This window comes from Pelophylax lessonae, assembly GCF_965119305.1.
Source record: "Pelophylax lessonae genome assembly, chromosome: 3".
NCBI classification, from domain to species: Eukaryota; Metazoa; Chordata; class Amphibia; order Anura; family Ranidae; genus Pelophylax; species Pelophylax lessonae.
In genome coordinates this window covers 212156787-212300965 of record NC_138770.1, presented here as the reverse complement: position 1 = coordinate 212300965, position 144179 = coordinate 212156787, and positions in this window count along the sequence as shown.

Below are 144179 nucleotides of genomic sequence, written 5' to 3'. Positions count from 1 at the left end.
TCAAATGAGTTTTTTTTTATTCAATAGCGGAAGAGAACAACAGCAGTATCCAACCTGTTAGGCATGCGGTGTGTAGCGGCCATTTCCTGCAACCTCATTGCATATGTGTCTGCTTAATCTGCATTTAAAACAGAAAAAAACTTTTTTTCTTCATATTTTACTGTGACTTACAGCGTTTAGACAGACACTGCATTTCAAATCTGCTATTCAACAAGCACTGATTAAGGGGACAATTATTTTTCAGCTTTTCATTCATATGTTACACCCATTGCATACTGTTGTTGTATTCCGCTTTACAATAAAAAAACATTTAGGGGAAAAAAAGTTAATTGCGGCCCTGTCTGCATATGTTACAGTGAGATACACCCATTGCATACTGTTGTGTTGCGCATTGCAATAAAAACCCATTTAGGGGAAAAAAGTTAATTGCGGCCTTGTCTGCATATGTTACAGTGAGATACACCCATTGCATACTGTTGTGTTGCGCATTGCAATACAAACCCATTTAGGAGGAAAAAAAGTTAATTGCGGCCCTGTGTGCATATGGTACAGTGAGATACACCCATTGCATACTGTTGTGTTGCGCATTGCAATAAAAACTCATTTAGGGGAAAAAAAGGTTAATTTTGGCCCTGTCTGCATATGTTACAGTGAGATACACCCATTGCATACTGTTGTGTTGCACATTGCAATAAAAACCTGTTTAGGGGAAAAAAAGGTTAATTGCGGCCCTGTCTGCATATGTTACAGTGAGATGCACCCATTGCATACTGTTGTGTTGTGCATTGCAATAACAACCCATTTAGGGGAAAAAAAAGTTAATTGTGGCCTAGGCTGCATATGTTACAGTGAAATACACCCATTGAATACTGTTGCATTCGGCTTTGCAATAAAAACCCATTTAGGTGAGAAAAAGTAAATTGTGGCCCTTTCTATACTGTTGTTCTATTCCGCTATTCAGTAAACATCCATTTGAAGAAAAAATATTACATTGCGGCCTAGTCTGCATATTTTACTGTGAGATACACCCTTTGGATACTGTTGTTCTATTCCGCTATTCAATAAACACCCATTTAGGGAAAAAATATTACATTGCGGCCTAATCTGCATATGTTACAGCGCAACAAGGCACACAGGTCTCGCATGGAGGCCCAGTTACTGGTGGTGAAGTGGTACTGTTCTGCATAGCGACTCATGCGTGCATGCTGCAGCTGAAACTCCACTATGGCCTGCTGCTGATCGCACAGTCTGGCCAGCATGTGCAAGGTGGAGTTCCATCTTGTGGGCACGTCACATATGAGGCGGTGAGTGGGAAGGCCGAAGTTACGCTGCAGCGCTGACAGGCGAGCAGCAGCAGGGTGAGAACGCTGAAAGTGCGCACAGACGGCCCGCACTTTCTGCAGCAGCTCTGACATATCGGTGGTAATTTCTAAGGAACCTCTGCACCACCAAATTCAGCACATGTGCCAGGCAAGAGATGTGTGTCAAACCGACTAGGCCCAGAGCTGCTACAAGATTACGCCTATTATTGCACACCACCAGGCCGGCCTTGAGGCTTACTGGCATAGGCGTGCACACAGGGTGTGCCGGGTGTGCCTGGGCACACCCTAATCACCTAGGGCACATTAGAATTATCGCTCTGTTTGCCAGTGAGGAGATGGGAAAGATCTCCCTCGGACCTGCTCTGCCATAAGAGAAGTGCCACACACTTCTATTTCACTTTGCCAGCAGGGAGAGTAATGTATCGGGGCCATGTACATGTAGGCAAACACATGCATGTGTATTTAAACTTTGGGGTGCACACCCTAATGCAATAGGCTGCGCACACCTATGCTTACTGGCACCAACCACTCATCGGTCTGCTGTTCAATGCCCCTCCACAACTCCTGTGCGGTGTGTGGTTTTTCCCCCCAAACAGGCAAGTTTTAAAACTGCCTGCTGTCGTTTAGCCCTGGCTGTGCTGAAGTTGGTGGTGAAGGTGTTACGCTAACCGGATGAGGAGGCGGTAGAGGATGAGAAAGTGGAGTAGGAGGAGTTGGGAACAGGAGGCAAACTGAAGCGCACTGCAATCCTCGGTGGTGGAAAGACATGCGCCAAACTGCTATCTGCCTTTTGCCCAGCCGCCACTGCATTTACCCAGTGTGCTGACCGTGCTTACTGGTCCACGTATCCGTAGTTAGCTGGACCTTGCCACAGATGGCATTGCGCAGTGCACACCTGATTTTGTCACCCACTTGGTTGTGCAGGGAAGGGATGGCTTGCCTGGAAAAGTAGTGGTGGCTGGGCACGACGTACTGTGGGACAGCCATCGCCATAAGGCGTTTAAAACTCTGCGTCTCCACCAGCCGGAATGACAGCATTTCAAAGGCCAGGTATTTTGAAATGCTGGCATTCAGGGCCAGGGATCGCGAGTGGGTAGGGGGGGTACTTCCACGGACATTGTGGAGATGGTTGTTGGTGACCCAGGTGGTGGTGTTGCTGGCAGATCCTTTGTTTGCGGGGTGGCAGGTACATCATTCAAGATGAATATTTTTTATTTTTCTGTTTTTTCTGTTATTTTAAGTTATTTCCCTATCCACATTTGTTTGCAGAGCACTTGTCATGCTCTTAAGATGAGCTTGCTGCCATTTGCAGCCCTCTAGCCCTTTCCATGTTTGTTTTAGAGGTATTTTAGTGCTCAAAAGTTCTGGTCTCTATTGACTTCAATGGGGTTCGGGATCGGGGCAAAGTTTGGGTTAAGTCCGGTTCACGAACCCGGACTTTTTTTTCAAGTTCGGTCGAACCCACCGAACCCGGACATCCAGGTGTTCGCTCAACTCTAGTAGGTAAGTCACAAGCCACAGCAGTGGACGATGACATCTGAGACTCTCAAAAGTGTAGCATTTATGTCTTTCCTAGAGTTGGGCGAAAGGTTCGGCCAAAGCATGAGTTTGGGCTGAACATTGGCTGTTTGCCTGGTCGACGAACACCCAAATTATTGGGGCTTCAACCATTTGTTCGCCCTGCCAAATGGCCCCAACGTCGCCACACTGTGCATTGGAAGCCCGGATTGGCTGAAGCAATGAAAGTTTTGCCCTGTTAGGGCACAGAGCACTGTCAGAGCCTTGATTGGAGAAAGTAATGAAGACTCTATCCAATCATGGCTTATTGCTCTAAGTCCCGCCCCCATTATAAAAATATTCTCCTCATAGCTACCATTTGCAGTGTGATATTGGCATGTAGAGAGATAGAACAGGGCTCTGTTCAGTGCTCCTAGCGAGTAAGTGTGCTATAGTGATTCTATTGTCAGTGCAGAAAATCAGTTTAGCATGAATCTAGTGATAGTTCAGTGTGAGTGTAGTGTGAGTGTAGTGTGACCATTAATTTTTGTTTATTTATTTATTTTTTTATAATTGTATGTTTATTGGGTTTTCAAGCATAATACAAAGAAAATGATTAAACAAACAGAATAAATAAGCATATTATAATGGTATACACATGACATTGCAGTTCATCGAAGTATGGATATCCAGAAAAACGAGCATATAAAAAGTATAACCAGTACAAATGCTAGGAAATGGAGTTATAGACCAGTAGAGCCAGTTTAGTATGCATGAGGGGAATATCTCATAAATCTATTGTGGCTCAGTGATTTGGCCATTAGCGAACATCATGATAAAATAACCAAAAACATTAAAGAACATCAGGAAACAGAGGGGGGGAGGGGGTGCACACCATGTTTTTGAACAAAACAGCTGACGTGTGTGTATAGATAAGTAAACACAAAAGTATTCAAAGAAGGGAAGGGTTTAATCATGGGTATGGGGGGTTGATTCTAAGTTAAATTGGGGACTGTCCCACAAATCCAAGACCTTTGAAAACGGGGGTAGAGAGTCTTGTACCACTGCTGTCAAGTGTTCCATTCTTCGTATGTGAGCTATGGTCTGTAGCAGTTAGGGATGTGTAGGAGTATTAGAGGATAACCAACATGTGGGTATAACCTTTTTTGCAGCTAGCAAAATAAATGTAACTAATCTCGTGGCAGCTTTGGAAATACCCAAGATTGGGAGGTCCAGTAGAAAATGGACTGGGTCAAAGAACTGGATCCAAGGGAAAATCTATCTCAAAGAGATTCTGAAGGAAAGATCCTGGGACAATCCCAAAAAATCCCAGGGTATTGTGTACCCACGTCCTCTGCAACAAAACTGGGAGACTGAGGGATCCTTTTTATGGAGGATCTGTGGGGTTCTATACCAGAATAGAATAATTTTATAAGCTGTCTCTCTCTGCTCCACGCATCTTGAAGCTTTAGATTTTGAGTCCCAAATTTTCTGCCCTTGTGGGAGAGAAAGATGTTTCTGAATGATTTGGGCCCACTTCTGCATATAGGCATGAGAACTATATTTAAGCGAGGTTGATTTATGGAGGATTTTATAGATGGATTTAAACACATAATAATTCAAATGCGGTGGGTTTTTCTAAAGTCAGAGATGATGATTTAGAAGAAAAATAGTGATTCATTTGAAGATAGGAGAAGAAAAGGCATTTAGGAATCTCAAATTTATTTTGGATTTCTTGAAACAAGCGTAATTTACAGGGCAAGGAATGTATCATTTTACGAAGCAGGAAAATATCTGCTCGCGACCAATAGTATATCTGACTGTAGGATAGGCTATCTGGAATATCTGGGTTAAAAAGTATATTCAGAAGGGTTGGGCATGGATGCATTGCTTGATGCTGCTATATTTCCCTCTAAAAGAAATCATCATTTCATCCACAGGTAGTCCTGTAAAATCCATTTCTCTGAATTTCTCGATGGAGACAGTGCTCCATAAATCATAACTAGTGGGTTATATTGCCTCCTCCAGGAGTAAGACTAGGCAGAACAAAAAACACCAGGCTACGCCCATGGGCCGTCCTCAGCTGGTATATAACCCCCCCTCTCTGCTCTAGGTAATCAATTTAGTAGCAAGCAGTATTACAAGTATCAGAACTCCATAGCGGGGTAGGTGCTGTGTCCGTTGATAAACTCGGAGAAATGGATTTTACGGTAAGTACAAAAATCACATTTTTTCTTTCGTTCATAGACGGACACAGTGCTCCATAAATCCTAACTAGTGGGACATGAAACAAGGGGAGGGAAAGTGGGACTTTAAATGAGACTCCTGACCTAAAGTCCCACATTGCTTTTATCTTGTGTTAATCTAACTAGTGGGATGTCCAAAAGCAGTGCCAAAAGGAAAATGAGGGGTTTGGGAAAGTAACCCAAGGCTAAACATAAGAGCCCTTAACTAGGACACAGGAGCCTTAAACGGGTCACAGGAGCCCCATCTGAAAAATAAAGGTTTAAAGAAAAAAAACACCCCTCAAGAGGGAACAGCCCCTCTTAAACAGCAGCCTGCAAAACTGTGTGGCCATATGAAGCAAAGTATCTACCTCTTAGAATTTTGTGAAGGTATGCACGGATGACCAAGTGGCCGCCTTGCAAACTTGCGATATTGAAGCCAGATGACGGAAAGGCCCAAGAAGCACACAGCGCCCAAGTAGAATGCACCCTGACAGAGAAAGGTGGAACCTGACCTTTAATGGAATAGGCCTGAGTCACCGTCTGTCTGATCCATCTGGAGATGGTAGCCGAAGAAGCGGCTAGCCCTTTTCTTGGTCCGTCAGTAACAACAAAAAGCGAGTCTGACCTACGAAAAGACTCAGTAGCTGCCAGATACACCTGAATCGCACAAACCACATCCAAGGTATGCAAAGCAAATTCCTTGGGATGAGCTAGCTTGGGACACAATGAAGACAACACAATGTCCTCAAATTGAAGTCAGAGACAACTTTGGGCAGAAATGATGGACAGGAACGAAGAACCACTTTTTCCCTATGGACCACTAAATAGGGACTGCAACATGATAATGCTGCTAATTCCTACGGGCCAAGGTAATAGCCACCAAGAATGTCTCTTTCTGGGATAATGTAGGCAAGGAAATCTCCCGAATATTCTCAAATGGAGGTTTCTGGAGAACCGAAAGTACTAAATTTAAATCTCATGTGGTGGAGCCACATGTCAAACCCCCTGAATGAAGGTACCAATTAAAGAGTACATGGCTAGGGGTGACTGAAAGGAGATTGCCAGGGCAGACACTTAGCCCTTGATGGTACTCAAGACCCTGTTGAAGAAAGGTTAAGATCGGAGCCACGAGGATGAGCGCCAATCGACTCACATCAAGAAATGTACGCTTTTGACGTACGATGGTATATCTTGCTGGAAGACGACTTCCTCGCCTTCACAATAGTAGGGATCACTGATCCAGACAGACCTCTATCCCTCAGTACCTGGCTTTCAATAGCTAAGTCATTACAACCACCAACTGTATAGCAGGATGGTAGATCAGCCCTTGGAACAACTGGTCTTCTCTGAGAAGAAGTCCCCAAGGGATATCCACCAGACCTATGTAAATCAATTACCTGGACAGGGATAGGGGGGATCTTAGGTAGTTCAGACATCACCCGAACCTTTGCAGTAATTAAATCTGCACAAGGAGACTCAGGACCTAAAAAAAACCTGAAAAAGACAAGCTTTGTCCCCCTTTCTGGAAACCCCAAAAATAAACATTTTGCAGATCTCATCGATGCTCACCAAAGAAGTCCACGGGGCGGAAACCAGCGAAGATGTCCACCCATGACCCCAGGGATGCCCACTATGGCCACCAGGGATGGCAATCAGGGATCAGGGAGCCCGCCAGTGCCCTCCCCATCAGTGCTGCCCACCAGTGCCCATCATTGCCATCTCTCAGTGCTATCCACCAGTGCCCATTATTGCCCACCAGTGTCGCCTATTAGTGTCCATCAGTGTCGCCTATCAGTGCCCATCAGTGCTACCTATCAGTGCCCATCAGTGCCGACTATCAGTGCCCACCAGTGCTGCATATCAGTGCCACATATCAGTGCCCATCAGTGCTGCATATGAGTGCCGCCTATCAGTGCCTGTCAGTGCAACCTCATAAGTGCTCATCAGTGCAGAAAAAAACGTATTTATTTACAAAATTTTATAACATTAACAAAAAAACTTTTTTTTTTCAAACTTTTCAGTCTTTTTTTATTTTTGTAGCAAAAAAGAAAAAACCTTGCGGTTATCAAATACCGCCAAAAGAAAGCTCTATTTGTGGGAAAAAAATGACATAAATTTGGTTTAGGTACAGTGTTGCATGACCGTGCAATTGTCATTCAAAATGCAACAGCGCTAAAGGCTGAAAATTGGCCTGGGCGGGAAGGGGGAAAAGTGCCCTATATTGAAGTGGTTAAGGACCGGGCCTATTTTCTGACACTTGTTGTTTACAAGTTAAAATCATTTTTTTTTGCTAGAAAATTACTTAGAACCCCCAAACATTATATATTTTTTTAGCAGAGACCCTAGAGAATAAAATGGAGATTGTTGCAATATTTTTTATCACACTGTATTTGTGCAGCTGTCTTCCAAACAAATGTTTTTGGGAAAAAATTCACTTTTTGAATTAAAAAATAAGGAAACAGTAAAGTTAGCCCAATTTTTTTCTATAACGTGAAAGATAATGTTACGCCGAGTAGATAGATACCCAACATGTCATGTTTCAAAATTGCGCACGCTCGTGGAATGGCAACAAACATTGGTACTTAGAAATCCCCATAGGCTACACTTTAAAAATTTCTACAGGTTACCAGCTCCTACAGAGGAGGTCTAGGGCTCAAATTATTGCGCTCGATCTAACGATCGTGGCGATACCTCACATGTGTGGTTTGAACACTGTGGGCAGGACTTGCGCATGCATTCGCTTCTGCGCGCGAGCTAACAGGGACAAGGCGCTTTCATTTTTTTTTTCCTATTTATTTTATCTATTATTTTTTATTTTTACACAGTTTTTTTTAAAATGTAAATGTCCCTTGTAATAGAAATATGTATGACAGGACCTCTTTATTGTGGCATCTGGGGTCAAAAAGACCCCAGACTTCACATCTACACTAAAAGAGAAAAAAAAAAGTAATTTTTTTTATTATGAAAAAAAATTGGCTCTTTAAATGTGTTGCTAAGAGACGATGTTTGACATCTCTCTGATCCTCCAAGACCATAGAGTCGACTTCCTGCCTGTGAGGAGCGTGGACCGGTTCATTATCCCCGCTTCCGGGGAAGTGGGAAAAACGTCAGGGAAGTAGTGGGAGGGGGGGCACCTCTCCTGCCGCTGGGACCACCCTTAAGTGAAAGAGGACCACCCGCAGTTTCAAAAAATACTAACTGCTGCCATAACCCCTGGAATTTAACGTCAAAGTACCGACGTATATCTACGTTGGGCGGTCCGGAAGTGGTTAATGATGTCATCCAGGGTAGCCCCAAACAAGCGATCACCTTGAAAGGGCAGATCAATGAGAGCTTTCTTTGAGGCTCGATCTGCAGACCAATTCTTAAGCCACACCACACACCTAATCGCCACCGTTGAAATAGAACGTTTGAACAGCACAGGAGCTATATCCAAAGCTGCATCACAAATAAACTGCAGCCCATAGACCAACTGGTCCACTAAATCAATATAATCAGCGGGGACCTGTTCACCCCCAGGCCCAGGCGTAAAAGCTTGGCCCATTCAGTTAGGGTCTGAGGGGCTGAGGCAAAGGCTGGCCGCAATGCCGAACCAGCCATAGTAAACATGCTGCGTGCCTCAGCCCCTGCTTTTTTGTCAGCCGGGTTCTTAAAGGACAGGCATTTCTCTACTGGAACACGATTGCTTTCTTCGACCTGAAAACAGGAGGGTCCACCACTGGTGGATTAGTCCACTTTTTTAACCACTTACCAACCACCCGCTGTCTATTTACATCGACCCTTTGAAGCTAAATACCGGGGTTATGGCAGCAGATAGCTGCCATAACCCTGGTATTTTTTTCAACGGCTGGCGATTGGCTTTCAGATAAGGGTTGTCCCAGTGGCAGATTCGCCGCTGGATCACCCTTACGTGCGGCAGAAGAAGTGCCCCCTCCTGCCGCGACCCGGTCCTTTTCCCCGCTTACCCCACGGGGTAAATGATCCGGTCCCGGATCCTCTCCGACAGGAAGTCGAGTGAGGGCAAGATGGCTCTCACTTGACTCTATGGTCTTTGAGGACCGGAGCGACGTCAAATGTTGTTGCCTAGCAACCGGCTTAAAGAGCCAATTTTTTTTAATCACTTAAACCCCTGAGGATTTGGCTGCTCAAAGACCAGGGCCTATTTTGCGATTCGGCACTGTGTGAATTTAACGGACAATTGCACGCTCATGCAACACTGTACCCAAATGAAATTGACGTCCTTTTTTTCCCCACAAACAGAGCTTTCTTTTGGTGGTATTTGATCACTTGTGCAATTTTTAATTTTTGCGCTATAAACAAAAAAAGAGCGACAATTTTGAAAAAATAACAATATTTTTCACATTTTTTATATGAAATTCCCAAGAAAAAAAAATGTTTTTTAACATCTTAGGCCAATTTATTTTCTGCTACATATTTTTGGTGAAAAAATTAGCAATAAGCGTATTTTGATTAGTTTGCGCAAAGTTATTGTGTTTATTAACTACGGGAAAGATTTATGTAAATTTTATTGTTTTTTTTTTAACTAGTAATGGTGGCAATATGCAATTTTTTTTGCGGGACTGCGACATTGGGGCGGACAGATCGGACCCTTGACTGATATTTTTTACACTTTTGGGGGTACAAGTGACATTACTACAGTAATCAGTGCTATAAATATGCACTGTTACTGTAAAAATGACACTGGCAGGGAAGGGGTTATTGGTAAACAGTGGGTTAAATGTATCCCTAGGGGCATGATTCTAACTGTGGGGGGGCATGGCTTATGATGTAACCACAGAGACATACGATCCTTCATAGCAGTCTCTGCAGTTACACCAGGGAGAATGTAAATAATGATTGGTGCGCTAAACAAGAAAAAGTAACTATAATGCTCAACTAAATAAAATGTTGACATATAAAGTGACTCTTCTTAAGTGTGATGTGTGTGTGTGTCCATAGAGACCAGGGTCCGAGGATAGGAGCCGGTGCTGAGCCTGGCCGGGACTGCTGAGGAGGAGCCAAGATCTAACGTTCTGTACCAGAGCTCTAATACTCAGGGTTGTGGGTGGAGCCTTGCTGTATTAGTCCTGCATTGTACTTGATGACATCAATGTGTGACAGAGCTCCAAAGAGAAGAGGCTTACAAAGATCAGTTGCTTTGGATCAAGGAAGCCTGCTGAAGTGAGGAATAGACCAACAAGAGGAGTACACATCCCGGGGATCTGGGTACAACCAAGCAGATAGCCAATAACCACTTCCTGATTGAACCAGAGGAGATGTCCTATTAGCATATACATTGCTACATCTGGTAAGAGGCTCGATTGTGTGGCCACACCAGGGTGGAGTTGCATGCCATTTGCGGTGATTTATTGCCTAAGAGATACATATGTCTGGTAAGCAGGATAAGCAGCTGGTGTTGGGATCTCAATTCATGCGGAAGTCACTCTTTTTGGAATAATACTTCAAGCACAGTCACTATATCACTTCAGAACACAATTTTGTTATCACTTGATGGACTTTCAATTTGTTTTGAATCACTCAAAAGACAATTTTGTGTTGCTATTTGTGATTTAATTATTGATGAATTGGTATTGTTCATTAATATTTCACTTAAGAAGAGTCACTTTATATGTCAACATTTTAATTAGTTGAGCATTATAGTTACTTTTTCTTGTTTTGCGCACCAATCATTATTTACATATACTTCACTAGGCACAGTTTCTTCGTTGCAGCTTTACAATATTCACATATTATCAGCGCACTTTTATTCAATTTCACACCAGGGAGAATGACTGGCGGCTTTTTTTACATTAGCCGCCTGCCTTTCTCCCTCTCCAGCGGGAGATTGGGAGTGGCCGGCGGACATCGGAGCCGCCGGTCACTCGCATGGGGATGTTAGTGAATGAGCGGGGGCGGGAGCGCGCCTCCGGCGGTGCGTGCTCACCCCCTAGAGGCTCGTGGGTGGGCGACGTAGTCGTACGTCGCTTTGCCCAGTAGGGGCTGACCGCCGCAGTAAATAGTCGTGCAATGGTCGGCAAGTGGTTAACCGTTTTTTTTCTTTTTTAGGGATAGATCTGAGGACTTTTTGACCCCAGATCTCACAATAAAGAGGTCCTGTCATGTAAACATTCCTTGTATTATGAATAAAAATTATAATTTTTTTTTAAACTGTGTAAAAATAAAAAATAATAAATAAAAGGAATAGAAAATAGGAAACACAAACATGGCGGCCAACCGGAGACCAGCCAGTCTAAGGGAAAATGGCCCCCATGACATCACCCGATCACACAAACATGGCCGCCAACTGGAGACCAGCCAGACTAAGGGAAAATGGCCACCATCAGCTACAAACACTAAAGCATGCCGCCAGGATCTTTCCTGCACCATCTGCAATGCTGCATCCTCTGCAAGGGGACCCCCTTAAAGGTAGGACACACGTTTAGGGGAGAATCTGCTGTGCAATCTGCACCGGTCTCTGCACTGGGATCCTTGTGCACTATACACATACTGCAAATATCAGGACATGCACCTAGGGGTCTCCTACACTGGGACCCCTCCAGACTACCAGGGTGGGACACACACTATTCCAGGACCCTTCCAGAGTGGGGATAGCGGGGGAGATCCCAGGGTTCTCTGCTGCTTTCTCAGCCCTGGGACCCCTACCAGACTTTAGGTCCAGATAGGGGGGAATGGGAGTGGGGGAAGCCCAGCTCAGTGAGGGATTTAAGGATGGGAGGAGAGAACCTGCAGGCCAGTCCAACTATCCCTGGAGGTTACCTGCATCCACCCCAAAGAAAACCACCAAAAGGGGAGAGGGGGGACTGTACTTACCCTTTCATGGTGCGGGTAATGCTCCAGACAGAACTCCTCGCCACCGAAGTAGGAGAGCTGTCGGCCAAGGGACCACTGTGACTCAGACCCAAGCCCAGTCGTATGCGGCCCTGCGAGATGTTTTGCAGCTGACCTAGCGCGTAGCTGTAGTCTGTATGCGCTTGCTGGCTAGGCTTGGGGGACCACTGGATCTAGATTATCCAGCCCATCGCCCAGCCCAGGAGTTGATTGTAGATCTCCCGAGAGAAAAAACAAAAAAGATGTAGAGAAGGAGAAAATTGCTAGGACCAGAGGTCCCAGCCGGGAGCCTAAGTCACTACTCCTGACTAGACAGATTAAAATGTATTACCTAGAGCAGAGAGGGAGGGTTATATACCAGCTGAGGACAGCCCAAGGGCAAAGCCAGGTGTTTTTTGTTCTGCCTAGTCCCACTCCTGGAGGAGGCAATATAACCCAATAGTTATGATTTATGGAGCGTCGTGTCAGTCGATGAATGAAAGAGAACATTTTACTTGTATCATTATTATTTTGTGATAATTAGTGTATACATGTATAGACTACTGTTGAAGGACTTAATAACCAGAAAGCCCTTTAAATAAACCCTTTGTTGGTCTCTATATTTGTTCTGACAGTATACTGTAAGTAAAATTACTAAAATTCTGCTACCAAACAGGCCCAATTTTGCAAAAGACAACTTTCGCCTAAAACTTTTCTAAAATGTCCAAATTGTTAAAACCCATTGATTTCTGCATTAGAGGCCTCCCATGACAATATCTAAAAGGTGAAAACATTTTTTTTCCCTGCTCCCCGGTTACATTGTACCCCCTATTCATTCAGCAAAAAAGGTGTCAAAAAGAAAAAAAAAACATAGAGACAATTCCTTTATTTAAAAAAACAAAAAGAAAAAACAATGTCTCCCATTGTAGATCCAGTGTCAATCAAGATAAACTTCTCCCCCGATGACCTGGAAAAAAACTAGCAGTTGCTGGCTTCTGAAGTCTGCCCGCTCCCCTATCTGACAGTTCTTAAATGGTTGGTCAATGATGTCACTGGGGGAGGGTCACCCAGTGAGGTCTCTAGATGGCCCCACCCTTAGCTGTTTAAGAACTATCTGATGGCGGAGCGGACTGATGGCAGGAGACAGCAACGGCCTGAAGACCCCCATAACCACCAGCCAGGGTTGTGGTGAAGAGGCCCTTGTCCCCATCAAAATGGGGACAGAGTGCTTTGGGGTGGGAGGCAGAGCCCCATTTGCCCTAAAGCACCCCCCCATGCTGAGGGCATGTGGTCTGGTATTGTTCAGGAGGTTGGCTCCCCCCCCTTTCCTGGCCTGCCAGGCTGAATGCTCAGATAAGGGTCTGGTATAGATTTTGGAGTGGACCCCACGCCATATTTAAAAAAGAAAATTGGCTTGGGGTTCCCCTTAAAATTCATACCAGACCTAAGAGAGCCTGATATGGATTGGGGGGACTACCCCGCTGGGTTTTTTCTCATTGAATTTGTGTTCAAACATATGGGACTCTTTTAAAATTTGCAGTAAATTCAAACTGCCACTGCACTGCATATATGGAAACCAGCCCAACAAAAATCCGGTTTGGTTCACATTCATCATGTGAATTGGATGCAGTTCAAAATGCATCCAATTCGCATATATGTGAACGGAGCCTAAAAGAGTTTAGTTATACTTTAAAAATGTACAGTTTCAAAACTGACAATAAGTAGGTTTCAAAGTTTTTTCTGACCAGTTTCAAACCACTGATAGCACTCTTGATGTTGATGTATGGTTTGGTGTAGGGAGACAAGGCTGACAAAAAAATTTTTCTGCCATTTGTTGGCAGATTATTCTTGCAAAACACCTAATAAGCATTATTCCATACAATCTAAATACCTAAAACATTCACTCAATTGCAAACACGTAAAACCCTAGAGCACATGTGTCAAAAACAAGGCCCATGAGTTGAATCTGGTCCATTAGGCTATTTCATATAACCTAGGCACCCATATCTTTTTTCGGCCAGAACATGGCAGAACTTCTTTCTGCCACCTCTAGTTCTTGCCCTCCATTCCTCACTCATCACTGTCACTTGTGAACACATTAGCCTTCTGTAATACGCTGTGATGTGTGAACTGCTATCATATTGTATATGTTATATCCACATATATACAGTATACTGTATATTGTTAGTGAATATTCCAAGAGGACAATTTATGAGACTAACAACAAATTGTTCCAAGCAGGAAAACTTTGAAACACAAGCAGAAAGATTAGGGAATATGTTTACAGCTAAAGGCTATGATGCAGAGTTTATAGAAAAAGAAAGAGAATTAGAAAAATTGAGAGAAAATACCTGGTCCATAGTAATTATCAGCAAAAGAAAAAACATATTAGGCAACTGCAGTGGTTTTGAATTATAGTATGCTGTATAAAAAAATTAACTCATCATACAAATACTCGCATATATTAAAACAAGATAGACATCTTAGGGAATTAATTCCAGATAAACCTAGGTTTGTGTATAGAAGAGCACTGACTTAGTCAGTGTTCTAAGTTAAAAATGTGGTTGACCCCTCTGCCCCTCCCACTCCCACCAAAAAGACAATATGTATTCTTTGAGGGAAATTGAAACAATTTAGGAGTGCTACAACAGGAAAGGAGTATACTAAAAGCAGTATACTATAAGAGGTTTTATTTAATGCCATACGCAAGGGGTACTATATGCCCTCTAATACCCGCACTGTACACAATATATAGGCAGGACCAAGAGAACATTACAGGAAAAATTAAAAGAACATGCCTACAATATTAGTATTGCATATGAAAAACATCACCTTTCCAAGCATTTTAAAACATTACCTTTCCAAGCCCAACCCCTGAAAAATAACCCCGCACCATAATCCCCCCCTCCCCCACCACCAAATGATTTGGACCAGTGCAAAAATCAAGGTCGATAAAGACATGGATAAGCGAGCTTGGGGTGGAGGAACTTGACTGGCCTGCATAGAGTCCTGACCTCAACCTGATAGAACACCTTTGGGGTGAATTAGAGTGAAGATTGTGAGCCAGGCCTTCTTTTCCAACATCAGTGCCTGACCTCACAAATATGCTTCTGGAAGAATGGTCAAAAATTCAATATTGAACCATACGCACTAAGACTTGGATGCCAATAAAGTTCATGTGCATCTAAAGGCACGGGTCCCAATACTTTTGACAATATAGTGTATGATATCTTGAAGGACACTAGAGTGAAGAGAGGCTTTGTTATTACAATTATATTTTATTTGGAGTGCATATTTCTCATATACTATATGGTTATTTTACATTAGGCTTGTTTTATGTGAAGTGAAAAGAAAAGCTCTGCACTACACAAAAACATATTTTTACAGAAGCCTTCCTTGTTTACAAGGACAGCTTTCCTCTTGGCAGTTCTCACTTATCCCTGCCTGCCCTGCACTTTTGGCAGGGACAAGGGAGATGCAGAATGCAGGTGGAGTGTGGAATGTGTATTCATGTGGTAAGCTGCACTGTGATCCCGATCTGTGCTGAGTAATGATCTCCCTGCAAGAAAGAGAGAGGCAGAGCCAACAACACTGCTGGAAGGTACTAGATCTGGGCTGGATAGGAGTGATGTGACAAAGCTTTTGGGAGGTGGAACGAGATGAGTGGAGGGGAATATGTACAGAGGTGGGGAATGAAGAAGAGTGGCACAGAGGTCAGAGTCGAGGATTGCTGGAAGTGAGATGTGAACAGCTTGTAAAAGAGAACTTAACCCTGCACCACACTGTGCATAGCACACCCCTAAACCCTGCACTGTGTATGTAGCGCACTCCTCAATGCTGCACTCTGTACACAACGCACCCCTGAACTCTGCAATTTGTGCATAGGGCTCCCCTAAAACTGCACTCTGTACATAGTGCACCCCTGAACCCTGTACTCATTAGGTAATGCACCCCTAAACTCTGTACTACTTATGCAGAGCAACCCTAATACAGATACAACCAGCCCTTTGAGGGCAACAATAATGCTGACGCCGCCCACAATGAAATTGAGTTTGACACCCCTGCCTTAGAGCTTTGTTTGTCCAATATATTCTGGAAGATGTTACAGCCCCTGTGACAGTAACAAATAAGAACAAAATTCAGACTTAACTTTTTCCTCTGTGAAAAATCAAAAAAAACACATTTGTTGGCAAAATATTTTCTAACAAAAGCCTCAAGCAAGGAACGCTAAGGATTTAATGGTAACAAACATAAAGCCCAAGTGAATATCATTAGTGAAAAAATGTGCTTGTCTGGTAATTTTAGAGATTGAAGAAATGATTATTTCAATATTAATTTTGTTTTAGTTCCAGTTCCAAAGATAGTCTGGCTACAGTTCTGCAACCTCCCTCTGGTACAGTTTTATCGCAGTATGTCATGCCAAATGTGTTAGATGTCTTTTCTAAAAGTGCCTAAAATGAAGATACCGATGTAGCAACCCAAATCATTCTTTGCTTTTCAGAGATGCGCTAGCACAACAGCAGCTGAGATGCTGATGCTAAGGGCAACACAGATTTATAAGACAATCTTAATACACAAAACGTATTATAGAATGGGCATAATTAAAATGTCAGCTGCCAGTAAAATAATACAATACAATAAAATAACAGCAAAGCACACAGCCAATGTTGTACGTTCCATATCAATGCTTTTGCACTGTTTTTTTAAAAGAAGGGTAAAACATATAATTGATACACAAACAATTTCAAAGTGTATTTACAGCATGTACAGCCAAAATTCTGTCTTTTTGTTTTGAACAGGATAGGAAAAAATTAGAACTCTTGTGAGATTTTACTGCCTTTGGAGATCCTCTAGAAGGGATTCCTTCACTTAAAAGGTTGACCCCAAGATAGGAAGTGAAAGAAAAAAACAACAATACAGTCAAAAAAGATTAATTATAAAATAAAATAGTTTTTTTACATTACCCACTTAAGGACCGCCCGCCGCAGTTTTACTGCGGCAGGCTGGCCTTCCTGCACGAACCGACGTAGGTATAAATCGGTTGCACTCCTGCAGCTAGGGGGCAAGCGTGCGCCGCCACCGGCACGCTCCCTCCCCCACTCGGCAGCAGGGACTCCGATGCACAGGGCTGGTGGCTCTGATTGCCGCCAGCCATCCGCGATTGCTCCCCGCTGAGAGAGAAGGACGGTCAGCTATTGTAAATACAGCTGACCGTTCTTCTCTCTGGAATGATCATAGAGTGCCTGTAATCCTGCTATATAGGATCACAGGTCACTGTGATCATTTCACAAGCCCCACCCCCATACAGTTAGAATCACTCCCTCTAGGCTTACATTTAACCCCTTGATCACCCATTGTGTTAACCCCTTCCCTGCCAATGGCATTATTACAGTAACAGTGCATATTTTAAGCAATGTCACTGGTCCCCCCAAAAGTATCAAAAATGTCAGTTAGGTGTCCGATCTGTCCGCCACAATGTCTCAGTCCCGCTAAAAATTGCAGATCGCCGCCATTACTAGTAAAAAAAAAAAACAATAAAAATTACATAAATCTTTCCCGTAGTTAGTAGGCGCAATAACTTTTGTGCAAACCAATCAAAATCCGCTTATTGCAAATTTTTTTTTTTACCACAAATATGTAGCAGAAAACAAATTGACCTAAAATGTTAAAACATTTTGATTTTTCAATTTTTTTTTGGGATGTTATATAGCAGAATGTGAAAAAAAAATGTTTTTGTTTCAGAATTTTCACTCTTTTTTTGTTTATAGCGCAAAAAATAAAAATCGCACAGGTGATCAAATACCACCAAAAGAAAGCTCTATTTGTGGGAAAAAAAGAGCATCAATTTTATTTAGGTACAGCCTCGCACGACCGCGCAATTGTCCGTGAAAGTAACACAGTGCTGAATCTCTTCCGGTCCAGAACTGGTTAAGTAGAGAAATGCTAGTAAAAAAGGGGATTCACTCCAGAAATAAAGAGATTATTCTCCCGCTCTACAAGACTCTGGTCCGGCCACATCTGGAGTATGCTGTCCAGTTCTGGGCACCGGTCCTCAGGAAGGATGTGCTGGAATTGGAAAGAGTCCAGAGAAGGGCAACAAAAATAATTAGGGGAATGGAGGACATCAGCTATGAGGAAAGACTACAAGCACTGAACCTATTCTCTCTGGAGAAGAGACGATTGAGGGTGGATATGATATCAATGTACAAATACTGTACTGGCGACCCTAGCATAAGGAACAAACTATTCAGAGTAAGGGAATACAATAAGACACGTGGCCACTCACTAAAACTAGAGGAAAGGTGGTTTAACCTTAAAATGCGTAAGGGGTTCTTCACTGTAAGAGCAGTAAGGATGTGGAATTCTCTTCCACAAGCAGTCGTATCAGCAGGGAGCATTGATAGTTTCAAAAAACTATTAGATGGGCACCTTAGAGACCACAACATACAGGGGTATACAATGTACGGTTAACAGCAAACACACACACACATCATAGGTTGAACTGGATGGACTGATGTCTTTTTTCAACCTCACTAACTATGTAACTATGTAACTAGTACCTCTATCCTATCATTTTTTATTGTGGTTCGTTTTCCTCTTACAAATATCTTCTGAAGAGAAAATAAGGGGAAATCTTTCCAATGGAGCACTGGGTGGCAGTACAATGTTAAAGGGGAATTAACCTTTCCCCATTCTATCCAAAATTTAAAAAAACATGTGGTATAGATATACTTTCATTTCCCTACACATTGTCTGTTTCATCCTGCAGCCATCCTTTTTGCAATACCTGTCAATAACTTCAAATATGGCTTCCTTGTGACCATAGCATTTATTGTGGATCAGTTATTTTATGCACTAACTTCTCTGTGCTGGTAGTTTTTAGCTGTGGACTGTGATGAGTTGGCATTTTCAATCTTACAATGATTAGGGTAAATTGGGAGTTTTTTTTACTTTTATACATTTTCACATTTACACATTTTCACATTTATAGCATTATTAGATCATTAATAGTTAGTGGAAGACCAAACTTTAAGAGTCCATTTACACCTGTCAGGTGCGGTCCATTGGATGTGCTCCATCATAAAGCCCAGCAACTCACCTACACACATTAACACATTGTGGTGCCATTCATGCCATACCATTCTCTTTAGTGCACTAAGGCAATGTACCTCTGATGCACATGCATTGCAGCACACCACAGTGTAACACACAGTTGTGTCGTGTTAGAAAAAAATGGCACTTATCCATTTTTACTGCATTCAAAGCAATGGCGTGCCATTAATAGATTGCCTTAACACCGTGCATGTTAACACATATAATGCACATTGGCATGCATTTGTATGCCCTTACCTGTTGAAAGGAAAAGTTAAAGTGTCATAAAATCCAAATTTCAAAAACTACTATCACATTACCATATGTATTTGTAAGCTTTTTTATTCAGACCTGTTGTCCTCACTGTCTTCATGGTACTTTTCTTTTTTTTGCTGTGGTTTCTCTAGTGCTGTTTCAATGGGGTTACCCCTGCATGAATGCTCCCCTCCTTAAGGACTACACTGATGCTTTACTGCTCTGGGTGTCTACACTAGGGATGATTGAACTTTTCAAAAGTTCGGTGTGACCAGAACACCCGAACTTCCCGAAAGTTCGGCCAGGATTTCAGAGCCCCATTGAAATCAATGGGACCCGAACTTCGGTAATCAAAAAACAAAATTTTGAAGCCCTAAAACCCAATAAATGCCCCTAAAAAGTGCCTAGGGTTCTGGGTCATGCCCCAGGGACTATTAATCACACAAAACAAAGTTCTTAAAAATTGTCATTTTTGATAGAGAGCCAATTATTGAAAAAAGTATTGAAAAAAAAAAAGAGATTTCTTTGGATTTAGTGTCTGGGGGGTCTAAAAAGTGTACCTGTGAAGTTTCAGCTCTGTAGCATGTCCAGAACCAGAAAAAAAAGTTTGTTTGTATTAGAATTAATATAGAACAGGTTAGTAGCTTCGCTACTTTTACACCCGGCTTTTTGTTGCAGGCGTTTATAGGGCTTTTTTGAGGACATGTTTGGAGGCAGGCATAACATCAGAACTTCTGTGTAGGGGTATATATACACACACACATGTATGTATATATACACATACACATAAATAGGTGTGAAAGTAGCAGAAACCTATGCTTGCGCTAATGAAATAATTAACAAGAATTTGTCTCCGCTCCTATCACACCTATATGTGTGTATGTGTATATATACATACATGTGTGTGTGTATATATACCCTATACAGAAGTTCAGATGTTATGCCTGCCTCCAAAGACCCCCAAAAAATGCCCCAAAAAAATGCCTGCAACAACACACCTGGGCGTTTTTTTTTTTTGGCGCAGGCGTTTTTTTTGGGCATTTTTTGGGGGTCTTTGGAGGCAGGCAAAACATCTGAAATTCTGTATAAAGGTATATATACACACACACTTATATGTATTTATACACATACACATATATAGGTGTTATAGCAGAGAAGCCATATGCCTGTTAATTATTTCATTAGCGCAAGCATAGGGTTCTGCTACTTTCACACCTATATATGTGTATGTGTATATATACATACATGTGTGTGTGTGTATATATACCCCTACACAGAAGTTCTGATGTTATGCCTGCCTCCAAAGACGCCCAAAAATGCCCAAAAAAACGCCAGCTACAAAAACGCCCAGGTGTGTTTTTGCAGCAGGCGTTTTTTTGGGCATTTTTTGGGGGTCTTTGGAGGCAGGCATAACATCTGAACCTCTGTATAGGGGTATATATACACACACACTTATATGTATTTATACACATACACAAATAGGTGTTATAGCAGAGAAGCCATATGCCTGTTAATTATTTCATTAGCGCAAGCATAGGTTTCTGCTACTTTCACACCTATATATGTGTATGTGTATATATACATACATGTGTGTGTGTGTGTGTGTATATACCCCTACACAGAAGTTCTGATGTCATGCCTGACTCCCAAAAAATGCCCAAAAAAAAAACGCCTGCTGCAAAAACACACCTGGGCGTCAGTTAACCCTACACTACACTACAGTCCCCTGGCACTTAACACTTTCCCTACAGAAACTAGATTATTAAATCTAATTATAGTGGAAAATAGTACCCTATATACACTAGATATCCCTTTCCTCACAATAATTGCTAAATGACACTTTGAAGCAGAAGTAACAGAACTGCTTCCACTCTCTTCCACGTCCCTGTATTACAATGCTAGAGATTTGGCCGGGCTATCTTATATACTGGGGGCGTATTCACTAATGATTGGCCTCTGGATCCCCTAGTCACTCCAATCACATTCCTAGCATTCTCCTGCCCCCTCATTTGGCTTTTACTGATGGTTCTGGTCCAATCACTGGCTTTTAAAGCCCAGTTCCTGTCCCATTGCATTTTGGTTGGTTCTGGTTGCCGAATTCAGAACTTTTTCAGCAAAAAGTTCGGAATTCGGCCGAATTTCGAACAGTTAATGTTCGGGTCGAACCGATGGTCGACCCGAACCATTTGATCATCCCTAGTCTACACCTGCAAGTGGAACAAGTAGCTTGGAACTGCATCAGCCTTTTGCTCACACATCTCCCTGCCTAAAAGCTGTGATTGACAGTTCACACTTCCTGCTACTTATCGTGCATGCACAGTATCATGGGACTTGTATTCCCACTGCTGGGCATCAGATCGAGACTGTGTGGAAGATGAAAAGAAAGAGAAATGGACAGGTAAATTAAACAATTAAGAAAGTAAAATGTGAAAACAAATGCAGTTTCTTGGTTTGGGAGTTTACATTTAAATCTTCAGGGCGGACAACATGGAGACCTGATGGGACAACTAACAAGAGGATTTTGACAGGCATATATGTAATGTGCCTCTGGTGACTGCATACTGTATATGGTGGTGGAGTCAAAGGATTGTTGATTCTCTTTATGTGGTGGATATCAAAGATTGCTTATATGCAATATGTGCTTGTATCGTGGATTGCTGATAAGTGCATAAAGACAGCAGTTTTATAGCATTTTTTTATCTGGAAATGTTTTATTGAAGGGAGCTAATTCATTTAATTTTCCATGGACACTTCATTGTTGGAATATTGCACATATTACTTGTACTTATATTGTTTATTATTTACTTATTTATGCACTTTATTTTTTCTTTAAAGTTAGCCACTGCCCTCATCCATAATTGGCCTTTGCAGCAAGGAGCATTGGAGGGCAACATATCAAAAACTATCAGCGCAAACAAAAATAATTCAGTGATTATAGTGTGCAAAAACCAGTATTAGAAATAAATCATCAATTGCAGAAAATAACATAAAGTGATAAATCAGCCGGCAGCATACACTGTATCGTGTTCACTCGTCACAACCAAAAGTAATCAAAAATAGGGAAAGTGATGCGCCAGATCAACTGTGTTAAAATTATATATAAGATATCAAACAATAATGTGCGTGCACATAATTAAAAAAGAAGTGTCCAGTAAAAGTCCATAAATCTTGAATTATTTATGTTTTTAACTATGGCAGAATATGTCAGATGCTGGAGGGAGGTCGGCTCAAGTGCTTGGTCTCCGCGATTTGAGTTGTGGGATATGACAATATTGAGAGTGTCCGACTTATATGCCCAGCCTAAATTTATATTAGCCATATATTAGATGTGGAAACACTGCAGATCCGAATGGGAATCTGTGGTTCCGGTGTCCCATAAGCTTGTAAAATAGAGGGGGCGGGCATAGGAGCGATTATCCAATCCATCCCTGTTCTTGCCGATATAAGGAAAGGCTTGACACGCAGTCTCCTCCCCTACCGAAGAAGTCAATGTATAGGGGGTGGAGCCTGCGTGCCTGACGCCGACGTCTCTCCCGTGTTTGATATCTGCATATCGCCATACAAGCAGGAACTGCTGAGTGCCTGCAAATGTGAGCACCCTGTACGTTTCCTTAATAAAGCGATGATACTCCTAAGCAGAGAGCATTAGATCTGTTTTTTATTCCCCCATGCATTATATGTCCTCTTCTGGAGTTATGAACTGAGGTCCCCTGGTCTGGTGTATTTGGATCCTAACAGTGGATACTGACCTGTTTGGGTCCTGTATTAAGGTGAGAGGCCATTCCTTCTGGTGACGGGATTTTGCACAGAGGTGTTTGTGATTATCTGTGGAATCCCTGGCTTCACGTCACATTGTGGACACCGAGCACTGTTTTATTTATGGACTTTTACTGGACACTTCTTTTTTAATTATGTGCACGCACATTATTGTTTGATATCTTATATATAATTTTAACACAGTTGATCTGGCGCATCACGTTCCCTATTTTTGATATGTCAAAAAAAGGCTACTGAAAAATGCAAGGTAAAATTCCAAGCTCTACTTACTGAATAGCCTGCGACCAACCAAATTGACCTGTCTAAAAGTATGCATTAAAACATTAAAACAGGGGTTTAGTCTGCACACATTTGCAAACACATGCGTAAGCTAAAGGCCCCTCCAAGGTACCCTGTTACCTGTAGTCCCTACCTTTAACTTTTAAGAGGCTTCACAGTGGAAGCACATGCATTCTGATGGATAAATAAACGGCAGATGGGCTTGAGGGAGCCCACCCCACCTTAAAGGTACAGGGGCAAACTAAACACCCAGAATATAGCACAATGGCCACAAAGGCATCAGTGTGCTGCCTGACCAATATATCAACAGTACAAAAAGTTAGCCACTGCCCCCATCTATAACTGGCCTTTGCAGCAAGGAGCATTGGAGGGCAACATGTCAAAAAAGGCCAAGAAAAAATCCAGGGAACATTCCAATCTCTACTTACTGATCAGCCTGCGACCAACCAAATTGATCCATCTAACAGTATATGTTAAAAACAGGGGTTTAGTCTGCACACATTTGAAAATACAGTACATGTGTAATCTACAGGCCCCACCAAGGCACCCTATTACCTGTAGTCCCTGTAGTCGCACGTTCCCTACAACGTTTTTTTTTTTTTTTACATTTTGCCAAAGGGCCTGGTACAGATTGGGGGGAGGGGGGCTAGACGCCATTTTTATTTTTATTTAATTTTGTTTATCAGTATTGCCAGGAGTCGGCAATACATTACAGCCGCAAGCAAGTTTAAACTACATTTTTTTCCTTTTGAAATGTCAGTATTGCTGCAGCAGGCTCCATACATTGTACAGATGTGCCACTTTACAGGCACATTAAGGGGACCCCCCAGGCACAATATTTAAAGGATTTTTTTATTTTTATTGTTTTACTTTAAGCATCATTAAAATCACTGCTCCTCCAAAAACAATTGTTTAAAAAAAATATTTGCATTGATACATGCCCCCCAGGGCATTACCCAGGTCCCCATACACTTTATGGCAATAACTTGCATATAAGCCTTTAAAATGAGGACTTTTGACTTTTTCATGATCGTGTCCCATAGACTTTAATTGAGTTTGCATGTTTGCTAGCAATTTTTCACTGTTCAAGATCTTCTGGTATGAACCGAAAAGGGGGGTGTTCGGCCCATCCCTATTTGTAACAGTATAGATATAACAATTTGGGAGCAATGGCTCTTTAAAGCACAGAAAACAGAACTATTTTGGTGGGTGCAGGTTGCAGGTTGAGTATTTTGTAAACTAGGTCAGATATACAAGTCATTAAAAGGAAATATTAAAAGTCTAGGAACAATTGTACTAGAACATAAAAACAAACTACTGCTGTTAAAGGCATTTTTCTTTTTTCAAAATATTTCCGTTTTTCACTAACAAAAGCTATCTCAAAGGAAAATATAGAGCACATATTCAGATTGCTTTTTGTTTGTTGCATTTAAAAGTAACTCAGTTTCCAAAACATTTAGAAAAGCTTTTAGATAACATTATTTTTTTGCATTTTTTTTCTGTGAAATATCAAAATTATTCAGCTGTCTATTTTCAAAATGTATCTCTGAGAACTGATGATAATGATAGTGAGGCTTTTTCTCAGTCTGTCTTTTATTTTTTTAGTAGTTACATGTTTGTATATGTGTTTGCTTACACAAGATTGTTGCTGAAATGTTTTTTTTTTTTTTTTATACTAAAAGTACTTTTTCTGCAAAAATGAAAGGGATATCATTAAGGGAACTGTATTCACTGCAAACATTTGTTATACGTTTTTGGTTAATTGTATTTTGGAATGTATATACAGCTAAAAAATGGTTTGGTTCAAGATTTCAGGTTGAAGGTTCGGGTTTAGTGTTAAAGATTAGATTATAAATAATATATTTTTTTTTTATTCAATTGGTAGGTTGAATGAAAAAAAATCTCACATGCTAAACAGTGAACATGGACAAATCTCCTACTGAGCTATTGTATTCTGACAGCCAGCCCCGGCGGCTATCAGAATACAGTGGGACACTTTTAAACAGTGACTGCAGTTGATTGGTTGAACTCACTTATTTGCCCACTTCTTTGATTTTTAGATTGAAGGAAGTTAAGCAGTAGGGTGCTGACAGGAACACCCATCACAGGCAGTTACAAACAACATAGGTTATGTAGGCTTGTTCTTAAGTTGAATTTGTATGTAGGTTGGAACAAGTACGTGTAACTCCAGCCAAAAAAAATGATTTTACGTTTTTTGGATGGCACAGGGAAGAGCAAACACCTCTGTAACATTTATTTTGTTGTCTGTGCCTTTGTTCAGAAGACTTCACCTCACTTTCTGTCCCCTGTGACAATCGAATTTTGAAAATTTTGAGATGTTGTGGAAACAAGGATTGGTAAAAAAGCTTTAGTGGAGACACCTTTTTGCCATTATAATTCTTACAGGAGTGAATTTCCCTTCCTAAGGGTAGATTTCCTCTCACTTCCTGTTGTCTCCCTTCATTTGTAAGTATAAGTCATATGTAAGTCAGATGTTTGTAACTCGGGGACTGTCTGTACTCAAATTTAAGCTTTTCATCAAAAACCGTTTGAAATTCAATTAGTCTATGGCTAGCTAAGATTTAGGTTGAAGTTTGAGTTATTCTTTGGGATGATAATATAATTAGCACTGACACTGCTATTAGTCTAATCCAAAAGTCTACCTTTAAAATCTGCAGGTCATTCAATTTGTTAAAGTGATCCTATAACTTGACAATAAAAATGTAACAATCAGAATGTCAGAGAATGTACTTGCAATACTATGGCCAATACACATTTCCACCATTTTCAGGTGTGATGGATGCTCTGTCCCCCTGCTGTGCACTGGTGTTTCACTAGCACTTCACTACAGAATACAATAGTTATGTAGCGGCTGACAGGTGAAACAGCAGTGTGATAACGCAGGTGTTGATTATCCAGAAACATTGAAAATATTGATTATCCAAGCATCCTTGGACAATGACCTTCTGTCTTGACGTGGTAATTGGATTAAGGTCATTGTGGAGGTAAATGCTGGCATATACTGTATTCCTGACACTCATTAGAAATGAAAAGAAATTCTGTGATAAGTGGTAAAAAATATTCTATATAACAGAACAAGTCCAGGTAAATGTGACTTACTACTACTAGCTATGTTACCATGGTCAACCCTATATGGGATTTTATTGACAGGGTGTAGAACTACTTCAATGTCATTTTAAGACTAATCTTTTTACATCTTCAGTTTTCAAGAAGTAAATACCTTATAATTCTGCTATAAAAGTCTCAGCCCAGGCACTTGCTGTTATAGGGTTGACATTAAGCTGGTATAGGGTTGACGTTAGTAGTCATTTTCAGTGATACTATTATTAATACCAATAAAATTGAATTGAGGTTATTTCATTATTTATATCCAATTTAATGACCATGTAAATTGGTATTTATGTTTATACAGCTATCAATGCAGGATATGCATATGTTTTCAATGCGTGTAATCATAATGTGGCACTCCTAGATGGCTGTTTAGACTGTTCATTTATACTTGCCTTCTTGTTCAGTGTACAAGATATGCATTAAATGACAGTGTCAGTCTGAACTCATATTCATGGAATTGTCATTGTCGCTTGATGGGACTGAGAACACATGAAATGTAAAGCTACACATCTTTCTTCTTTTGCCTAACACATTATGCTAATAAAATGTATTAAGAGTCATTACTTCGAAAATGGAAGTATCCGGGCCATATTTCTTAAATGCAAAGGAAAGGAGCAATAATTGGATAATGTTAAATAGCATGGCCACAGGGAAAAATGTAAAAATGATTTGCTCGGACAGAGAGCACAGAACAGTCAAATAACATGATATCTAATTTAACCCTGAAATTCATTTTTCTGATGGGCGATGTAAAACTTCAGAGCAAAGTGTCAGGTCTTACTAGAACATGCAGCACTTCATTTCTGGTAAGTATAATAGACATATGTGACAGGGGGCCTGAGCTTAAATACAGAGGTTGGGACCAAATCAATATTCACTGGCAATCTATCACACCTTTGCCCTAGCTTGTAAAAGGGATCAAATACATCAGCAATATTATGAAGGGGAGGAATGACTCCACATTTTGACCTACTTTTTAAAGCATAGTGTTGCAATGGATTATGTTTATTTTATTATGAAGGGGAGGAATGACTCCACATTTTGACCTACTTTTTAAAGCATTAGTGTTGCAATGGATTATGTTTATAGCTAAAGAAAATTCCAAAAGCACCTTAGAGAGGCTTTTATGCTTAAATTCATGGTATACTTCAATATTAAGCTTCAGAAGCCAGTAGAAGGCGCCCCACAATTACCTCTTAGGCCACCTGATGTGATTAAAGAACAATGGTGAGGTCAAGATCTGAGAGGGATCAAGTTGGTATTTTTATAATAAAGTGACTAAAGTTTTAGGACTTGCTGTGTGCTTAAGCAGTTAGGTACACAAATAGAGTATACATGTAGGCAGGTAGAGTTTAACGCTACCCCAGCCTATGAAGGCTAATGTTAATTGTGTTTCCAGTTTTTTTTTCTTGCTGGGCTTTCCTGGTTCCCTAGTTCTTTTATTTATTTTTTTCCAATAAAATTTTTATTGAGGTTTTTTAAAAAGAATCAGTACAATAAGAACTGGAAATGGGAAACAATAACAGTAATAACAATTATAACAATTCCTGATTTAAAATGGAATGTCCTATGGAGGAATACATCAATAACTACAATAATAGAACCAAGATCATATTCAAACTTGAATATTGAATGTTGTACCATAATAAAATGTACAACAGGGGTATTGTCCCTCCCGTCAGATACACCATCTGGGAACAAACTGTGTCTTAGGTTTTCTTAAGTAGTTGGTAAGATGATGTCATGCAGAAAGAGTTAAGTCATTCGTCCTATATTTCCATGTTCTTATTATATAAAGGTATGTTTATCTATAACACTACTGACTGAGGTGAAGTCTCTGGGTATAGATATTACGAGCATTAGGCCTTACATGTGGGCATGGGTTTGTTGCTAGATAGATACTAAGCAAAACTATGTGGTTAAGTGACCAGTGATAGTGTAGTTAGTTTTATAACCTGCCTGGTATATTGGCTGTTGAGACTAGATTTGAGAAATTTAGATACTTATGAAATAAGGATTGGGTGTGTGGGGGAGGGGGGGGTGAGGTTAGGGCAATGAAGGGGAAGAGAGAGAGAAGAGGGAAAAAATGGGGGGGGGGAGTAGGTTTTACTATGAAGAGTATTAATGATGTGGGGTAAGTAAAGTAATATGGCTATTTTAATCAGCATAGGGGCTTATTAGAATAAGCGGATGTCTTTCTACAACTACCGGTTGTCACTGGTAGTAAAGGCAGGCATTAATACTTTAAGGAAAGAGAGATCCATCTAATGCTGGGTTAGAATTAGGTACGTGGAATCCATCTCTCTCAGCTATTTACTAGTGGTACGAAAATGTTTCCAGCATTCCCAAGTAGATGAGTATTTGGAAGGAGAGTCCATTGAGATTGAGATGAGCTCCTCCATTTCTGCTATTTTATCTATTCATGTGTACCATTTGGCCAGAGAGCGTATATTTGAGGGGCCCCACAGTTTTGGAAGACGCATTTTAGCAGCATTAATTAGGACCCTGCTACAGTCTGGAGGAGCTGCCGGGACTTGCAGTCTGCCCTGATAACGAAAATCCTGAATACTACCATTATGGACTCTGCCAAGAATGGACTCTTTCTAAGCACATTGGGGTATGAAGACAACATAGTTGCATAGTTACTGAGGTTGAAAAAATACATCAGTCCATCCAGTTCAACCTATGATGTGTGTGTGTGTTTACTGTTAACCGTACATTGTATACCCCTGTATGTTGTGGTCTCTAAGGTGCCCATCTAATAGTTTTTTGAAACTATCAATGCTTCCTGCTGATACGACTGCTTGTGGAAGAGAATTCCACATCCTTACCGCTCTTACAGTGAAGAACCCCTTACGCATTTTAAGGTTAAACCGCCTTTCCTCTAGTTTTAGTGAGTGGCCACGTGTCTTATTGTATTCCCTTACTCTGATTAGTTTGTTCCTTATGCTAGGGTCGCCAGTACAGTATTTGTACATTGATATCATATCCCCCCTCAATCGTCTCTTCTCCAGAGAGAATAGGTTCAGTGCTTGTAGTCTTTCCTCATAGCTGATGTCCTCCATTCCCCTAATTATTTTTGTTGCCCTTCTCTGGACTCTTTCCAATTCCAGCACATCCTTCCTGAGGACCGGTGCCCAGAACTGGACAGCATACTCCAGATGTGGCCGGACCAGAGTCTTGTAGAGTGGGAGAATAATCTCTTTATTTCTGGAGTGAATCCCCTTTTTTATACATCCCAGTATTCTGTTGGCTTTGCTTGCAGCGGCTTGGCATTGCATGCCACTGCCAAGCCTGTTGTCTACCAGTACCCCCAAGTCTTTTTCCATCCTAGACTCACCCAGAGGTTCCCCCCCTAGTGAGTAGCTTGCTTTCTGGTTTCTGGCCCCCATTAAACCTCATCTGCCATGTAGTTGCCCACCCCGTTATTTTGTTCAGGTCAGCTTGTAAGGTTTCCACATCCCGCATAGAAGATATTGGCATGCTTAGTTTAGTATCATCCGCAAATACTGAGATTGTACTAGATATCCCCTCCTCTAGATCATTTATGAATAAATTAAACAGGATTGGTCCCAGGATCGAACCCTGGGGGACCCCACTTTCCACACCCGCCCAATCCGAGTACTCCCCATTAATCATCACCCTCTGGACACTCCCCTGGAGCCAGTTCTCTATCCAGTTACTCACCTTATGGTCCATACCTACCTTCCTTAGTTTGTACAGTAAGCGTTTGTGGGGAACGGTGTCAAAAGCCTTTGCAAAGTCCAGATACACCACATCCACAGGCTTACCTTTATCTAGGTGGCAGCTCACTTCATCATAGAAGGTAATAGATTGGTTTGGCAAGAACGATTTTTCATGAATCCATGCTGATTACTACTAATAATACCATTTTCATTACTAAAGTCTTGTATGTGGTCCCTTAACATCCCCTCCAAAATCTTGCAGACTACAGATGTTAGGCTGACCGGCCTATAGTTACCCGGGATACACCTCGGCCCCTTTTAAATATTGGTACCACGTTGGCTTTTTTCCAATCAGCTGGCACCATACCCGTCTGTAAACTATCCTTAAAGATCAAGAATAATGGTCTGGCAATCACCTGGCTGAGCTCTTTAAGAACCCTCGGGTGCAAGCCATCCGGTCCCGGTGATTTATTTATGTTAAGTTTCTCTAGTTTAGTTTTAAGTCTATCTTCTGTTAGCCATGGCGGCACTTCCTGAGGTGTGTTGTTTAGTTCGGCCTTACAAGCTGGGTTAGTGTAGCCCCCCAATTCTTTTGTGAAGACTGAAGAGAAGAAATTATTTAACACTTCCGCCTTTTCTCTGTCCTCAGTGGCCATATTTCCTTTGTCGTCTTTTATGGGGCCAATGTGTTCTGGCCTTGCTTTCTTACTGTTTATATACTTAAAGAACTTCTTGGGGTTCTTTTTACTCTCCTCCGCTATATGTCTCTCGTGTTCCATTTTAGCCGCCCTGATTTCGTTTTTACATTTCTCATTACACTCTTTGTAATGCTTAAATGCTGCCAATGACCCCTCAGTCTTGTATTTTTTGAAGGCCTTTTCTTTAGCACTAATATGCATTTTTATGTTGGAGTTTAGACACCCAGGGTTTAGTTTTGCTCTTTTAAATTTTTTTCCCTTTGGAATGCACTGGCCAATCCCTTTGTTTAGTATGCTCTTGAAGCACTCCCCTTTTTCCTCCGTGTTCTTTGTTCCCAGGGTTTTATCCCAATTGATATTTTCTAGCAGCGAGCGCCGTTTTGGGAAATTGGCTCTTTTGAAATTCAGTGTCCTTATATTACCCTTGTGTTTCCTATTACTGTAATTAATACTGAAACTTATTGACCTATGGTCACTGTTTCCTAAGTTGCCCGTATTTCTATATCCGTGAGCAGGTCTGTATTGTTGGTGATCAGTAGGTCAAGTACCGCATTGTTTCTTGTCGGTGCATTCACCATCTGACCCATGAAATTATCCTGAAAAACATTTAGGAATTGCCTAGCCTTGGCTGAGTGTGCGGTTCCTTCTGCCCAGTCTATATCAGGATAATTAAAGTCCCCCATTATAATGACATTTCCCATCCTTGCTGCCAATCCTATCTGTAAAATGAGGTCCGCCTCCCCCTCCTCCCTCTGGTTGGGGGGCCTATAGCATATGCCCAATATTACCTTCCCCACCGTGCCTTCCCTTTGAAGCTCTACCCATAGGGATTCTGCCTCGTCCTTAGCTCCATTATGAATATCATCCCTCATATTTACCTGTACACTGTTCTTAATATACAGACATACCCCTCCCCCTTTTTTACCTTCTCTATCTCTGCGATAAAGGGAATACCCCTGAATGGTCGCCATCCAGTCATGAGAGCTGTCAAACCAAGTCTCTGTTATCCCCACAAAATCTAAGTCCTCCTCAAACATCAGCAGCTCCAGCTCTCCCATCTTGTTGGCCAGGCTTCTGGCATTGGTATACAAACCTCTTAATTTTGACCGGTTACATATATCCTCATTTGATGTTTTTAGGCTGCTCTCTTGATTTTTCCCCATACCCACCCTGGGTATAGGAGCTCCGAACACCCTACTGCTAATGCCCCCATTTCTGCCCTCTGAAACTTGCTTTCCACTGGCTAATTCTACATCTGTACCCTCCCCCCCATCACCTAGTTTAAAAGCCCCTCTAACTTTTTGGCCATCTTCTCACCCTGTACGGCTGCACCCTCCCCATTTAGGTGCAATCCGTCCCTACCAAAGAGCCAGTGGCCGACTGAGAAGTCGGCCCAGTTCTCCAGGAACCCGAAACCCTCCTTACTACACCAGCTCCTCAGCCACTTGTTAACTTCCCTAATCTCCCGCTGCCTCTCTGGTGTGGCTCGAGGTACAGGTAGTATTTCAGAAAATACTACCTTGGAGGTCCTACTCCTCAACTTAGCGCCTAAGTCCCTGAAATCGTTTAGGACTCTCCATCTTCCTCTACCTATGTCATTGATACCCACGTGTACCATGACAGCTGGGTCTTCCCCAGCCCCACCCAATAATCTGTCCACCCGATTTGCGATGTGTCGAACCCGAGCGCCCGGCAAACAACAGACTCTTTGGCGCACTGTTGTACAACAGTACAAGAGTTAATACATTCTGAACATACTAGTGGTTACCAAGGAAAACAAAGGTTTTTCTATCAGTATGCCGTAAGCGTGTATATGTAACAGATGTGATAGCCTCTTGCTGGAGGAGTTGTTGTCGGAACACTCTCCATGTGCAGATCCATCTTCCATTGCAACTGGAGCAGATCAGCACCACAGAGGTCCCCAGCCTGTACACAGGTACAGAAGAGGAAGAATTAAGTGCAGTGCATGCATAGAGTCACTGCTAGGTGCATGGCAGAGCTCCAAACTGTTACTGAGAGAGATGTATTGGTGACACGCTGGACAGGCAGAGAAGACAAGGGCTCTGTGTGTCTCTCATAAATTCATCAAAGACCCGGATAATGTACAGTAACATCAAGGGAGTTTATTAGAGACCAGTCATCCGTTCCAGTAAAGGTACCCTATGTGTAATAAAGTGACCTTTATTAAGTGCCTAGCTAGCGCAGTAGAACCCACCCTGGGGTAGGCCTTTCATGTGACCCTTGCTTGGTGCTCAAAGAGGAGGGCAACATAGAGCATGTGACTATCAACCCCCCCCCCCCATTAACTGTAGGTACATGCTATCAACTCTTGAGGGTAGCCTAATATATTATATATGAAGTGAGTTGAAAAAGAAATGGAAATTCTAGACTTCCCTTATGCTAATGATAAAAATTATTCTCTGTTGGAATATTTTTTCTTCACTTCACCTGTCTTGTTGATATCACTCTCACTGTCAAAGGAAGTCAATATTTCTTTAGTTTCCATTTCTGCCTACCTGCTATATTTTCACAAAGATGTCTCATTTTCCTTAAATGATTTTTATATCAATTGCACCATTCAGGATTTTAAAGACAGACTCATCAAATTCCATTGCCACTCCTCTCTACCAATCTCTCCACTGGCTTCTGATTTGCCAGCAAATTCAACATTGCAAATACAATTGTAACACCCCCCCCCCCCCGACTCAGGGGTATCAGGGAGGGCTGACATTTTACCTCAGGGTGCTGGTTCTTAGGCATGGTGGGTGCGTACATTTGCAGAAAAGATGGGTGTCAGTCACTTTTAGAATGAACAAAAGTGAGTTTCTCACAACAGAACAAAAAATGTGGGAGAGAGGGTTAGGGCACAGGACACCCTAGGGCAATATGCAAAAAGATCAGCAGACTCCAAAAACACACAGCACAGGTAGACATCAATATAGAACAAGGGCCTTAGGCCTGCACCCTATGTTCTGTACCTATGTAGCCACAGCTGTCTCCTATAGCAACAAAACTCACAGCAACATGCCGGGTTTCCTTGGATTATTTCCCCTTAACACTTTCCAGCCTCTTCACAGTCTCCAGCTCATGAAGAGTCACCTCTGGTACTTCATCTCAGAACTCTATCCTTCTCCACATGCCCTCAGGCAACAAGGGGTTCTTGGTCTCTGGCAGATCCTCTCCTATGTCCCCAGGCAGCAAACCTACCCAGCAGCAGCCTTTCCTCACACATCCACCCTAGACCACAGTCTGGGTATGAGGACCCTAATCCCTTCAAATTCCCAAATATTTTATCTCTCTCAGCCTTCTTAGCGGCCAGTCTGATTGGCTGGAAAAAGTATGCATATTCATAACCTAGCTCCACTGTAGCTCATCATACTAATGCCAAAGGTAACAGTGCCAACTATTGACAAAAGGGAGGAACCACAGCTAAACCAGGCTTAGGAGAAAACCCCAAATGATCATAAACACTACAAATCAGTCAGGCTAGTTACCACCTAGCACAGATACATTTATTGGTAGCCCCTGTTAAGGACAAGGGTGTTACACTTCCAAAAACATACAAAGCCATTCACAACTCTGCTCTGAGCTAAATCATCAAACGTTGTCTCAAAATATCACCCAAACCATTCTATCTGCTCTTCCTAAGATTTCTTGCTCACTAGCTCTCTTGTCTCCTCCTCCCATGCTCATCTGAAGGACATCTCCAGAGCCTCTCCCATCCTCTGGAACTCTTCACCTCAATCTGTCTGGCTGTCTCTTACTCTGGCCACCTTTGAGCAATCCCTGAAATCTCATCTCTCCAGGGAAGCCTATCTCACCTCCACCTATCCAGCTTTGCAAAAACGATTGCGCTATATAAATCCTGTATAAAAATAATGTTTATAATAATAACATTTTAAAAAAATTACAATAAAACATAAATGGAATGGGTTACTATTTTCACCAATAGTACCTGTTGCCATATGGAGTTTAGGCGTAATTTCCCTTACCGTGTTGTGATGATGAGGAGATTATGTATAAATCTCCATTGTAGAGATTGTAAATATTTATGTAAATATATATATACATGAGATATTGAGTTTTGGATTTTACATTTAGTTGAGATAGGATTGTCAATTATATGAAGCTGGGTGACTTCCTTTAGCAGTCAGTTATAGGAACCGGTTTAACCAGTCCATTTAAAATGCAGGCAACTGCTGTTTACATATAAACAACTACGGATAGTATCAACCGGTGATTACATCTTTGGAAGCGAGACTTTCTGGAGCCAGGGCACAACAGGTAGGAGTGATTCCCCCCCCCCAACAGAAAAGGAGTGGTTAGAAAGCGGCGTAATTATGGGAGGGGGAAATGGTCCAATCTGGGAGGAGATACGCCCACAGGAAGTGACAGAGCAAGATAGCTGAACCAATGAGAATTGCCCTATACAAGGCTATGGGAGATGGGTCTATATGAGGAAAGAGGAGATAGAGCGACTTCCTGTTTGGCATGGGAAAGCAAGAGAGCACACCACGGGTAATTATGAAGGAATAAAGGTACATTGTATATTCTCTTTGAAGGGTCATAGTGTGGGTGGATATGAGTCTATACTCTATGCATTGTATTTGTTGAGTTAAACTAGGAATCTTTTACATTTTGTAGTATGTACAATAGTTATTATTGATGTAAATTAAGTAGGCTTTCAAACCTTATAAAAAAATAAATAATTGCTGTGTTAAAGTTTTCATTCAGTCATAGAACTCTCATTATTAACCCAAATATTGTCTGAGATAAATTAACTCTCATATATTTTTGGTAACAGTACCACAGCTGGTATATATAGTAAATTTTCCAGATTTTGACTCTCTTTAGCTCTCTGTTATATTACAAAGTAAATTTCTCTGAGTTCTTGTTACCAGATTTAGGAGTAGAAAATCAACCAAACTCCATCTGCAAGAATTCATCATCTTAAGTGTTCCCTACTTAGGTATCACTTAAGCCTCTAAAATGTAAATGCTGGGTGATCTAAACTGCAAATCATTTATAGAAAAAATGTCTAAGGATGTTGTACAACTATCCACATCCAATCTGTCCTGGTCTGGTAGACTAGTGTCCTTCAAGAAGCTTATACTACCACATAGCTGATACCTTTTCAGAACCCTGCCCATACTTTTACCTTCTAAATAACGATGATTCTTAAAGTGATTTTAAATGTCTGGCATGAAATATGAACAAAGGATATCTTTCTATAGTGTGTACTTTTCTTAATTCAGAGCACTAAGTGTAATTTCTGTCTGCTGCCTTGTTCCTCTGCTATCTGCATAAGTCACTTCTGACACGTTCTCCTGACACCAAGAGGTAAAAAGGTGACAGGGGAGGGAGCTACAGCACATAGCCTGTGATTGACAGCCTTCGCTCTGTTTCTGTGTGCTGTGTGAAGGAGGGCGTGTCCCTTCTCTACAGTCAGCTCTCAGCTCTCTGGACTGAGATCTGCAGAGTGTAACTTTAGCTACCTGCCCCTGCTTTATGAAAGTTCTGCAGCTTGAACGGATAAAGAGAAGAGAAGGTTACAGACACACAGGTACAATTTATGTAGGATGATTTGTTTCATCTCCGTATTTAATCTGAAACTAGTCACTTCACTGGGTAGATGTGTGGGTTTACAACCACTTTAAATGTACTATTTATTTCCTCTTTTTGGCAGGGAAGAAAACCAAAGGGGACCGCTTTTAACTGGCGAAACACAGAAAATATGGTGGGATGGTTTATATTGACTTGTCAGATTATTTTTCTTTATGTTCATCTGGACTAATTTAGATATTGGTTCCAACCATCCTCAGAGATATTATGGCTAGACATTGAACAGTCAGTAACTTAGGGGAAGGGTCTGTACTGTATACGTATCTGCTGATTGATTGTTGGCATCCCCTGCCGGTGAACTCATTGCTCCCTCGATGCAATCATCTCTCATAGCTTGGAGATCTTTACACTCTGCTACTTGATCTCATTCTAAACTTAGCTCAAATACATTGCATTTGCCTGTGTTAGAATCCTTTTTTGCTTGTCTCTCCCTTACAGTGCCTTGCGAAAGTATTCGGCCCCCTTGAACTTTGCGACCTTTTGCCACATTTCAGGCTTCAAACATAAAGATATAAAACTGTAATTTTTTGTGAAGAATCAACAACAAGTGGGACACAATCATGAAGTGGAATGAAATTTATTGGATATTTCAAACTTTGTTAACAAATAAAAAACTGAAAAATTGGGCGTGCAAAATTATTCAGTCCCTTTACTTTCAGTGCAGCAAACTCTCTCCAGAAGTTCAGTGAGGGTCTCTGAATGATCCAATGTTGACCTAAATGACTAATGATGATAAATAGAATCCACCTGTGTGTAATCAAGTCTCCGTATAAATGCACCTGCAATGTGATAGTCTCAGAGGTCCGTTTAAAGCGCAGAGAGCATCATGAAGAACAAGGAACACACCAGGCAGGTCCGAGATACTGTTGTGGAGAATATTAAAGCTGGATTTGGATACAAAACGATTTCCCAAGCTTTGAACATCCCAAGGCGCACTGTGCAAGCGATAATATTGAAATGGAAGGAGTATCAGACCATTGCAAATCTACGAAGACCTGGCCGTGGCTCTAAACTTTCAGCTCATACAAGGAGAAGACTAATCAGAGATGCAGCCAAGAGGCCCATGATCACTCTGGATGAACTGCAGAGATCTACAGCTGAGGTGGGAGACTCTGTCCATAGGACAACAATCAGTCGTATACTACACAAATCTGGCCTTTATGGAAGAGTGGCAAGAAAAAAGCCATTTCTTAAAGATATCCATAAAAAAGTGTCATTTAAAGTTTGCCACAAGCCACCTGGGAGACACACCAAACATGTGGAAGAAGGTGCTCTGGTCAGATGAAACCAAAATCAAACTTTTTGGCAACAATGCAAAACGTTATGTTTGGCATAAAAGCAACACAGCTCATTACCCTGAACACACCATCCCCACTGTCAAAGATGGTGGTGGCAGCATCATAGTTTGTGCCTGCTTTTCTTCAGCAGGCACAGAGAAGATGGGTAAAATTGATGGGAAGATGGATGGAGCGAAATACAGGACCATTCTGGAAGAAAACCTGATGGAGTCTGCAAAAGACCTGAGACTGGGACGGAGATTTGTCTTCCAACAAGACAATGATCCAAAACATAAAGCAAAATCTACAATGGAATGGTTCACAAATAAACATATCCAGGTGTTAGAATGGCCAAGTCAAAGTCCAGACCTGAATCCAATCGAGAATTTGTGGAAAGAACTGAAAACTGCTGTTCACAAATGCTCTCCATCCAACCTCACTGAGCTCGAGCTGTTTTGCAAGGAGGAATGGGCAAAAATTTCAGTCTCTCGATGTGCAAAACTGATAGAGACATACCCCAAGTGACTTACAGCTGTAATCACAGCAAAAGGTGGCGCTACAAAGTATTAACTTAAGGGGGCTGAATAATTTTGCACGCCCAATTTTTCAGTTTTTTATTTGTTAAAAAAGTTTGAAATATCCAATAAATGTCGTTCCACTTCATGATTGTGTCCCACTTGTTGTTGATTCTTCACAAAAAATTACAGTTTTATGTCTTTATGTTTGAAGCCTGAAATGTGGCAAAAGGTCCCAAAGTTCAAGGGAGCCGAATACTTTCGCAAAGCACTGTAAGTCTTGGCATAAACATGGCATCTCTGGAGTCAACAATTTATGCATGGGAGACCCTCAAAAGCTTTATGGAGCTTGATTTTGAATTTAGTTTACCAAATACGGACTTCAAAAATATTATTCACTCGCTCGCTATGATAATTCCTGAATAAAGTAATGCATGTCCATTCCACTGCTTAGCATTATTACATTTCAGTTAAGCCAGTCAGAAGAGGTATTTCCTTATTCTATAATATCCTGAACAACAAAACACAGACAGACTTGCTGGACAGACTTCACATACCCATGAGGGGTGGGGATTGGAATAAGACCCTGCTCCAGTGCAAAATGCACTGGATCAGGTGCCTAAATGTCATATCATCCCTCAATGAGGACTTAATGAGGCTGAAAGTTTCAGGCCCTTCTTAGAAGGTTTTTCCTCAGGGAAAACAGACTAGGAAAATAAACTTTGTAATATGAGGATAAATATATTGTTTACTAAGCGTACTAAGTGGGGCTTTCTCTCAAGAGTTTTAGGTTATGATCTTTGGCTAGTGTGGACAGAGAGATCTGTTTCTGCAATCGTTTCTAAGAGGAATCTATCCTTGGGGGTACAAATAGAAACAAATTTACCTGCTGAGTTGTAATTTTTATCTTTTTAAATTTTTTCGAACTTTGAAAATAATCTTTGACAAATACTGTTAAAATACTCCCGTGTTTGCTTTGCTGTGTTGTCATGTGTATGCACTGTTTTTTAACGAGCGTGGATAAGGCACTGCGGCAATGCAGGATACAGGGATAAATAGTTGTGTAGAATAAATATTTTCCATTGTTTCACAGACTAATTCTACAGATGGTTCTGGTAGGGTACCATAGAAATACCATATCATTGCACCCGGCACAGAAAGGCCCCAGTCATGTTACTAGGGACTCTCTATGGCAGTTAGGCTAAGGCTTTACCATCATGTTCCTTCCTCTTTATCCAGATCTACAATCTGGATGGGTGCCATTTACTTCCTGTGTTGGCGGCAGTCTCCTTCTGTAGTGGGTCAATCTGGTTTTAACGCTCCTGCGTTTTCTGAAACAAGATGGATTTGCAGCTGCAGAAAAACTCCACTCAGCAGTCATGTAGAGATACGTTGAAATACCAATTCCAACTCCCAAGTCTCATCACTGTGGTCTGTCTGATTCAGCATACAAATATACACACTCAATAAGATGTTCCTGGAGTGATAGATGTATATAGCAGTATAGCGGTGATGAGCTGAAGAGACAGGTATGAACAGTGACAATAGGTGAACAGCAGTTGAGAGAAATGTTCATGAGAGCATAGATGGTAACAGGTAGGATGCAGATAGGTTAGCAATCATGTATGGTAGTAGGTGGTAGGATAGCAGATGACATACAGGAGAGACTAACCCAGTGCAAGGATAGATGTTAGTAGGCTCCAGAGCTAGCAATCTAATTAGTGCAGATGATAGTAACAGTCCTTAATATGCAGAGCTAGATAGTGTAAGCTTAGTAGGAAGGTTATGGAGGATTCCCCTGCGGGGTACTTATCACTAATAGCAAGCAGTAGTAGAGAGGTTCGGTATGAGCGAGTGATCCGGTAGCGGGATACAGGGATCAGTAGCGAGGTTCCGACAGCGAGGTACGCTTGCAAGCATATGAGCTTCAAGGCAGGTCAACAACAAGGCACATTGAACGAACATGTGAGTGAGAACGCCGGCGGTTGAAATAGCCGCTCTGCGGCGCTCAGTGATGACAGCATCGGTCTTAAAGGTGTATGCGCACCTACCAGAAGAGAATGGTGGGACGCATACACTGAAGTGGAAAGTGGAATAGGGGTACCAGAGGTACCAGAACATTACAGTACCCCCCCCCCCCCTTAAGGCCGGCTCCGGAAGGCCTCTAGAACTGGTTTTTCCGGGTATTTCGCGTGAAAATTGCGAATCAGCCTAGGGGCATGTATATCAGAGGTATCCAGCCAGGTGTCGTCTGGGGGCCCATAGTTCTTCCATCGTACTAGATATTGGAGTCTTCTTCTGTGGATACGAGAATCCAGAATCTCCTTTATCTCATATTCTTCTCCGCCTTCAACTTGTACAGGAGGTGGAGGTGGGATGGTAGGCCTTATTCCTTGGTCAGGAACATGGGGCTTCAGTAGCGACACATGGAAGATGGGATGTATCTTGAGGTCTGTTGGTAATGTGAGCTGTACTGCAGCCTTTCCAATAAGTTTCCTGATTGGGAAGGGTCCCAAGAACAGAGGTCCAAGCTTTTTGCTAGGGATCTTTAATCTTAAGTTTTTTGTTGATAGCCAAACGAGGTCCCCAATAGCATACTGAGGAGAAGGTCTTCTACGAAGGTCATAGTACTTTTTTTGTTGACTATGAGCGTGTGAGATGGTAGTATTAAGTAAACCCAGAGAGTCTTTTATTTGGGTAAGATAGTCTGAGACTACTGGGTTACTTGATGGAAGGATGCGTGGTGGAAGAATAGTGGGATGAAACCCATAGTTCAAATAGAACGGACTCTGTTTGGTCGTACTGTGGGTTGCGTTGTTGTAGGCAAATTCTGCCAGAGGGAGGAGATCCACCCAATCATCCTGTAGGTATGATGTGTAGCAACGTAAATATTGCTCGATGCACTGGTTGACTCTTTCAGTCTGTCCGTTGGTCTGAGGATGGTAGGGAGAAGTGAGCTTTCGCTCAATTCGTAGTATGTGACATAGTTCTTGCCAAAACTTGGAGATGAATTGTGATCCACGGTCAGACAAAAGAGTTTTTGGAATTCCATGTAACTTAAAGACATGTTTCATCAGTAGTTCCGCTGTTTGTTTGGACGAAGGTAGTCTGCGAATAGCAACGAAATGTGCCATCTTTGTCAGATGGTCCACTGACACTAAAATGGTATTAAATCCTTTGTAAGGTGGTAGTTCTACTATAAAGTCCAAGGACACAACTTCCCATGGAGTCTGGGGTATTGGTAGACTGCATAGTAGACCGGATGGTTTTGTAGTGTCAATTTTGGACCTGGCACAGACGTTGCATGAAGAGACAAATTTTTGTATAGATGTCTTCATATCAGGCCACCAAAACTGCCTGGTAAGCAAATTAAGGGTCTTTGTCATACCCATATGTCCTGCCATAGGCACATCATGTGACAATTCCAAGATCTTGGTGCGCATAGTAGGGGGTATGTAGAGTTTGTCGTTGTAGTAGAGGAAGCCTTCTGCATCAGCACTTAGTTGTGGTGGAGGTGAATCCAAACCTATACTGTGTAGAATCTCTTCCTTCAAGGAACGGACAACCCCAATAATACGCTTGTAGGGTATTATAGGAACGGAAGGGATTTCGGAGCAATTATCTTCAGTTAATCGTGATAGCGCATCCGCTTTTTTATTCTTGTCTGCAGGTGTGTAGGTCACTAGGAAGTTAAATCTCAGGAAGAATAGTGACCATCGTACCATCGCTGGTGGGAGAAGGTTTTGTTAGTCTGAAGATATTGAAGATTTTTATGATCTGTATATATGACTATTGGTAATCGGGTGCCTTCAAGTAGATGTCGCCAATTCTCCAGAGCCAGTTTTATAGCAAGCAGTTCCTTTTCACCCACTGGGTAATTCACCTCTGGGCTGCTTAGAGATTTAGAGAAGAAGGCGACTGGATGGAGTGGTGAAGTATTCGTTGGTCGTTGGGAGAGTACTGCTCCTACTGCCATATTTGACGCATCTACTTCCAGAATGTATTGGAGGGATGGGTCTGAATGGCGTAGTATGGGAGCAGAGGTAAAGCTTGTTTTTAACAAGTGAAAAGCTTCATTTGCTTAATCTGACCATTTGAATGGTTTCTTAATACTTGTGAGTTGTGTGAGAGGTCTCACAATGGCAGAGAAGTTCTTGATGAACTTTCTATAGAAGTTTGAAAATCCAAGGAATCGCTGTAGTGCTTTGCGGGTGGTTGGTATAGGCCAATCCTGAATACAGGATATCTTACTCATATCCATCTTGATTCCTGTTTTGGATATGATGTATCCTAGGAATAATACTTCTTCTTTATGAAATAAGCATTTTTTTAGTTTCACGTATAGATTGTGTGTGAGTAATCTGGATAACACAAGTCTTACATGTTTTATATGTTCAGACAAGGATCGTGAATAAATAAGTATATCGTCCAGATATACCACAACACAGACATCAAGTCTCTAAAGATATCGTTTATGAATCGTTGGAAGGCTGCGGGAGCGTTACATAGCCCAAATGGCATTACAAGATATTCGAACAATCCGTATCTGGTTCTGAATGCTGTCTTCCACTCATCTCCATCACGGATTCGGATTAGATTGTATGCCCCTTTCAGGTCCAATTTTGAAAAGTAGGTAGCTCCACGCACTTGTTCAATGAGTTCAGGGATAAGCGGCAAAGGATAGCGATCTTTTACTGTAATGGCGTTCAATTGCCTATAGTCGATAATAGGCCTGAGACTTGAGTCTTTATTGCGGACAAAAAAAAGTCCTGCAGCTGTGGAAGAAGTGGAAGGTCTAATAAAACCTTTTGTCAAATTCTCATCCAAGTATTCCTTGAGATGGGAAAGTTCATCCTGTGAAAGAGGATAAACATGACCAAAAGGCAATTTACTATTTGGGAGTAGATCAATAGTGCAATCATAATCCCTATGGGGAGGCAGTACTTGAGCATTTTTCTCAAGAAAAACTTCGGACAGATCCTGATAGCATAGTGGTGCAATCTCATCTGACACCACAGACAGGATCTTTCCATAAGACGGGAGGTTACACGTACTCTCGCAATAGTAAGAGAGGAAGGTTAGGGTCCGTTTCTTCCAATCTATGGTTGGTTGATGTGTGTGTAACCAGGGAAGTCCCAAAACAATGGGAAAATGGGGCGAAGATAATAGGTCGAAGGTAGTGGTCTCCGTATGAGATTCGTTAGTGGTGACTAGGAGTGCTTGTGTCTGATTAGTGATTAGGCCAGAAGATAACGGAATACTGTTAATAAGACTCACAGAGACAGGCTTAGGTTTTGAAATAATAGGTACTTTATTTAAAGTAGCAAAACGTATATCGATATAATTTCCGCAAGATCCTGTGTCGATCATGGCTTTAGTGGTAATCCTAGTCTGGTCCCACTGCAATGTCAAACGAACAAAAAGATAGGGGTTAGTAAATGAAGTTGTCAATCCCCCTAGGAGGACATGTGAACACTCACCCTCTTTTTTGCGGACAAGGGGACAGACGCTTATCATGTGATCCGGGGATGCTCAGTACAAGCAAAGATTACTGGATCGTCTCCTGGCTCTTTCAGTAGTTGATAAAGGTGGGCGTATGGTTCCTACCTCCATAGGAGTAGGGTCAACGGCCGAAATCCGAGAAGGACTGGACAATGGCATTCCCATTTTTTCAGCCTTTCTTTCTCGCAGCCTCCTGTCTATGTTGATACTGAGTTGTATCAAAGCATCCAGGGTGTCCGGTAAATCCGCTCGGGCGAGCTCGTCTTTAACGGCTTCTGATAGGCCGAGTCTAAATTGAGTTCTCAGAGATGTATCATTCCACCCTGAATCAAGGGTCCATCTTTTGAACTCTGCTACAAAGTCTTCTACAGGTCTCCTACCTTGTTTCAAGGACCTCAATTGAATATCGGCAGTACTCTGCCTATTGGGGTCATCATATAGACTAGCGAGTTCCGCTAGGAATAAAGCATAGGAGTTGAGAAGCTGATCATTTTTCTCAAAGAGAGAGTCTGCCCAGGCCCGTGGATCACCCGTTAGGTATGAAATAATAGTACAGACTTTGATATGATCAGTAAGGTAGGTACGAGGTTTTAGCAAGAAAAGTAACTGACAGGCGTTTTTGAATTCACGAAATTTTTTGCGATCACCTGTAAACACTAGAGGAGGATTTATTTTGGGTTCAGGGGGCTGAGCAGCGGCAAGTTGTGATAGACGGGTTACCTGCTGCTTCAGAGCCTGATTGTCTTCTTTTAATTCAGTAAGAGCGTGTATTAACGCAGTCACTTGTTGTTTTAATTGTGTCACTTGAGTGGGTAAATCTGCTGAATCCATTTTAGGTTCGTTCAATCTGTAACGCTCCTGCTTTTTCTGAAACAAGATGGATTTGCAGCTGCAGAAAAACTCCACTCAGCAGTCATGTAGAGATACGTTGAAATACCAATTCCAACTCCCAAGACTCATCACTGTGGTCTGTCTGATTCAGCATACAAATATACACACTCAATAAGATGTTCCTGGAGTGATAGATGTATATAGCAGTATAGTGGTGATGAGCTGAAGAGACAGGTATGAACAGTGACAATAGGTGAACAGCAGTTGAGAGAAATGTTCATGAGAGCATAGATGGTAACAGGTAGGATGCAGATAGGTTAGCAATCATGTATGGTAGTAGGTGGTAGGATAGCAGATGACATACAGGAGAGACTAACCCAGTGCAAGGATAGATGTTAGTAGGCTCAAGAGCTAGCAATCTAATTAGTGCAGATGATAGTAACAGTCCTTAATATGCAGAGCTAGATAGTGTAAGCTTAGTAGGAAGGTTATGGAGGATTCCCCTGCGGGGTACTTATTACTAATAGCAAGCAGTAGTAGAGAGGTTCGGTATGAGCGAGTGATCCGGTAGCGGGATACAGGGATCAGTAGCGAGGTTCCGACAGCGAGGTACGCTTGCAAGCATATGAGCTTCAAGGCAGGTCAACAACAAGGCACATTGAACGAACATGTGAGTGAGAACGCCGGCGGTTGAAATAGCCGCTCTGCGGCGCTCAGTGATGACAGCATCGGTCTTAAAGGTGTATGCGCACCTACCAGAAGAGAATGGTGGGCCTCCAGCGGAGAGCTTTGCATAGGCGCAATGCATGGCTGCGCATGCGTGAATAGCTGGGAGCAGATCGTCGGTGACCCAACCGCATTATGCATGATATAGTGCATGCCCGGTACTTAGAGGAAGATGCCGGGGACCTTGACGAGACACGATCCCCTCTGCCTGGTTGAGAGGAACAGAAAGGCAGGACTTGCAATCCTGGAAAGAGCTATGCCCCTTTGGGAAGCTAACAGGGAACCCTCCTCATCCGTGGGACTTCCATTTCCACATCTACATCCTCCTTTTTTTGTAAGTATATGGGTTATTTATTATTTTGTGGCTCGTACTGCTGCTGGGTACTGCTGGTGGGTACAGCATGCTAGTACTGCTGGTGGGTACTGCAGGCTGGTACTGCTGGTGGGAAATGCTGGCTGGTACTTCTGGTGGGTACTGCTGAATGGTACTGCTGGTGGGTACTACTGGCTGATATTGCTGGTAGGTACAGCTGGCTGATACTGCTGGCTGGTACTGCTGGTGGGAAATGCTGGCTGGTACTGCTGGCAGGTACTGCTGAATGGTACTGCTGGTGGGTACTGCTGGTGGGTACATTTGGCAGCTACTGCTGGTGGTTACTGCTGGCTGGTGCTGCTGGCTGGTACAGCTGGCTGGTACTGCTGGTGGTTACTGATGGCTGATACTGCTGGTGGGTAATGCTGGCTGGTACTGCTGGTGGGTACTGCTGGCTGGTGCTGCTGGCTGGTACTGCTGGTGGGAAATGCTGGCTGGTACTGCTGGTGGGTACTGCTGGCTGGTACTGCTGGTGGATACAGGGTGCTAGTACTGTTGGTGGGTACTGCTGGCTGGTACTGCTGGTGGGAAATACTGGCTGTACTGCTGGCAGGTACTGCTGGCTGGTACTGCTGGTGGGTACTGCTGGCTGGTACTGGTGGTGGGAAATGCTGGCTGGTACTGATGGCTGGTACTGCTGGCTGGTACTGCTGGTGGGTACTGCTGGCTGTTACTGTTGGTGGGTACAGCTGGCTGGTGCTGCTGAATGGTACTGCTGGTAGTTACTGCTGGCTGGTGCTGCTGGCTGGTAATGCTGGCTGGTACTGCTGGTGGGAAATGCTGGCTGGTACTGTTGGTGGGTACTGTTGGCTGGTACTGCTGGTGGGTACAGGGTGCTAGTGCTGTCTGGTGGGAAATACTGGCTGTACTGCAGGCAGGTACTGCTGGCTGGTACTGCTGGTGGGTACTGCTGGTGGGAAATGCTGGCTGGTACTTCTGGCTGGTACTGCTGGTGGGTACTGCTGGCTGGTACTGCTGGTGGGTACATCTGGCCAGTACTGCTGGCTGATACTGCTGGTGGGAAATGCTGGCTGGTACTGCTGTGGGTACTGCTGGTGGGTAATGCTGTCTGGTACTGCTGGTGGGTACATTTGGCAGCTACTGCTGGTGGTTACTGCTGGCTGGTGCTGCTTGCTGGTACTGGTGGTGGGAAATGCTGCCTGGTACTGCTGGTGGGTACTGCTGGCTGGTACTGCTGGTGGGTACTACTGGATGGTACTGCTGGTAGGAAATGCTGGCTGTACTGCTGGTGGGTACTGCTGGCTGGTAATGCTGGCAGCTACTGCTAGCTGGTACTGCTGGCTGGTAGAGATGGATGAACATCGTGAACGCCAGCCGCAAATTTTCTCAAAAGTCCGCGAACCGTAAGTTTGCGGCGGGCCCCATTGACTTTAATGGGAGGCAAACTTTAAAAATCTTTAGGTCATATTTGCAGCCACAAAAGATGTACTAGCTGTGCACAAATAGTCCCAGCACATGGACAATGTCATAACAGAAGTATTGCAATTGGAAAAAAAGCCCTAAATTTTTTATTTTTTTTTAAAGCAAAAAATATATATTTTTTTTTCATAAATCAGCCAGAACTGACAGCAGCCGGTAAATACATGTCTAATACATATAGAGTCCATTCACACATCTGTAAAATGGGTCCGCATCCATTCCACAATTTGGCGGAACCTTTACAGACCCATTGATTTTCAATTTCAGTCTGAAAAATTAGGCATTCACTGGATAAAGAAGTAAGTGTCGGCCATTCCAGGCCCCAAAAATTAGCCCACATGCATTTACCTGACAGCTAAGAACGTAGAATTCTGTGGCTGAAGGTACATTGGGCATTCACAGGATACAGAAGTAAGTGTCGCCATAAAAGGCCCCAAAAATTAGCCCACATGGGTTTACCTGACAGCTAAGAACGAAGTATTCTGTGGCTGAAGGTACATTAGGCATTCACAGGATACAGAAGTAAGTGTCGGCCTGTATAGGCTCCAAAAATTAGCTCACATGGGTTTAACTGACAGCAAAGAACGTAGTGTATTTGATGGCTAGAGGTACATTAGGCATTCACAGGATACAGCAGTAAGTGTCAGCCTGTATAGGCCCCAAAAATGAGCTCACATGGGTTTAACTGACAGCAAAGAATGTAGTATTAGATGGCTAGTGGCACATTAGGCATTCACACAGGATACAGAAGTATGTGTCGGCCTGTATAGGCTCCAAAATTGGCTCACATGGGTTTAACTGACAGCAAAGAATGTAGTATTTGATGGCTAGAGGTACATTAGGCATTCATAGGATACAGAAGTAAGCGTCGGCCTGTTAGGCTGCAAAAATGAGCTCACATGTGTTTAACTGACAGCAAAGAACATAATATTTGATGGCTAGAGGTACATTAAGCATTCCCAGGATACAGAAGTAAGTGTTGGCCATAAAAGGCCCCAAAATTTGGCCCACATGGGTTTACCTGACAGCTAAGAACGTAGCATTTTGTGGCTGAAGGTACATTAGGCATTCACAGGATACAGAAGTAAGTGTTGGCCATAAAAGGCCCCAAAAATTAGCCCACATGGGTTTACCTGACAGCTAAGAACATAGTATTCTGTGGCTGAAGGTACATTAGGCATTCACAGGATAACAAAGTAAGTATCGGCCTGTATAGGCCCCAAAAATTAGCCCACGTGGGTTTACCTGACAGCTAAGAACATGGTATTCTGTGGCTGAAGGTACATTAGGCATTCACAGGATACAGAAGTGTTGGCCTGTATAGGCCCCAAAAATTAGCCCACATGGGTTTAACTGACAGCAAAGAACGTAGTGTATTTGATGGCTGGAGGTACATTAGGCATTCACAGAAAAAATAATTGTCGGCCCTGAAAGGCCCCAAAAATATGCCATTCAATGGACATGAAAGGCGGTCTGGCAGATATTTGTGGCCTGGCATGAGGAATTTCAATGAAACATGGTCTACTGGTCACATGTGTTGAATTCTTTAGAGATCCATGCCTCATTCATTTTTATAAATGTGAGATAGTCTACACTGTCATGAGCTAGGCGAGTGCGCTTATCGGTCATGATCCCCCCTGCTGCCCTGAATGTCCTTTTGGACAGGACACTGGACGGGGGGCAAGCCAACATTTCCATTGCAAACTGTGCAAGCTCTGGCCAGAGGTCAAGCCTGCCCACCCAGTAGTCCAGGGGTTCATCACTCCTCAGAGCGTCCACATCGGCCGTTAACCCAATGTAGTCGGACACCTGTCGGTCTAGGCGTTCCCTCATGCTGGATCCGGAGTACAGCTGTCGATGGTTCGGCTGAAAGAAGGATCTCATATCTGAAGTGACCAAGACATCTTCCAATCGCCCTCTTCTTGCAGGCGCTGTTGGATTGCTACCCGCAACTGTCTCTCTGTGACTGGAAATTCCTTTGCCAGCGCACGGAAAAGCAGAATGCAGCATTTCACGCAGCAAGGCCTGTAAGCCCTGCATTCTGACCGCCCACTGTGATTGTGGTAACATTTCTGCCATTTTGTGTTTGTAACAGGGGTCTAAGTACGTTGCCACCCAGTACTGCTCCTTGGCCTTTATGCGTTTTATACGGGGGTCCCCCTTAAAACACTGGAGCATGAAGGCCCCCATTCACACTAAACTGGAAGCGGTGTAGTGGCCTGCTTCCAGCTAATGATCCAGGATAATGTTGTCCTCGTTCTCCTCCCCCCAACAACAGATAACACCAGGCATCCCAGAAAGGTTTAAAGCATGCTCTTCTTGCTCCTCCTCATCCCCCCCAGCACCATGACTTTTTCCAGAACAACGTGATGACGGCATAATGGAAGGTGGAGTGGAGGGCAAATGTGAGGAGAGAGGAGAAGGAGAAGGGGCTGGACAGTGAGAGCCTGGAGTGTGGCTTTGTGGGTTCTGACAGTGTTGCTCCCACTGGGCTCGGTGATGGGAGTTCAGGTGCCTTCTTAAGGCGGTCGTCCCTAGGTTAGTCAAAAGGCAAAACCCCCATTTTTATTTATGGACTCTCTTCAGATTTGGTAGTAATTTCTTTTGCATTTGCGCGCTATTCTTTTTTAATATACATGTCTTTTGGTTCATAGCTGCAGCAGCTTTGGAAATACATGGGTATGCTCCCCCAAATTTTTTGCCTGTTTATTATGTATTCGGTCTGACCAGACTATCGAGGTTGAGCAGCCCTCCCCACCCCCCACATACACCTGTACTCAATCAGTGTCCACCATCAAATGGATATAGGAGGAGTCCCCTGTAGTGCATTTGCACATTTTTCCCAGCAAGGAGTGTTGTCTCCAAGGGTTAGAAGGGCTGGATTCATCTCTTTTTCATGGATAGTGTAGGACCCACTGATAATGGGGTACTTTGACGCAGTAGTGGGCTTGAGCACGATATGGCCATATGGTGGGACCAAACCCCCATTTTTATTTATGGACTCTCTTCAGATTTGGTAGTAATTTCTTTTGCATTTGCGCGCTATTCTTTTTTAATATACATGTCTTTTGGTTCATAGCTGCAGCAGCTTTGGAAATACATGGGTATGCTCCCCCAAATTTTTTGCCTGTTTATTATGTATTCGGTCTGACCAGACTATCGAGGTTGAGCAGCCCTCCCCACCCCCCACATACACCTGTACTCAATCAGTGTCCACCATCAAATGGATATAGGAGGAGTCCCCTGTAGTGCATTTGCACATTTTTCCCAGCAAGGAGTGTTGTCTCCAAGGGTTAGAAGGGCTGGATTCATCTCTTTTTCATGGATAGTGTAGGACCCACTGATAATGGGGTACTTTGACGCAGTAGTGGGCTTGAGCACGATATGGCCATATGGTGGGACCAAACCCCCATTTTTATTTATGGACTCTCTTCAGATTTGGTAGTAATTTCTTTTGCATTTGCGCGCTATTCTTTTTTAATATACATGTCTTTTGGTTCATAGCTGCAGCAGCTTTGGAAATACATGGGTATGCTCCCCCAAATTTTCTGCCTGTTTATTATGTATTCGGTCTGACCAGACTATCGATGTTGAGCAGCCCTCCCCACCCCCCACATACACCTGTACTCAATCAGTGTCCACCATCAAATGGATATAGGAGGAGTCCCCTGTAGTGCATTTGCACATTTTTCCCAGCAAGGAGTGTTGTCTCCAAGGGTTAGAAGGGCTGGATTCATCTCTTTTTCATGGATAGTGTAGGACCCACTGATAATGGGGTACTTTGACGCAGTAGTGGGCTTGAGCACGATATGGCCATATGGTGGGACCAAACCCCCATTTTTATTTATGGACTCTCTTCAGATTTGGTAGTAATTTCTTTTGCATTTGCGCGCTATTCTTTTTTAATATACATGTCTTTTGGTTCATAGCTGCAGCAGCTTTGGAAATACATGGGTATGCTCCCCCAAATTTTTTGCCTGTTTATTATGTATTCGGTCTGACCAGACTATCGAGGTTGAGCAGCCCTCCCCACCCCCCACATACACCTGTACTCAATCAGTGTCCACCATCAAATGGATATAGGAGGAGTCCCCTGTAGTGCATTTGCACATTTTTCCCAGCAAGGAGTGTTGTCTCCAAGGGTTAGAAGGGCTGGATTCATCTCTTTTTCATGGATAGTGTAGGACCCACTGATAATGGGGTACTTTGACGCAGTAGTGGGCTTGAGCACGATATGGCCATATGGTGGGACCAAACCCCCATTTTTATTTATGGACTCTCTTCAGATTTGGTAGTAATTTCTTTTGCATTTGCGCGCTATTCTTTTTTAATATACATGTCTTTTGGTTCATAGCTGCAGCAGCTTTGGAAATACATGGGTATGCTCCCCCAAATTTTTTGCCTGTTTATTATGTATTCGATCTGACCAGACTATCGATGTTGAGCAGCCCTCCCCACCCCCCACATACACCTGTACTCAATCAGTGTCCACCATCAAATGGATATAGGAGGAGTCCCCTGTAGTGCATTTGCACATTTTTCCCAGCAAGGAGTGTTGTCTCCAAGGGTTAGAAGGGCTGGATTCATCTCTTTTTCATGGATAGTGTAGGACCCACTGATAATGGGGTACTTTGACGCAGTAGTGGGCTTGAGCACGATATGGCCATATGGTGGGACCAAACCCCCATTTTTATTTATGGACTCTCTTCAGATTTGGTAGTAATTTCTTTTGCATTTGCGCGCTATTCTTTTTTAATATACATGTCTTTTGGTTCATAGCTGCAGCAGCTTTGGAAATACATGGGTATGCTCCCCCAAATTTTTTGCCTGTTTATTATGTATTCGGTCTGACCAGACTATCGAGGTTGAGCAGCCCTCCCCACCCCCCACATACACCTGTACTCAATCAGTGTCCACCATCAAATGGATATAGGAGGAGTCCCCTGTAGTGCATTTGCACATTTTTCCCAGCAAGGAGTGTTGTCTCCAAGGGTTAGAAGGGCTGGATTCATCTCTTTTTCATGGATAGTGTAGGACCCACTGATAATGGGGTACTTTGACGCAGTAGTGGGCTTGAGCACGATATGGCCATATGGTGGGACCAAACCCCCATTTTTATTTATGGACTCTCTTCAGATTTGGTAGTAATTTCTTTTGCATTTGCGCGCTATTCTTTTTTAATATACATGTCTTTTGGTTCATAGCTGCAGCAGCTTTGGAAATACATGGGTATGCTCCCCCAAATTTTTTGCCTGTTTATTATGTATTCGGTCTGACCAGACTATCGAGGTTGAGCAGCCCTCCCCACCCCCCACATACACCTGTACTCAATCAGTGTCCACCATCAAATGGATATAGGAGGAGTCCCCTGTAGTGCATTTGCACATTTTTCCCAGCAAGGAGTGTTGTCTCCAAGGGTTAGAAGGGCTGGATTCATCTCTTTTTCATGGATAGTGTAGGACCCACTGATAATGGGGTACTTTGACGCAGTAGTGGGCTTGAGCACGATATGGCCATATGGTGGGACCAAACCCCCATTTTTATTTATGGACTCTCTTCAGATTTGGTAGTAATTTCTTTTGCATTTGCGCGCTATTCTTTTTTAATATACATGTCTTTTGGTTCATAGCTGCAGCAGCTTTGGAAATACATGGGTATGCTCCCCCAAATTTTTTGCCTGTTTATTATGTATTCGGTCTGACCAGACTATCGAGGTTGAGCAGCCCTCCCCACCCCCCACATACACCTGTACTCAATCAGTGTCCACCATCAAATGGATATAGGAGGAGTCCCCTGTAGTGCATTTGCACATTTTTCCCAGCAAGGAGTGTTGTCTCCAAGGGTTAGAAGGGCTGGATTCATCTCTTTTTCATGGATAGTGTAGGACCCACTGATAATGGGGTACTTTGACGCAGTAGTGGGCTTGAGCACGATATGGCCATATGGTGGGACCAAACCCCCATTTTTATTTATGGACTCTCTTCAGATTTGGTAGTAATTTCTTTTGCATTTGCGCGCTATTCTTTTTTAATATACATGTCTTTTGGTTCATAGCTGCAGCAGCTTTGGAAATACATGGGTATGCTCCCCCAAATTTTTTGCCTGTTTATTATGTATTCGGTCTGACCAGACTATCGAGGTTGAGCAGCCCTCCCCACCCCCCACATACACCTGTACTCAATCAGTGTCCACCATCAAATGGATATAGGAGGAGTCCCCTGTAGTGCATTTGCACATTTTTCCCAGCAAGGAGTGTTGTCTCCAAGGGTTAGAAGGGCTGGATTCATCTCTTTTTCATGGATAGTGTAGGACCCACTGATAATGGGGTACTTTGACGCAGTAGTGGGCTTGAGCACGATATGGTCATATGGTGGGACCAAACCCCCATTTTTATTTATGGACTCTCTTCAGATTTGGTAGTAATTTCTTTTGCATTTGCGCGCTATTCTTTTTTAATATACATGTCCCTAGGTTAGTGTTGGGCTTACCGCGACTTATGCGTTGACTGCAAAGGCTGCAGATGGCAACACTGTTGTCAGCAATGGACACATTAAAAAAAGCCCACACTGGTGAGCCATGTGCCGGCGTCTTGGGAGCACCAGATGTGACTGTACATGGTTGATGGCTCGCTCCTGATACATTTGCAGTCTGCATTGTACCTCTTGTGCAATGCAAGTTCTGCCTGCCTCTCCTCCCTATCTGCCGGTCCGTTTCTCCCTCTGAACTCCCTTCCTCTTCCTCTCTTGTGGCCACCCATGTGACATTCATAGACTCGTCATCATCCACGTCACCTTCCCCACCACTAACATTCGAGATCTCAGAGTAGGCAGCAACAGCGGGGACCAACCTCCTTGGGCTGATCTGGGTACTGTCGTCAGACTGCTGAGTGGCGGCTGTTGCCACCTCCTCTTTCTGATCCGATTCCAACAATGGCATTGCATCTCAAATGTCTTGTGATGGATCGAAAAATAATTCCAGTGACTCAAGTGGAGGGTATGTGGTGGCGGTGGTGTCTTTGGGGGTGCACACAGCAGAGAGTGAAGATGGTGCAGATAGAGAGGATGAGGAGGGTGCAGAAGAGGAAGGCTGAGTGAGCCACCCTGCATACATGTCTGCCTCTTCCTCTGCCTGTCATGTTTTTAATTACCCTGTGACAACAGTCTCTAGAGAATCGCAGTGTATCTGGAAAAAGGTAGATAACACCCTGCTTCAATCTGTGGTATTGGGGGGCCACAGGTTTATCACACCAGTTCTACAAATAATTGGCCAGTAACTGTTGTCACTGTGTGTAGCACAGTCAACACAGCAAGAGAGGCCAAATTTTTGCAGGACTAAAATACACTCTTAGAAAAGTTTACAGTTGAATAACACCCCTCTTCAATATGTGCTATTGGGGGGCCACTGGTCTATCACACCAGTTCTACAAATAATTGGCCAGTAACTGTTGTCACTGTGTGTAGCACAGTCAACACAGCAAGAGAGGCCAAATTTTGGCAGGACTAAAATACACTCTTAGAAAAGTATACTGTTTAGTCACTGACAATTTTTATCTACTTTGCACATGAACACAGGCAAACACATGACAATTTCTTCAGAATACCAAAAGGTAGGACTTTGCAACACAGTTTGTTAAAATGCCTGCAATATATATGGATCACCCAGAGGGGAATATTTTTTTTCCCAACAAGAGTGGAGGTACTCTTTAAAGAATAAGTTTACCTTTACAACAGATTACATATTCCACCCATATTTAAGGTGGAACACGTTCCAGCTTCTGCCCCCTCTCTTCTGCCCCCCCCCCCCCCTGTGACCAGTAGGTGGGGGATCCTCTCCCAGTACCCTATTTCAGAATTTAAAAACAGAGCGGCCATGCGGGGCTTTGCCTGTACAGGTTGTCTATCCGCAGTACATTATGTTAACAGCAAATGTGTCAACACGTGATGTTTTGCCGTGAATGTTGGAGTGAGAGCAATAATTCTAGGGTCATAATTTATGATTACTCTAAATTGATACTCTGCAAAATCTTGTAAAGCATTACCTATAGAAATATATACACTTTATATATATATATATATATATACATATATACCTATCTCTATCTAATATATATACATATATATATATATATATATATATATATATATATATATATATATATATATATATATATATATATTACAGATTTTAACATGTGTGTGAAAAATTTTCAGAATTACACTGTTAGGAAAGTGGATATGGTGTAAAAACTCTATGCATGGTTCGCCACCAAACTTTAAAATTGCTACAGTCTACCAGGGTAAAAAACATTTTCAGATCACTTAGGGTGAAATATTACTTTCCAAGATGTATTGAAAAAAGAAAAAAAAAAAAAAAAAACACATTTTTGATTTGTTATATTTTTGTATGGGGGGGGGGGCTTTAATTTATTTAAATTAATTTCAAATTAATTTGCCCCCTTTGCACTCTTGTAAATGTGACACTGTCTGTGACTTTTTTATAAATATTTTTCTTTAATTGGAATTATATATTTTGGCCCAGGCTCTATTCTTCCATATGATACTTGCTGATTTTAATATGTAGAATTTTGTGTTCTTCCTTGTACTCTAGCCCTGTGTATAAATTACAAAGCCTGCTGTTTTTGTTTTCCTGATATGATCAAAACACATGACTCAGGGGAGAATTTGGAGCCTAACCTGTAAATTACCAGCCCACGGAGTCTCATGTTTACAGTTGTTTGGAAAGACTTGTATTTAGTTTAGGCACAGATATGGAATAACAACAGACAATTTGAATAAATTGTGAGCAGATCCTGGTTGTACACAGTAACATCATTTCCTTCAGCACGTATAAATAAGACAGAGTGAATAAGTGTAAACATATCTTCATATCTTTTATATTTATAACCACTACTACATCGCCAGAATAATAAAAAATGAAAATGTAATTTCTTCTCATACAGAATGTTGATACAGAGGAAAAAAATTAACCCAATATATGAAACGCAGGATGAATATATGAAACATATGAAATAAGCAAATCACTAATTCAAGGTTCGCTCCCAGGCTTCCCCTTGCAGCCATGTTAGAATAACATGGAAGACATCTGAAGAGGATGGTTAAATGAAAGGTAGACACTACATGTGCATCATTTATCATAATTAACAATTGTTAACCGTGACTGCATGCATTTCTATATGTAAGAGAAGAAAAGCAATAGGGGAAGGGAGGAGGGAAAAAGAGAGGGAGGAGCCCAAATGGAAAAAGAAAACACCACATATGCAGGTCTAAAGAAGTTCCCATAACCCATATTTATAAGGGATTATGGTGACCAATCACCAAGGTTAGAAGGTCCATATATATTTTAAAGGTCCCTATCAAATCCTCCCAATGAGAAACCCTGGAGGAAGGGTTTGAAATGACATGCCTCATTCAGGCCTGGGGGTGATGTGGCCTCCAGATTTAAAATCCTTCGAAGTTCACGCTGAAGTAGGGACTTGTTAGTGTCCCCACCATGTGAGCTAGGATGGATATGGTCCAAAACCATGAAGGAAAAACGTGGGAGCTGGCCACCATGTACTAGTACCACATGGTGTCCCAAAGGGAGTTCAGAGGTTTTTTGCTTCATGCAGAGCAGTAAATCCGTTGCCTGAGTTTCTGCATAGTTTTACCTATATAGAAGCATCTGCACTCGCATTGCCACATATACACCACTGCCATGGTTTGGCAGTTTTTCAAAATGCTTTTGCTGTAAATATATTGCCATCAATATATTGGCAGTAGCCACAGGACCCACATGGGAAGGTACCCCTGATTTTGCAGGGGTCTCCCCATGTGTGTCCTGCAAATTCACTGCAAGTGATGCGGTCCTTCAAGGATGGTACCCTTCTAAAAGCGATTGGTGGTGTCTCTGGCATCAGTGGACCGATTTTGGGGTCTGATGTTAAGAGGTGCCAGTATTTTTGAAGGATAGGCCTTACTTTGTTGTGCTCCTTAGAGAATGTGGTGATTATCCTAGAGGTGTTATCTTCTTTTGGTTTTGATTTTGGAAACACTTAATCATGTCTGTCTAGTTTTTGAACTCCTTTTTGGTGACTTTTGTTCTCCTGATTGGTTCCATCTGCATGATCCTTGTGGGATGATTCCCTTCTTTGTGACGCTACACAAAACATCCTGTTTTGAGGATTCACCTCCCCCTTTTGTCTTACGATACTATCTTTATACCTTTTTTGATGGGAGGCTTCCCTCTGGACCCCTGTACCATCATATAGACCTTGCTGTGATTTTCACATAGGCCTATTGAAGATACCAAATGAGGATTGTTTGTAACCCCATGATTGTGACTATGCTGTCCTTGCCCTAACTGTCTACAGACACACTCAGGGTAAGTCTAAAAAACGTATGTATATATATATATATATATATATATATATATATATATATATATACGCTACGCATGTAGGTGTTCTTCGTAAGCGTCTGGTTCATTTTTCACATGTGCAGACAATTAAAATTCTTGACTGTAACACCTGTAGTTACTCTGTGGTATATTTTTACATTGTTGGATGACTTATTGATGCACTTTATACTTTAACTCATTGCTGATCTAATTATATTAAATATCTTTAATAACAGACATTTCTGTGCTACTTCCCCTGAAGAAGAAATTAACAACAGATTTCAAAACATGTCAGGATCACCTTATTCCGAATAACTGTCTACTGGCTTACTGTATGCCGATTAGTGAATTTGAAACAAATAAAAAGAAATATTCAGCGCTGGACTCTTGTACACACCACTAATAAATGGACCAGCAGCTAAGCACTCAAGGGCAATATCTCCAAAACACCTTCTGAATACATAATAGAAAAATAGTGCAGCGCAATCCTAGTGGTAAAATTATAAAATCATGCAGAGTCCCAGTGTTAATAGGTGTCCATATAAACAGATAAAAGTCTCCAGTGTAAAGTGGTCCTAGGGCAATTCCATAAGGTGCTTGTCTCCACGAGTGCTCATGCAATCCCACCACCTGTTCACACTGCCGCTCACCTTAACAAAGAGACCCTACAGGGTCAACCAGCATTTCATCTCAAAATCAAAGCATCCTCACACTTTCTTCCTTAAGCGTAGTAAATGATTACACCTCCGATGCACTGTCAGCTCCTCAAACAATGTTACCAATATGTGTAGGAGACAAGAAAAAACGATCTAATGCTCTCTGTATGCAATCAAGCACTCTTTAATCCATATAAGAAAACAACTCACATTTTTGAAGAAAATAACAGCGCATATCTGCAGAGTTTGCAAGCAGGCGTGCATCAGGTCCACCAACCCGGAAGAGTGAGAGGCGGCCGCGGGTCACGTGACATCCCTCGTTGTCACGTGACCCGCGGCCGCCTCTCACTCTTCCGGGTTGGTGGACCTGATGCACGCCTGCTTGCAAACTCTGCAGATATGCGCTGTTATTTTCTTCAAAAATGTGAGTTGTTTTCTTATATGGATTAAAGAGTGCTTGATTGCATACAGAGAGCATTAGATCGTTTTTTCTTGTCTCCTACACATATTGGTAACATTGTTTGAGGAGCTGACAGTGCATCGGAGGTGTAATCATTTACTACGCTTAAGGAAGAAAGTGTGAGGATGCTTTGATTTTGAGATGAAATGCTGGTTGACCCTGTAGGGTCTCTTTGTTAAGGTGAGCGGCAGTGTGAACAGGTGGTGGGATTGCATGAGCACTCGTGGAGACAAGCACCTTATGGAATTGCCCTAGGACCACTTTACACTGGAGACTTTTATCTGTTTATATGGACACCTATTAACACTGGGACTCTGCATGATTTTATAATTTTACCACTAGGATTGCGCTGCACTATTTTTCTATTATGATTAGTGAATTTGGTAAATTTGTCACGGCACAATTGACTGAACTCTGTCTGTTTTGTATATTTATCTGTATTTTTAAACAGGCCTGGTTCAATACCTAGCCTTGTTTGTGTTTTATTTTTGTGAAGTATATACAATAAACGTTTTGACTTTTATATACCTTTCTCTGCGTGCATGCTGTACTCAGCCCCGGTTCACACTTCTGCGAGTGCCGGGTTCGCATGTAATGTCGGAGCGCACTGCTCCGACATTACATGCGATCAGCTGTGCGGTGCGAGTTTAGCCATACAGTTTGTATGGCTAAATTCGCATCGCACCCGGAGCAAAGACGCACAGGAGGCATTTTTGCAGCCGCATTAGGATCAGATCGCACAGCGGTTCACACTTGTGCAATCCGCTCCTGTGCGAACTTATGCACTCGCATAAATGTGAACCGAGCCTAAAGCCCATTCTGGGACCAAGTTTTCCTTGTTGCATAACTCCTCCCAGAAACAACATGTGAAAGACATCTAACCACCCTGCTGCATACAGGTGGAGGTAATAGGAATCGCTGTGGAGTCGCTTTAACGCAGTTGTGTTTCTCGGGGCAACAGCCCGCTTTTTCAGGAAGACAGTAGACCACGAAATAATATTGTTCTCCAAAGAGAGATAACAAACATTTAGTATTATATACCAGGGTATTTATACATTGTCTGTTGCTTACTGCCACTTACGCCAGGATGAGGTCCCAAGCCCAAAAAACCTGGGTAGTCCCCTAATACTGATTGGGCTGGTTTAGCTGTTTACCATGCGTATGGGAATTGCTTTTTGGAAGTCTGCTAGCCATTTTTGAGGACTCTTCTCTCCCTAGTTTAACCCCCTATACGATTGATACACTTTTGTCACTTGGATACAGTTTATTCAGTATTAGGGGACTACCCAGGTTTCCTGGGCTTGGGACCTCATCCTGGCATGAGTGGCAGTAAGCAACAGACAATGTATGAAGACCCTGGTATATAATACTAAATGTTTGTTATCTCTCTTTGGAGAACAATATTATTTCACTGTCTACTGTCTTCCTGAAGAAGCGGGCTGTTGCCCCGAGAAACGCAACTGTGTTGAAGCAACTCCACAGCGATTCATATTACCTCCACCTGTCTGCAGCAGGGTGGTTAGGTGTCTTTTACATGTTGTTTCTGTGATGGGTTACATCCAATATTTTGTCTATACATGGTTGTCATACTATGATGATGGTTTTTAGTTGATTTTTGTACAATAAATATTGCACATTGTGTGCCTCTTTTTAAGGTACCATTAAAGTCCTTTATTATAGTTTTAGGAGGTTTTTTTTGCATATACAATCAGGATGTGGTACCTGGATGCTATATGTCCAACAAGGGAGCTTTATTAGCACCCTCTCCCTATTTCTTTGCTGCAAATCTATTATGTTTTCTTCTTCAAATTGTATCTTTGAGTTACCATATTCCCCCTACAAAATAATGGTGTGATCTATTATCCTCTTCAACTCTTAGTTTTTCCTCTTTCCTTTTGCCTCCCCCCTCCCTTTTTCCCCTTAACACCACCCCTTCCTTGGGCTTGGTGTTGAGGTAATATACACGGCTCAAAAAAAATTAAAGAAACGCTTTGAAAACAATTTGGATCTCAATGGGGAAAAATATCATGCTGAATGCAGTATCTATACTAAATAGACTGGGTACTGTGTTAGGAACAAAAGGATGCCCCATTGTTTCACGGAAATTAAAATTATCAACCTACAGAGGGCTGAATTCAAAGAAGCCCCAAAAATCAAAGTGAAAAAATGATGCAGAAGGCTAGTCATTTTGCTGCAATTTCATTGCAGCAACTCAAAATGATATTAGTTTGCATGGCCCAAAAGTGCTTATATGCATGCCTGACAACATCGGGGGCAATGCTCCTAATAAGATGACAGATGGTGTCCTGGGTTATTTCCACCCGATCTGGACCAGGACATCACTGAGCTCCTGAACAGACTGTGTTGCAACCTGGCAGTGTCGGATGGATCGAAACATAATGTCCCAGAGGTGTTCTATTGGATTTAGGTCAGGCGAGCGTGGGGGCCATTCAATGGTATCAATTCCTTCATCCTCCAGGAACTGGCTGCATGCTCTCTCCATATGAGGCTGGGCATTGTCATGCACCAAGAGGAACCCAGAAATCACTGCACCAGTGTAGGGTCTGACAATGGGTCCAAGGATTTCATCCCGAAACCTAATGGCAGTCAGGGTGCCATTGTCTTGACTAGAGGTTTGTGCATCCCTCCATGGATTTGCCTCCCCAGACCATCACTGACTCACTACCAAACCAGTCATGCTGAACGATGTTACAGGCAGCATAACATTCCTCACATGCTCAGGGTGAACCTTCTCTCATCTGTAAAAAGCACAGGGCTCAATTGGCAGACCTGCCAATTCTGATATTCAGTGGCAAATGCCAATCAAGCTCCAAGGTGCCAGGCAGTGAGCACAGGGCCCACTTGAGGACGTCCGACCCTCATGCCACCCTCATGAAGTCTGTTTCTGATTGTTTGGTAAGAGACATTCACACCAGTGGCCTGCTGGAGGTCATTTTGTAGGGCTCTGGCAGTGCTCATTGTGACGGTGGCGGGTATCAGACCCCTGGCCTTCTCATCCAACTCGTGACCAAAGACCAGGCAATCTCACACCCTGCCGTCACTTGCGTAACAATGCCACTTTCAGCTGCACCCAGCACACAGATTGTCCAGCTTGCGTGACCACAATCTAGATGCCAGCAGACTGAGAGCGATTGTCACCGGGCTAATTAAACAATTAACCCTTTCTCTGCCACCACCTCTACGTTATAATGAGCCCAGAGGACGCTCATAACTTTAGAAATACCAATTATGACTTTAGAATAATCATCTGTAACACACACTGTCACCTCAGACAGGAATGTTCAGAGTGTTATTCCATACAGTAGCGCTCTTCCAAGAGGCAGGTTCTTTGGTTAGCTTGCGTTTAAGAGCTTAGAGACAAAATTAACACTTTTCAAAATAAGGTTTAATTATAAAAAAGGTTAAAATTGGTGCAAATAAAAATATTTACAGAAAAATGGGTTACAAAGAAATAGAGACACAATACAGAAATTTAGAAGAATAGATAAAGAATTAGAAATGAAATACTTGCGTTCAAAAGTCCTGGGCGTTTCAGAGGCTGAACATGTGTGATCAGTTCCCCCTTAAGCGATGTTACTGCTTGATGTTAAAATTGAGAACCTGAGAGCTCCCTCAGTGTCTCTCTTTTTCTCTGACCCCCAGGGGTGGGTCACCAGAAGTACTTGACCAATAAACACTGGGGCCATGGGCGGCCCCGGAAGCTTAGCAAAATGCCAAGACACCTCCCGCTTAGACAGATTACTAACAGAACTCATATCTCGAAATATGTAATGATTACATTCTTGAAACTGATATTTTATTGTATGGCAGTGAATCTATTATCCACAGACACTAAACACGGGTTATCTCGGAATAACCTCTGACCCCTAAGGCATCAGATCGCTAGCTTGTCTTCCCTAGGAACGAATATGATCATATTTGGTCTTAATTCGATCAGTATTTTATTTGCCATTCAAATATATACTTTTTGTCAATGTGTCATGTTCGGGTAAAAAGTTATGAACTTGTGTGTACAAATAACAGAGCTCTTGAATGCTCTGTTATACGACCCATTAGCCATATGGCATTGCTCAGATTACAACATAGCTTCTGGCCAGGAAGAGACATATCGGCTAGGAGGTCTGTCTGCTGCTTAGATAAGAGTTGTTTGAAGCCTTGCATACTAATGCAAAAGGGATCCAGGGGGTAATTAGTTTGAGGGAGAGAGAGGGGGGAAGGAAAATAGCTCTGCATACACATCTGCTGGCTACATCGTTAAACGAAATGGTCACCTGTGTCACTGGACAACATGGACGCCCGTGATGACAAAATGGGGTCCCAGCGCACGACACCATTACACTCATCCTGTAACTCCTTGCACAAAGGAGAGGATACCAGTCGGGCTGATGGGTTAGGGACCTTCTATGGCCCTGACCAGCTCTTCTAGAATAACTGCCTGTCTTCTGGAATCTCGTCCATGCTCTTGAGACTGTGCTGGGAGACAACCTTCTGGTAATGGCACGTATTGATGTGCTATCCTGGAGGAGTTGGACTGCATGTGCAACCTCTAAAGGGTCCAGGTACCGCCTCATGCTACCAGTAGTGACACTGACCCTAGCCAAATGCAAAACTAGTGAAAAACAGTCAGAAAAGATGAGCAGAGAAAAAAAAAATATCTGTGGTCTCCACTTGTAAAACCATTCCTGATTTGGAGGTTGAATCATTGTTGCCCATCTAGTGCACCTATTGGAAATTTCATTAACACCAAAGCAGCTGAAACTGATTAACAACCCCCTCTGCTACTTAACTGACCAGATAAATATCCCAGGAGTTTAATTGATTTGATGCTATACTCTGAAAAGTGTTCCTTTAATTTTTTTGAGCAGTGTAGTTGTTCTAGTATGTACAATTCAATGGGAGAACACCCTTCCCTCCAATGCATTCATTTTACTTTTATTTGCCTTTATTACCTCAATAAAACCTTTTGAAGAATAAAAAAAATAAATAAATAAAAATCACAGCATTGCAATCTAAGCAAACTTAGTTTTGTAAAGTAATGAGAATGTACATTTTCAATGCAAGAAAAGCATATCTTTTTATGAAGCATTTATTTTTTCTGGTTTAGGTCCAGTTCTTTAATGCCTATTTTTATCAAAATTAAATACATGTATTTTTCCCTTTCATTTTTGCTTTAATTCACGTGAATTGCTTGAAAGTTGGTACAATACAAGTTCTTTGTTTCCTCTAGTACACAGTTCACATGGAAGCTTAGAAATATATCCTTATTGTGCTTGTGATTATATTTTACAAAAGTGTTTAGCTTGGTTTCACTGTGGTAAAAAAAAAAATCTAATTAAAATGTTTGGAATTCAAAGTGAATGAAACAGCCATAGACAGTTTATCTGCTAATGTTGTAGTTAGAAAACACAAAGGGTCATTTACGGACAGGAAAACGTGTAAACGTTCAGGAGTTGACACAGAGAAGGCATTATCTGCCCATACCCAGCCATGCTAGCAGCCACCCCTGCTCCATTTCTCTTTATTCTTTTTACCTTCTCCTTCTGAGCAGAACACACATCTAAAACACTTCCATCACAAAACTGTTTATGTATTTCACAAAGCAGAGACAATTTCCCCAAGAGCCCCTCTTGACATCAAATGTGCAGGAGGAGCTTGCAAGTGGAGTGTGAGTTACAGATATTTAAAAGAGTAGGCAGTGAAGTACTTTGGATGGCTGCATTAATATTTTTCTTTGAAAGATAGTGGATTTCTTTGTTAGAGGTCACTGAGCTGCTAATTCAAGCTTCACACATGACTAAATCCATTAAAAAGATGCTTCTAAAATTTAGCACAGCTAACCTGTTGTAGAATACCAGTATATCTTATAGCTTCATAAGAGCTCAAAACACATTGCTTATTTTTCAGAAAATCCTTAATTATACAGCTGTTTATACTAAAAGATGGAAAAAGTATAGTTTACTAAAATTATGATTAAAGTATTACTCTAATGCCTCCACTTTTCAGAAACAACTTGTACCTTGCTTATTAAAGACCACAGAAGCCATGTAGTATAAAATAATATTATTGACATAGATTCCTAAATTTTTATATAATTAGTTATGGCCAGCAGCATACTGAATTTAAGAATTTACAGAGGCAGTTTCCTCTCCTCTGTGACTAATCTGCATTGCAAAAAATAGGCACATGTTTTAAGAGGAGAGTGATGGACGAACATCGGCCGGGGCGGTTCGCGAACGTCAGCCGCAAATTTTCTTAAATGTCCATGAACCGCAAGTTTGCGGTGGGCCCCATAGACTTTAATGGGAGGCAAACTTTAAAAACCTTTAAAAAATGTTTTTTTTTTTTTTTTTTTCATAATTCAGCCAGAACTGACAGCAGCCAGTAAATACATGTCAAATACATATAGGGTCCATTCACACATATGTAAAATGGGTCCACATCCATTCCACAATTTGGCGGAACCTTTACAGACCCATTAATTATCAATTCCAGTCTGAAAAATTAGGCATTCACATGATAAAGAAGTAAGTGTCGGCCATTCCAGGCCCCAAAAATTAGCCCACATGCGTTTACCTGACAGCTAAGAACATTGTATTCTGTGGCTGAAGGTACATTAGGCATTCACAGGATAAAGAAGTAAGTGTCGGCCATTCCAGGCCCCGAAAATTAGCCCACATGGGTTTACCTGACAGCTAAGAACGTTGTATTCTGTGGCTGAAGGTCAGTAGGCATTCACAGGATAAAGAAGTAAGTGTCGGCCATTCCAGGCCCCAAAAACTAGCCCACATGGGTTTACCTGACAGCTAAGAACGCAGTATTCTGTGGCTGAAGATACATTAGGCATTCACAGGATAAATAAGTAAGTGTCGGCCATAAAAGGCCCCAAAAATTAGTCCACGTGGGTTTACCTGACAGCTAAGAACGTAGTATTCTGTGGCTGAAGGTTCATTTGGCATTCACAGGATACAGAAGTAAGTGTTGGCCATAAAAGGCCCCAAAAATTAGCCCACATGGGTTTACCTGACAGCTAAGAACGTAGTATTCTGTGGCTGAAGGTTCATTAGGCATTCACAGGATACAGAAGTAAGTGTCGGCTATTTAAGGCCCCAAAAATTAGCCCACATGGGTTTACCTGACAGCAAAGAACGTTGTATTCTGTGGCTGGAGGTACATTAGGCATTCACAGGATACAGAAGTAAGTGTCGGCCAGTATAGGCCCCAAAAATTAGCCCACATGCGTTTACCTGACAGCTAAGAACGTAGTATTTGGTTGCTGGAGGTACATTGGGCATTCACAGGATAAATAAGTAAGTGTCGGCCATTCCAGGCCCCAAAAATTAGCCCACATGGGTTTACCTGACAGCTAAGAACGTAGTATTCTGTGGCTGAAGTTTCATTAGGCATTCACAGGATACAGAAGTAAGTGTCGGCCAGTATAGCCCCCAAAAATTAGCCCACATGAGTTTACCTGAAAGCTAAGAATGTAGTACTCTGTGGCTGAAGGTTCATTAGGCATTGACAGAAAAAATAATTGTGGGCCATGAAAGGCCCCAAAAATTAGGCATTCAATGGACATGAAATGCCTTTTATGCCGCTGTATTTAGCGAAGACAAGGACCAGGAGTTGTTGTGTGTGGATGGCGGTCTGGCAAATATTTGTGGCCTGTCATGAAGAATTTAATTGAAACATGGTCTACTGATCACATGTGTTGAATTCCTCATCCAGATCCATGCCTCATTCATTTTAATAAATGTGAGGTAGTCTACACTGTCATGTGCTAGGCGAGCGCGCTTTCGGACAGGACACAGTTCCATTGCAAACTGGCCAGAGGTCAAGCCTGCCCACCCAGTAGTCCAGGGGTTCATCACTCCTCAGAGCGTCCACATCGGCTGTTAACCCGATGTAGTTGGAAATCTGCTGGTCTAGGCGTTCCCTGATGCTGGTTCCGGAGTACAGCTCTCGATGGTTCGGCTGAAAGAAGGATCTCATATCTGAAGTGACCAAGACATCTTCAAACCGCCCTCTTCTTGCAGGCGCTGTTGGATTGCTACCTGCAACTGTCTCTCTGTGACTGGAAATTCCTCTGCCAGCACACGCAAAAGCAGAAGCATTTCTCGCAACAATGCCTGGAAGTGCTGCATTCTGACTGCCCTCTGTGATGCTGGTAACATTTCTGCCATTTTTTGTTTGTACCGGGGGTCTAAGTATGTTGCCACCCAGTACTGGTCCTTGCCCTTTATGCTTTTTATACGGGGTCCCCTTTAAAACATTGGAGCATGAAGGCCCCATTCGCACTAAACTGGAAGCAGTGTAGTGGCCTGGCTCCAGCTCATCATCCAGGATAATGTCGTCCTCGTTCTCCTCCCCCCATCCACGGATAACACCAGGGATCCCAGAAAGGTTTAAAGCATGCTCTTCTTGCTCCTCCTCATCCGCGCCGGCACCATCCTTCTCTGACTCCTCTTCAGACTCCTGTTGTTGACTTGTCTCAGATGGAGTAGCACCCACTGGGAATTCATCTAACATTGCGACTTCCTCATCTTCCTGCTCCTGCTCCTCGACGGCTTGCTCAATGACACGACGCAATGCACGCTCCAGAAAGAAGGCATAAGGTACGATGTCACTGATGGTGCCCTGGCCGTGACTGACCAGTTTGGTGATCTCATTGAATGGCCGCAATAGTCTGCATGCGTCCCACATGAGCAGCCACTTGCGAGCTAAAAAAAACCCAAGCTCCCCAGAACCTGTCCTGCTGCAGAGTTCGTACAGGTAGTCGTTAACTGCACATTTCTGCTGGAGCAGCCTATCAAGCATATGCAACGTAGAGTTCCACCGCGTCGGGCAGTCACAAATAAGAAGCCTGACGGGCAGGTTGTGTCGCCGCTGAAAGTCAGCAAGGCGAGCCATGGCTGTGTAAGATCTTCTGAAATGGCCCGAGATATTCCTGGCCTACCGCAAGACGTCCTGGACCCCAGGGTATTTGGCAACGAATCGCTGCACGACCGAGTTCAGGACGTGTGCAATGCATGGCACGTGTGTTATTTTGCCCTGTTTCAGCACGCTCAGCAGATTGGTACCGTTGTCGCACACCACTTTACCAACTGTCAAACTGAGCGGCATCAGCCACTGAGCTGCCTGTGAATGCAAAGCTGAAAGGAGTGCAGGACCAGTGTGGCTCTTGGCTTCCAGGCACAACAGACGCAGCACAGCATGGCGATGTCTCACCTGGCATGTGAAATAGGTTCTGGGGATCTCGGGCGGCACAGTGGAAAAGAGATGGTAGCAGCGGAAAAGGAGGAGTCAGCCGAGGAGGAGAGGGAGGATGGAGGAGGAGGAGAAGAAGAGGCAGGCCTGCATGCAATCCGTGGCGGTAAAACCAAATCTACACGGGTGCCACGGGTTACATGCTTGACGGCCGTCAGAAGGTTCACCCAGTGGGCAGTAAAAGTGATATACCTTCCCTGCCCGTGTTTGCTAGACCATGTGTCTGTGGTCAGATGTATCTTGGCACCAACACTGTGTGCCAGAGATATATTCACTTGCCGTTGAACATGGCCATACAGCTCTGGAATGCCCTTCTGCGAGAAATATTTCCTGCCTGGAACCTTCCATTGTGGTGTTCCAATGGCCACAAATTTACAAAAGGCCTCCGAGTCCACCAGTTGATATGGCAGTAGTTGGCGGGCTATCAGTTTCGACAAGCCAGCAGTCAAACATTGGGCAAGAGGGTTATCCGGCGTCATCATTTTTTTACGCTCCAACATTTGGACCACAGAAGCCTGCCTTTTTCTAGAACAACGTGACGACGGCATCATGGAAGGTGGAGTGGAGGACAATTGTGAGGAGAGAGGAGAAGGAGAAGGAGAAGAGGCTGGACGGTGAGAGCCTGGAATGTGGCTTTGTGGGTTCTGAAGGTGTTGTTCTTATGCGTTGACTGCAAAGGCTGCAGATGGCAAGACTGTTGTCAGCAACGGACACATTAAAAAAAGCACACACACCACCATGTTTTTCGCAAAAATGGCAGGTTGTGAACAAGCAAACTTTGCCGCGAACCGACCGCCAGGCGAACCTCAAGGCCATCCCTACTAATAATGACCAACAAGTCTGCAACATTTATTTGCAGTTTAAAATAAATGGTTCTGTAATATGTTGTTTCTGTACTGTATGACAGTGACTATTGATACACAGCTGGTACATGGGCATCATAAAATGACTTGCATCCACTCAGTATTCTACAGGTGCATCTCATAAAATTAGAATATCATCAAAAAGGTAATTTTTTTCAGTAATTCAATAAAAGAATTAGACTCATACATGTTATTAGGATGTGTTACACAGAGAGAGATACATTTCAGGCATTTATTTCTTTTAATTTTGATGATTATGGTTTACATTGAGTAAAAACACACAATTCATTATCTCAAAAAAAAAAATGAATATTACATAAAACCAATAAAAAAAAAGGAATTTTAATGCAGAAATGTTGGCTTACTGAAAAGTATGTTCAGGTACAGTATAGTTTGCACTTAACCACTTGCCGACCGCTCACTCGAGCTCTACTGCGGCCAAGTGGTTAGTTCCTGTCCAGCGATGTAGACCGGCGTCGCTGGACTCCTCCTCTTGTAGGCGGCGCACGCGCGCCGCCGGAGGCTCGCTCCCGCTGTATTCAGTCACAGCGGGAGTTGGGCCAGGGGAGGAGCGGCGGAATCGAGTTTGGAGATCCGCCCGCTTGCATAGCTGAACCTGCGCTCTGTCCCTGTGTCACTCAGTCACCTCCCCCCACACACGTTAGTAAGCACCAGGCATATAAAAAAAAACAATAAAAAATGAAGTACATAGCCGCATAAAGTGTAGCTGAGGTAATATGACATCATTACCAGGTACATTGCAATTGTATATTCTCTATACTGCAGTAATACATTGAGTTCCAAAAGCAAGTAATTGTAAAACTTGAACTGAGCAAACAAAACATGTTACTTGTCTAATAACAGACTAGACTTATGTTTCCACCTTACTTCTTCCAAAGTCATCATTTACTGACAGAATTTTTAATATTCATGTGTTGATCAGAATATCTGTCCTGAGAACATTCTGTGCAAACTGCTGCATACAATGACTGCTATAAAAGATCACATGTAAGTAAATGTCAAAAGCACTGCAACTTAAAGAATTCTAGTCTGAAATTAGTTTGAAGAAGACATTTTCTGAGAAATGCAGGGACAAAGTCTGGCATTTACCTTCCTAAGGTGTAGAATGGCAAAATAATCATGAGTGGGGTTCTGCTTCTCTGGGCCATGAAACAATCAAAGTTCTGAGACATGAAAAAAAAATCACAAGGAGTCTTGTCATGTCTTAGCACTTTTCTATCATCAATGGATTCTATCTATAAAAGACTTTCACTCTTTGAAGATAAAGGTTTCTGACTAAAATGTCCCTATTTGGCTATAAGTCCCAAAATGTTATTTTACAATATCTTGCTTGCTGCGTAAAAGAAACATATGCTTTTTCCTTTCTCTGTTTTTTTTTTTTTATTATTTGATGCTTTTTTTAAATTTAAAGTGGAAGTAAAGCCTAATACTTAAATTCTCCCCTGCAATCAATAATGTGAGCAAATCAATGCAATCAATAAAGTTCAGCCTTATGTCTCAAAATGAAAAAATACCAGTTTTTCAGTATCCTGTGCCTGTCACATGACTTGAATTCATCTTCCTTCTGAGTCTAAGAGCAGCAAGTGGGTGTTGTTACTGAAAGCTAGTGACATCACTTCCAGGGATGGACACTGTTCCTGTGTATTCAGTGGGCGTATACAGAATGGGAGGAGCTGATCATAGCCCCCCCCCCCCAGTGTTCTCTCATCAATAAGGATGTGTTGTACAACCTATTTCATGAGAAAACGAAGAAATAAAAAAAAAGACCCATCCACACAGGACACAGGAGAGGTGCAGTGCACATATGCAGTATAGCTGTGCGGGGCTTTGAATGAAGACTACCATAGGAGAAGGAAGCTGGACACAGGGAAAGGGGGGGGGTGGACTGTCAATTTAGCTGGAAGTGCTCTGGGGTCTCAGCTCACACTCTACAATGATCACTATACATTAAATGAATAGTACAAGCAACCACACTAAAGCTCATTACTCACATATAGTGAGCAATAGAAATCAATCTGTATCCTTACAAACTTTCAAAAATGTTCCTTTGTACCTTACTTCTTTCATCTATTGCGCCAGTCACGTGACATTTCTTCCCCAGCTCCCTCCGCCATTCACAGCAGAGGGACGTGTTCCTTCATGGATACTCAATTTCAAAAAGTGACGCCATACCCGGCGTAACGTAACGTTATATATAAAATATATATATAAATATATACAGTATCTCACAAAAGTGAGTACACCCCTCACATTTTTTAAATATTTTTCTTATATCTTTTCATGTGACAACACTGAAGAAATGACACTTTGCTACAATGTAAAGTAGTGAGTGTACAGCTTGTATAACATTGTAAAATTGCTGTCCCCTCAAAATAACTCAACACACAGCCTTTAATGTCTAAATCGCTAGCAACAAAAGTGAGTACACCCCTAAGTTAAAATGTCCAAATTGGGCCCAATTAGCCATTTTCCCTCCCTGGTGTCATGTGACTCGTTAGGTTTACAAGGTCTCAGGTGTGAAAGGGGAGGAAGGTGTGTTAAATTTGGTGTTGTCTCTCTCATTCTCTCATACTGGTCACTGGAAGTTCAACATGGCATCTCATGGCAAATAACTCTCTGAGGATCTGAAAAAAAAGAATTGTTGCTCTACATAATGATGGTCTAGGCTATAAGAAGATTGGCAAGTCCCTGAAACTGTGCTGCAGCACGGTGGCCAAGACAATACATACATATATTTACAAAAATGTGAGGGGTTTTCTCACTTTTGTGAGATACTGTGTATATATATATATATATATATATATATATATATATACAATTTAAAAATTGTCTCAGTTTCTGTTGCAGAGCTTTGCTGTTTGATTAAACTCATGATTGCAGATCTTAGATATTTGGTTTAATAGTGACTTGCAAGGGATTCAATTGTGGTAATTTGACTCTCTAAACACTGCATTATTGAGAAACACTCGCCACTAGGAGAGGGCCCTGCATGCCTGTATGTCACATATCCAGCCTGAAGACATTTTTTAATGTAAGGAAAAAAAAAAGTATGAAATGCAAAACCCCCAAACCGAGTCCAGTTCAACACAATTCTGCATATCCAGATTAAAAATATCCAAAGCAACTTTGGAAAGATAAACATCACCTTCAAGGCCAATATGTCTATAGGATAAACCTTGAATAGTGGGCATAAATTTACCTACTACCCTATTAATAGGCTTACGTTTTTTTCTGGCAATGCCGCAATTCAGGCAATATGGACCAATGAAAGCGAGGAATGATTTTTGAAAAAACCAGGATAGTATTTGGAAGTATCAAATGTAATGGTAAAAAATCCTATTTTATCCTATTTTATAAAGCAATAAGGATTCACTCAATTCACATAATTTCATTCCCTGTTTCCCATACCACCAAACTTGAAATAAAATATAAAACCAATGGAGAGATCCGAAAATTAGAAAAAGGTGAGGAAGAAAAAGCGCTTGCTATGATACCTTCTCGGATCTCCTTTCACATTTTTGGGACACCACAGCAGTGTGTCGACTGAGAGAAGGTAAATTGTCATACACCAAACAACCAGAACCCAAAATAGAAGGTAAAGAGAACTTTCACAGAAACCTTTAAACAACAGGGCCGCCATCTGTCGGTTTGGTCATATGTGAAGCCACAGTGGTGTACCAATAAGTGTCGGGGGGGGAGGGGGCGCCCCGGTTGCCACGAACTGGGGGTTGTCAGGCTGGTGTCCTGCCCGGCGCCACATCTCTGTGGGAAGGCAGCTGCATTGGCAGCTCCTTCAGTCCGCGCTGTTCGTGGGGGCCGTGGGAAGAAGGTGAGAGCCCTGAGAGCCCGAGCAGCCTCGTATGTGTGACTGGATAGGAGAAGGAGCGGTGGAGCGGCAGCATATAGAGGAATTGATCTTACCATATGCCTCCTGCTGCCACTGAATGCCTGATTCTCCTCTCCCTCCTGCAGGCATTCAGCGGCTGAAGAGGGAATATGGAAAGATCAATTCATCTATATGCAGCTGCCCCATCCCCCTCATATACAACTTCTTCTGCTGGCCCCCAGTGCTCTCCACCCCCCATTGCTCTTAACCACCCCCAGTGCTCTTAACCCCCCTCAGTGCTCTTAACCCCCTCCCCCCAGTGCTCTTAACCCCCCAAGTGCTCTTAACCCCCGTGCTCTTAACCCCCCTCAGTGCTCTTAACCCCCCAGTGCTCTTAACCCCTCCAGTGCTCTTAACCCCCCTCAGTGCTCTTAACTCCCCTCAGTGCTCTTACACCCCCCAGTGCTCTTTAGTCCCCCCATGCTCTTTACCCCCCGGTGCTCTCCAGCTCACCACAGTTATTTTCATCTCCCTCCCCCCTATGTTCTCTGGCTCCCCCAGTGCTCTCCACCCCCCTGTGATCCCTGGCTCCCCCCTCAGTGATTTCCAGTTCCCCCAGTGCTCTCCAGTTCCCCCCTCCCCCTGGTCTCCCCATCCCCCTGGTTTTCTCTACCTGCCCCCCCCAGTGCCCCCCCAGTGCTCTTTACCCCCTGCACCTTCCAACCAGCCTGCAACTGCAATGCTTTCCAAACCCCCCTTAATTCTCTCCAGTCCCCCCATGTGCCCTTCATCTCCTCCAGTGCTCTCTGATTCCCCTGTGCTCTCTGGCCCCCCTAGTGCTCTTCTAACTTCTATCATGTCCACAGTCTCTGATCATCTGTTGTATCATGTCGGCAGTGTCTGACCATCTATTGTATAATGTCCGCAGTCTCTGATCATCTCTTGTATCACGTCTGCAGTGTCTGACCATCTACTGTATCATGTCCTCAGTCTCTGACCATCTCTTGTATCATGTCCTCAGTCTCTGATCATCTCTTGTATCATGTCCTCAGTCTCTGACCATCTCTTGTATCATGTCCTCAGTCTCTGATCATCTCTTGTATCATGTCCTCAGTCTCTGACCATCTCTTGTATTATGTTCTCAGTCTCTGACCATCTCCTGTATCTTGTCTGCAGTCTCTGATCATCTCCTGTATCTTGTCTGCAGTCTCTGACCATCTCTTGTATCACGTTCTCAGTCTCTGACCATCTATTGTATCAGGTCTGTAGTCTCTGACTATCTCCTGTACCATTTCCGCAGTCTCTGACCATCTCCTTTAGCATGTCTCCAATCTCTTATTCAAACTTAACACATTGCTAATAATATTAGCTATCTGCTTATGCCAAAGGTAGGACTGTGCAGGGGAGGCAGAGAGTACAAAATAGGGAACTGTGATTAGAGAGACCAGGGGGCGGCAGACTGCATGGAGCACTGTGATGGGGGGCTGTGAAATGTGTGCAATAAATATTTTTGAAAACATTACTAATATTTGTGGGTGTTTTTACATTTTAAAGTTCTGGGGGGGGGGGGCAGATATAGGATCCGCCCTGGGTGCCAAATGCTCTAGGTATGCCACTGTGAAGCCATGACAACATGTCTATTAACTTCACCGGGTGACTGCTTTCAAGGAAAAGCTATTTTGGCTGATGCAAAGTGGCGGAAGCCAATTTCTTTTTGATTATAAACGTTTATTGAAAATTGAACATATAAAGTTATACAACGTTAAATATTCACAGTGAACATTAGAAGTACTTTGTAAAAATTATATAACATATAACAATGATGTAATATATTTCTGTTATACAAAATTGTATGACATATAATAATAGAGAATGTACATGTAAACTACCATAGTATAATTTTCACATTTCTCATTTCTTCATCTTGACAAGGTGATCGCTAATTATCCAGGGTTTAAATTCAAATAGCAGTATCAATAACATATGTATTTGTAATCAAATAACCTGATGACATCTGACCCAACAAACTGTATATGAGGGGGGTAAGAAACAAACTCTACCTTTAGACATTCTTTCTGCGTCTAGTGAAATAACCATACTATCTTCCTCATGGGAATCTGTGACCTGATCTTTAGGGTGCATAATGCGGCTCATCTCGTTTTACTTCAGGATGGGAAACCAAACATGGATATCGATTATGTTACTTGTGCACATTTATATAAGAACCATGGGGTCCATTTTTGGTCATATATGTGTTCAGAGTTCGGAAGCCAATTTCTTAAAACAGCGAGTTGCTGAATGAGCACCAGAAAAGTGAGAACATTCATGCCTATACTTACAGGAACTTGGCCACTTACACTGACCCTTATTAAAACTAAAATACAAACCACGACGGAAGGACCCCACAGGACTGGTGGTAGGCTTCGGATATGGCTTTTACAATATCAGAAGATTGAACCATAACCGACTGTCTTCCATACCCCAACGCACAGATTTATGAACAGCAAGCTTTTGATGCAAAGATTTGTCGTAAAAGAACCAAGAGAGACCATTAAAGTTTTTATAAGCCTCCAAAATAATCTCCACGTGCTGGAAAAAGCCACTGCAGCGTTCAGGATATTTTTCACTCATTACGCTAGCGTAAATGCAGAATGCGTGCAACCAGTTGCTGAAAGATCATGGGGGAGCCTTACATTTATCATCATCACTTTTATCTACAGTATCTCACAAAAGTGAGTACACCCCTCACATTTTTGTAAATATTTTATTATACCTTTTCATGTGACAACACTGAAGAAATGACACTTTGCTACAATGTAAAGTAGTGAGTGTACAGCTTGTATAACAGTGTAAATTTGCTGTCCCCTCAAAATAACTCAACACACAGCCATTAATGTCTAAATCACTGGCAACAAAAGTGAGTACACCCCTAAGAGAAAATGTCTAAATTGGGCCAAAAGTATCAACATTTTGTGTGGCCATCATTATTTTCCAGCACTGCCTTAACCCTCTTAGTCATGGAGTTTACCAGAGCTTCACAGGTTGCCACTGGTGTCCTCTTCCACTCCTCCATGACGACATCACAGAGCTGGTGGATATTAGAGACCTTGTGCTTTTCCGCCTTCCATTTGAGGATGCCCCACAAATGCTCAATAGGGTTTAGGTCTGGAGACATGCTTGGCCAGTCCATCACCTTTACCCTCAGCTTCTTTAGCAAGGCAGTAGTCATCTTGGAGGTGTGTTTGGGGTCGTTATCATGTTGGAATATTGCCCTGTAGCCCAGTCTCTGAAGGGAGGGGATCATGTTCTGCTTTAGTATGTCACAGTACATGTTGGCCTTCATGGTTCCCTCAATGAACTGTAGCTTACCAGTGGTGGAAGCACTCATGAAGCCCCAGACCATGACATTCCCACCACCATGCTTAAAGAAGAGAAAAAGCGGCACCTCCAGCAATAAAAGAAACAATGTTTTATTGAAAAATCACAGGTCCAAAAATCGACATAACACAAGAGCACACCGCTCAGCAGACGCGTTTCACACAAAGTACTTAATCATTGCTGATCATAGAAAGGTGTGTGTGTTTTTTTATAGATCAGGGTGCATGAATAAACCCAATGAAAGTGTGTTTCAAATCACCTAATAGATCAATCAAGAGAAAGAACACACACACCTGTATAAATCCCCAACATATACATGTTAAAAAAGTTCCAAATTGTCAGCTTGAATTGTTCGAATAAACAAATGCAATACAATTTAAGCTATTGCCTTGTAAAAGAAAAGAGACAAGTATAGAAAATGTATTTTTGTTATCCATGACAATGGAACATAATGACAAATATACACTACAATTGTAAACGAGGATGAATGAAAAAGAAAAAGAGAAAAAAAAACATGTAAATATATAAAAATATTTAAAAAACATAGGCATAAACCAGCAAAAACCCTTGTTGTGACCATAAAGGGAGAACAACCTGTGCAAAAACATAAATATAATGTATATGCACATGTTCAATCCCCATAAAATCCAAGTTATCTCTGGTATGATATTACAGTAAATTACTTTTGCATATAGAATGGTGCTCTTAAAGGAGACCCAAAAGAAAAAACATATAAAAAATCACACATATGTACATACATATGAAATATGTTGTTAATCAGATCAAAAACAAAAAGCACCAATCTAAATGCAAAAGGAAACACAACAAAGAATTAGCACCATTACACTCCTTTTTTTTTTTCCACTTTTTTTGTTTGTTTTGTTGTTTTGTCTGTATATAAATTTTTTTGGAAAATCAAAGAAAAATGTATTAGAGCCAGTTCACACTGAGGCGACACGACTCCTTACTACTTCGGGGGCGACTTGTGCATTACAATGCACCAACGACTTCGGAGCAACTTGCAGGGACTTCACATAATGGAAGTCTATGCAAGTCGCCCCGAGGTCGCCCCAAAATAGTACAGAACCCTTTTTCTAAGTCGGAGCCACTTGTGTCGATCCTATAAGAATGGGTCCTGTAGCGGTCAATGGACTGCGAGGGAGCGCGACTTGTCAGGCTGACAAGTCGCCTGACAAGTCGTGCTAGTGTGAACCGGCTCTTAAAGGGATATGTAAGCTAGCGTATTTAATATTCAAAACACCATCTCCTCAGGTCTGTCACAGTCCCATAGGTGTAGGTAGTGCAAATGCTTGCCCTCCCCCACCTTAAATATTTGGCTTCATTATATGATGACACCTTTTTGTATTGCTGATAGTTACTTTGCATCAATAATGGTGACGATAACCTTTTCAGAACTTACTTAAAAAGGTCAAAGTGTCTGTAAAAATATTAAAAGATTAAGCATGCAAGCCTTTAAAATTAGAACAAATTTAATTTAAATGGCACATGCTACCTGAAATGGATAAATGTTAAAACATATTGTGCTGCATATATCAGTGTGGTCATAATAAAGACAATGAAATGCCCTTTCTGGAACCCAAATGTGACACGTGTTCAAAAAAAATAAAACAAATTATAAGGTTGGCAGAAGAAACATTTACATACTTGCTGTGGGCTAGCCATGATGGAAGAATTATGGATATTGTGTGCATAATGTGCAAAATGCTGACTTGAACTCTGGGCAAACCCTTTACTGAAATATAGGCAAAAAGTAATGTCTGCTAGACCCCAAACACAATAGGGGTTATGTAATAGGGTAGTATAGTGTAGAGCTATGAGAATAAAGTTGTGAAGTCTAGTGCACAATGCACATTTTCACTGCATTTTGTACTCCCAGATAAAAAAAAATGTCTGCAGGTTCGTGGCTGGAATCCGGGAAGGCTCTGTGCATTTCATTTCAGAGAGAGACTGCATTACAGATGTCTATAGTGACATACACTAATGCACACTATTACTGTTCATCTGCATGTCCTTTCCTTGGAATAGTGCAGGCTGAATTATAACTGATTGAATAGGAATTCAGTGTAAGCATTTGATTATAAATACAGAGCTTACCTTCAGTAAAGATGGTCCGCAGATTAAGAAATCTTTACAAATTGCAATGTCTCCAGTAAAAGTCAAGCTTGGCCTCAGGCTCTAAAAATGTTAGCAATTGGTTCTTTAATGTGATGGGTGGTCTAAACTGACTAAAAGGAAAGTTCGGGAGGCAAAAAAATGGGATGTACTGTACTTATAACTTAAGGTTCTATTTTCTATGAGGTCTTTACTAAAAGTAACATCTGCTTATGTATCTTCTCAGTCTATGCTTTATATAATTGACTAGGTTTGTGACAGGTTTACTGCATTTTATTGCATATTTCAGAAATATATTATTTGACTGTGTAACCTAATCTTCTAAGACACATTTCCCCCACATCCATGATGCACATACTGATCGGCTCTGATGCTTTTGGGTAATTATGGTTGCTGTGAAATCGGGGGAATAGCTCAGTAACCTTGTTTTGCATTTACATAATATATCATTCAACATATTCCCCAAACTACTCTCTAATCCTTTATCTCATTTGCACTAATTTATATCTGTGGCCCTTTTAAATTAAGTGGCTAAAATAAGTCTTGGAAACTCATTACACAAAACAACCAAACTAGATGAGTTAATTAAAAGGCAATATCCCATTAGTTGAACTACAGCATGCTGTCTCTTTTCTCTAACCTGTAATAAACAAGTAGCTAGAGTTATGGCTAAGGGTCTAGGGAGAAATAAATTGGATGCTGATATGTGTGCAGAGTGTGTTTTTGCATCATAAAAGCTTTTTGCTTGTTTCATATAAAAGATTAAAGTATAAATACAGACTCACATATATTAACAAGAATGCAAAGAATAGACAATAAAATAAACATAGTATTTTTGGCTAAAATGAGCAAACTGTTTGGTGGGTACAGCTTATTCAGGGAAATAGTTGGATTGCAGAGTATGTAATAAGAATGACATTTTTTTTCCCTTTTGTTGCTAATAAATCGTTTCTTCCCTGGGGCTTTTATGAACCTCCAGAATTACAAAGCTATAATAATATGTAGATCCAGAAGTTTATTAAACTAAAGAAATGGTAAGAATTTTCCCCTTAAAACATCAGACTAAAACTGAACACCAGCTAAGGATATAATAAATGACCCAATAATAGATAAAAATACAGCTTTTTGGTAATTATTTTCTGCCACTAGATGTCTTCAATCTCCTGTGTTGAGATATGGCTATCCACTTCCACTGAACCCAATCTGTAATATACCACCCCCAAGGGCAGTGTTATCTCTCAGCTGTGGCTTTAGTATTAGTGCACTGAGTGGTGCTCACACATTACATGAGTACTGTTCAGTGCAGCAGAAAGGACCATCTACTCCTGCCACCAGAGGAGAAGAGGAAGGACCAGTAACATCATTGGACTGCCCAAAAGACCCTTGTGAAAAAGGTAAAATTAATATATTTAAACATATGTAGAAATAAGGTGTTATTTCCAGCCAGCTTTTAAGAATTACAGTTTTTTCCTTAATTTTGTTTTTTCTAAGAAGAATGTTACCAGTGTAAAGGGTAGGTAAAATATATACTTCTAACAGTACACCTTGTATCATAATGAGTGAGCTTGTCCAATCTAACATGTATCAGCCCAAATATTTATCAGTGCAAGTGCAAGCAAGCAAAACGTTAAAAGAAAGTACAGGGTTTTCTCTTAATATGTATACCAGACCTTCACAAGGATATGGGTCTGATAGGAAAATAAAATAGAAAGCTCCAGCATAGATTAAAAAAAAAAAAAAACATGTGAGGCTTCCCCTTAAAGGGATTGTAAAGGCAGGAGGTTTTATTTTTTATCTTAGTGCATTCTATGCATTAATATAAAAAACCTTCTGTGTGCAGTAGTCCACTTCAGCTCCCCTAATACTTACCTGAGCCCATCTTTATCCAGCAATGTTGCAGGAGTTTCTTAGTTGCCTGGGACTCCCCTCCTCATTGGGTGAGACAGCAGCGCAGCATGATTGGCTCCCACTGCTGTCAATCAAAGTCAGTAAGCCAATCAGAAAAGAGAGGGGCCAGGGCCGGGTCGCAGCACCTTGTTGTAAGAGACACAGGGAGCTGTGACTCGGCTTGGGTGCCCCCATAGCAAGTTGCTTGCTGTGGGGGCACTCAGCCAGTTACCCAAGAAAAGGAGGATCCAGGCCACTCTGTGCAAAACCAACTGCACAGAGCAGGAATGTATAACATGTTTGTTAAGTACAAAAAAAAAAAAAAAAACGAGACTTTACAATTACATTAATATTTACACCAGAGCCTAATCTAAGCATGCAGTTTGGAAGGCCAGGAAAGGGGGCAAACATGAGCCCCTTCCCTGCTGGGCCACATGCCCTCGACATGGGAGGATATTAACCAGGGGGGCCCCCTCTCCTTCATGTTGATGATAACAAGAATCCCTTCCACACAACCTTGGCCTGAACTTCAGACAGGAGCCTTTTGGAATTTGGAAGTCCCCTATATGTGAATAGGGAAGGGGTTACTCCCTTTGATCATAATGGTTACACTTGACAAAACAACCTTCCCACAGTCCGACTTATCCACACTCCCTATTTGTCTCGCCACATGTTAAACAATGCTGCAGTGTCATCAGAACGTAAACATATGATCAATGACTTAGATATTCTCAGAGGCTGTTCGGATCACTTGTCACCATATGTTGGTGGATGGGGGTGTAATCTCATAGTGTAGTAAAGTTAAGCGGTTTATTAAAAAAAATGCAGCAAATACTTACAATTTAAACTCAAAACGTCCAGCGGTAGCTCACAGGCTTCCTGCTCATAGCAGTACAAATGTCACTTCCAGCACCCTCCCCAAACAGCCTCAGAGAATATCAGCCAGAGATAGGGCTGACAGATTGTTGGAAACATTGAGGACAACTTGTGGTGAAAAAGAGTATGGCTATTTCCAGGATGCATTGATATTACAGACCTATTTCAAGTTTAATTGAGGTGAGAGACGAGAGAGCACAGTGGTGCCAGTTAATCACACTGGTGAAGGGATACATTAGACTATTTATCAAAGATTTCTACACATTCCTTGATCGATGGATATATATGTTTATTGAAGTTTGCACTTTTGCACGTTGCACATTACATTGTGAAGGCATACACCTGTCATCTATGAGGACATTTAAACTTGCTTTAATCAAATTATTTTTGCACATTAATTATTTGTTGTAGTTTTGCAATGTTGCACAGTGCACTTTATGGATGTTTTACACTGTGTGCACTTTATATTAATATGATGATGTATCATGATAAGATGCTGTTATATATGTATTTTCCTGCTTCATATATTTTCAACACCTTGATAGAGCACTTGACACTTTTATAAAGATTTTTTGCACTTATAGCTGAAAAGCACCATATTTGATTAGCAATTTAAGGGCAGCGAAACAGTAATTTTTAAATCTATATATTAAAACCGCTGAGGATAAGCAATTGAGTGTTAGCAGCTACCCTGTTAATTACTTAATTTACATTATAAGTTGATTCATTCCTATATACATTGACAGTGCGGAGGATTCTTCACATTTATTATACAAGGTGAAAACGTACCCCCCCCCATCTTCCATCTCCCTCAAGAGCTACTTCAGCACCATAGATTGCAGGCCTTGCTCTTTTTGCTTTCCCTGTCTGCTGAATTCCATTAACTGACTGTCTCTAATGCCTACACACCTGGGCCCAGTCTTGATTAGAATTATTGGTGTGTAAATACTTGTCAAGTCAACTAGGAAACTTAAGTCAAGTCAACCTACAGTATATTTTGGGGGTGGTCCCCGGGTTTACTTGGAGCTCAAGTAAATCCTACAGCTATTGGTATTCCTGTGATATCTCAATACCCTGCAAATGGGAAGGCTCTGCTGTTTATTTGCCTGGTTTGATGGAGATGGCCCAAAAGACTAACAGACATAAAAGGCCAATAGGGTGGCAAAAAGACAGACTTTGGTGTCACAGCACACATCTTTTTGTCGATTAGTACTGGGAGGAACTGTACTTTGTGCTATGTTAAAGCTATGGTCTGGCCACTGTGAGGAGAAATTTCCTGGAGCTATAGAAATCCATTCTTCACTTTTATTAAAGCCCTGCTTCAGGCAAAATATGATCAGCCTCCCACCCACCTCTAACCCATCTTGCAAAGTTATTTTATGTATTTACCTGAAGCAAGCAGAGAGGTGCTAATCCAGATCAGCATGTGCTCCCTCACTGGCCAGCCAGTTTCTGATGATTCCCTCACAATGATGATGCTGGGAGAACCCTACACTGGACAGCCAATAGGAAGTGTCCATGAAAGTCCACAGTAAGTAAAAAGAACATTTAGGGGTTTTTTTTTTTTATGACAGAAATCAGTTTGGGGGAATGGGTGGAGATTTATACTTATCCCAGAGATGGATATAACATATCTTTTAGGATAGCTTTTTTTGCTTAACAAAAGCAACTTTAACATACATGCTAGTTCTTACTGAACAGCCATCATGTCTGTGGTTTTGTGAAGGTGACGTGCATCACTCACTACTACTGGTCTCCCTTATAAGCTACTCCCTAGGTTGCCATTTGTGTGTGTATGTGGATGGGGGCAGAACCATATCTGTACCAATCCTTTCAGGTCATTTATGCAGCATTCTGTTTACTATTTGGTGAATTCATCTAATGGTAATACCATAACCATATTTTTGTTTTTATACAAGAGTCACAAGATGTTATATACTATCAAATGGTCTTACGTGCCAAATGTACCAAAGTATTTCTGGAGCATTTGTTGTACTTTATATGTTCTGTGTTCAGCACAACATACGTTTAAATACATTACATCATGTATATGTATACATTTATCATCATGTATGTCATGTATATGCTTTGCTGGGGTTTTTTCGCCTTCCTCTGGATCAACTGCGGATGTAGAATTGTGTATATGGGATTGTATGGTTGGGTTTTTTTTTTTTTGTTTTTTTTATTGGTTGAGCCAGATGGACATGTGTCTTTTTTCAACCTGACTAATGCCCCGTACACACGTGCAGATTATCACTTTTGTCTTCAGATTTACCTTTTCTATGTAGTTCAAGGGCCTGCCGGATTGCATACAAATGGAAAGTATTTAGGTTTGACCTCATATTATATGGTTTTGGTAAGTCTGCAGACAAAAGTCTTCAGATAATCTGCATGTGTGTACGGGGCATAACTATGTACAGTAACTATGTAACTATATGTTAAATGTGGTCTTCAGATAATCTGCATGTGTGTACGGGGCATAACTATGTACAGTAACTATGTAACTATATGTTAAATGTGGTCACAGTGTGCTCACCACACAACAAGCATATTTACTGCATGGTAAACAAAGCAACACGTAAGCATCTACAAATTGACAAGACTTACAGAAAACCAACAACTTAAAAAATAGCAGTTCCTGTTAAGAATTAATGGCATGTCTAAAATATTTACATGGAAAAAGAAAAGCAAGTATTTTGTGTGCTTTTGAAACACATGCACTCGAAGATAATTTGTTATAAAACTAAAGCAATTTATTTAAATTGCTGGAAAATTGCATTTTAGCTTAAAAGCTGCTTTTCATAAATTCAATTTGCATGCATTGTCTCTGAATATTAGAATTTTTATCCATGGAGAACAGCTGTATTAAATATATTACAAACTGCCAGATCGTTGTTAATATTATGGCCCATGTATTCTTCATTGTTAATGGAATGTCTTTGAGGTAATCAGTGGTTGGTGCGTGGTGACAAAAGGTAACCAAGAAATAGTTCTGTGCTGCATGAAAATATATTGTTTCAGAACACGACTTAACAGCCTGCCAGCTCTCATGCTCTTTTTAAGTGTACATAGTCATTAAGGTGATAATCTTTTTGATTTCAGTTTTGAAAAGTACTGAACTGCTTAGATTATTAATGCTGACTTTAAAATACAGCTGAAAAATCAGGTATATTGTCATTTTTATAACATAAACATTATAAATAAACTATACGCAGTAACATAAATTTGATAAATATCTAAGAAAATATTTTATGACTAAATGAACTTCTTATGTCTGCCTCATGCTCAAAAACAGCTGACTGTATCACAAATGATTGGTATGTGTCACTTATATATACAAGTGGTTCAGGCCCATCATTCTTATCCATGTTTTACTATTTAACTATTTCAAACAAATATGACTTCACAGACTACATGTTTTTACCTGTAGGGAAGAGGATTCCTACCAATTCACAGACATAATTTCCAAGGTAAGGAACGACCTTCTTCTGACATTGCATGGTTTTCTGTTGCTTCAGTATTATCTGAATCTTGAAAAGCATTCCACAAGTGAAGTCAGAGCTTCTTATTCTGTGTTTATGAGTGAGAAAGCATTGAAGCCTTTGAATCAGCAAGACAGCCAGAGAACTAGCATATTCAGAAGATGCTCATAAATGAAAAGTTCCGGGATAGCTGCACTCCCTCGAAATCCTTTATTGTATATTATAAAAACATCATAGACACCATGGGGATATCACAGATGGAACATGTTTCACGTTAGTAGCAGCACTTCCTCAACCTCCTGTATCAAACCAAGAGTGTCTAATATTAGACCATTCTCTGAGCACCTCAATAGTTGAATTTTTAAGTGTTTGAGATTTCTTTGCATTAATACTTTGTTGTGCTTTTGGGTCAGGAATTGCTTGACAGATACTGTAAGTATAATTAATATTTTTACCAATCAAATTTCTTTTTAAAAGCACACATCAAATGATATAAATACAGACTAAATATGGAATATTTATTCACTAGATATGTATTTACAATAAATAGTTTGATTATGAAATAAAATCTTACAAAAAACACAAAATTATTCGCAACACATGCTAACGGGTTTTGCTAAGCAATATGAATGAAATGAAAGGATTATTTTCTCCCCATGGACACAAAAAGCATATATATATAGAATTATATCGGACAAAATGTCTGCGATTTACGTAGCCAACAGTTACCCCCTCTACAGCAAGAGTAAGAGTTAAACTACATTAAAAAAAAAATGGTATACTATTATAGCGCCAAACAACAGCTGATCAAATTCAGAAAAACAAAAATAAAGTTAAAGAAAATTCTACAATAGTTGTTATATCTGGGGAATAATAATCTAAATAAACAATCTGTGATAAGTTTTCAAATAATCAATGAAACAGGAAAGATTAATTTAACACATTCACCCTTCCAAAATGGCTGCTGGATTACAATGGTAATTACCAGAGTCCCCTAAGATGGCTGCATTTCCCCAAAATGGCGTTTCATTAGGGAGGAGCTGCTTCTTGAGCCCTTAAAATATCAGAGTATGAGGCGTGATGATGAGGGTATTTAGCTTGCTTGAAGTATGATGGATGAAGTGTGTCAAGTGTATATAATGATACGTTTGGTGAGTGTAAGCAGTGTAGTGTAGTGGCTGACTCTCCTAGTCCTATTTACCGTTTTGGACAATAAGCTTATAAAAATTATAATAAGCCTAGCCCTATTTCCCAAAAATGACAAAAATCTTTCCCGTAGTTAGTAAATGCAATAACTTTTGCGCAAACCAATCAAAATACGCTTATTGTGATTTTTTACCAAACATATGTAGCAGAAAACAAATTGGCCAAAAATGTTAAAAAATTTTGATTTTTACATTATTTGGGGGGGAATTTCAAATAAAAAAATGTGAAAAATATTGTTATTTTTGCAAAATTGTCGCTCTTTTTTTGTTTATAGCGCATGATCAAAAAATCGCACAGGTAATCAAATACCACCAAAAGAAAGCTCTGTTTGTGGGAAAAAAAAGACGTCAAATTTGTTTAGGTACAGTGTCGCACGACCGTGCAATTGTCCGTTAATATCACGCAGTGCCGAATCGCAAAATAGGGCCTGGTCAGGAAGGGGGTAAAATCTTCAGGGGCTTAAGTGGTTAAAAAAAAGTATCCTAATTAGGAATAGATGTTTTACCTATATATATTATGAATAATTATATATCTAGGTATAGGAAGAAAACTATATAGATATATATTTATAAACATTAATTTGTATACTTAAACTACATCTATATATATGGGATCTTTCTGATCAGATAATACAAATATCAGATAATACATATTACATTCTAGATGATTACTATTCCAGCAGACAATAAAATCACGGCTTGAATTTGTTTCATGGGATATAATACATGAGGTTATAGTCTTATATTCATACACTTTTAGATATATGCGGATATGGTGCGATTCTCTGTAGAATATATCCTAAACACAAGCAAAAATTCCAAGGAACACTTTGAAAACACATCAAATCTCAATGGCGAAAAATATCATGTTGGGTATCTATACTGATATGGACTGGGTAATGTGTTAGGAATGAAAGGATGCCACATAGTTTAATGGAAATGAAAATTATCAACCTACAGAGGGCTGAATTCAAAGACACCACGAAAATCAAAGTGAAAAAATTATTCAGCAGGCTAGTCAATTTTGCTGAAATTTCATTGCAGCAACTCAAAATGGTACTTGGTAGTTTGTATGGCCCCCATGTGCTTGTATGCATGCCTGACAAAGTCGGGGCATGCTCTTAATGAGACAACAGATGGTGTTCTGGGGGAATTTCCCCCCAGATTTGGACCAGGGCATCACTGAGCTCCTGAACAGACTGAGGTGCAACCTGGTGGTGTCGGATGGACCGAAGCATAATGTCCTAGAGCAGTGGTTCTTAACCTGGGTTCGATCGAACCCCAGGGGTTCGGTCAGTCAGTCTCGCGGGTTCGGCGGAGGTCATTTTTGAACTGGTCTCTGAAAGACAACAGCAGAAGTCACACTGAGTTGCAGTAAATATTCATTATTATGTTTTTGTTTTTGTGTGAAAATCATGTTTTAATGGTTTTGTTCTTTAATGGTTTTGTTCATTTTGTGCACCTATGTATAAATATATACCTAAATATATACCTATGTTTTGAATTTGAAAAAATCATATTTTATTTTTCCAATTAAGAAGGGTTCGGTGAATGCGCATATGAAACTGGTGGGGTTCAGTACCTCCAACAAGGTTAAGAACCACTGTCCTAGAGGTTTTCTATTGGATTTAGGTCAGGCAAGCATGAGGGGCTGTCAGTGGTATAAATTCCTACATCCCCCAGGAACTGGCTGCATACTCTCAACACACGAGGCCTGCCATGGTCGCGCACCAGAAGGAACCCAGGGCCCACTGCACCAGCCTAGGGTCTGACCATTGGTCCAAGGATTTAATCCGGATATCTAATGGCAGTCAGGGTGCCATTGTCTAGCCTGTAGAGGTCTGTGCATCCCTCCATGGATATGCTCCCCCCCCGCCCAGATCATCACTGACCCACCACCAAACCAGTCATGATGAATGATGTTACAGGCAGCATAATGTTCTCCATGGCTTCTCCAGATCCTTTTACGTCTGTCACGTTTGCTCAGGGTGAACCTGCTTTCATTTGTGAAAAGAACAGGGTGCCAGTGGCGGACCTGCTATTTCTGGTGTATAATTGCAAATGTCAATCGAGCTCCACATATTGGAGGACATTGGGCCCTCAGGCCACCCTTATTAAGTCTGTTTTTGATTGTTTATTTTTGCTTGAGGTCATTTTGTAAGGCTCTGGCAGTGCTCATGCTGTTTCTCCTTGCACAAAGAAGCAGATACCGGTCCTGCTGATGGGTTAAGGGCCTTCTACAGCCCTGTACAGCTCTCCTAGAGTAACTGCCTGTTGTCTCCTGGAATCTTCTCCTTGCTCTTAAACCTGTGCTTTGTGACACAGAAAACCTTCTGGCAACAGCACGCACTGATGTGCCATCCTGGAAGAGTTGGTGTGCCTGTGCAACCTCTATAGGGTCCAGTTATCAGCTCATGCTACTATTAGTGACACTGACCCTAGCCAATGCAAAAGTAGTGAAAAACAGTCAGAAAAGATGAGTAGGGAAAAGAATGTCTGTGGCCTCCATCTGTAAAACCATTCCTGTTTTGGAGGTTGCCTCAATGTTGCCCATCTAGTGCACCTGGTAATTTAATTAACACCAAAGCAGTTGAAACTGATTACCAAACCCCTCTGCTACCTAACTGACCAGATCAATATCCCAGGAGTTTAATTGACTTGATGCTATACTCTGATTAAAAAGTGTTCCTTTAATTTTTTTGAGCAGTGTATATATTTTTTTTTCTCTCTGGCATATGAAATATGTCTACAGATTTGATTGGTATGCAGTAACTGAGCAGGGGTCGTGGTTGGGAGTTTTATTTCCTAAAAGCTGTTGTGGCAATGTATTTATAAATATATTTAATCTTGTTACATATGTGTGTTGCAATACAACTATGTTTTCAGAGATATGGGTGTACTGTACAGGCGAGGGCTGAGGAGCCTGTCATGGGCTTAGTCACCTTTCCTGCACACCGCTCTGCTGTATTTTTTCATTTTCTGTTTTGTTTTTCCCCATAGATCCTATTCAAGCCTACACAACACAATGAGAGCTGTTTTTTCAGGCCATTTACTTTACATGTAAAAATCTGGTGGTGTGGGCTGCTTTTTATCTCTGGGGTCATGGGTTTGGCACGAAGGACCAAATTCTTTTAATGATCTCATGTTTTTTAATAACATAGATTGCATGTTGTATGGCAGCACATGGCACACAAGATTTGATTGTATGAGAGGAGTTTCTGTATTAAACTAGAGGCAGACATTACTCAAGTGCCTGTGCCTATACACCCTACATATATTGGTCAGCATTCGTATGACACAGGAGGTTGGGGAAGCGCTGCTACTAGTGTTAAACATGTTCCATCTGTGATATCCCCATGGTGTCTGTGATGTTTTTATGATCTACAATAAATGATTTTGAGGAGTGCAGAAATTCCGAAGCTTTTGATTGATGTGCATCTACAGACAGGCTGTGCTGACACCCTTCAACCACTCTTGCAAGATGTTTCTTTTCAATTCACCTGGAGAGGCTATTTTGAACTTAGCATATTCAGAAGGAAGTCAGCATTGGCAATCTACATACTTCTCTCATGAGAATATGATAATCTTAAAAGAACTTTTCACTCTACTTTCCCATTGGAGAACCTACCATAAAGCTTTGTGGACACACATGCAGCACTGCTTGGGAGAAGATCCCTTTCATGTGAGAGGATATTATTTGGGAAGTAACTACAGTACCAGAAAAAAATCCCGATGTGACACTGTTGTTATGGGACAGCTTTCATTTACATATTTCAAAGAAAGACAAATCTTCAATAGTATTGGAAAATATATATAAAAGAGATGGGATATCTGCGCTCAGACAATTGGACTCACAAATAAATCAAATTAGTCACATAAATATATAAATATACACATATATGTGAATAAAAAAGTGTAGGCAGCCAACTAGAAAGTAGATAAAACTTTGATAGGCATATAAAGAAATGTAGTAGCGCCAGACACTATATACAAATATAATCATCCATAAAGGTCCAAATAGAGTCCATGAAGGGAAAAAAAAGGGCAAGATCCCAGATCCAGATTGTGCAGGTAAAGGAAAGCCAGCACCCAATTGTGATGTGCACTCTTATGCGCTTACCAGAGATCAATAAAATCAGAGCGATGTATGAATCCAAGAGGAGCAAGATGGACCACCAAATTGTTTCAGGGATTCCGACTCAAATTGATCTGATATGCTGACACCAGTAGGGTATAGATAGCCTGATATGGGAAGTATCACCTGGGCTTGCTGCAAGTTGATCCCAACTCCAGTACCTCAACACAAAGGGGAGGACAATAGTGCAGACTGTACAGGATAACATTTATTTACATAAAGAATGGTACTCACACATACCGAAATGTGAAGGAGCATATAACATAACAAGATTCCGCGGTGTAGGGTGACGTGCTAATCGTTCCCGGGTCGCCTGACGCGTGTCGTCAAAGAAAATGACATCATCAGAGGCAGACCCGGCCGGAACATCAGCACGCATATAAAAGACTTAGCCGGAAGTGACGAATGCGGAACTACCCGCATATGCGTTCCACTCGGCTCTAACCGGAAGCCGGATGTTAATCGTCAGCGGACCCCGGAAGCCGGAAGTGGATGCGGTGAACCGCAAACAAAAACCGGACATCCTCAAACCACAGACATACAGTCCGGAGACCGGGAGAAGAACCGAGCGGAGCAATCACAGACCGGAACAATTTTTATACAGAAACTGATATGACACAAATATTGCACATAAGAATAAAAACATATATAAAATGAATAAAAAAGAAACGGTGCTAAAAGCCAGACGGATTATGGCTTCAGAACCTGATTCCACAGTATAATCATCAGTCATATAACACAAGATATAGAAAAATTAATATGTAAAATTCGGTGCGATCAGTATAACAAATTAATGATAAGAAAGCTGATAGCAACAAACGACTCACATAAAAATGTCAATTCTTGAACAATTTAAAAAATATATAAAAATTACAAAACAGATATATCACCAGAATTCAACTATTGCTAATATAACAATTCACGTCCCACTCTATATTTAGTCCCCAAGGGGCATATGTCTTCATATTAAAAATCTACCGGGTTTCCAAACGGGAAATCTCGCGGTGTATATGACTCCCTCTCCAGTGGGGGGTAAATTTGTCAATCCCCCAAATTTTGGTGCCAGCGGGATTTTTATCGTGACAGCTGGCATAATGTCTCGAGACACTATGATTGGGGAAAGCTTTCCTAATATTCTTAATGTGTTCCCTCACCCTTACTGTCAGTGTACGCTTAGTGCGGCCAATATACTGAAGGCCGCAAGGGCACTGCAGTAAGTACACAACATTGGTGGAGGAACAACCTATGAATGGTTTAATAGAATGTATTTGGGACGTGGCTGTAGATGTAACCTCACAAAACTTCCTACCAACAAGCGAATTAACTTTACACACCGAACATCTTCTGCATGGGTAGAAGCCTGTTAAAGTGTGAAAGAAGGGAAGCTGATTTGGTTTATCTAAGACATTTGGAGCGATCTGGAGACGTAAGGGTTCAACCCCTCTAAAAACAACCGGGGGAACCTCAGGTAGCGAAGGGCCTAGTACTTTATCATTCTGAAAGACCTTCCAGTGCCTTTTGAAAATCCGCTTAACGTCTCCAAACTGCTTAGAGTAGTTAGTAATAAACGAAAAACCAAAGCGATTTGAATCTGCTTCAACTTTAGGCCGTTTCTGTAATAAGGTAGACCTGTCGGTGTTCGCCACTTCATGAAGTACTACATTCAGGTTGGCCTCATCGTATCCCTTATCAAGAAACTTGCCCTTCAACATCTCAGCCTGACTCATGTAGTCCTCCTGTTTGGTACAATTACGCCGGAGTCTTAAGAATTGACTCCTTGGCACCGACCGCAACCAAGAGGGGTGATGACAACTTCCCTGTTCGATGTACCCGTTGCGGTCGGTGGGCTTAAAGAAGGTACTTGTTACCAATGTACCCTCTTTAACCTCAATCATCAGGTCAAGGAAATTAATCCTTTCACTACTGGCTTCATGCTGGAGGACAATGCCCAACTCATTGGAATTAAGCTCATTCATGAAACAATCAAGTGACAACCTATCGCCATCCCACAGAAGGAGGACATCATCTATGTAACGCCGCCAGAAGACCACCTCTGGTCTGGGGCGGCCATAGATAACATCCTCCTCCCATTTGGCCATAAAGAGATTGGCCATACTTGGTGCATATTTGGCACCCATGGCGACTCCTCTTTTTTGTAGAAAGAAGGAGCCGCCGAACCAAAAATAATTATGACGCATGGCATACGTAAGCAAGGAAAGAATGAAATCTCTTTGTAATGAAACAAGCGAGTCATCTCTCTCCAGAAAAGTTTGGACGGCCTGTTGTCCATGCTCATGCGAAATAATAGTGTGGAAAATATATATTTAACTACTTAACCACTTTACCTCTGGCCACTGTGCTGCTACTGCGGCACAGTGGCTCATTATCGTCCAGCGTCGTAGACCTACGTCGCTGGACTCCTCCCCCTGTAGGTGGCACTCGCGCGCCGCCGGAGGCATGCTCCCGCTGTTTTCATTCACAGCGGGAGTTGGGCCAGGGGAGGAGTGGCGGCGATCGCCGCCGCTCTTCCCTGATCGTTGGGGAATCTAGTTTGGAGATCCGCCCGCCTGTGTAAACAGAGCGGGCGGAGCTCCTAAGTGACAGGGAGTGACAGATCGGAGTATTCAGCATAGCTGAACATTCGATCTGTCCCTGGCTCACTCAGTCACCTCCCCCCCACACGTTAGTAAGCACCAGGCATACATTAACCCCTCCCTCTCCAATAAAATGAACCCCTTCCCTGCCAGTGTCATTTTTACAGTAACAGTGCATATATATAGCACCGATTACTGCAGTAATGTCACTGGTACCCCCAAAAGTGTTAAAAATGTCAGTCAAGGGTCCGATCTGTCCGCCGCAATGTCGCAGTCGCGCAAAAAAAATCGCAGATCGCCGCCATTACTCGTTAAAAAAAAAACACCAAAAATGACAGAAATCTTTCCCTTAGTTAGTAAACACAATAACTTTTGCACAAACCAATCAAAATATGCTTATTGTGATTTTTTTACCAAACATAGGTAGCAGAAAACAAATTGGCCAAAAATTTAAAAAAAATTTGATTTTTACATATTTTTTGGGAGCAATTTCATATAAAAAATGTTAAAAATATTGTTATTTTTTCAAAATAAATGCTGTTTTTTTGTTTATAGTGCAAAAAGTAAAAATCGCACAGGTGATCAAATACCACCAAAAGAAAGCTCTATTTGTGGTAAAAAAAGGACATAAATTTCGTTTGGGTATGGCATCGCACGACCGCGCAATTGTCAGTTAAAATCATACAGCGCCGAATCGCAAAAAGTGGCCTGGACGTAAGACAGCAAAATCCTCCGGTGGTAAAGTAGCTAAATACTGGGAACTTTCACCCCCTTCCTGCCCAGGCCAATTTTCAACTTTTAGCGCTGTCACACTTTGAATGACAATTGCGTGGTCATGCAACACTGTAACCATATGACGTTTTTATCATTTTTTTCACATAAATGGAGCTTTCTTTGGTGGTATTTAACTGTTTTATTTATTCTGGGGGTTGTTTGATCATTGTCCACCTATAGATTAGTGTGTGGTTTGCCGCCGTCCCTGTCGTATTGTTTGTGGGGTTAGGTACCTCAGGCCTAAGAAATTGGTGGGACTTTATGGGCAAGGTGTAGATAGTAGAAATGAGTACAATACTTAGTAAAAATAAATTTGTTTACTGTATGTAAAAAACATATATATATACAGTATACAATGGTAGTGGTGAGGGGTTGTAGACCCCTGAGTGAGAAGGGTGAGGAAAATGATAGAATAGTGACAGTGTGTAAATAGTGACTTAGGTAAGATAGGAAGTTTCTCTATTTCGTTTAAGAGAGTTTTCCTCTTTTTGCGTCCCAACGCGTTTCGGCTCGCTCCTGGAGCCTTTTTCAAGGGTGTAAGTCACATAGTATTCCTGAAATAGTCAGATAGATACTCTCAGTTACAAATTGGTGATACCTATTGATTGGTATATCAAGCAATGGTATCTCCATAAAATATTGTTACATACATTTTGTTTTGCCGCGAGTAGAGATGGAGTTCCCTCATGAAACAGCGAGAGCGTGAGCCTTATAAGCCTGCAAGGTATTGAGTGAGTTATAGGAAATCATATTTGTATCGACCAGTACTGAGTGTTATTGGGGTTAGACTTACTAGCTATGTGGTGGGTTTCGGTGCCCAGGATTGCCCGATGGGACATACAGAGAGGTCCCATTCAGGTGATGCTGGGGTGTCTTGTTGAGTTGTACTTCAGATTAGAATAGTATATCCAGTCAGGGACAATCTCTGAAAGAATGAGGAGTTAAATTCAGTGTGTGGGAATTTATAGTGCAACCGGCATGAAAATACCCTTTCAAAGGCTGGTACCTTAGGGGTTCCTTACTTGCGCTGGGGTCAGGCACCTGATTGTATGCCTGTTGGAGCCTGTTGGATGGTATGCTCCGATCTGCAGGAATGCATGGATATAATGTATTGTTTGTTATATGGAAATAATATATAAAGAATATATATAAATTATATATAAAATATATATGTAATGAAAATGAAAAAATGAACAAAATGTATAAAAAGAAAAAGAAAGATGGACGGTAGAGTGGTATAGGCCACTAATGCTCGTTCTGTTTGTATTTTAGGATAATATATGTGTAAAGCCATCTAGGGGCTTTGGAGATTCTGGCTATATATTAGACACTTCTTACATTAGTATATATAGGAGCATCTAAACCGTGCATCTTTGTGGTGATAGTTGCTTCAATTTAGGCGACTGTGTGTCGCTGAATGCATTGCAATTCCTGGTACAAGGTCGGCAAAAATGAATGAGTTTGCTTGATATGTAGAGCCCAATATTTATCAGGTAAGGTTCCATCTATGCTGGGAAGTGTATATACTGTTGGCTGCAAACTGTATATATATATATATATAAACATATATATATATATATATATATATATATATATGCAAGACCGAAAAACTCACAGTGGGAGTCTAAAAGTACAATGTGCAAGAGTTGTGACATGTTTAAACAATGCTGGTCTGTTGGGGCCAGTGACTCACTTTTAAGGATTGCAGGATTGTGTCTCCAAATGCGGGCTGTTAGCGGCTCCTGGGTGTTCCTCTCCTCTCAGCCTGTGTGAGAGTGAGAGGACCCGATGCTCCCCGGCCTTTTAAGGAGGTTCGCGCATGCGCAGATCGCGCCGCACGTTCCTCTCGCTGATTCCCTTCAGCTGACGTTGGGCTGTATGGCGCGTGCGCGAGTTGCGTGCGCAGCCGTACCTACATCATCCGGGATATCAGCTGGCGGCCGCCGACAAGGTAAGGCGTGCTTCCACTGACGTGGGAGGGGCGTGATGACAAAGCCTCATCGCTTCTGTGTGCCCCGGTCAGCCGAATGGGCGGTGACAGGGGCTTACCTTGTCGGGTGTTTCTAGTGGGTAAATCAAGTCATGACTCTGCGGTTCACATGAAAAAATATATAATACAGAACTGGCATGTAATATAATAAATGCTGAAGTAAATATGTATAATCTCTATAGTGGTCTCACATGCAAAAGTATTAACAGCAGTGTGCAATAGGATCTGAATTTCAATGGGATGACAGATGTTCTGGGAAGGGGATATATATATACCCCGGGGTGGTTACCCGAGTACTAATCGGATTGGAGGTTGGGAGGGCCTAAGCCCGACATACTTGGACCATTGGGGGATGCAATGATAGATGTTTTTATGTGGGCAGGAACTGGGGGAGGAGTCAGAGCATCGATCGTGGAGTTTCGAGGAGGAGATGTAAAAATCATGTCAGAATGATGAAGCGAATGATAGAAAAGGTAAATAAATAAAATAAAATAAATAGATGGAAAAAATTACCCAGGTTTCTGATGCGTTATGTGTTCCAGTTGTCTCAGTCCGTTTTTCCAGAAGAGAAGCCCTCTAGGAACGGTCTATAACTTTCTGCTTCATTTAGTCCTGGTGGTGTGGTGGCCTTGAGGCGTTGAATCCACCTCATCTCAAGTTGTAATAGGGTCTTGTTCCAATCACCCCCCCTCCTGGGGATGTGTACCCTTTCCAGGGCCATGAAGGTTACATTCGGCATTCTATGGGCATGTTTGTGGGCCACATGACGTCCTAAAGGTAAATAGAAGTTGCATAACTCCATGCTGTTCATATGCTGGTTTACTCTTTTGCCAAATTCTTGCTTCGTTTTGCCAACGTAAAACGCATTGCAGTCGCATCTCATTAAATAGACGATGCCCTTGGTGTGGCAATTCGCATAGTGGACTCTATGCAGTCTGAGATGCGACTGCAATGCGTTTTACGTTGGCAAAACGAAGCAAGAATTTGGCAAAAGAGTAAACCAGCATATGAACAGCATGGAGTTATGCAACTTCTATTTACCTTTAGGACGTCATGTGGCCCACAAACATGCCCATAGAATGCCGAATGTAACCTTCATGGCCCTGGAAAGGGTACACATCCCCAGGAGGGGGGGTGATTGGAACAAGACCCTATTACAACTTGAGATGAGGTGGATTCAACGCCTCAAGGCCACCACACCACCAGGACTAAATGAAGCAGAAAGTTATAGACCGTTCCTAGAGGGCTTCTCTTCTGGAAAAACGGACTGAGACAACTGGAACATATAACGCATCAGAAACCTGGGTCATTTTTTCCATCTATTTATTTTATTTTATTTATTTACCTTTTCTATCATTCGCTTCATCATTCTGACATGATTTTTACATCTCCTCCTCGAAACTCCACGATCGTTGATTTTCCGATCGATGCTCTGACTCCTCCCCCAGTTCCTGCCCACATAAAAACATCTATCATTGCATCCCCCAATGGTCCAAGTATGTCGGGCTTAGGGCCTCCCAACCTCCAATCCGATTAGTACTCGGGTAACCACCCCGGGGTATATATATATCCCCTTCCCAGAACATCTGTCATCCCATTGAAATTCAGATCCTATTGCACACTGCTGTTAATACTTTTGCATGTGAGACCACTATAGAGATTATACATATTTACTTCAGCATTTATTATATTACATGCCAGTTCTGTATTATATATTTTTTCATGTGAACCGCAGAGTCATGACTTGATTTACCCACTAGAAACACCCGACAAGGTAAGCCCCTGTCACCGCCCATTCGGCTGACCGGGGCACACAGAAGCGATGAGGCTTTGTCATCACGCCCCCTCCCACGTCAGTGGAAGCACGCCTTACCTTGTCGGCGGCCGCCAGCTGATATCCCGGATGACGTAGGTACGGCTGCGCGCGCAACTCGCGCACGCGCCATACAGCCCAACGTCAGCTGAAGGGAATCAGCGAGAGGAACGTGCGGCGCGATCTGCGCATGCGCGAACCTCCTTAAAAGGCCGGGGAGCATCGGGTCCTCTCACTCTCACACAGGCTGAGAGGAGAGGAACACCCAGGAGCCGCCAACAGCCCGCATTTGGAGACACAATCCTGCAATCCTTAAAAGTGAGTCACTGGCCCCAACAGACCAGCATTGTTTAAACATGTCACAACTCTTGCACATTGTACTTTTAGACTCCCACTGTGAGTTTTTCGGTCTTGCATATATATATATATATATGTTTATATATATATATATATATATATATACAGTTTGCAGCCAACAGTATATACACTTCCCAGCATAGATGGAACCTTACCTGATAAATATTGGGCTCTACATATCAAGCAAACTCATTCATTTTTGCCGACCTTGTACCAGGAATTGCAATGCATTCAGCGACACACAGTCGCCTAAATTGAAGCAACTATCACCACAAAGATGCACGGTTTAGATGCTCCTATATATACTAATGTAAGAAGTGTCTAATATATAGCCAGAATCTCCAAAGCCCCTAGATGGCTTTACACATATATTATCCTAAAATACAAACAGAACGAGCATTAGTGGCCTATACCACTCTACCGTCCATCTTTCTTTTTCTTTTTATACATTTTGTTCATTTTTTCATTTTCATTACATATATATTTTATATATAATTTATATATATTCTTTATATATTATTTCCATATAACAAACAATACATTATATCCATGCATTCCTGCAGATCGGAGCATACCATCCAACAGGCTCCAACAGGCATACAATCAGGTGCCTGACCCCAGCGCAAGTAAGGAACCCCTAAGGTACCAGCCTTTGAAAGGGTATTTTCATGCCGGTTGCACTATAAATTCCCACACACTGAATTTAACTCCTCATTCTTTCAGAGATTGTCCCTGACTGGATATACTATTCTAATCTGAAGTACAACTCAACAAGACACCCCAGCATCACCTGAATGGGACCTCTCTGTATGTCCCATCGGGCAATCCTGGGCACCGAAACCCACCACATAGCTAGTAAGTCTAACCCCAATAACACTCAGTACTGGTCGATACAAATATGATTTCCTATAACTCACTCAATACCTTGCAGGCTTATAAGGCTCACGCTCTCGCTGTTTCATGAGGGAACTCCATCTCTACTCGCGGCAAAACAAAATGTATGTAACAATATTTTATGGAGATACCATTGCTTGATATACCAATCAATAGGTATCACCAATTTGTAACTGAGAGTATCTATCTGACTATTTCAGGAATACTATGTGACTTACACCCTTGAAAAAGGCTCCAGGAGCGAGCCGAAACGCGTTGGGACGCAAAAAGAGGAAAACTCTCTTAAACGAAATAGAGAAACTTCCTATCTTACCTAAGTCACTATTTACACACTGCCACTATTCTATCATTTTCCTCACCCTTCTCACTCAGGGGTCTACAACCCCTCACCACTACCATTGTATACTGTATATATATATGTTTTTTACATACAGTAAACAAATTTATTTTTACTAAGTATTGTACTCATTTCTACTATCTACACCTTGCCCATAAAGTCCCACCAATTTCTTAGGCCTGAGGTACCTAACCCCACAAACAACTGTTTTATTTATCTATTTTTTTTGCTAAATATATTAAAGACCAAAAATGTTGTAAAAAAAATGCTTTTTTCCTTTTTTTCAGTTATAACATTTTGCAAATAAATAATCTTTCTACATAAATTTAGGCCAAAATGTTTTATGCTACATTTCTCTGGTGAAAATAACCCAAATCGGTGTTTAATATTTAATCTGTAGGACTATGGTATATATATATATATATATATATATATATATACAGTATTTGAAAAATAAATCAATACAGATGTACTGATACCCTATCTCCTTTCTTGAAGCCTGAAAAAACTAGGACAGTAAAAATATCCCCCAAATGACCCCTTTTTAGAAAGTAGACAGTCCAATGTATTTAGTAAGAGGCATGTGGAGTTTTTTTGAAGTTGCAATTTATTGTAACAATTTTTTAGAACATGAAGAAATACAAAAAAAAAAACATGTTTTTCACAATTTATTTACATAATGTCACCAGCGCAGTACAGCATTTTTATATAATGACTGTGGTAGTGATTAGGGACACCTTTAAAAAATGTTTTAAAAATTAAAAAACTTTTTAACACGCTTTATGTACTATAGCTAGAGAGGGCAAAATGAGTCACAATCCTGCAAAGAAACCAATCAGCTTCCAGGTTTTATTGCTAAAGCTTAATTAACCAAGCTGAGATTGGAAGCCGATTGGTTTCTCTGCAGAATTGTGACCAATTGTGCCCTTTCTAGCTTTAGTAAATAAACCCCACTGTACCAGATCAATACAGTCAAAGGTGATCAGGATTTTTTTTTTTTTACACATTATGATTGCTTATACCAGTGAGTTTCAATGGTAAAAGCAACTATTTTTCTGAATAAATGGATTCATTTAGTGTGTTTTGCTGTGATTATCTGTGATTGACCACAGATAATCACAAGGTATAGATGGGCTGTGATTGGCCCTGTCTGTACTATGTGATTTCTGTAACCAATCACAGCTAACAACACAATATTCTCAAAAGTCCGCGAAACGCAAGTTCGCGGCGGGCCCCATTTACTTTAATGGGAGGCGAACTTTAAAAACCTTTAGGTCATATTTGCAGCCACAAAAGTTGTACTAGCTGTGCACAAATAGTCCCAGCACATGGACAATGTCATAACAGAAATATTGCAATTGGAAACGTTGGCCTAAAATTTTTTATTTTTTTTTACAGCAAAGAAATTTTTCTTTTCATAAATCAGCCAGAACTGACAGCAGCCGGTAAATACATGTCTAATACATATAGGGTCCATTCACACATCTGTAAAATGGGTCCGCATCCATTCCACAATTTGGCGGAACCTTTACAGACCCATTGATTTTCAATTCCAGTCTGAAAAATTAGGCATTCACAGGATAAAGAAGTAAGTGTTAGCCATTCCAGGCCCCAAAAATTAGCCCACATGCGTTTACCTGACAGCTAAGAATGTAGTATTCTGTGGCTTAAGGTTAATTAGGCATTCACACGATACAGAAGTAAGTGTCGGCCAGTATTGGCCCCAAAAATTAGCCCACATAGGTTTACCTGACAGCTAAGAACATAGTATTCTGTGGCTGAAGGTACATTAGGCATTCACAGGATAAAGAAGTAAGTGTGGGCCCCAAAAATTAGCCCACATGGGTTTACCTGACAGCTAAGAACGTAGTATTTTGTGGCTGGAGGTACATTACGCATTCAAAGGATACAGAAGTAAGTGTCGGCCTGTATAGGCCCCCAAAAATTAGCCCACATAAAGGGGCACTCTGACAGGAACACACTGTCAGCCTGTGTCCCCCCTCATCCAGCCTGTGTCTTCCCTCATCCAGCCTGTGTCCCCCCTCATCCAGTCTGTATTCCCCCTTCATTCAGCCCATGTCACTGCTGTCATGCAGCCCATGTCCTCCGCCATCATTCAGCCTGTGTCCGTGTCCCCATCAGAGTCCTCCTTTACATCCAGTGTGTCCCTTTCAGAGTCCCTCCTTTACATCCATGTCCCCATCTGAGTGCTCCTTTACATCCAGTGTGTCCCCGTCAGAGTGCCCCTTTACATCCAGTGTGTCCCCATCAGAGTGCCCCTTTATGTGTCCCGCTCAGAGTTCCCCTTTATTATTCCAGTCAGAGTTCCCCTTTATTATTCACGACAGAGTGCCTCTTTAATATTGCGGTCAGAGTTCCCCTTTAATGTTGCGGTCAGAGTTCCCCTTTATTATTCCCTTCAGAGTGTCCCTTTAATATTGCGGTCAGAGTTCCCCTTTAATATTGCCGTCAGAGTGCCCCTTTTTTATTCCTGTCAGAGCTGCAGCAATGCTCAGTCACCACACCTGTCACAATGCTGCACAGTGCACAATAATACTACTAATCCACTATAATATGCTTTCTACAAAGTATATTATACCGTGGATTACCCCCCTCCTCCCCCTACATAGTGCACTGCACACCAATACCAAAAAAATTGCAGCCCTTTAAATGACTTTTGTGGACATTAACAGAGCGATTTGTGTCACTGCAGATGCCAATTTCTAACTGCCCCTAAAGCACAGACTGGATACCTGACCCTATTCTGAAGAGACTGTAATAGACCTATACCGACATTGCAGCCCTTTAAATGACTTTTGTGGACATTAACAGAGCGATTCCTGTCACTGCAGATGCCGATCTCTAACTGCCCCTAAAGCACAGACTGGATACCTGTCCCTATACTGAAGAGAGACTTGACCTATACCGAAATACCAGCCCTGAAAAGGACTTTTGTGGACATTAACAGAGCAATTTGTGTGACTGCTGCCGATCTCTAACTGCCCCTAAAGCACCGACTGGATACCTGCCCCTAACCTGAAAAGATACTAGTAGACCTATACCGAAATACCAGCCCTGAAAAGGACTTTTGTGGATCTTCACAGAGCTATTTGTGTCTGGCAATCTCTCCCTCATGAGCACAGGCAACCTCTCCCTATGCTGACAAAATGCGGAATGTGAAATGGCTGACAGCTCAGGTCTATTTATAGGGTAGGGGGCATGTCCATGTGCTGAAATGTTTCAATTGGCTGTCCCGTTCCACCTAACGGCTGTGTCATGGGTCAAAGTTCTTCTGAATGAAAAAGAAAATGGCAGCACGGACATATTCGCGAACATCGGCAAAAGTCCGACTTTGCGAATTTGAGAACAAGCAAAATTCACTGCGAACCGACCACCGGGCGAACCATAAGGCCATCTCTACTGGTGACAAATCACTCCACAGTAAAGCTCTTGGACCGTGCAAGAGGAGCGTTCCAGGAGGACGTTCACCCGGAGCCACAAAAGTCCTGCCTGGCCTTTATTTGACTGTAGGCCGGACAGGAACAGATTAAAGCTTATTTCTGGGTTAGACACACACACACTACTCAATACCCTTTCTAACTAACTACTGGATTATTGAAACAAACAAGAAATTGATCGCACTTTCAGTGCAAACTAATAAAGTGACAAGTGAAATAAAGTGCACAAAGCCCCAAATTAAATTAAGTCATGAAAAACACAGTCCCATAAGTGATTAATATCCTTCAAACACTTGAGTTGGTGTGTCTACTCTCCACCAACATTCATATGTGCATCACACTCACCAGACGGTTTTGTCCCCATTACAGGTAGTCAAATCCAGCATGAAAAAGAAATTTCAACTTACAGAGAGATGAATCCCAGAGATCCTGTCAATGATGGTAATCTTGTAGGTCTAAATACTCATGGTACCCATGTAGAGGTAAAAAGAGAGAAGCCTCTCATAGTGCAGTATGTTCTAGTATTTTTATTTTCAAAAGTTAAAAACACACTTACAATGGATAAAAGTTTCCAAGCATAATCGTAAACCAGGGAACGTCACAATGCATTCCACCTGCACTCCAGTAAGTGGAAGTGGTGTGTCAAGTTTAGTCCCACCCTACACTTTTTGTCAGTGTGCGTCTGACGTCACCAATGGTCACATGTCCGTACACGTCACTTACCAATACATATATACACATTTATATATGATTACTAGATTATGTTTTGAAAAAGTAAAGTAAGAATCTAAATTTTAACTTGAAGTCATTGTGATGTTCTTGACTTCAGCATAAAAGGGTCCACTCCATGGTGACATGGATACTTCCAATTAGCTGTACAATGGATAAATATATGAAGCAACCCAACAAAATTTAACTCAGTATAGTGAAAACACAGAAATGAATCAGTATAATGACATCAAACTTATTAGGTGAAAAACATGTAAAAATAAATCACACCAAATATATAAATAGTGTCCATAAGGGCCCATACACAAGGGCTGAAAAGAAAAACTATATATGAAACAAGAAAGTCAAAGGAAACACATTGTCCACGATTCACTTGCTCCACCAGTGTCCCCACAATCACAATTCGTAGTACTTCCACCACCAGGTGACACCAAGTATCAAAGTCTTTTACTAGATCCTGTGAACCATCATATAGTATGGTCAAATGCGTGTGTTACATCTCCTTAGGAAGGGAAACTCCAAAGCGCCAAATGTGATCCAGCGTTGTTTCATCAGCAGGATGAAAAATTAAAAAGTATATACGCCCATAGTGTAGCCCATAGTGTAAAAACATTTATTCAAAAAATAACAAGTGAAACTTGCAAAGGGAATCACACTAAGCAAATCCTTGGGCAATAGGTTTAAAAAAACTTGCATATAGCAATAAAAACACATACAATTGCTCTCCAAAAAAAAACAGCAGGCTGTGTGGCTGCACCAGACTCCTCAGATGAGACCCCTCAGGGTCCTGAATGACACCATGATGCGTGAATTTCAAAATTAGCTGTTGAGTTCTGTAAATACCAGACTTTTTCAGCAGGAGTAAGGAGCCTAAAACTTTTTGACAAAGATGAGAATAAACAAAAATATTATGCAACAATTCCTATTTACAAAATACAATAGGATATGAAATTTTATTTGTATGATATGATATTGATTTGATTATAGATATGATTTAAAATTTTTCAGTCTTGACTAGAGTTGAGCGGACACCAAGATGTCCGTGTTCGGCGGGTTCGGCCGAACTTGAAAAAAAAGTCCGGGTCCGTGTCCCGGACTTTTTCCGAACTTTACCCGGACACCGAACCCCATTGAAGTCAATAGGGACCCGAACTTTTAGGCACTAAAATGGCTCTAAAACACCAATGGAAAGGGCTAGAGTGCTGCAAATGGCAGCAAAACGTAGTTAAGAGCATGGCAAGTGCTCTGCAAACAAATGTGGATAGGGAAATAACTTAAAACAACAAAAAAACCCCAGAAAAATAAAACAATTTTCTTCATCTGTGAAGGACGAGGCCCATATGGAGTAGGAGGGAGGTTGAGGTGGCGGTGGATGTGGCGGTGTAGGTGGAAGCGGCGGTGGAGGAGGACGAGGTAGCCAACACTGCTTTTTTTCAGTCATTTTAAATGAGGGTACACCCCAAAAGAGTGAGAAAGATCAAAAATATAACAATGGCTGGGTAAGGTCGGTATCCATCTCTATTCTGCACAAGGTACGGAAAAGTCCTGTGGGATCCATGCCTGGTTCATTTTAATTAACGTGAGATTTTCCACATTGTCTCTGGACAGGCGGCTGCGCTTGTCTGTGATAACGCCCCCAGCCGTGCTAAATACACGTTCAGATAATACACTGGCTGCAGGGCACGCCAGCACCTCCAAGGCGTAAAGGGCAAGCTCAGGCCATGTGCCCAATTTGGAGACCCAGAAGTTGAAGGGGGCAGACCCATCATTCACTACATGTAGGCGTGTGCACACATACTGCTCCACCATGTTGGTGAAATGCTGCCTCCTGCTAAGACGTTCCATATGAGCTGCTGGTGCTGCTGTTTGTTGTGGCATGCTGACAAAGCTTTTCCACATTTCGGACATGCTAACCCTGCCTTCTGAGGTGCTGGCGGTGCCCTGGTTGCGTTGGCGACCTCTTCCTCCTCCTCTGCCTTGGCCTTGTGCTTCCACTGTGGCCCCGCTGTCAGGTGGGAATGCCAGCAGCATCGCGTCTACCAGCGTGCGCTTCTTGCAATCTCGCTCCAGTGAGTGAATTAAGGATGGTACGTTGTCCTTGTAACGGGGATCCAGCAGCGTTGCCACCCAGTAATCAGCACAAGTTAGAATGTGGGCAACTCGGTGGTCGTTGTGGAGACACTGCAGCATGTAATCGCTCATGTGTGCCAGGCTACCAAGAGGCAACGAAAGGCTGTCCTATGTGGGAGGTGTATCGTCTGTGTCCTCTGTATACCCCCAGCCACGCACCAGTGATGGCCATGAGCTGGCCTGGATGCCACCCTGCTGTGAACATGGTTCCATCTCCTCCTCCATCTCCTCCTCCTCATCCTCCAGAACTGTGTCCCTGCTGGACAATTGTGTCCCTGGCGTTTGTGGGTGCAGGAACCCACCCTCTGAGCCACTTGCGAATGACTGCCCTGAAAGCCTTGGAAATGTTACCTCTTCATCCTCCTCCTCCTCCTCCTCCTCCTCATCCTGTGCCACATCCTCTTCCATCATCGCCCGAATCGTTTTTTGAAGGAGGCATAGAAGTGGGATAGTTAAGCTGACAACGGCGTCATCGGCACTGGCCATGTTGGTGGAGTACTCAAAACAGCGCAACAAGGCACACAGATCTCGCATGGAGGCCCAGTTATTGGTGGTGAAGTGGTGCTGTTCCGCAGAGCGACTCACGCGTGCGTGCTGCAGCTGAAACTCCACTATGGCCTGCTGCTGCTCGCACAGTCTTTCCAGCATGTGCAAGGTGGAGTTCCACCTTGTGGGCACGTCACATATGAGGCGGTGAGCGGGAAGGCCGAAGTTACGCTGCAGCGCTGACAGGTGAGCAGCAGCAGGGGGAGAACGCCGAAAGTGCGCACAGACGGCCCGCACTTTCTGCAGCAGCTCTGACATATCGGGGTCATTTTTAAGGAACCTCTGCACCACCAAATTCAGCACATGCGCCAGGCAAGGGATGTGCGTCAAACCGGCTAGGCCCAGAGCTGCTATGAGATTTCGCCCGTTATTGCACACCACCAGGCCGGGCTTGAGGCTCCCACAACCACTCATTTGTCTGCTCTTCCATGCTCCTCCAAAACTCCTGCGCGGTGTGTGGTTTTTCCCCCAAACAGGCAAGTTTTAAAACTGCCTGCTGTCGTTTACCCCTGGCTGTGCTGAAGTTGGTGGTGAAGGTGTTACGCTGACCAGATGAGGAGGCGGTAGAGGATGAGGAAGCGGAGTAGGAGGAGTTAGGAACAGGAGGCAAACTGAAGCGCCCTGCAATCCTCGGTGGTGGAAGGACATGCGCCAAATTGCTATCCGCCTCAGGCCCATCCGCCACTGCATTTACCCAGTGTGCCGTTAGGGAGATATAACGCCCCTGACCATGCTTACTGGTCCATGTATCGGTAGTTACGTGGACCTTGGCACAGATGGCGTTGCGCAGTGCACACCTGATTTTTTCCCCCACTTGGTTGTGCAGGAAAGGGATGGCTTGCCTTGAAAAGTAGTGGCGGCTTGGCACGATGTACTGTGGGATAGCCACCGACATAAGGCTTTTAAAACTGTGCGTCTCCACCAGACGGAATGACAGCATTTCAAAGGCCAAGAATTTTGAAATGCTGGCATTCAGGGCCAGGGATCGCAGGTGGGTAGGGGGGTACTTCCTCTTCCTCTGAAGTGTTTGTGAGATGGAAAGCTGAACGCTTCCACGGGACATTGTGGAGATGGTTGGTGACCCAGGTGGTGGTGTTGCTGACAGATCGTCTGTTTGCGGGGTGGCAGGTGCCGGTATCGCTACAGAGGTGGATGATGAGGCCGAGACTGCAGCAGAAGAGGAAGCAGGAGGAGCCAGAGACCTTTCTTGGTTTTGAAGGTGTCTACTCCACTGCAGCTCGTGCTTTGCACTTAGATGCCTGATCATGCAGGTTGTGCTCAGGTTGAGAAGGTTTATGCCTCGCTTCAGGCTCTGATTGAACAGGGTGCAAACCACTCGTGTCCTGTCATCAGCACATTTTCTGAAGAACTTCCACGCTAGAGAACTCCTTTGAGCTGACTTTGGTGCGCTCAGTCCCTTGCTGCGTTGGGCAGTAGCAGGCGTAGTGTCTAGGGCACGGCCGCTCCGCTTCTGCACCCTGCTCCCTCTTCTGCTGTGCTGGTGGCTCTGTGCGACCACCGCCTCTTCCTCCAAACTACTCAGGTCACCTGCATGACCTTCATTCCATGTGGGGTCGAGGACCTCATCGTCCTCCACATCATCTTCCACCCAGTCTTCACCCCTGCCCTCCTTGTCGGTTTCCACAATTCTGAGTGCTGCAGCAGTTGGCACCTGCGTTTCGTCATCATCGGAGACGTGCTGCGATGGTCCTTCCATGTACTCATCTTGAGAAATAAGTGGTTGGGCATCGCTGCACTCAATCTCTTCCACTTCTGGGGTAGGGCTAGGTGGATGGCCCTGGGAAACCCTGCTGACAGAGTCATCAAAAAGAAAAAGAGACTGCTGCATGACTTGGGGCTCAGACTGCTTGCCTGATTTGCAAGGGGGTGAGGTAAAAGACGGTTGGACATCGGCTGCAGGTGCCAACTCTGACCTTTCTGCAGTAGACTGGGTGGGAGACAATGTGAAGGAACTGGAGGCACTGTCAGCAACCCAATGTACTATCGCCTGTACTTCTGCTGGCCTCATCACTTCTAGAGGCGCATGATGCCCTACCAAATACTGCTGCAGGTTCTGTCGCCTACTCACACTTGAGGAAGGTGTTTCACTTGTGCGTGTAGCTGGCACAGATCGACCACGTCCTCTCCTTGCAACAGGAGCTCTACCAGCAGCACCACGACCCAGGCCATGGCCCCTATTTGACGGTCTCCTCATATTTCTGTAATTTATGATCTTGCCCTATAAAGGTGTTTATTGAATAGCGGAACAAAACAACAACAGTATCGAAACGGGTGTATCTCACAGTCAAATATGCAAACTATGCCGCAATTTAATTTTTTACACTCCAAAAGGGTGTGGTGGAAGGAGATGCGCCAAACAAATTTAAAAGGTGTATCTCACACGTACCGATACAGACTATACCATAATGTAATTTTTTACACTCCAAAAGGGTGTATATTGAATAGCAGAATAGAAAAAAATTTATAAAACTGTGTATCTCACACGTACAAACACAGACTAGGCCCCGATTACAATTTTTTGTACCCTAAAGGCAGGATGAGGATGAGGAAGAGGAGTAGGAGGAGTTCGGAACAGGAGGCAAACTGAAGCGCCCTGCAATCCTCGGCGGTGGAAGGAGATGCGCCAAACAAATTTAAAAATGTGTATCTATCATGTAGCGATACAGACTATGCCGTAATTTAATTTTTTACACTTAAAAAGGGTTATATTGAATAGCGGAATAGAAAAAAATGTATAAAACGGTGTATCTCACACGTACAAACACAGACTAGGCCCCGATTACAATTTTTTGTACCCTAAAGGCAGGATGAGGATGAGGATGAGGAGAAGGAGGAGTTCGGAACAGGAGGCAAACTGAAGCACCCTGTAATCCTCAGCGGTGGAAGATGCGCCCCAAAAATTTGGAAGGTGTATCTCACACGTACCGATACAGACTATGCCGCAATTTAATTCTTTTTACCCCAAAGGGTGTAGATTGAATAGCGGAATAGAAAATTTTTTATAAAACGGTGTATCTCACACGTACAAACACAGACTAGGCCCCAATTACAATTTTTTGTACCCTAAAGGCAGGATGAGGAGTAGGAGGATTTCGGAACAGGCAGGAGGCAAACTGAAGCACCCTGCAATCCTCGGCGGTGGAAGATGCGCCCCAAAAGATTGGAAGGTGTATCTCACACGTACCGATACAGACTATGCCGCAATTTAATTCTTTTTACCCCAAAGGGTGTAGATTGAATAGCGGAATAGAAAATATGATATCAAAAGGTGTATCTATCTCACACGTACAGACCCAGACTAGGCCCGATTACTATTTTTTGTACCCTAAAGGCAGGATGAGGAGTAGGAGGAGTTCGGAACAGGCAGAAGGCAAACTGAAGCACCCTGCAATCCTCGGCGGTGGAAGATGCTCCCCAAAAATTGGAAAGGTGTATCTCACACATACCGATACAGACTATGCCGCAATTTAATTCTTTTTACCCCAAGGGTGTAGATTGAATAGCGGAATATTAAAAATTTTATAAAACGGTGTATCTCACACGTACAAACACAGACTAGGCCCCGATTACAATTTTTTGTACCCTAAAGGCAGGATGAGGAGTAGGAGGAGTTCGGAACAGGCAGGAGGCAAACTGAAGCACCCTGCAATCCTCGGCGGTGGAAGATGCGCCCAAAAAGATTGTAAGGTGTATCTCACACGTACCGATACAGACTATACCGCAATTTAATTATTTTTACCCCAAAGGGTGTAGATTGAATAGCGGAATGGAAAATATGATATCAAAAGGTGTATATATCTCACACGTACAGACCCAGACTAGGCCCTGATTACTATTTTTTGTACCCTAAAGGCAGGATGAGGAGTAGGAGGAGTTTGGAACAGGCAGGAGGCAAACTGAAGCACCCTGCAATCCTCGGTGGTGGAAGATGCGCCCCAAAAGATTGGAAGGTGTATCTCACACGTACCGATACAGACTATGCCGCAATTTAATTATTTTTACCCCAAAGGGTGTAGATTGAATAGCGGAATAGAAAATATGATATCAAAAGGTGTATCTATCTCACAAGTACAGACCCAGACTAGGCCCCGATTACTATTTTTTGTACCCTAAAGGCAGGATGAGGAGTAGGAGGAGTTCGGAACAGGCAGGAGGCAAACTGAAGCACCCTGCAATCCTGGGTGGTGTAACATGCTCCCCAAAAATTGGAAAGGTGTATCTCACACGTACCGAAACAGACTATGCCGCAATTTAATTCTTTTTACCCCAAAGGGTGTAGATTGAATAGCGGAATAGAAAATATGATATCAAAAGTTGTATCTATCTCACACGTACAGACCCAGACTAGGCCCCAATTACTATTTTTTGTACCCTAAAGGCAGGATGAGGAGTAGGAGGAGTTTGGAACAGGCAGGAGGCAAACTGAAGCACCCTGCAATCCTCGGCGGTGGAAGATGCGCCCCAAAAATTGGAAAGGTGTATCTCACACGTACCGAAACAGACTATGCCACAATTTAATTAGTTTTACCCCAAAGAGTGTAGATTGAATAGCGGAATAGAAAATATGATATCAAAAGGTGTATCTATCTCACACGTACAGACCCAGACTAGGCCCCGATTACTATTTTTTGTACCCTAAAGGCAGGATGAGGAGTAGGAGGAGTTCGGAACAGGCAGGAGGCAAACTGAAGCACCCTGCAATCCTCGGCGGTGGAAGATGCGCCCAAAAAGATTCGAAGGTGTATCTCACACGTACCAATACAGACTATACCGCAATTTAATTATTTTTACCCCAAAGGGTGTAGATTGAATAGCGGAATAGAAAATATGATATCAAAAGGTGTATCTATCTCATACGTACACACCCAGACTAGGCCCCGATTACTATTTTTTGTACCCTAAAGGCAGGATGAGGAGTAGGAGGAGTTCAGAACAGGCAGGAGGCAAACTGAAGCACCCTGCAATCCTGGGCTGTGTAAGATGCGCCCCAAAAATTGGAAAGGTGTATCTCACACGTACCGAAACTGACTATGCCGCAATTTAATTCTTTTTACCCCAAAGGGTGTAGATTGAATAGCGGAATAGAAAATATGATATCAAAAGTTGTATCTATCTCACACGTACAGACCCACACTAGGCCCCGATTACTATTTTTTGTACCCTAAAGGCAGGATGAGGAGTAAGAGGAGTTCGGAACAGTCAGGAGGCAAACTGAAGCACCCTGCAATCCTCGGCGGTGGAAGATGCGCCCCAAAAATTGGAAAGGTGTATCTCACACGTACCGAAACAGACTATGCCGCAATTTAATTCTTTTACCCCAAAGGGTGTAGATTGAATAGCGGAATAGAAAATATGATATCAAAAGGTGTATCTATCTCACACGTACAGACCCAAACTAGGCCCCAATTACTATTTTTTGTACCCTAAAGGCAGGATGAGGAGTAGGAGGAGTTTGGAACAGGCAGGAGGCAAACTGAAGCACCCTGCAATCCTCAGCGGTGTAAGATGCGCCCAAAAAATTGGAAAGGTGTATCTCACACGTACCGATACAGACTATGCCACAATTTAATTCTTTTTACCCCAAGGGTGTAGATTGAATAGCGGAATAGAAAATATGATATCAAAAGGTGTATCTATCTCATACGTACAGACCCAGACTAGGCCCTGATTACTATTTTTTGTACCCTAAAGGCAGGATGAGGAGTAGGAGGAGTTTGGAACAGGCAGGAGGCAAACTGAAGCACCCTGCAATCCTCAGCGGTGGAAGATGCGCCCCAAAAATTTGGAAGGTGTATCTCACACGTACCGAAACAGACTATGCCACAATTTAATTATTTTTACCCCAAAGGGTGTAGATTGAATAGCGGAATAGAAAATATGATATCAAAAGGTGTATCTATCTCACACGTACAGACCCAGACTAGCCCCGATTACTATTTTTTGTACCCTAAAGGCAGGATGAGGAGTAAGAGGAGTTCAGAACAGTCAGGAGGCAAACTGAAGCACCCTGCAATCCTCGGCGGTGGAAGATGCGCCCCAAAAATTTGGAAGGTGTATCTCACACGTACCGAAACAGACTATGCCACAATTTAATTATTTTTACCCCAAAGGGTGTAGATTGAATAGCGGAATAGAAAATATGATATCAAAAGGTGTATCTATCTCACACGTACACACCCAGACTAGGCCCCAATTACTATTTTTTGTACCCTAAAGGCAGGATGAGGAGTAGGAGGAGTTTGGAACAGGCAGGAGGCAAACTGAAGCACCCTGCAATCCTCGGCGGTGGAAGATGCGCCCCAAAAATTGGAAAGGTGTATCTCACACGTACCGAAACAGACTATGCCACAATTGAATTATTTTTACCCCAAAGAGTGTAGATTAAATAGCGGAATAGAAAATATGATATAAAAAGGAGTATCTATCTCACACGTACAGACCCAGACTAGGCCCCGATTACTGTTTTTTGTACCCTAAAGGCAGGATGAGGAGTAAGAGGAGTTTGGAACAGTCAGGAGGCAAACTGAAACACCCTGCAATCCTCAGCGGTGTAAGATGCGCCCAAAAAATTGGAAAGGTGTATCTCACACGTACCGATACAGACTATGCCACAATTTAATTCTTTTTACCCCAAGGGTGTAGATTGAATAGCGGAATAGAAAATCTGATATCAAAAGGTGTATCTATCTCATACGTACAGACCCAGACTAGGCCCTGATTACTATTTTTTGTACCCTAAAGGCAGGATGAGGAGTAGGAGGAGTTTGGAACAGGCAGGAGGCAAACTGAAGCACCCTGCAATCCTCGGCGGTGGAAGATGCGCCCCAAAAATTTGGAAGGTGTATCTCACACGTACCGAAACAGACTATGCCACAATTTAATTATTTTTACCCCAAAGGGTGTAGATTGAATAGCGGAATAGAAAATATGATATCAAAAGGTGTATCTATCTCACACGTACAGACCCAGACTAGGCCCCGATTACTATTTTTTGTACCCTAAAGGCAGGATGAGGAGTAAGAGGAGTTCGGAACAGTCAGGAGGCAAACTGAAGCACCCTGCAATCCTCGGCGGTGGAAGATGCGCCCCAAAAATTTGGAAGGTGTATCTCACACGTACCGAAACAGACTATGCCGCAATTTAATTATTTTTACCCCAAGGGTGTAGATTGAATAGCGGAATAGAAAATATGATATCAAAAGGTGTATCTATCTCACACGTACAGACCCAGACTAGGCCCTGATTACTATTTTTTGTCCCTTAAAGGCAGGATGAGGAGTAGGAGGAGTTCGGAACATGCAGGAGGCAAACTGAAACACCCTGCAATCCTCGGCGGTGGAAGATGCGCCCCAAATTTTGGAAGGTGTATCTCACACGTACCGAAACAGACTATGCCACAATTTAATTATTTTTACCCCAAAGGGTGTAGATTGAATAGCGGAATAGAAAATATGATATAAAATTGGTGATTTTTCAATCGCACATGTGAACACAGCAGTGTCTTATGTCATTCAGCTCTGCAGCAGGCTATGAAGGGAAAAAAAAAAGAAAATTCCCCTTTAAGTTTGTAATTTTTAAATAGATTAGTACAGACTATGCCACAATTTAATTTTTTTTAACCCAAAAGGGTGTATATTGAATAGTGGAATAGAAAAAAGTGTATAAAATTGAAAATCACTCAATAGCACATGTGAACACAGCAGTGTCTTATGTCACAGTCAGCACTGGAGCAAAAAGGCTATGAAGGGGGTAAAAAAAAAAATCCCTTTTAACTTGTAGTAAAATAGATCTAAGATGTACGCTGCACACAACTGACTGATAAAAATAGATTTTTTTTTCTCCCTCCTCCTCCTCCTCCTCCTCAGTGGGCTCAAGTGTGGGCAAAAAGATTGTTCACTGCACCACCCCCCACACAGCAAAATCGATGTATACTGTCCCTGCCTAATCTCCAGCCTGTCCCTAATATGCTCAATAAGATCGTTCACTGCACCACCCCCCACATAGCAAAATCGATGTAGAAGACTGACCCTGCCTAATCTCCAGCCTCGCCCTAAAATGCTCTAATAACTTTCCCTGCCTGCACTCTGACCTGTCCCTGCATTCTTTTCGGACACAATTTTTCACAGAATCACTGTCTGTCCCTAATCAGCAGCCAGCCCGTATGATGTGTGCTCTGTCCCTAAACTACAGCAGAATGACGCGGCGCGCTGGGGCTCTCGAACTTATAAAGACATGGTCACATGCTTCAGATGGCCAATCACAGCTACTAATACATTAGTAGGCATGGCTGGGATGGCTTAAGGCACACCAGTTAAACGCTTGTTGATTGGCTGTTGAAAGCCCGCCATTAAAAGCGATTACATACAAAACAGGATATAAAATGACCGAACACGGATTTTAAACCCGAACATACAGTAAAGTTTTCGGGTCCGTGTTCGTGTAACAAAAATCCAATTATTCGGTACGAACACGAATAATACAGTCCGGGTGAATCTCCCTATCAATAACATAGATAACAATTAAAATCTAAGGGGGATCCTAGGCCTTCCCAACACTGTCCAAAATAATTATAAAAAAAAAATATTTTGGGTTATAGAAAGCTTATTACCACTGACATATATCCCATACATTGGAGAAAATTTATCTAAATTGCTTGATATAGCATATCTTTACATTTTTACAATTTTTGGGAACACTTCAAAGGACCACTGAAGTTTTCACTAACACATTGCACTAACACTACACTAACAAAAAAATTAGCATTGCTCCATAAAGTTCCAGAATAGTGTTACTTGTAGGTGATTGACATGCTAGACAAAGAAAGTGCAGAATCCTCATGAAAAGATAAATGCTACGATCAATCACTGTCTAAAACATCTCTTAGGCAAAGCTAAAGTTTGAAAACCTTTCTTTTAAAATAAATATCTACAGCTGGTAAAATGTAAGGACAATTTTACTGAGTGCTATCTCATACTGGTTTTCTCAACCATTTACAGGGAAATTTAAGTCAAGGTTAAAATCTCCATTGAATGTATGCATGTATTTAATTACGAATGCTAGGTATTTATTTTTTATGTAGAAGCATAAAAGTTTATATGAAAAAGGTTAAGAAGAGCTTTCAACAGCTATATTTGATTCGCAATCTGTAGTTTCTGAGATTTGGGAGGTCCTGATATTGTATGTAACTACAAGGAAGTTTAAGCTGGCAGGGAGGTGTAACAGGTCCTTCAAGTGTTCTGATAATTTCCTGGTACACACAATGAGATTATTGGACGAATGATTGTCCATTTGTTTGTTTTTTTTGGCATGCTAGTCTCATATAGAAAATGAAGAGTTTACTAAAGTTACGAAAATTCTAGTATGATAGAATAAAAATGTAGGAGTGGTGTAACGCACTAGTCTATTTGTATTGTATTTTGGAATAACAGCTGTACTGAATAAACTAAAATCATATGATCTGGTATCGTATAAGAAAAATTTTCATGCTTGGCCCATCTGCTAATTATGCATGAATTGTCATGATCGGCTCTTGAAAAAGCATATGCTTTTTAAGTATGTGTACTCCTATTCTTTTATATTGTGTATACTTGCCTCAGTCAACCCAAAGCACCAACTGTGTTTTCTGTCTGCTGCCTTGTTCCTCTGCTATTTGCATGAGTCATTTCTGAGAGGTTGTGCTGCCTCCAAGGGATCAAGAGGAGTGGAGGGGGGAGCTCCAGAAGGCAACATGTGTTTGACAGGTTCAGCTGTGCATTTTTTCTAGGTGTCGATGAGGAGTATGTCCATTCTCTCCACTCATGTCTCAGATTACATTTGGCTCTCCTCTCTGAGCTGTGCAGGGTGTGATGTCAGATCTTTGTCCCCTGACTCTGGAAGCTCAGAAAACTTGTGTAAATTCTGGATTTTACATGGATGTAAGAGGGGAGAGGGCTGCAAATACATAGGTACAGCTTATGTAGGAGGGTTTAATTTAATCTCTGTGTATCCCTTGAGGCTAGTCACTATAGTGGTTATATGTAAGGGTTTACAAGAACTTTAAATTAACCAATCCCTTATGTTGTTTCCTCCTTAATGCAGAGAATGCATTAGAATAAAAAACTTATGCCTTTACAACCACTGTAACCATCGATACAGGCAGTTATAGTTTTGTACATTGCTAATGTCTGTTGTGGCCAGCACACTATATACTTCCCAATAAATAAATGTATTATTTATGTTGTGATTAGCTGGTGCAGTTTGCAAAGTCAGCTTCAGTGAAAAACAATCCAAGCCAGCTTTCCTTTAGTTTTATTATTATTTAGGTTGGTTGTTAGAATTTAATTCTAGTAAGCAATATGTTTTCAGCAGCTTTGTTAGATGGTTGAGTTTTCTGTTCCAAGATGTTGGCCTAGAATCTATCTTTGAATTTACTACTGCTTGTTGCCAGGACTGTGGTGAAATGTCTAAAACAAGCAGAGATCAAACACATTTACCTACTGCTGAATATAACGATTTTAGAACAATATGGACACCACTTAGTCCCATGTTTTACTCTTCTATATTCTATAGAACATTGCAAAATGACTAACATATCATAATTTTAAAAAGCAATTTTTATTTATATCCGCAGACAGGTTGTTTGTGAAATTGTGAACACTACATGCCAAGCCTTCAGAATGCAAAACCTTTTGGCTCCCCACACAACGTAGTGCTCTAAGGCTCCATGTACACGGGACGTTGTTAAAAGTCCCTTTGAATGCTGGAATTTTTAGGACGTTTGAAACGTCCGTTCAGACGCGTTTGTACCCGCGTTTAGCGGGCGTTCAGCAGCGTTTGCTGGCATTTGCGTTTAGAAGCGTTCCTAGAGGTCAAAAAAATTATTCCCCTTTAAAATGGAAAAACGCGAACGCTAAACGCGGGTCATCGCGTTCAGGCGCGTTCGGACGCGTTTAGGCGCGTTCGGACGCGTTTGTGCGTTTGAAACGCCGGGAAACACACGTTCGAACGCAAATAATTGCGTTCTAAAAACAGTCCCTGAACGCAACTGCCTGCAAATGACTGTAAACGACCTGGTGTACATGGACAGATAAGATAAAATGTAGATGGGTTCAGGGGCTTCTGAAAAAAACGCCCAACTGCTCCTAAACGGCCATTTCCAGCGTCCCGTGTACATGGAGCCTTAGCTACATTTTTTACGTTTTCCGTGAGACAAAATATATTTTTTGCTAAACACCTAATCCTTTTTTTTGTTTATTGCAGAACTCAGATACATGAGAGAGGACTTAGGGGTAATGGAGCCCAAATCACAAAAATACAGCACAGAAACATTGTTTTAGCAGTAGGTCCTATGAGATCGCCAAAAAAAAAAAAAGAAGCTAAACAATGGGTGTGTTCCTTTGAGATGTTCTCCTCTAAACCTGACTTCTGTCCACCTGTAAGCAGACAAAAGGTGGTACATTTCATGAAGACATAGCTATGATGCAACAGTCCCCATTTTATGTCCTGTCAATAAGCTGAAAATCTGGGAATCCTAATTTTGCTTTTTGTAAACTAGGAAAGGTGCTCCAAAACATACCCACTGGAGAATACCTTCTGTCTCTGACATATGAGATTTCCCAATATACTGTATATTAAAGATTTAGCATTTACAACTTACTGCTATTAGTCAGATTTAGACCTAATATGGAAGCTATAATCTGACAAGTGATAGATCAAGCAGAAAGAGATGGTTTATATCCAGTACATATTCAGAAAGTAGAGTCATACAAAAAACATGTAAGGGGTTTTCTAGCTACAGTGAGGTACTCAGAACTCCAATTAAAAGTAAATTAACCAGTTCTGGACCAGAAGGATTTGCCTCCTTAATAACCAGGCCATTTTTTATGATTCGGCACTGCATTACTTTAACGGTAAATTGTGCAGTCATGCGATGCTGTACCAAAATAAAATTGATGTCCTTTTTTTTTTTTCCACAAATAGAGCTTTCTTTTGGTGGTATTTTATCACCTGGGCAATTTTTATTTTTTGCACTATAAACAAAAAAGTGAGCGACAATTCTGAAAAAAAAAAAACAATATTCTTTCACATTCTGCTATATAACTGTCAGGACCCGGTCTTGCACCTTGGACCTCCATGGTGTCTGGCAATGACTCTACTCACTGAGCTACCTGGAATGCTGGTCAGCTCCCTGGACAAATGCTTGAATGATCCTGCTGTGAATCTTTATTGCCTTGAACCTTGAACCCTTTGCTCCTCCCATGAACTTCCTGTTATAAGCCATGTCTTTGCACTTCCTGGTTGCCAGAATTCTGTGCCTTCAACAGCCGAAATCTTGCTTGTCTCTCCTGCTGCCGTCCGTATCTTTGCTACCATCCGTTATCGACACTTGGCTTGTTCCTCGACTACTCTTCTGCTTGATCCCAACCTGCAACTACTGGTTAACGACCTTTGGCTACTCCTTGACTACGCTTCAGCTTAATCCCTATCTGCTACTGGACTCTGACTTGCTGACCTCCTGGTGGGGCGATCTTGAGGACTGCGACCTGGTGCTAACAAGCAGCAAAATCCTTCTCCACCTTCAGGAGCACTGGTGAAGACCGGTTAGTACTTAGACCCCGCACCTCAGGTGAGCCTGCGTCATCTGCCTGGGTGACCTGCCAGTGTTCCTATCCTGCTGGTTCCTGTGTGACCTGCGACTGCTATAGCTACTGGTCTTCGAGCCTGACCCCGGATCGTGACAATAACATTCCCAATTTAAAAAAAATTAAAAATCAAATTTTTTCATCCTTTTAGGCCAATTTGTATTCTACTATATGTTTTTGGTAAAAAAAAAAAAAAACAATAAGCGTATTTTGATTGGTTTGCACAAAAGTTATTGCGTCTACAAACTAGGGGAAATATTTATGTCATTTTTATTTATTTATTATTTTTTACTAGTAATGGCGGCGATCTACGATTTTTAGCCGGAACTGTGACATTGCGTCGGACAGATCGAACCCCTAACTGACATTTTTGACATTTTTTGGGGGGACCAGCGACAATACTTCAGTAATTAGTGCTAAAAATATGCACTGTTACTGTAATAATGACATTGGCAGGGAAGGAGTTAACCTAGAGGGTGATCAAGGGGTTAAATGTAAACCTAGGGGGGTGATTACTAACTGTGGGGGGAGGGGCTTTTGAAATGACCATAGAGACCTGTTATCCTATATAGTGGGATCACAGGTGCTCTGTAATCATTTCAGAGAGAAGAACGGCCAGCTGTGTTTACAACAGAAGACCGTTCTTCTCTCTCAGCGGGGAGCGATCACAGGTGGCCAGTGGCGATCACGGCCGCCGGCCCCGTGCATTGGCGTCCCTGCTGCCTAGGAGCGCGCTTGCCCCCCAGCACCAGGTGAGCGACTGACATACCCCTTCATCGGTTCGCGCAGGAGGGGCTGCCTTCTGCAGTATATTTGCGGTGGGCCTTCCATAACTGGTTAAGTTAACATGAGTTGCAGCATTTGCTATAGTACTATTAATTCTGTTGATGTATTTTTCTGAAATTACTCACGACTAATTTTGAGTCAATTTTATTTTAGTTGCTTTTTTTTATTATTATTATTATTTTTTTTTTTTTTAAACTGATGTTTTGTATCTGTTTTTATGTTGTAGTTATTTTCTTTCAGGAATGCTGTCTCTAGCTGAATCCTCATTCCTCATTCACAAGGGGGCTTAAATCCATCGCCCTTAAATCAGCTGTGTCTTTAAGCAGCTGGAGCCAACAGGTGCTGTGTGCAGGCAACCCATTCATATCTTGCAGGGGTCTCCAAACTATGACCCTCCAATTGTTCAGGAACTACAATTCCCATCATGCCTGGTCATGTCTGTGGATGTCAGAGTTTTACAATGCCTCACGGGACGTGCAGTTCCGCAACAGCTGAAGGGCCGTAGTTTGGAGATCCCTGATCTATGAGAATGCAGTGGCTGCGCGGACACAGCTGCTTGCCCCATTTTAACAGCCGTGTGGGAGCAGAAGAGCTGCCTGAAATAAATGCACAGGGTTTATGGCCACTCGCTTGCATCGGTATGGCTGTCAATCTGGGCAGAACGGATGTGTCCATGCAACTGCTGCATTCCCATACACATGAATGGGCTGCCTTCACACAGCGTCTGTCAACTCCAGCCACTTAAAGCATAACTACACCGAATGTGAGCACACAAACCAAAAACTCAAAATAATTTTAATATTCAAAGCAATTTCACCTACACATCAATGTCTTCATGCTTTATTTTGTTGAGAAATCACTATGAAAAACACAACTTCATGCACAGATGTCTATTAGACATGTGCAGAATGAGGAAATGTATTTTGTGTTGTTTTAAATTGTTATTTACATCAACTTGTTTAGCTAAATTTGTTTTATTTGTTTAATCTATTTTCAGAATTTGTTTCATTTATTTGAATTTGCATTGACTCAGACTGCATTCACATTCACGTCAAATTCTATTCGAATTCCATTTCAAATTGCATTCTAAATAAAATTTATTCTATTCGAAATTTAAATTTTGTTAGATGGTTATATTCTTTTGGTTCCATTCTTTTCTATTGTTTTTTCTATTCTATCCTTTATTTCCCATTATATATTTTTCTTTTCTATTATATTCTATTATTTTATATTCTATTCGAATTTGAATTTATTCTATTCAATTTTTTTAATTTTTAACATTTTACATTCTTTCTATTCTAATCTTTTCTATTTTGATATTTAATTTTCTATTCTATTCAAACTTAAATTTATTCCAATTCAAATTTATTCTATTTGAAATTCGAAAGATAGTTATATTCTTTCTATTCTATTCTATTTTTTTTCTAATGCTATTATTTTATTTTCTATTCTATTCTCTTCTATTCAAATTGATTCTATTCAAATTTCAGAAGATGCTTATATTTTTTCTATTCTATTGTTTTATTCTAATTCTATTCTTTTATATTCTATTATATTATTTTCTATTCTATTTTTTTAATTCTATTATTTTAGCTTCTATTCTGTTTTTTTTCTATTCTATTCTATTCTTTTCTATTCTATTCAAAATTTGAATTTCAGAAGGTTATTGTCTTTCTATTTTTATTCCATTCTATTCTATATGGAAAATTTGCATCAATTCGAATTTGAATTACATTTATTGAATACATTCAAATTGCATTCAAATTCAAATCAAATTCCATTCTAATTGCATTTTTAATTGAATTCAAAATTAAATTTGTTCTATTTGAAATTTGGATTTTGAAAGATGGTTATATTCCTTCTATTCCATGTTATTGTTTTTTTCTATTATATTCTTTTGTTTTCTATTCTATTCTGCTCTTTTCTATTCTATTCAAACTAAAATGTATTCTATTTAAAATTAGAATTTTATTATATTGTTAATCTTTTGTTTTCTATTATATTCTTTTCTTTTCGATCATATTCTGTTCTTTTCTATTCTATTCTATTCAAACTAAAATGTATTCTATTTAAAATTATTATATTTTAAAAAAAATTCTATTTTATTCTTTATTATATTCTTTTCGATTCTATTTGAATTAAAATGTACTCTATTTGAAATTCAAATTTCGATAGATGGTTATTTTCTTTCTAGTCTATTGTTTTTTCTAATTCTATTATTTTATTTCTATTCTTTTCTTTTCTTTTCTATTCTATTCTATTCAAATTCACATTTATTCTATTAGAATTTTGGAAAATGGTTATATTCTTTCTATTCTATTTTTTTTAAATTCTGTTCTATTATATTATTTTCTATTCTATTATATTATTTTCTATTCTGTTCGAAAATTAAAATTTCGGAAGATGGTAATATTCTATTTTATTCCATTCTATTTTGTATTCTATTCTATTCTATTCTATTTCTTTATTTTCCATGTTATTTTATTGTATTCTTTTCTTTTATTTTGTATTACAGTTATTTTTTTTTCTATTCTATCTCTTTATTTTCTATTCTATCTTATTGTCTTCTTAAATTCGAATTTGATTTGAAAACTATTAGAATTCAATTTGAAAAACTATTAGAATTCAAATTTTATCCAAAATGTTGTTTCGTTATTTCAAATTAATTTAAATGTGTTACTATTGTAATCCAGAAGTTTAGATACATCCAAATTTCCAAATTACAGTAAATTTGTCCAGATTTGAATTTGGAATAAAATGAATAGCACATGTCTAATGTCTATACAAGTCGCACTTGAACTTGGAAAAAGCAGTACTACTTTTTTTAAATTGTTGCGACTCTGATGATACAGTCCCCCATAAACACCTAATCTACAAACTTAAGTCTAAAGGTATAGACCATAGAGTTTATTCTTGGATAGAAAACTGGCTACAGGGGCACATTCAAAGGTTGATGATTAATAACATGTACTCAGAATGGTCTGGAGTTGTAAGTTGGGTACCCCAAGGCTCTGTCCTGGGACAAATTCTGTTTAATTCATTTATACATGATAAAGAGGATGGGAATAATTAGCTCAATCTCAGTGCTCACTAATGATACAAAAATAAGTAGGGCAATAGCATCACAGCAGGATTTAGAAACTTTACTAGAAGACCTTAATAAATTAGTGGGATTGGCAACTACATGGCAAAAAATTTAAAGTAATGCACTTGGGGGGTTAAAAATATAAATACAAGTTATTCACTAGGGGGAGAAGCTCTAAGAGAATACAGGATGGAGAAAGTTCTGGGGGTCCTAGCAGAAGACAGACTGAGCGATAGCATGCAATGTGAAGCTGTGGCAAGCAAAGCCAGCAGACTATTAGCATGCAATAGCCACTTCTGGACCATAAAGGATTTGTCCCCTTATTGACCAGGCCATTTTTTGCGATTCGGCACTGCGTTACTTTAATGGAAAATTGTGCAGTGGTGCAACGCTGTACCCAAATAACTTAAGTACTTTTTTCCCATAAATAGAGCTTTTTTTTGGTGGTACTTGGTCACCTGTGCGATTTTCATTTTTTGCGCTATAAACAACAAAAAAAATAGCGATAATTCTTAAAAAAAAAAAAAACAACAATATTTTTGCTATATAACAACCCCCCCCCAAAAAAAAAAAAAAAAAAAATCAAATGTTTTCATCATTCTAGGCCAATTTGTATTCTGCTACATATTTTTGGAAAAAAAATCACAATAAGCGTATTTTAATTGGTTTGCACAAAAGTTATCGCGTCTACAAGCTAGGAGAAAGATTTATGTCATTTTTATTTTATTTTTTTTACTAGTAATGGCGGCAATCTGCAAATTTTATCAGGACCTCGACATTGTGGCAAACAGATCGGACCCCTAATTTACATTTTTTACACTTTTGGGGGGACCAGTGACGTTGCTACAGTAATCAGTGCTAAAATATGCACTTTTACTGTAATAATGACATTGGCAGGGAAGGGGTAAACCTAGTGGGTGATAGGGGTTAAATGTAAGCCTAGGGGAGTGTTTCTAACTGTGGGGGTATGGACTTGTGAAATGATCATAGAGACCTGTGATCCTATATAGAAGGATCAAAGGAGCTCTGTGATCATTAAAGAGAGAAGAACGGTCAGCTCTGTTTAAAACAGCTGCCAGTCCTCTCTCAGTAGGGAGCAATCGCAGGTGGCCTGCGGCAATCGCAGCCACCGGCCCCATGCATCGGCATTGCGGCTGGGATGGTGCTAGGACAATTGGACAGATGTTAATGGGGCAGGGACAGTGGAGACAGTGGTGCTTGGTGTAATGTGTGGATGGCTGCAGTCTGTGTAATCTGTGACAGCTCTCCGTGTATAATCATCACTTACAGAGAGAGCTGTCAGCACCGGCTGCAGCATCCCCTGCTCCCCCCCACACTGAACTCAGCGGGGAAAACCGACACAGAGACAAGTGTCACTGTTTACACTGTGAAATTTATGATTGGACATAGCCATCACGTGATCTGAAGGGCCAATCACAGTGCCCATATCCGATCTGTGTTTGGCTGTGTTGAAGATCACATTCAACACAGGTTCATGCAGTTGCACGGTCTCGGGGATGGGCACAGGCCCTTGTTCTGGGAGATGTACTGGAAATTAAGCTCCCACCTGGCCGTTAATGTACATTGACCGAGTGGGAAGCGGTTAAAAAGGGAATTTACTTGAGGGATAAAACGAAAATCCAGACACTCTAAAAAACTCTGGTTTGATCACATCTGGAGTATTCCATCAATTTCTGGACACCAGTCCTCAGGTAGGATGTGCTGGAACTGGAGAGAGTCCAGAGAAGAGCAACAAAATTAGTAAGAGGACTGGAGGACCTCCATTATGGGAAGTGACTGCAAGCACTGGACTTATTCTTCCTGGAGAAGAGACGCTTGAGAGGAGATATGATAGAAATGATAGAAATATACAAATATCTTAATGGTGATCCCAGCCTAGGTAGGAAACTATTCATTCTCAGAAGACAGGGGGCCACACAATGAGCTGCGTAGGGGGTTTTTCCCTATGAGGGCGATAAGAATGTGGAACTCTCTTTCACAATCTGTGGTGTCAGCAGGAAGTATTGATAGTTTTAAAAGGATGTGCATTTTAGTGAACACAATATATAGAGCTGTGGGAAAAATAATAGTTACACAAACACACACACACCCACACAGGTTGAACTGAATGGACTGTCTTTATTCAACCTTACCAAATATGAAACTAGGATTTGAACGCTTTCATTGTGGACAATAGGGTGCGACTTGTCATGCAATTTGAAACTATAAAATTGCATGACAAGTTGAACCAGTGTGACCAGGGGCTTAAAGGCATTGCTAGGCTTTCTTCAGAATAACAAAATGTTTAAATCTGTAATAAAGTATGGTAAAATCCTTGCAATGTACATAGCACCCTGAGGGGAACGTTTTTCTTAACAAAAGTGGAGTTACTCTTTAAGCCTCTCTATAGTCACATGGAGATAGTGATGTTCCAGGATTTTATACATCAGCCCCTTCTTGATGTCACTGTGCCTGATGAAGGAGCTGATGTTTAGATATCCTAAACAGCACTGTATCTATGCTGTATTAATAAGCTTGAAGTGTTTCTAAAGACTGAAGATTTATTACCTTTATGCATTCGATGCATGAAGGTAAAAAACATTCTGTGTTCAGCCCCCCCCCCCCCGCGAGCCCTCTCTAATACTTACTTGAGCTCCCTCTTGATCCAGCGCATGTGTACAAGAGCATCGGCTCTCTGGGGACTCTTCCTCCTCATTGGCTGTGACAGCAGAGGGAGCCATTGGTGTAAATTGGTGCTGTCAATCATAGCCAGAGAGCTAGTGAGAAGAGAGAGGGGGTGGGGCAGGGTCGAGCCACAGCTCTATGTCTGAATAAACATGCAGAGCAGCGTCTTGGGAACGCGCCTCCTTGGGTGCCCCCATTGCAAGCTGCTTGCTGTGGGGGCACTTGACAAGAGGGAGGGACCAACAGCATTGTCGGGGGACCAGAGAAGAGGATCAGGGCTAATCTGTGCAAAATCACTGATCATAGTAGGTAATTATAACATGTTTATTATTAAAAAAAATATACTTTTAATAATACTTTAAGAGGAGCAGATTATATGCTGGTAACAAAAAAACTTTCTTCCTTGTGTAGCACCCTACAGGTAGGTGCTAGGTAAATGTATAGTGGGCCTTGTCTGCCTAACAGCAGGGCCATGATTTCTTTTTGGTAGGGTGTCATGGCTTCCAGGTGTGTCTGCTGAGGGGGGAGTCTCCCCACTGGCTCTGTGAGAGGCTTCTTATAGGGCAGTGGAGAAAACCCAATTCGGGATCCATTCAGGCTTGTAACTACCCCAGAAGGCAGATTCTGCCGCAAAGGATTCTGGGAGTGGGTATAAGTTTGAGGGAGGGCATGACTCATTGTCTTTGGCGGGAATCAGAGTCTCAGGAGGGAGAGGACGGCTGTCTCTCCTCTTGTCAGAGGAAGCGGATGTCTCGGATGCTGCCTGAAAATCCAGAGAGTGCTGAGTTGAGTTGAGGGGTATCTGGTGTGCTGAGAACCAGTGGAGAGTTAGAGGGGTCCAGTCCCAGGAAAGCCTACACAGGTCGTGAGTATTGAGGATTGCCCCTGGGGGTCTGCCTAGAGTCAGAGGGGAGCACTCAGTAGAAGGTTCTAGGATCCAGGAGTCAGCTAGCTGTAAAGGGGGTACCTATTCAGAGGACCCTGAAGTGATAGAGGGGGTACCTAGGTTGAGGACCCTGAAGTGGTAAAGGGGGCGCCTGCAGTTTGGGCCCTGAAGAGTTAATGCACAGTGTGAGTGCATTAGTTGAGAGTTGCAGCCATACAGGAATACACAGCAAACTACCTCAAGCCAGGGCAAGGCTGGAGAGAGTAGTCAGTGACTTTGCAGTGCAAGCAGTGTCAGATGTTCAATGTTCCTTAGTCCTGGATCTTCTGGACTTAAGTCGGAGTTCCAGCACAGCTTTCAGAGATACAGTGTGTTCAAAGCATCAGTAAGCGTTGGCTAGCGTCGGCTGGCGTAAAGACACTGCTAACAGGCATTTTTGCTATAAAAGTCCCAGAATTGTACATAGTCGAGCCAAAGGAGTATCCCACTCATTCCCTTCTCCCACCCCCTAAAAACTACAATAAAACAACCAAACAAATATGCAAATGTGTCAGTTCTCACTCCCAGGGCCACAGCTCACATGGGCTGGAGAGGTAAGCAGTAACGATGGCATACCCACCTCAGGCCACAGGCCTGGAAACATTGCTACACTTGATTTCACCTAAAGATGCAAAATCAAAAAATGGTCAGGGGCAGGTTTTATTCTGTTGCAGTGCTACTTTAGAGCAGCTTGTGGGAATGTATGGATGTTGTTGCATAATTTAATTTGTCATAAATCTGTCTTAAATTTGTCTCAGTGCTCCTGTTCAGCACTACTTTATTATGTGACAAAATTGATAAAGGTCTCCCCACTGTGTTTTTATCTTAGTACAGGAACTTAGAAACACACTTGGGTTCATTGTTTGGGTTGGGTGCAAAATCTGGTGCAGCTGTATACGGTAGCCAATCAGCTTCTAACTTCACCTTTTTCAATTAGGCATTGACAAAAAAAAAAAACCTGAGAGCTGATTGGTTTCTATGCAGAGCTGCACCAGATTTTGCACTCTCCAGTTTTAGAAAATCAACAGCACAGTATTTCTAACAGATCAAAAAAGTATTCTATACTTGCAGCATGAAACACGAGGATGTGCATCCAAAACCTGTATATGTATTAAAGAACTGTGCTGCATAGGTTTTTAAGTGTTTGTTTTTTACTTTATTTTGCGCGGCTGTACACTTTAAATAGCTGTTTTTAAGTTTAAAATGTATTTCTGGGAGGGAATGTTAAGGAAGAACAGGAATTGGGCAATACATTTTGTACATTTTGTAGCCTTCTTCATACATTACAATCCCTTACATTTAGTATAAGTGCTGTCTGGGCTATTTGCAGCTATTTAACATTCATTACTGACTAGAAATATCATAACCATGTAGTGAACAATGGGGGATACGATTGTTAAACTGCTCCCATAGGAAAAATCTGTTCCAATAGTACAATAATAATGCATGATATTAGCCACGATCCCATTCTTATTAAATCATAAAAATGTCAAACAAGCTAAAATTGTATGTAAAAAAAAAGCTTCTGCATAAAATCTCTCCAACATAAATAAATATTTATTGTTGCTAAAAAAGAAAATTGGGTAATTTTTCTAGTACATTATAGTATTGTATAATCCTAACAAGTAGTAATATCTCCATTTTACGAGATTGGTAAATGTATTCATACTGTGCAAATGATTATATTTTACATACTGTACCAAACATACGCAAACTTAATCAAGACAGAAGCTGTTTAACCTACTGATCAACATGCATCTAATGTAAAGCACAACATAATTATGTTAATTATTTTGAAAGTTTCCCTGGAAAGCTTTCAAACAAGTTAGAAAATGTATAATATTCATGCAAACTACTCCAAAAGCTCAGATTGTAAAACTACATTATTGCCATGATTATTTTCTCTCAAAAAATATCAACAATTCAGTGCTGCTAAAATGTATGCTGTTGGAATGCTGAATATTTGCTATTCTGAAAGCTTAGGAGAGTTGTATATTATACTAGAAAGAGCCAAACCATGTTTTCATTATGTCTTTTTAATCATCTTTTAAAGTATGTAAGATTTTCTAGCATTTTGCTTGGTGTGGGTTTACACTGTAAACTATTTGAAGAGTGAATTTATAAATATTACAAAATAAGTAATCCAAGGACCAGCCATAGATTTATTGTGCTCTGCACTTTTCTCGGCTGCCAGTTTAATGATATCATACCTATGAGCCAGTGTACATAGGCATCTACTGTATGTTTTGCTTTGGAAATTCTGTCTGTAAAGCATTTCTAAAGGTTTAGGAAGGCAATGCTGAAAATGTAATTAGTATCTTCTCCAGTGTAAAATTATTTACAAACTACACATAAAAGACAATACCCAAATAATTCTTTCGAATCCAGGGAATGTTAGTTATCATTGTATGATTGTTAGATCATCCTAATGGAAACCTTTGTTGAGAAAAATATCATGGCTGCCATTGCTTACCTTCTTCCAAAGGAAAGTCTAAAGACTTACAAAATTCTAATTGACTTACTGTAAACAACACTGAGGTTTGGGAGTTTTTTTTAGCATCCCCAAAGCCCCCTGAAGTCTAGGGCTTTGGGCATCTATTCATTTTTTTTTCTTACAATAATCCACCATTGCCAAGGATCTGCATCAGTAGTAAAACAGCAGAACTATTCAAGTGAACATGACATTAGTTTTTAAACCCTATGCTTCCACTTCATTCCTCACCTTAGCACCCTATTATTCAAGCCTATAATTTATGTAAATGCATTAAACAAGTCGGGCAGTGGTAATAATGAAATACCTTTCAAACAGAAATTGGTCTAATACATATAGGATAAAAACATTATGGTTTTTCAGAGATGATGTGTATTCACCCGAAAGCACTAGAGCAGGGGATGGTGCTGGGTGCCCCTCTAGTTTGGTTACAACAATGTAAGTGAGGCCACACCAATGGTATTATATGCACTGAACATCGATAACTTGGCCTGATGCATTCCCTGTTTTGTTTTTGCATTCTCTTGTAAAGTTTCCCAAACTTTCTTTTATTGTCCCAAGTTTCTAGGAAATTCATTTAAAAGCCTATCCATGGAAACACCAGCTGTGACTCCTGATCCTATGCCACTATATGTTTTTGTTTAGTATAAAAAAACCTTCAGTGAAACACCAAGCTGCAAGATATTCTAAATACAATAAATTGTGGGTTAAAAGAAGCCTAACAGTAATTATTATCTTGTATTTAAAGCAACTTTAAAAAAGCGTAATAAACACATCTAATACAAATAAAAACAAATCTCAGTTATTATAAAATTATTATATACAGTAGGTAAAAAAAATGGATATGAAATATAAGTAGAATTAAAAAGAAAATAGGATTAGCAGGGGGTGTCCTTGCCACCGAGCAGCATGGCTGTTTAATCAAGATCTGCTCAGCTTCCACTGTCGGCTCTAAGCATAGAAGCCTGCTGATTTTACCTCCAGCAAGGAGGGGAAGATATATAGCGCTTAAGGGGATATGTCCCGGAACAATCTCCTGACACCAGGTCCGAGCCACCTCATGGACTTCTTTATGCAGCTGACACAGAGAAGGAGCCAAGATGGCACCATGGAAAAGCAGCCTCATGTACGTTTGTGTCATTGTGTATCTGGATGACATACTTATCTTTTCTCCAGATTTGAACACTCATCACCGGCATGTTTGTACAGTTCTTCTACATCTTTGGGACCATCGCTTGTAAGCAAACTTGGAGAAGTGCCTCTTCGTGCAAACCCAAGTTCCTTTCCTAGGCTACATAGCCACAGATAAAGGGCTGCTTATGGATCCTGTTAAACTTCAGGCCATCTCAAACTGGCCTCAGCCTTCTGGTCTAAAAGCTATCCAACGGTTTATGGGGTTCACCAATTTCTATTGCCAGTTCATCTCTGACTACTCCTCTCTGGTGGCACCCATTACCTCTTTGACCCAGAAGGGCGCTAATGCCAGAACGTGGCCTCCTGAAGCTGTCAAGGCTTTCCACAAGCTCAAGATGGCCTTCCTGTCTACATCTATTCTCAAACATTCTGAAATTCTTCAGCCTTTCTTTTTGGAAGTAGATGTTTTGTCTTTGGGAGTGTGGCCGTCCTTCTCCAAATGCATGACAGTAAGCTCCGTCCCTGTGCCTTCTTCTCAAAGAAGTTTTCTGATGTGGAAAAAAATTACACCATCAGGGATCGGGAGCTTCTTGCTATCAAGCTGGCACTGCAAGAATGGTGACATCTACTGGAGGGATCTCCTCATCGTATTCTGGTCTATATGGATCATAAGAACCTCCAGTTTCTGCAGTCCGCCCGACTGTGCTTGCCTGGGGTTCAATTTTGACATCACCTATAGGCCCGGCTCCAAGAATGCTCGTGCTGATGACTTGTCCAGATCATTTGACGTTGCTGACTCTGAGTGTCATATTGAACCTGAACCTATTATTCCTGCCAATTGTTTCCTGGCCTCCACTCATCTTCAGTCTCCACGTATCCCTCCCAGAAAGGCCTTTGTGGTGCCCTCCCTTTGACCCAAGCTTCTCAATTGGGCACATGACTCCAAACTCTCTTGACATCCTTGTGTGCAACGCACCTGTGCCTTCCTGCAGTGTTACTACTGGTGGCCCTCACTACAGAAGGATGTTGAAGAATATGTCCAGGCTTGCTCCATTTGTATGCAGTCCTCTACGTTTGCTCCAGCAGGTCTCCTTTTACCTCTATCTGTTCCAAATGTATCTTGGCGCTGCATCTCTATGGATTTTTTCTCTGAACTACCCTCCTCAGCAGGCTCTACCTGGGTGGTGGTGGACAGGTTTTTTAAAATGTGTCACTTAAATCCACTTCCAGGATTACCCTCTGCTGTCACTTTGGCTTACATCTTCATAAGGGAAATCTTTTGTCTCCATGGTATGCCCTCACACATTGTCTCTGATCGAGGAGTTCAGGGGGAGGCTCCAGGGGGAGGCTACTGTATCTAATTGACTGGAAGGGATATGGTCCTGAGGAGAGATGTTGGATTCCTTCTATTGAAGTTTTTGCCCCTCCTTGGGTGAAACTCTTTCATCAGAAGTTTCCTCTTAAGCCTGGCCCTAAATAAATGGGGAGACCCTGTTAGAGGGGGGGGGGGTGGTACTGTCACAAGTTAGCCTGTAGTTTTTGTTTATATATTCGTATCTCCTTGCTGCAGTGGTTCAACCTTGCTTCTTTTCACATGTGGGGTTTGGCTTCTCTGTTCACCTATGGGCGATGCCTGCTTCACTGTGGCTTATATCCCTTTCCTGTCTATTACTTCCTGGGTCACCTCCCTTTTTTGCTTCCCTATATACACACATGCTCAGTGCAGTGCTCTTTGCCTGAGCAACTTCAGTGTTCTCTGAGCTCCCATCTGTATACCCCTGGGCTACTGTATTTGATTTACTGTGTACCGACCCCGACTTTGGTTTTCCGTCTGTGTTCGTTTGCTGCCTGTCCTGACCTCGACTTGTCTCTTGGATATCCTTAATTCTGCTGCTTACTCTGCACAAGCCGTGGTCTCCACATCTTCAGCTGGGCTTACCTGGGGGCCCTGATCTGGTTCCAGCTTGCTGCAAATTCATCCCCACCATCAGGGGCCCTGGTGAAGAAACAGGCTGGGGCTTAGACTCTGAGCCCTGGGGAATCCTGAGCTGGGGATCTACAAGGGCTTACTATCACAGACCTGCTGATACAAGTCTTAGTGCTCCTGATCACTAGGGTAAACTCTAACCTTACTCCTCAATTGGTCTTGCTGGGATTGGGGCTCGGCACATGGCTGGTGAAATAACACCAAACCTTAACACATTGTAAAGATCCGGGCTGATTAAACTCAAATGATGCATGTGATTTCAAGAAGTAGTGCCACTCCAGACTGCATTTTTAAGGGCATGGCAGCCCTCTTTTATTTGAAGGAATGGAAAGTTCACAAAATAACAGCAATTTTCCCTCACAGTGGGTTCCAACGATTACTGTAACTTGTAACTTCAGCCTTCTGGTTTACTTGCTTGCCACACGGCTGCTTCAGGCCTCACGTCTAGTCCTTAGGTTTGCTCCTCAGACCAACACAAAAGTACCCTTTAGTCAAGCTCTCTTGTAGCTTACTTGGGATAAGCTTTGCTTTGCACTGTCACAGACTACATCTGCCTCCTGCAGACCTGTACTCTCTGGCTGCCACCTGCAGCCTTTGACTGCTAGAGAGGATAGGAGCCCTCCTGACTCCTGGGCCAGACCTCCTGTCTGTTGGGTGGGGTCCTCCTGACTCCTGGGCAAGACCTCCTGTCTGCCGGGTGGAGCTGTCTCCAACTGGGAGCCCTGAGTGCTAACCCCGGGACTATAATAAATCCAGCCCACACCTGTGCAATCAGCATGCCTGTCTCTCCAAAAATCAAGTAAAAATTGCTAATAAACACGGTGACCAGGCTAGCCTCTCTGCATATCCCCCCTCCTCTTGTTTTGCACTGGAGGAAGAAACATTTCACCCTTCACACTGGCACATCTGTGCCTCCTACCACCACCAGGGGTCCAAACCTGTCTGACCTTCTTCTTAAAGGGGCACTCCAGACACATATTTTTTCAAGTGTGCTTCTATGAGCACTTCTTACTGACTTTTGGAGTCTTACTGATCTCTCTATCATTCCATCTACCTTTTGGCCCTGGGTTCCTACATTTCTTTTCCCCTTCCCTAGACCTACTCTCCCAGGACTGTGGGGGGCCCACTTCTATTACACCTGTCTCACTACTTTACTCAACCAGCACTATCTGTGTTTCTGGTTCACTACTACCTGTGGGGTTACCCTTGGCCACCAATTTATCAGAACTTTGTCAAAAAACATTGAGAACAATTGTCCCACTGCTTGTTAGGACAGTGTCTGGAGAGGGACCACATACAGGCAAGCAGTTACTCTCTATGGGACCTTCCCACAGTTTCACATTGCTCGCTGTTGTCCAACACTCCATAAGCAACTGTTCTACCAATAAACATTTTTCCACACCAGTCTCTTTACCTATTTCTGTTACCGCTGGTATTTTAAATACCTTTGACCTGTCCAACAGTGTTCCCGAGTGCCTCTCATACACAACCTCTGTATGAAGCCATCCAGCACACTGTAAGACAACTTTCCACATTAACATGAAACATTGCATTAAATGATTCTACCATTGGCTATCTCTGCACAGTACAGCCTGTAAAATCCAGCTTTAATTAGCCATACCCTGTGGAACAAGTTCTTCGAATGCAGGAGAGGACGGCAAGATTTACTTTGGCTGTACACTCCATGATGCTAGCATTTCTTTCAGCAAGTCTGTCATAAAATACAAATATTTTTTCTCTGTATGCATTGTGGAAATAATGTCTGCTGTGTGCTCACACTTGTTTGGACCTTTGGTCATGAGAGAGATAATCTCTGCAACAGCTAATGCATCTGTGAACACTGGCTCTGCAGCCTCATCATTTGTCACAGCAGCAACAGTGTCCACCCATGCAGCATCAGAGCTGTCCTGGATTACCATCGGCTCTCTTGTAGCTTACTTGGGATCAGCTTTGCGCTGCACTGTCACTGACTACATCTGCCTCCTGCAGACCTGTATGCTCTGGCTGCCACCTGCAGCCTCTGACTCCTAGAGAGGATAGGAGCCCTCCTGACTCCCATGCACAGACCTCCTGTCTGTTGAGTGGGGTCCTCCTGACTCCTGAGCCAGAACATGAATATATCTCTGTACTACCTTTTTTCTTTAAGTATAAAAAAAAATAGGGTTAGCATAGAATGAAAAACATAAAAAAGGAACACTGTGTCCCCCCCCCCCCAATGGGATGGATGATATAAGATACATTTTCACAAATCAGGGCATGATTTTACACCTGCAACCAATTTATGCAGAATACATTTTAAAATTGGAATAATCAACATAGAATTATATTGGGGAAAAAGGGGAAGTGTTTGGCGCTGCCAATATGTATGTGAGGTGTAATATTTTTTTTTAATTTATATCTTTATTGGTGATTTTTTATATATACATACATACATTTCAAACAAACATTGTCATGATCTGACCAAACCCCACCCCCTTACCTCCCCCTCCCTCCTCCCCCCAATTAAACCAAAAAAAAAAAAAAACAAACACAGAAAAAAAAAAATAAAGTTTTTATACTATTATGCACTCATTCCCAACATTTCTTCGTATGAAGATGTATTCCATACTATATTACCGTACGCCAGAAGGGGTATGGGGACCGTCCCCCCGCAGCCTGGACCAGGCTCCGCCCAGGATGACCCTCTCTTAAACTCCCTTTAAGAAGAATTGGCTTCCAAGTATTGCACCCAGGGTCTCCATCTCAACTTAACTTGATCCTCTGAATTTCCCAATATGGCGGACAGTTCTTCCATCTTAAAAATCTCGTTGACCTTCCCACACCACAACTCGTAAGTTGGGATCACTGTCTGTTTCCAGAAAATAGGTATGCATGCCCTTGCTGCATTCAACAGACGCAGAGTCAGGGACTTCCTGTAGCTCCGCACTGAGCTTCCTGTCAAATGCAGCAAGCACAACGCGGGGTCCTCTAGTATATCCACGTTGGCTATATGTTTTATAGCCACTGCTATCTTATTCCAAAATGGCCGCACTCTTTTACATCCCCAAAAAATATGTACCATATTTCCATCCTCCAATCCACACCGCCAGCATTTTCCTGAGACCGCCTCTTTTATTCTGTGTAATAGTGATGGGACTCTATACCATCTGGTTAGAATTTTATACCCTGTCTCTTGGATCTTACAATCTAGTGACGATTGGTGAACTAATCTCAGGATCTTATTTATCTGCTCTTTTGACCACACAGTGTTTAACTCCTGCTCCCATTTTTGGATAAACGTCAATTGTTGGTCTCCCTCATCTTCTGACAATTGTGTATAGAACCTTGAGATCAAATGGCCCGTCGCGTTACCTGTTCTACACATATTTTCCAGATCCGTTAGCTCTCGTGGTGCATACCCTTTCTGCCGAACTGATCTAATATAATTATACAACTGATAAAGGCTGAAATAATCTAGGGATTCTCCTGCACCTGTCCTAAGTTCTTCTAGGGAGGGCATAGGCCCATTTTGCCATATATCACCTAGGCGCCTTTTACCATTCTGAGCCCACCTACGGAGTCTGGCATTTATACACCCCGGGGGAAAATCCGGGTTCCCCAAGATCGGTGTCATCGGAGATATACCCGGGGCTACCCTCCAATGCGACTGAATTCTCTTAGTTTCTTTTATAGTCGCTCCCACTGTAGGATGTTTGAGAATAGCGTCTTTTGATTCGAACACCGACCATGGGGCTGGGGGGGTTAGCTGACCTGTTTCCTCATTCTCTAAATCCACCCATCGTTTGGTAAGTTTATTGCAGTGCCAGTCAACCACCCTTACTATATGGACCGTCCTGTAATATCTCAGGATATCTGGTAATCCCATCCCACCTCTTACTTTGGGTAAGGCCAACGTCTGCATCTTAATTCTCGGGGATTTATTTGCCCATGTGAGGTGTAATATGTACACATATGTGTGATGGGAGATCCTATATCAAAGGGATAAATTACAATAAATAAATGTACAACAATAAGAATGTGCAAAAAGCAAGGTACAATGAATATACAAATAAATAAATAAATATGCACTGTGCTATATATCAGAGTTAATTTAAATTAAGAAGAGGTAAGATTCAATTTGTGATGTAAAACCCATTCAATCAATGGCAACAATAAATAAGCATAATAATCTGTGTGATATTGTAAATAAGAAATACTCCAAAATTAAAAAATATATTCAGAATATAGATAGACCAGTGCCCATAAAGTGAAATTTTGAACATAACACTGAAAAAGTGCGACGTATGTGGTGAACACCACTATGAAAAGAGGAAAGAATCCTGTGGTACAAAATGGCTTGACTAATAGTCGTGCAAAATAATGTGAAATGAGCCAAATAATGATTTAAGGTGCAATAAATTATTAAAGTGCAAAATTAAATAGATAAATAGAGTGATAAAAATGGCTCAGTAAATTAGTTTTAAGGATTCCTTAATAAATAAATAAAGTGCCAGGTGCTGATAGTAGTAGTCCCCAGTGATCTATGTCACATTGGACTCTAAAAACCTGGTAAAGTGCAGAGGTTAGAAAGTTTTGGTGCACTGATGAAGAATTCCCCTTGATACGTGAAAAAAATATAAACTCAAAAAAATAAATATATATCCTATATAAGATACATCAAAAGCAGTGACGTGCCACTAAAAAATTCACAAGAATATGTGATCAAAAAAGTGCACAAGAATGTGCGTAAAAATGTCTCCAAAAACGTATATAGTTCTAAAAGTCCACAGTTATAATAGGGTGTTAATATCCCAGGTGCCGCGGGGTGGATAATTAAGAGGTGAAGAATCCGGTGCTCCCCTGTCCCGTGGGTTCGGTGCTCCCCTTTCTAGTAAATGCTGTGCTTACCAGAAGGAACTCCCCACACAGGGGTAGAGCGAAGGTCGATATTTAGGGATCGCTCCCTTAGAGAAGGGGTCCGGTCTCTGGTCCTCTTTAGTGGCTCCAATTCCCCCGGTCACACTTCATTAGCATAGTGGTACGGTTATCCCAGCCTTATTGCTCCACAAGAACCATCCCAGGACATCCTCTGCTGCCACTTCCAGCAATGTCTCCTCTCTCCTTTGTGACAAGTCCAATGTGACATAGATCACTGGGGACTACTACTATCAGCACCTGGCACTTTATTTATTTATTAAGGAATCCTTTTAACTAATTTACTGAGCCATTTTTATCACTCTATTTATCTATTTAATTTTGCACTTTAATAATTTATTGCACCTTAAATCATTATTCGGCTCATTTCACATTATTTTGCACGACTATTAGTCAAGCCATTTTGTGCCACAGGATTCCTTCCTTTTTTCATAGTGGTGTTCACCACATACGTCACACTTTTTCAGTGTTATCTTCAAAATTTCACTTTATGGGCACTGGTCTATCTATATTCTGAATATATTTTTTTAATTTTGGAGTATTTCTTATTTACAATATCACACAGATTATTATGCTTATTTATTGTTGCCATTGATTGAATGGGTTTTACATCACAAATTGAATCTTACCTCTTCTTAATTTAAATTAACTCTGATATATAGCAAAGTGCATATTTATTTATTTATTTGTATATTCATTGTACCTTGCTTTTTGCACATTCTTATTGTTGTACATTTATTTATTGTAATTTATCCCCTTGATATAGGATCTCCCATCACACATACGTGTACATATTACACCTCACATACATATTGGCAGCGCCAAACACTTCCCCTTTTTTCCCAATACCTAGTGTATAACCTTTTCGAGGTTGTATTCTGAAGTGGGCTGCAGCCAATCGGATCACATATACTTTTGCAACTTCCTTTATACTCCATTTCTCTTTCCTAAGCGCGGATTCCTTTCTGGTTTTCAAACATAGAATTATAATTTAAATTCAATCATAGTTAGCATTGTACAAGGAGAGGTATTGAGTAAATTATGAATAAAAAGTAATGATAACTGAAAATGATGGGCAAAATGAACACAGAAAGCTCACAGGTTCAGAGACGCTTAGACCACATTATGCACCTCTAAATCCTGTCTCTTGTCTCCCCCCTCGGGGCGGACACCAGTCTATCGCCCTGCAGGTTGCTAATATCAGTTGGAAACCAAGATGGGGGCCATGCAGCACACTGGGCGATAAACTAGGCGATTTCTGTCTGTTCCACATCAGTTCATTCTAACTGGCCCGAGGGTACTGGACTTGACACCCCTTCTCGCTTGGTTCCTTGATTTGGCCTCCTTTGGCCCACCTGGGTGCCATAGCCTCCCTTGTGTGGCTCTCTTGGGCTACCCACGGCATCGGTTGAGTGACCAGGGTCCTGAATTTACAGCTTCATACAAATAACATTCTCTGTAGCTTGGCCACCTGGGATGTCAAAAGTGGTCTTTGAAAAAGCTAGATTCCGCATCAGTCCCGCGTCCCTATCCGGTTGTGACTACAACAGTTACATGTATTATGCATCATTAATCATGTCAGATTTGGACTGTTTTCAGTCTATAACTTTTTAATGGTGTTTTTTGATATTTTTATTGACTATTAATAAAATGGATGCTATATTTAATAAAAATGCGTTGTTCATTTTGAACCTAGACTCACCTAATTAGTAACCCTCCTTATCATCCCATTTATTTTACTGGGATGGTTGGGGCCCTCCTACGGCTTGTGGGTTGGACCTCACCTTGCCCATATTTTATTTATCAATTACTCTAGGGATTGGAGGGTTGCTTAATGATGGGATTTATCCAACAATTACCTTCCTCATAACTTTTGCACCTCTAAATCCTCATTCAAACTATTGGGCAACATCGCCCCAGTTTGTATATCCAAAAGATTTCCCTTTTGCACAGCAAGGAAAATCTCTTGTTAGCAGTCAGGGATCTCTGGGATATACATTCAATGCCAAAATACTAAGAGCTCTGGTGTCCTTTTTATGACAGGTAGCAAAATGACGTGGCCCTCCTCAATGAATCTGCAATGTTTGCCTATCCTCCTCTATAATGTTTGTTTTGTAAGCCCCACATAAAAGAAGTTGCACGGATTTAAAAGAGCCCACACTCTGAAGACTATAATTACACCTAGTAGATGAAAGTGTTACCGGGACAGTATGAGTATAGATATTTGCTCTTATGCCGATAGTTGGATGATTAAGGTTGATAGGGAATTGCTGAAAGCTTTTAATACATTAAGGGTGTGCGTGAGGTTCAGGAGGGCAGTTTTTCTTATATGAAGCTAAGATCAAGAACACGATGATATGACCTCAGCTCAGTAGGCGAAAAGTTAAAAACTAACCTTAGAAAGTAATATTTTGCCAAAAAGCATAGTAGATGCTTAGAACAGACTTCAGGCAGAGTTGTGAGTCAGTTAACAGTAAAAACAAATTTAACTAGATCTCACCCGGCCAATAGCAGATTGATGCCAATCTCGCCCCAGACGCCCAGTCAGGATGGCGGGAACTCTGCCACCCATATGACATCATATGACTTCCAGCAGGATGCACTGCTAATGCACACTCCAGGGGGGTGCGCAGCACTGCGTTCGGTGATGAGGAGCTGTGTCCCCAGGACACAGCCCATCCCTGATTGCGGTAAGTTGTTTATCAAGTGATCAGCTGTGTCCAATAACAGCCGGTCATAACTGTAAACATATAGCGGTTACTCACTGTTTCCGGCTTTCTTGTCCTCACACACTGATTGTGTGAGGAGGAGAACCAAGGATTCCTCCAGATATTCAACTTGCGAGGTTTTGAAAAACATCTAAAAAGCCACCCCCATCCCCCTTCCCCACTCCACCTCTTCCTTTTTTCTTCCATTCCCTTTTACCTTTTACTTTTCCTACATATTGATCTTTTTTTTTTTGTACATATCTGCTTTATTGTACTGTATATGATATTGTGGTTCTTGTTGCCATTGTATCATCCCTGGTGTTTGTAGGAGTATATGGGAGAAGTCTGCTGATATATATATTGGTATATGTCTATCCATATATAACAGTGTGTCAATATCAATTTTTAATTCTTGTAGGTATACTTGGCACATACAAGGGTATTTGTAGCTTCCTGTTTTCTTTTTTAGATTCTGCCCCCTCAGGATTTTACAATTTGGCTACTAGATGTCCCATTGCCTTTGCTCATCTCCGCGGCACAAGCGGCCCCTGCAGTCATTGGGCCTTGTGATGGGCATCATCAGCCGGCATCATCAGCCGGCATCATCTCTGGACGCCGGCTTGCTTCGGGCACAAAGACTCCTGATTTCCTGTTTGGAGCGCGGCTCTCTAACATGTATTGGCAGCCCCTTGGCGTCTGACATCGCTGTACAGAGGCCGGGGGATTGTAATGGAGCCAGAGAGATGTAGAGACTTCTCCACAAGCAAAGATCACACAAAGGAGAGCCCACTGGCTATGCCCAACCTCTGATTGGTGGGGATACCACACAGGTGAGGCTCCTTTACAATTTGACTAATGTCCTCCAACACATAGGGAAATTTTTTCCCACACTGATGGGCAGTCCCTTGCCGCTCCTTTGATGGATCTGGTGTTACATGATTTCTGGTCCGGCCATACATGTAAGTTTCCCTTATGATAGACTATACTCCATATGGGTTTTTGCACACAGCTTTCACAATAAGACTATACAAATATACTTTTAATTTGTTTTTCTTTTCTTCCAGGATGGCTCTTTCCTCGTGGTGATCCTCATGAGCAGTCTCTTTTTTGCATGCCAATGGGACCATAGGAAAACATCTTTCTTTTTTATGCCTTATGCTTCACTTGCCAAATAGCGCTTTTCGCACTTCAAGTTTTTGGGCTACCTTCGCCTCCCTTGGGAAGGGCAGATTAAGGAGCTTTGAGCTAACACCTACATCTATGTATTGACACATTCACACACTGTGAGTATGGAAGACTGTTTTTATGTCTTCCTATATTATAGATGGATGATTTATGTCTATGTATTCTACTTCCACACAATACTAATATGTACACATTATATTTGTAGAAAAATAGATTGTGCTCTGATCTTCTCTTGAAGAAGAAATTTTTCAAGATTTCAAAACATGTTGGGATGTCTTTGTGACCGATGACTTGGCTTGGCCTCCCACTGTATGAGACCAATCCTATGTTCCAGACTATGAGCATATGGTGAAAGAGCTGATGAAATTGGTTGTTTACCAAGTGATCAGGTGTGTCCAATCACAGCTGTTCATAACTGTAAACATATAGCAGTTACTTGCTGTTCCCGGCTTTCTTCTCCCCACACACTGATCGTGTGAGAAGCAGAACTGAGGATCAGTGAGTGAACCGCTTCGGTGTTGTCTACACACATGCTACTGTGTACCACGCGCCCCCCTCCAAAAAAGAGAACCCGTCAAATCAGCCCATCAGTGATCTGTCATACAGTCCATAATGTGATCTGTCATACAGTCCATCAGTGATCTGTCACACAGCCCATCAGTGGATCTGTTACACAGCACATCAGAATTTCTTCCAGGGCAACCCCTTAGGGCCACCAATCAGTGGATATGTCACACAGTCCATTAGTGCTGCCATCAGCAGATCTGTCCTACAGTCCATAAGTGTCGCCATCAGCGGATCTGTCACACACTTCATCAGTGGATCTGTTAGACAGTAGTGATGTCGCGAACCTAAAATTCGCCATTTGCGAACGCGAACATCGGCAAATGTTCGCGAACCGGGCGAACCGCCATAGACTTCAATAGGCAGGCGAATTTTAAAACACACAGGGACTCTTTCTGGCCACAATAGTGATGGAAAAGTTGTTTCAAGGGGAATAACACCTGGACTGTAGCATGCCTGAGGGGGATCCATGGCAAAACTCCCATGGAAAATTACGTAGTTGACGCAGAGTCGGGTTTTGATCCATAAAGGGCATAAATCACCTAACATTCCTAAATTGTTTGGAATAACGTGCTTTAAAACATCCAGTGTGTGAATACGATCAGGTATGATGTTGTATCGGTCAAGTAGTGTAAGGGTTACGCCCGCTTCACAGTGACAGACCAAAGTCTGACAGACCAAACTCCCCGTTTAACAGTCAGTCAGTCAGTCCATTTGCACAACCGCAAACTCCCCATTTGCACAAGGTTGGATACCAAGCTAGCCATGTCCCGTTCCTTGTCCTCACTGACATCATTGAAGGTCTCTTCCTCCACCCAGCCACGTACAACACCAAGGGTCCCCGAAAGGTGACAACAAGCCCCCTGGGACGCCTGCTGTGGCTGGTATTCCACCTCCTCAAAGCCACCTTCCTCCTCTGACTTCTCTTCTTCAGACTCCTCTCTCTGCATTGCCACAGGTCCAGCAATTGACAACGACAAGGCTGCTTCTGGTGGTGATGGGGACCACAACTCTTCCTCTTCATGCTCATCTACAGCCTGATCCAGTACTCTTCGCAGGGCATGCTCCAGAAAAAACGCATATGGGATGAGGTCGATGATGTTGCCTTGGGTTCGACTGACCACCAGGTTTGTCACCTCCGCAAAAGGACGCATGAGCCTACAGCCATTGTTCATGAGCATTCAGTAACGCGGCCAAAAAATACCCAGCTCCGCAGAAAGAATGAAAGAAAAGGAATGTTTTTTCTATGAAAAATTATCCCGCGGATTGCTTTTGGTCTGTTCACAATGAAGCAACGACCTTATCATCTGGGGTGTGCCAACACACTCCTAGAGGTGATCGCTTCATTGTGATACGCAAGCCCCTTCACCACGACAAGGTAACGATCACAAAGGGGAATTGACACATGTATGTGCCTTTTTTTTTGTTTTTTGTTTTTTTGCAGCCACAGTGTAGCACCAGAGGCCAGAAAAATTAGGCATGTACACATGCATGAAAAAGTAGGTATTGTTGCAGCCGCTGCTTTAGCAGCGGCCTGAAAAATTGAGGTTTTCAAGGCAGAAAGTGCACTAAAACATTGCGGCTTGAACCGTAGTTGGTGGCGGAGACGTCACATAAGTCATCCGGCATGCAGAGAATGATTAAATACAGCAGCGTGTGGACCATTTTTAGCCCAAGGCATCTCAGTCATCACCAGGCCTTTTTTAGTCAAATGCATCCCCCACTGTCAGTCCCTTCGGCATCCATGCCTCATTCATCTTAATAAACGTGAGGTAATCAAGACTTTTTTGACCTAGGCGACTTCTCTTCTCAGTGACAATACCTCCTGCTGCGCTGAAGGTCCTTTCTGACAGCACACTTGAAGCGGGGCAGGCCAGAAGTTCAATGGCAAATTGGGATAGCTCAGGCCACAGGTCAAGTCTGCACACCCAGTAGTCAAGGGGTCCATCGCTCCTCAGAGTGTCGATATCTGCAGTTAAGGCAAGGTAGTCTGCTACCTGTCGGTCGAGTCGTTCTCTGAGGGTGGACCCCGAAGGGCTGTGGCGATGCGTAGGACTAAAAAAGCTCCGCATGTCCTCCATCAACAAGACGTCTGTAAAGCATCCTGTCCTTGCCAGCGTGGTTGTGGTAGGAGGAGGATTACTTTCACCTCTTCCCCTGTTGGACTCCCGTTGTGCTGTGACTGTGACATCACCCTTATATGCTGTGTAAAGCATACTTTTCAACTTATTTTGTAGCTGCTGCATCCTTTGCGACTGCCGGTAATTTGGTAACATATCAGAGACTTTCTGCCTATACCGGGGGTCTAGTAGCGTGGCCACCCAGTACAGGTCGTTCTCCTTCAGCCTTTTTATACGAGGGTCCCTCAACAGGCATGACAGCATGAAAGACCCCATTTGCACAAGGTTGGATGCCGAGCTACTCATGTCCAATTTCTCATCCTCACTGATGTCATTGAAGGTGTGTTCTTCCCACCAGCCACGTACAACACCACGGGTACCAGATAGGTGACAACGAGCACCCTGGGATGCCTGCTGTGGTTGGTGTTCCTCCTCCTCAAAACCACATTCCTCCTCTGACTCCTCTTCCTCAGACTCCTCTTCCAGTGTTGCCGCAGGTCCAGCAAGCGATGGTAAGGCTGTTTCTGGTGGTGATGGTGACCACAACTCTTCCTCTTCCTCTTCACGCTCATCTACGGCCTGATCCAGCACTCTTCACAGGGCACGCTCCAGGAAGAAAACATATGGGATGATGTCGCTGATGGTGCCTTCGGTGCGACTGACTAGGTTTGTCACCTCCTCAAAAGGACGCATGAGCCTACAGGCATTGCGCATGAGCGTCCAGTAACGTGGCAAAAAAATACCCAGCTCCGCAGAGGCTGTCCTAGCACCCCGGTCGTACAAATACTCGTTGACCGCTTTTTCTTGTTGGAGCAGGCGGTCGAACATTAGCAGTGTTGAATTCCAACGTGTCGGGCTGTCGCAAATCAAGCGCCTCACTGGCATGTTGTTTCACCGCTGAATATCTGCAAAGTGCGCCATGACCGTGTAGGAACGCCTGAAATGGCCACACACCTTCCTGGCCTGCTTGAGGACGTCCTGTAAGCCTGGGTACTTCTGCACAAAGCGTTGTACAATCAGATTCAACACATGTGCCATGCACGGCACATGTGTCAACTTGCCCAAATTCAATGCCGCCAACAAATTGCTTCCGTTGTCACACACCACTTTGCCGATCTCCAGTTGGTGCGGGGTCAGCCACTGATCCACCTGTGCGTTCAGGGCGGACAGTAGTGCTGGTCCGGTGTGACTCTCTGCTTTCAGGCAAGTCAACCCCAAGACAGCGTTACACTGTCGTATCCGGCATGTGGAATAGCCCCTGGGGAGCTGGGGGGGTGCAGTTGGTGTGGAGCAAGACGCAACAGCAGAAGAGGACTCAGCCGAGGAGGTTAGCAAAGAGGATGGAGTAGGAGGAGTAGAGGAGGTGGCAGCAGGCCTGCCTGCAAGTCGTGGCGGTGTCACCAACTCCTCTGCAGCAGAGCCACGCATTCCATGCTTGGCAGCCGCCAGCAGGTTTACCCAATGCGCAGTGTAAGTGATATACCTGCCCTGACCGTGCTTTGCAGACCAGCTATCAGTGGTCAGATGGACCCTTGCCCCAACACTGTGTGCCAGACGTGACATGATTTCCTTTTCCACAATAAAGTACAGGTTGGGGATTGCCTTTTGTGAAAAATAATTTCGGCCGGGTACCTTCCACTGCGGTGTCCC